Source organism: Misgurnus anguillicaudatus, chromosome 20 (assembly GCF_027580225.2).
Source record: "Misgurnus anguillicaudatus chromosome 20, ASM2758022v2, whole genome shotgun sequence".
Classification (NCBI taxonomy): Eukaryota; Metazoa; Chordata; class Actinopteri; order Cypriniformes; family Cobitidae; genus Misgurnus; species Misgurnus anguillicaudatus.
Genome location: NC_073356.2, coordinates 4,165,204 through 4,309,382, shown reverse-complemented (window position 1 = coordinate 4,309,382; position 144,179 = coordinate 4,165,204). Strand labels below are relative to the sequence as shown.

General features: G+C 39.6%; 6 protein-coding genes, 4 long non-coding RNA genes and 4 other non-coding genes across 20 annotated transcripts in view; 9 read left to right on the top strand and 5 right to left on the bottom strand.

The window, feature by feature from the left end:
- LOC141351458 (uncharacterized) overlaps positions 1 to 464 on the top strand; it is an 8,169-nt gene extending 7,705 nt beyond the window's left edge. The window contains exon 10 of the mRNA XM_073858254.1: positions 1 to 464. This exon is cut by the window's left edge and continues 287 nt beyond it. Coding sequence (XP_073714355.1) covers positions 1 to 464 — 464 coding nt within the window.
- Positions 465 to 1,582: 1,118 nt separating this feature from the next.
- trnap-agg (transfer RNA proline (anticodon AGG)) lies at positions 1,583 to 1,654 on the top strand. The gene has a single exon. It is a non-coding gene; the product is annotated as a tRNA-Pro (tRNA).
- A 638-nt stretch (positions 1,655 to 2,292) lies between these two features.
- On the top strand, positions 2,293 to 2,364 carry trnap-ugg (transfer RNA proline (anticodon UGG)). Its single transcript has one exon. It is a non-coding gene; the product is annotated as a tRNA-Pro (tRNA).
- Positions 2,365 to 2,442: 78 nt separating this feature from the next.
- Positions 2,443 to 2,516, top strand: trnai-aau (transfer RNA isoleucine (anticodon AAU)). The gene has a single exon. It is a non-coding gene; the product is annotated as a tRNA-Ile (tRNA).
- A 199-nt stretch (positions 2,517 to 2,715) lies between these two features.
- trnaq-cug (transfer RNA glutamine (anticodon CUG)) lies at positions 2,716 to 2,787 on the top strand. The gene has a single exon. It is a non-coding gene; the product is annotated as a tRNA-Gln (tRNA).
- A 7,888-nt stretch (positions 2,788 to 10,675) lies between these two features.
- LOC141351310 (uncharacterized) lies at positions 10,676 to 16,089 on the top strand. Its single transcript, XR_012359520.1, has 4 exons — positions 10,676 to 10,736; positions 11,726 to 11,849; positions 11,939 to 12,080; positions 15,964 to 16,089. It is a non-coding gene; the product is annotated as an uncharacterized lncRNA (long non-coding RNA).
- Positions 16,090 to 17,132: 1,043 nt separating this feature from the next.
- On the bottom strand, positions 17,133 to 19,350 carry LOC129452421 (uncharacterized). Its single transcript, XR_012359612.1, has 3 exons — positions 19,240 to 19,350; positions 18,799 to 18,847; positions 17,133 to 17,953 (listed from the first exon to the last, which is right to left on the bottom strand). It is a non-coding gene; the product is annotated as an uncharacterized lncRNA (long non-coding RNA).
- Positions 19,351 to 37,935: 18,585 nt separating this feature from the next.
- Positions 37,936 to 45,211, bottom strand: LOC129454705 (THAP domain-containing protein 6). 4 transcript variants are annotated; one of them, XM_073858017.1, is made up of 8 exons: positions 44,683 to 45,211; positions 44,093 to 44,196; positions 43,658 to 43,850; positions 43,422 to 43,511; positions 43,062 to 43,317; positions 40,737 to 41,167; positions 39,087 to 40,632; positions 37,936 to 38,623 (listed from the first exon to the last, which is right to left on the bottom strand). In XM_073858017.1, the coding sequence occupies exons 2-6, from the start codon at positions 44,170 to 44,172 to the stop codon at positions 40,956 to 40,958; spliced, it is 831 nt and encodes a 276-aa protein (XP_073714118.1). In that variant the 5' UTR covers positions 44,173 to 44,196; positions 44,683 to 45,211; the 3' UTR covers positions 37,936 to 38,623; positions 39,087 to 40,632; positions 40,737 to 40,955. The 4 variants fall into 4 exon arrangements, with proteins under 4 accessions (XP_073714118.1, XP_055075282.2, XP_055075284.2 ...); XM_055219307.2 differs by having other exon boundaries at positions 43,062 to 43,323; positions 44,683 to 45,195; XM_055219309.2 differs by lacking the exon at positions 44,683 to 45,211 and adding an exon at positions 44,619 to 44,643 and having other exon boundaries at positions 43,062 to 43,323.
- Positions 45,212 to 49,167: 3,956 nt separating this feature from the next.
- Positions 49,168 to 71,827, top strand: LOC129454695 (E3 ubiquitin-protein ligase RING2-A). 4 transcript variants are annotated; one of them, XM_073858015.1, is made up of 8 exons: positions 57,225 to 57,378; positions 61,439 to 61,619; positions 62,023 to 62,117; positions 63,223 to 63,383; positions 65,384 to 65,599; positions 66,423 to 66,725; positions 67,098 to 67,263; positions 69,318 to 71,827. In XM_073858015.1, the coding sequence occupies exons 3-8, from the start codon at positions 62,037 to 62,039 to the stop codon at positions 69,432 to 69,434; spliced, it is 1,044 nt and encodes a 347-aa protein (XP_073714116.1). In that variant the 5' UTR covers positions 57,225 to 57,378; positions 61,439 to 61,619; positions 62,023 to 62,036; the 3' UTR covers positions 69,435 to 71,827. The 4 variants fall into 4 exon arrangements, with proteins under 4 accessions (XP_073714114.1, XP_073714113.1, XP_073714116.1 ...); XM_073858013.1 differs by lacking the exons at positions 57,225 to 57,378; positions 61,439 to 61,619 and adding an exon at positions 49,168 to 49,339; XM_073858012.1 differs by lacking the exon at positions 61,439 to 61,619 and having other exon boundaries at positions 57,215 to 57,378.
- LOC129423555 (uncharacterized) lies at positions 50,273 to 52,022 on the bottom strand. Its single transcript, XR_008637776.2, has 2 exons — positions 51,644 to 52,022; positions 50,273 to 51,178 (listed from the first exon to the last, which is right to left on the bottom strand). It is a non-coding gene; the product is annotated as an uncharacterized lncRNA (long non-coding RNA).
- Positions 71,828 to 71,925: 98 nt separating the features above from the next.
- rps18 (ribosomal protein S18) lies at positions 71,926 to 75,444 on the bottom strand. The gene is made up of 6 exons (XM_055219318.1): positions 75,384 to 75,444; positions 74,639 to 74,737; positions 74,467 to 74,553; positions 74,288 to 74,389; positions 73,290 to 73,381; positions 71,926 to 72,026 (listed from the first exon to the last, which is right to left on the bottom strand). Exons 1-6 carry the CDS (start codon positions 75,384 to 75,386, stop codon positions 71,951 to 71,953), a joined length of 459 nt encoding a protein of 152 aa, XP_055075293.1. The 5' UTR covers positions 75,387 to 75,444; the 3' UTR covers positions 71,926 to 71,950.
- Positions 75,445 to 75,565: 121 nt separating this feature from the next.
- vps52 (VPS52 subunit of GARP complex) lies at positions 75,566 to 100,380 on the top strand. Its single transcript, XM_055219257.2, has 20 exons — positions 75,566 to 75,812; positions 76,305 to 76,389; positions 76,749 to 76,801; positions 77,499 to 77,574; positions 79,462 to 79,529; positions 79,988 to 80,163; positions 80,298 to 80,448; positions 83,573 to 83,673; positions 83,930 to 84,062; positions 85,806 to 85,863; positions 86,215 to 86,348; positions 86,790 to 86,945; positions 87,119 to 87,237; positions 91,530 to 91,653; positions 93,576 to 93,671; positions 93,748 to 93,855; positions 93,949 to 94,014; positions 95,317 to 95,428; positions 99,750 to 99,868; positions 99,954 to 100,380. Exons 1-20 carry the CDS (start codon positions 75,726 to 75,728, stop codon positions 100,098 to 100,100), a joined length of 2,169 nt encoding a protein of 722 aa, XP_055075232.2. The 5' UTR covers positions 75,566 to 75,725; the 3' UTR covers positions 100,101 to 100,380.
- A 145-nt stretch (positions 100,381 to 100,525) lies between these two features.
- On the bottom strand, positions 100,526 to 119,751 carry LOC129454703 (CMP-N-acetylneuraminate-beta-galactosamide-alpha-2,3-sialyltransferase 1). The gene is made up of 7 exons (XM_055219303.2): positions 119,559 to 119,751; positions 118,934 to 119,179; positions 113,167 to 113,360; positions 102,531 to 102,710; positions 102,370 to 102,415; positions 102,017 to 102,136; positions 100,526 to 100,937 (listed from the first exon to the last, which is right to left on the bottom strand). The coding sequence occupies exons 2-7, from the start codon at positions 119,168 to 119,170 to the stop codon at positions 100,773 to 100,775; spliced, it is 942 nt and encodes a 313-aa protein (XP_055075278.1). The 5' UTR covers positions 119,171 to 119,179; positions 119,559 to 119,751; the 3' UTR covers positions 100,526 to 100,772.
- Positions 119,752 to 133,990: 14,239 nt separating this feature from the next.
- LOC141351309 (uncharacterized) lies at positions 133,991 to 134,696 on the top strand. The gene is made up of 2 exons (XR_012359519.1): positions 133,991 to 134,332; positions 134,452 to 134,696. It is a non-coding gene; the product is annotated as an uncharacterized lncRNA (long non-coding RNA).
- Positions 134,697 to 144,179: the final 9,483 nt, after the last annotated feature.

Sequence of the window (144,179 nt, the reverse complement as noted above, 5' to 3'; positions counted from 1 at the left end):
CAGCATCAGGAGTTATGCAGCACATTTTAGCACCCATCGCACCCGCCCCCACAGCATCAGGAGTTGTGAAGCACATTTTAGCACCGGGGTTGTCGTTTGGCATGGTAGTCTTTAATCCAGACATGACTGTGTCAGTGGTGATTCCACCTTCTGGTGCTTCGACATCCAGTGCAGTCCCAGCTCCGCCTGCTCCGGCGTCTGCTGCACCTGTGTCCCGTTACACGCAAAGGAACAGGCGCCGACGGGCTATGGAGAATGAAAGTGGTGTCCAGAAGAGGAAGTATGTGCGAGGGGTTACTTTTAACACGTGCAGCAAATGTGGGCAGCCCAAAACGAAAGAGTTTGGCCATAGCCGATATGGTAATGCCACATTTTGCTTGCGTGCCTCAAATGGCAAATCTTTAGAGGAATGGTTGGCAGAGCAGCGCCAGCAAGAAACATGTCAAACTCCACCACCTCAATAAATAACATCTTTCCTGTATATATTGTACATATGTGTGCGTGTGTGTGCTGTGATCATTTCAATATTTGTGTGTATTTATTTTAATAAAACATTTTACATCTGAAGTGTCTGTGGATCTGATAAATAAATCTGATAAATCATATCAATCAAATCATATCCCACACAAAAACACATCTTTAAAGAAACATTTTTATATAAACATAAAAAACATACAAATTGACCTTACTTACATTACCTTATAAACACGTAATATTCTATAAAAAAAGAAAAAACACAAAATAATGAATATCAATCAATATAATGATATGTCATAGTAGATAACTAATAGAGGCACAGTTAAATGAACCATGTTTTTTGTGGTAAAAGTGTAGTAACCATGCTTTTTATTAATTTTTATATAAACATAAACAACTAATATTCTTTTAAATAATAATATACACAAAATTATTAATATCAACCAATATAATGATCATAGATAATAGAGGCATAGTTAAATCAACCATATTTTTTGTGGTAAAAGTGTAGTATGGTTTTTATTCCTTTTTATATAAGCAGGTAATGTTCTTTAAAAAAAAATAATATACACAAAGTAATAAATATAAATCAATATAATGATATGCCATATAGATAACTAAATAGTAGCGTAGTTAAATTAACCATGTTTTTTTTGTGGTAAAAGCGTAGTAACCATGCTTTTTGGTGTATTGTTTACTATTAGCAAAACCATGTTTAATTTGTGGTAACCATGGTTTTACTACAGTACATTTTTTGTAAGAATTTGTTGGATAGTTCGTCACGCAGACCATGGGTTCGAGTCCAGCCCGCGGAGGGTGACTTGTTTCACATATAACTAAAACTACTGTAACATGACATAACGCACAGGAAAATATCCCGAATATTGTTACAGGCGAAATCTGGCGCCGTGTAACCGCATTTTGCGTCTGTTTCGCTTGCGTGCGGGGGCGCAAAGATTGGGCCCCTTCCTTTGCGCAGCGAGCGCTCTACCATTTGAGCTAATTCCCCTTACATCCGTCTTATGAATGCTTTGGCTTGTTGGAAGCTGGCTGCTATGTGGTGGGAAAATGTTTCCCAAGGGGGCGGGGGTGACACGCTTTGAGTGGCTCGTTGGTCTAGGGGTATGATTCTCGCTTAGGGTGCGAGAGGTCCCGGGTTCAAATCCCGGACGAGCCCCTCTTTAGACTCGTCCCTCGGAGCTTTAACCCACAACGCCGCTTTGTATGGCAATATTGGCAGGAAAGGAATGGAATGTCAACGAGAAACCCGCAAAGGACGTCAGGGACCTCTCAGCGACAGTTCTCGCCATTAATATATAGCCATAGATGCTGAACTGGCTTTAAAAATAAATGAACATATTTATCTCTTCCAGTTTCTCCAATCAAAACAAATATTAATGCTATGCCTTACAGACCATGTCAAATAATTTTGTTTCCATCTATGTTGCAACAGTTTTGCAAAGGACTTTTTCTGTGCTGAAATGACTGTGACCCTGTGAACAAATCATTGATGGGTTTGGGTGATGAGTGTTTTGCTCAGAGCCTGTAATCCATAACAAAGGTGTTCAGCTGGGTTCAGGTCCGAGATTTATGCAGACCAGTCGAGTTCTCTCACACCATTTCAAATATTAAGCAATAAGCATGTACTTATATCGATAAGTGCTTATTTTGACACCAGCCCAACACTAGGGCTCATTGTGGCTAAACAGAGGAGCAGGACCAAACAGGCCCATCCCAAGGAACTGCTTGAGGAAGCTGGTGACTGTGTTGTGGTCACATGTGTCTCGGTGGCACGGCAAAAAGACAGCACGGCTTGGCTCGTTGGTCTAGGGGTATGATTCTCGCTTTGGGTGCGAGAGGTCCCGGGTTCAAATCCCGGACGAGCCCTTGTTTAGCTTTGCTTCTTGATGCTGCTACACTGTGGAACATTCATGTCAGTCTTGGCAGAGACAGGTGCCTTTCCGTGGCCGGTTAGCTCAGTTGGTTAGAGCGTGGTGCTAATAACGCCAAGGTCGCGGGTTCGATCCCCGTACGGGCCAAGGTTTCTCTGTGCCTCCTTTTGCCGACTGCTATATTTGCTGTGATTGGGAGAGCATTAGACTGAGGATATAAAGGTCCCTGGTTCAATCCCGGGTTTCGGATTTGAGGGCAGCCTTTTACGAGTTTGTTTAACTGAAGGTCCCTATCCGAGTGGCCTTTTCTCCGTGACCCAGTGGGTCAGGCATTAACGCAAAGAGTGGTTCCATGGTGTAATGGTTAGCACTCTGGACTCTGAATCCAGTGATCCAAGTTTAAATCTCGGTGGGACCTGTAAGACTTTTTGGGTATCCAAGGGAACAGTGTTTGTTACCCCAAAACAATCCCCCTGCCCTTTAAGCCTTTTTACCAGAGCACTCAGGCTCTAGACAAAAATGAGTTAATTCAAGCAACATTGAGCACTTTTTCTGGTCACCCTGGCGGTGGGCCAACAACTCACAAGTCGCAAAATTTCAGCAAACACAAGGACATTACAAGGAAGCAAATTAAACATGTACGAAAACATAGAATAAATGAAAAATGCCTAGACGTTTAGGACAAAGGAAACACAGCTCATGTGTACAGGCCAAAGGAAACACACAGCTCTTGTGTACAATCTGACAATGAAATGCATTAAAAAGACTTACCAGAAATGACACGAAGACAAATGAACATTGAAAGAAAATGATTCCAATTTTAAATGGCAACAAAATGCTCTTGGAGTGTTAAGCTCCTGCTACAAAGCAACATTCGTACACAGCCGGCAGGTGTAAATAACTTATGAAATCACTCAGATTAAACATGATGAGTAATGATCTGTCCACCATGCCTGCCATAGAGCACGAAAGATACAATAACACATTTAATTTGGTCAATATAAAAACATGTCCCTTTCATTCTCCCAGCGTCAAATCCGTGCAACAACGCTATCCAGTGATTGCTGGAAATATAGTTGTATGGCTGGACGGAAAAGTGCAATCAGTACTCTTAATATAAAGACATAAATACGAAGTAACTTTCAAATACGAAGTAAAATCATTTACTGTCATCCCTGTTGACTCGATGAGGTACGAGTAAATGTCCGGGTAAGACACCTCTGGCCAATAGGGAGCGTTGTTACACAGGTTTGACGCTGGGAGAATGAGGGGGACATGTTTTTGTATTGACCAAATGGAGTGTTTTTGATGTGTCTTTCGCGCTCTATGGCGGGCAGGGTGGACGGATGGTTGCTCGGCATGTTTGATCTGAGTGGTTTCTTAAGTTGTTTGCGCCTGCCGGCTGTGTGCGAACGTTGCATTGTTCCACTATTTTGAATGGAAGTCAATGGAAGGTCTAGTTTGTTTCCCCCAAAAGTGGGCGTGAACCTGTTCAGAGACATTTTATGATGTTGCGCCGGTTGTGCGTATGTTCCCGGCAGAAGGCAGAAGTCAGAAAAGACGTAAAACAAATGTGTTCAGTACCTCAGATTAGATAAATGGGCGGAGAGAAGGCTGTCGCGTGTGGCTGTTCGAACACATTCATCACATAGACTGGAGTTCTATCTATTGTTTTATTTCCGCTGTCATCATAGGTAACATGAAATAAAAAAATGTTTCCACACACCAAACTTATATGACGCTGGCACATCCTCCAACTCCGGGCAGACTTCCTTCCCACTTGCCATTTTTACACGTAACATGACCTGCAGCACTCACTATCCACACCAGTCACCTCTTCTTTCAGGAAACAAGCTATCTGAGGTCACATACAGGGCACGAGGCTACATACATTGCGCATGCCATGAACGGTCGAACCGTGCGGACGCACACACGCTCCGAACCGAGACAAGCGAACCGAACGGTTAGAATTTTTTGTCATGAACCGTGCCACCCCTACTCCCTATTAACTGAGATTGTTATTTTCAAAAGTTTTGCTTCCAAAATATATTAATACATTTATTTATGTATTACAATATTCATATGATATGCTAAAGCACATGAAATGATTATGAAATTATATTATGCAAGGCTTATTGTATTTGTCAAAGGAAGGGAGACTGATTTCTAGAAATGTATTTAATGTTTTGAATCTTTTCTTTTGCAGAGAAAGCATGGTAGCCAACATTTAAAGGTATGTTGCTGTAACATCATCAAGGAAAAGCAACCTGGAAAGTGAGGAGGCTCCATCAACCTTCAGATAGTAAAAGAAAACTCATGTGAACCTGTGCTTAATTCAAGTATTTAATACAGTATACTGTTAAATTATTTAACAAATAAATCTTGAAATGAAACTTACTGCTCTCAAATCCTGTTATTTCATTTGGTGCTAAAGGAATTTTTGGCTTTAAGGTTTTAGTAGACATCAGTGTCTGATTAATTAGTGTCCTTCTATTAATAGATTGGTGAGCCAAGAGACTTTTTTCACATAATTTGAGTTTTGTGACAAAAATTATACGGCCATAATAAATCAGTACTTTTGTACTTAAGTACATTTTGAGGCAGATACTTTTGTACTTTTACTCAAGTAAAAATTTTAAGCAAGTACTTCTACTTTTACTTGAGTAATATTTTACCCTGGGTATCTTTATGTTCACAAAGTTGTGAAGAAAAGTTTTGCCCGGACCGATTTATACAAACACCATCACTTCCAGGTAACCCCGGGCAACGAAATCAGTGGGAACAAGCGTCAGGTGTGTGTGCTGATGTGGCGACCGCTGACTGGGCAATTCACAGGAAGTATAAAAAGAGCGTGTGAAACACAAGAAGTTGTTCATGTTCTTTGTTTGTTGTGGATGGTTGGAGAAGGGCGTTGTGGCGAAGCGGTGTGTTATACGGCCAGGCGGACGAATAGAAACCACGGAGAGGATTTGCTGCAGTAAAGAAGGAGAGGAAACGAACCATTGAGACAGGTTTGGAGAAAGATGAACTACCTTAAAGAGGTATAATCTTACCTGTGCACGCATGTGTATTCGAAGGCTGCGTGGAGGCACGATCTCTGGCGGAGATTTCGCAGAGTCGAGTGACTTTTTGAGGACTGCTGGAGGAGGACGAATGACACCCCCGCCTGCGTATCCAGGCCCGAAGGAAAGTGTGTGAGTACAGTGATTAAAGTGTTGAGGAGGGGACCAATTGAAACAAAAGGACGTAGGGAAACTGAGCAATTCAAATATCTATTGTGTGCAAAACCTGTGTTGGAGAGGAGGCCTAGCTATCTGCCCCACCGATTTAGGTGTCGCCCCGATCCTGGGAAGGAATAGGAGCGGACGTGTCTGGCAAATCATAATACTGCAGTCCATCTACGTTCCCCCCTCAGGACAACACGGGCCGTGACCGGGCCAGCAGCAACCGTTTGGAAGTGGGTAAAGGTCGTCTTCTCTCTCACCTCGGACCAAGGTTAGGTGACGTATGCACTTTTCCACCTATATTGAAATGCCTACCTGTAACGCCTTCGAGTGTGATTAAGAGGGTCAAACTAAAAGTCATACTTACCTGAAGAGCTTGTAGATCCAAAGCAGCACACCCAGTGAACCGCAGAGCCACACTTGAGCCGAGCTAAAAGCTATATGTACCCAAACGTCTTGTAGATCCAGAGCAGCACGCCCAATGAACCGCAGAGCCACATTTGAGATGAGCTAAAAGCTATATGTACCCAAACGTCTTGTAGATCCAGAGCAGCACGCCCAGTGAACCGCAGAGCCACACTTGAGCCGAGCTAAAAGCTATATGTACCCAAACGTCTTGTAGATTCAGAGCAGCACGCCCAGTGAACCGCAGAGCCACACCTGAGCCGAGCTAAAAGCTATATGTACCCAAACATCTTGTAGATCCAGAGCAGCATGCCCAGTGAACCGCAGAGCCACACCTGAGCCGAGCTAAAAGCTATATGTACCCAAACGTCTTGTAGATCCAGAGCAGCACACCCAATGAAACGCAGAGCCACCCTAGAGGCGAGCCGAGAGCTGTACTTACCCAAAGATCCTCGTAGACCCACATAAACAATATGCCCAGAAAGCTGTAGAACATACAGGGTAGACCTAAAGGCCGTACTTACCTGAGAGACCGTGTAGATCCAGAGCAGCACACCCAATGAAACGCAGAGCCACCCTAGAGGAATCCACGCAAATACTTACCTGACTACACTACGGGTATTCACAGGAGCGAGACGTAGAACGGCCCTTGGGAACCGCAGAGTGGATCCCGCGACAGCGCAGGTAGCCACCTTGTATTCTCACATCCACTGATTATCTATTCTCCCTTCTGCCTCCAGGAGAAGAGGAGGGCGCCACGGGTTCAAGAAAATCAAGGCGAAGGACCGGGATCCCTAGGAGAGGCGACACTGACCATGGGACAAAGGAGTCCCGTCCCCCTGTTCCCCTCTCAGTGGGTGTCTCTGCCTTCGGTACTTCTCCTCTCCTGTAAGAAAAGGAGACAAGAAGATTATTTTAATTTCCCCTTTCCAACAATAATTTTAACTAATTTAAATAAAGTTTGTTTTAATTTTCACTTAGCTGATCTCGTGTTTCTGGTCATTGGGGTGCTTTTGGGGACCTCCTCGAGGTGGAACTTACGGAGGGACATTAGTAGTCCGCTCCAACTGGTAACATTTACTTTTACTCAAGTACATGATTTGTGTAATTCCTCCACCACTGCACCAAAATGGATATACGTGAAAATCAGATGACATGATTTCACAAAATGGACATGCGTGGTTTTCATCGGACAGCGACGATATGCCTATAAATAAAATGCTTTGGTAAAGTCACACAAATTAAACATTGAAGTCCATGTTGCACAAAAATACTGAAGTTTATAATTACTTTGTTGTTTTTTTACAGGGGGTCATAATATATCATATCTTTTAGTTTGTCAGTGCGTTTTGTGGTGTTAGGAATTGTTTGCGCATTTCCGCACTAACTCAAAACGTGCGTACACCACCTCTTGAGTTGGCGTAGGATTTGAGTGTGCCGTACGCCTACGTCCATATTAATAAATCTCAAAGTCACCGTGGTTTTGGGTGTACACTGGGTGTACGTTGGAAATTTGGTGTACGCACTTTTGATGAATGAGGGCCATTGTCTATTTCATTTCTAAAGCTGAAACATTGTTTAACATTGTTTAACATTTGAATACTGATGAGATTAATGTGTAAGAGTTTTTAACATGTAAGAGAGTGCATACTTTGATTTGAAAACATTCATTTCTAAATGCAGATACTTAAAGGATAAACAAAACATGTTAATGCATCAGACATTCTTTTTGAACTTAAATGCAAGCTGAATCAAATGACATGGAAGAAGTCTTGACCAATGTGGAGAAACAATGTCTCCTGCTGTGCTGAAAAGCCGTTCGGTTGAGACACTTGTTGGAGGGCAGGTCAAGTATTTCAAAGCATGTGCCAATGCAGGATTGTTAGCTGCCTGTTTGAATCAGTAAGTTGCTACTGGATCTGAATAGCTCTCACTTAGGTAGCATTCTATGGCAGCACTGGCAGTCATCTGTAATGTGGCCTTGTTAGTTTGATTGTTGCTCTCCTGGGCCATGGTTAACATTGCACCCCAAAACAGACTATCAGAATAAGATGGCTCATTCATGGCGTTATCAGTTACAGCTGAAGCAGCAGGTGATTGTCCCTCTGTTATCTCACACTCAACTTCAGTGGTAACACTTTCCTTTAGCCTGCTAAAATCTGCATCACTGAGCAAAGATATGGGCATTCTTTTGAATCTGGGGTCTAAAAGCATTGCTTTGAAGTATGGGTCAGTGGGGTTCTGCAATACTGACTCAAACTGTGAATCTAGTTGTGTTTTCAGTGCTACAACTAGCTTTTTTTGCATCTGGTAGCTTCCTTAAAGCTGCACCAGCCTCCAGATTCCCCAGAGTTGATTTGAGTGCTTAAATACATGGGAGGACACAAGACAGAGATGCCTCATCTTTGCTTATGGTGCATGTTGCTTCCTCAAAAGTGCACAATATTTTCACTGAGTTTTCCAGCATTTCCCACTGATGATGAGATATTGACCCTCCAAGGTCCATTTCAGTTCCAATGGATATGAGGGCACTAGAACCCTTTCATCTTTTCAATATGTTCCTGAATGTTTGCAGCACTGTGATTCTTATTTATCACATCCAATTGTAGGAGTGCTGTTACCCATTTATATGTCACTTCTGGCTCTCCTGACTGCATGACCAAATGCCCTGTTAAGGACAAATTCAAATTTGTAAAGAATTTACTCGTCCAGGTGTTAGTTGTGCAGTGGACAAAATTTCCGGCCATACTTTCAAGCACCTCTTTTACCTTATTGTAGACTTTTGCATAAATTTCTGGAATGGCTTTACGGGAAAAGAGTTGACAAAAAAAGTGACATGACCTGAAAACGATTCTCGTGCTGACTGATAAGAACAACAGAAACCATTATATAATGTTTTTATTAATAACCATTATGTAACATTAGCTTTTAACTATTAAAAGCAGATTAAAAATACTTTTTGTATTGTGTTTATTAATATATGTAGGGAGACTATGCGACCCCAAAATTAAAACTGCAAGTTTTAACATCCTGAAGTTAAAGAATAGATTCCAAGCTCTGATCGACATGAATGAGGACCTCACGCAACCAGATACTAATGAAATCAATATCAAGTGGGAACAAATCAAGCAAACATATTTATAAACCAGCAAAGCTTGTCTGGGAACAACAAAACATAAAAAGAAGGAATGGATAACAACTGACACCTGGCAATCCATTGAAAACCGGAGAGACCTAAGAAAAAAGATACTTGAAACAAAGTCCGAAAGGCTGCAAGAGAAGTACAAATCGGAATACAGGGAAGTAGACAGAATTGTAAAGAAGAATATAAGAGCAGACAAGAGGGCATACATGGAAGATCTTGTAAAAAAAGCAGAAGATGCAGCCCGACGAGGTGTGCAAGGGATTGTGTACAGGATCACCAAGATATGTGGAAAGTATCCTCGAAACACAGATGCCCCAATTACAAGTAAACAGGGACGACTTCTTTCATCCAAAACAGAAATAGAAAATCGATGGAAAGAGCCCTTTACTGAAATCCTCAATAGACCACCACCTACAGTAGAAGCTGACATACAAGAAGTTGATGCTGACCTGGATATTAACATGGAACCACCAAAGAAAGAAGAAATTATTGCTGCCATCAAATCCCTGAAAAATGGGAAGGCACCTGGACATGACAGCCGAAATGCTGAGCTGTTCAAGGTAGACCCAGGGCTGGCAGCTAAAGTGCTGAAGCCACTGTTCACAGCCATATGGGTGAAGAAGAAGATACCTGATGACTGGACAAAAGGCATCATTGTGAAGATACCAAAGAAAGGTGCCCTGAGTATGGCGCGGCATAACTCTTTTGTCTATTCCTACACTCTAAAAAATCCTGGTTTATTTTTTCTACCCAAATGTTCGGTTAAGCCATTTGGGTAATTTTTTGGGTTATTTTCGCAGTCTTGGGTAGTTTTTTGGGTAGTTTTATGTAACCCCACCACTGGGTTATTTTCTGGGTAATTTTCACTGAGAGTGGAATCAATACACCCCCTTCCCCACCCGGACTCAACAGCCAGCTCATTGGGTCAAATCAACTCAGCGCAGATTCAGGTGCAGCACACGGGCTGACTGAATTTGAGGTGGATGCAACGCACACTAATATTTGGAGAAATAAGGTTCGTATCAACATATTTATTCATATAACATATATTTTTAAACCTATTTATACACGTATCATAATACCGAGGGCTATATAAAGACGTAAGTGCCATTGCATTCAGTTTTACATGGCATTAAATACACCGCCAGCTTCGTTCGTTTAGGTTGGCTTGTTTGATATGCCCGTTGGATAGTAAATACGTTTTCTACTGTTTTTGTTTAATGTTTTAAACGTCCCCTTTGGACAAAGCCTTAAGTTTTTTTCTTAACTAACGTTATATGACGACATTTACGTTACTTCAAAGCCCAGTTAACTGTTAACTTAAAACGAGATTAATGTAAGTTAAAGTAAATGCATTCTTTGCTTTTTCAGATTATTAAAATGAGATTTTTGACAATTACAGCCCATAACAAATCTCTGGTAATTAATTTCTGAAAACCATTTTTTGTACACGAACAGTTAAAGCAGCCCATCCCCCGCTGTACAGCAGTGCTGCTGGGTCAAAACAACCCAATTGCTGGATCATCTGTCGCTGGGATTTTGGATCGTCAGCAAGCAGGCATTCTTCAGCGGTTCTTTTCTGGTGAAATAAAGGTCTGTATTTGTCTTTGTATCATTTAATCGATAACTATTGTCAAAAGTGTTGTCCAACAACGAGGGCATTTCATTACATTTAGTCAACAACATCAGTCGAGTGCTTGAAATAACTTTTTATGAGCAGAACAGAATGGGGTAACGTTGGACAATATACTTAATATGGTAATAATGGCGATTAATATTGTACTATAATTATACTTTATTATTATGAGTATAGACTGTTTCATCGGATGCACGCGTGTCGCGGTACGCGTCTGGTCTTTACTTCCGGTTTAATGGTCTGACTAGTGCCTCAAATGAATTCAATTCTGGAACAAATTACCTCGTCAAAAATAACAAATGTTTTGGTTTCCTAAAGGCAGGGGGAAACGGCGATAGCCGATTTGTAGTTAACATTGTATACATTATAATACACATTTTACTTGGCAACGTTAGCTCAGTGTAGTTTTTATACGCTTTAGCTATGAAATAAGAACTGAGGTAATTTACTTGTTGTTTATTTTGCTTGGTATCAGAAATTAACTACTCTAAAAAGACTTTGTTGTTATTTATTCTTAGCCGAGTTTACCGAAAGTTGTTCATAAATTACAAGATTCAACTAACTTTAATATGTCCATTAAAGCCTAAGTTAATCACACTCTGTGACATTCAAATCTGCGTCCGTGTTTATCCAGCTAAAGCAGTTTACGTGTATGAAACAAACATTCAGATATATGTTATTCCAGTACTTATTCCAGAAGTACTGGAATAAATCTTTATAGTTCAGATATAAACACTGCTGTCTACGAAAACGATCAGAAGAGATTAAATCGTCTTTTCGACAGTGACAATGCTTCAAATATAGTTTCTCTTTAGTACAACATTAATGCCAGCAGGTGGTGACAAGTGAATTAAAGGCGGGGTGCATGATCTCTAAAGGCCAATGTTGACATTTGAAATCACCTAAACAAATTATGAATGTTTAGAGTATGAATGGTCTATTACAGGGGTGGCGAATGTCGGTCGTGGAGTGCCGCAGTCCTGCAGAGTTTAGCTCCAGCTCTAATCAAACACACCTGAACAGGTGGTCTGAGTTTCCATGAGTTTCCTAGGCTAACTACCCCAGGCATGGTATGTTAATATACTGTCTTTATCATATGGTAACAAGAGTTTTATTTAGTCTTTTTTTAGAAGTTGTTTTTTGTTATTTTTGCATTTAGATTGCACAAGACTTTTACACATTACACCAGGATGCAGCTCCAAAACTCTTCGAGAAATGGCTCCCTTGATATACCGATAGGATCTTGCATTTTTCTAAACCAGAAGCAAAGCTTCCATGTTCATTTGAGGAGATGACACAAGGTAAAGTTTCTCCACTATTTTGATATTATGGGCCAGATTTACTAATAGCAATTTAATAAAGACACCCACTGATAAATTAATGAAGAAAATTTTTGGGAATAATTGCTGTTGGGAGATTTAGCACTTTCCACTCATCTTCATTTATTTGCAGGGGCGATTCCAGGATTTTCCAGGGAGGGGCCAATCAAAAAATTCAAATGAAAATAAATACTGGTTTAGAAAATATTAAGCATGGTTCCCAAAATCTTGTGCAATGCCACATGCTCTAATATAGATGGTATTAATTTTTTGTATTTTTCATGGATTAAACAACAGTTCTGTTCCAGAATAGTTCACTTTAAATAAATTGTCATAATTTACTCATCCTAGAGTTATTTCAAACCTGTATGAGTTTTTCTTTTGCTGAACACAAAATAAAATATTTTGAAGAATCTTAGTAGCCAGAAAGTTGATGAACCCCATGTTATTTTGTTCCTACATATGAAGTCAATGGGATCCATCAACTGATTTTGGTGACATTCTTAACTCTTTTCTTTTTTGTGTTCAGCAGAAGAAAGAAACTCATACAGGTTTGAAACAAGTTTAGGTATATGACCATTTAAATTAAGTGAACTGTTCCTTTAAGTAGGCTATCTACATTGCGTGTAGCTGGTATTACTTTACATTCTGACATATCAGGATTTTGGGAAAATATTAGCCTACTTAAAAATTTGTTTTTCTACTCTGTCTGATCTTACTTTCATTGTTTATTAGCCTATATTGTATTTTAACACCACTGAATGCTATTTTTTTTACATATTATCTGTTCTGTTGTCAGACAACAAGAAAGAGTTTAAGCTAGTGACTAAACACGACCCAATAACACCTCGTGTTTAATCCAACCGTTACTTTATACTGCTAAAATCCTAATTTAAATGCGACATTGTCTGATACAATTTACATTGAAGAGCTGATACGAGGTGATTTCGGATTACCTGTGTGTCTCATGCAGGGTTGCTCTTCTCATCTAATTGTGTTTATGAGCGCTTTTAATTTAAATGCGAGTGATAGTTTTATTGTAGATCGCGTATAGCGCAGACAATTCAGCGCAAATTCAAAAATATCAGAGAATACTGTTAAGCGTGCGCGCGCATACCGCACCATAGGGAGGGAGAGAGAGAGCTCGTGCACAGAGAACTGATGTGTGTGTGGGAAAACACTAACCTTTCGTTAAGTCATAATACTCGACCAACCGTCTTCTCTGTCAGTAACATCTGTTGACTGTTAACTTTTACGTGAAAAGACAACGGAGGAACCCAGGTGAAAAACACCGCCAACTTTTAACTCCTTCACTCAGTGTCAAAGAGGCACTGTCGAGGTTCCGCACGCAGCAGTCAAAAAGTGTGCACGCGAGAGAGAGAGAGAGGCGCTGCTGAGCGCTTGCAAAAGCACATGAAGCCGTTTTAAATAGTAAAATAAAATGTGAATGGTAATCAGTGATGCCACAGTTACTTTGAAAAAGTAATCTGATTACTGATTACTGATTACTCCTTTAAAAAGTAACTAAGTTACTTTACAGATTACTTGATTTTAAAAGTAACTAAGTTAGATTACAAGTTACTTTGTTAGTTACATTCCAGTAGCTGCCAACACCCCCACTGCCTCAACATTAAAAATGACAACCGGTTTTGCCAACACTCACTTTATTGGAAGTGCATTTTTAACAGTAACGTCAACAATGCATCTCCTGACATTTTAAGTTGAACTGTTGTGTTTTAAAAAACTAATATATATATATATATATATATATATATATATATATATATATATATATATATATATATATATATATATATATATATATATATATATATATATATATATATATATATATATATGAGTCTTTCTTGACTTCACTTAACATAAATAGGGGTGAGCAGGGGCCATTTTCAGAAAAACTTAATTTTAAAAGTTAATGTTTTAGACAGAGATATATTTTTGTTGTGGTCAATAACTCACAAGTGTGGTCTATCAAAACCAGCTGGAATTTTGAACAAATGTAAAACGACTTCTGTATAATTTCACTTTAAACAAGAGTAGTGAATTGTTACTTTTGACCTTGACAGCAGGGACGAAAGTAACACACAGGTGGGTCAAAAGTAACACAACAAAACATGATAGATTTTTGTGTTACACTTGTTTTTATTAAATATATATTACTATGACCTCTTTAATATGTAACTGCAAACTTATTTTGTCATTTATCTTTGTAAAAAATAATTAAATTACATTGTTATTTTAAATTTCAGTTTTATCAAATGTTTCAAAAGCAACCAACAGTACAAACTTAAATTGCTGAGACAAAAAAAAATTCAATAGTTTGAACACTATGAAAATAAAATTAAATCAAATTAGAATAATATTAATTTTTTACCATATTATACACAGTATTAGCAGCGGGACAAAACTAACAAGTGTTACTTTTGACCCGACAGGATCTACTTACTCTATAAACTCGACTTACTTTTATTTTGAAAAACTGAGAAGTCTTCAGGATGTTATATACTAAATACCTTGTAGATTTATCAGTATTGTAACACATGAAACGAGAAAAACAACGCGTTGTAAGAAAAAGGGACCGCTTTTGGAATGTACTTATCATGGTTGAAAACACAGTTCTGGATCTACACGTGGAAATCGGTGAGTAAATAACGCGATATTTGTCAACTCTTTCAGAGGTTATGTGCTAATATGCTGTCATAGTGAGATTTAGATGTTATCAGGGCTCGGAGAAAATCGTTTTGTTACTTTCGTTCTTCAACTCTCCCACACTTACTGGTTTTGCACTGAAGTCCAGCTTTTGTTGTTTGGGTAGTGGATGAACTCCTGCTCACTGCTTCGCATCACCGGGTGGGACTTGCTCTTAGTTTGACTGTCTGCGCCGTGCCGCGACTCCAAATTGTGTGTTTTTTTTTTTATTTGACGTAGTGTTTTTGTAGCTGCATCTCTTCTCTCTCCGTTGTACGTTGTTTACGTTTGTGTCGCTTACACGTGACCTGAATTGTCCTCGTGCTGAAAACGTGACTTGTCGCACACCTGACTTCACTTCCCGAGACGCAAGAAGAAATATACAAGAAAATATATATTTTACTAAGGAAAATTTCAAAAATAGTAACGCACAGTGACTTGGATAAGTAACTTTAATCTGATTACTGGTTTGGAAATATTAACGCGTTAGATTACTCGTTACTGAAAAAAGTGGTAAAATTAGAGTAACGCGTTACTAAGTAACGCGTTACCGGCATCACTGACTGTAATCATGGAAAATCTATTTGATTTGTGCCAGTTTTGAGTCTGTGGCGGGGCGCCCTTCCTTCTTCTCGTTTGCACGAGTCTCAAATCAAACAGTGATTGACAACTGGTCCAATTGTGCGGTGGCTGTCGTGGTGTCTCTTTCCTCCTGTTTTAAAAACGCGCAACTACTGTGCTTGCTTCGTCTTCGCGCGAGTCTCAAATCAAACAGTGATTGACAACTGGTCTAATGGTGTGGTGGGTGTCTGACAACTGGTCCAATGGTGTGGTGGGTGTCATGGTGTCTCTTTCCTCCTGTTTTAAAAACGCGCAACTACTGTGCTCGCTTCGTCTTCGCGTTCGCGCGAGTCTCCAATCAAACAGTGATTGACAGCTCTCTGGTCCAATGGTGCGGTGGGCATTTTCAGGTTGACAGTAAATCTAGCTGGCCCAATGAGATTGGAGGGGGGGGCACCAGGGGGGCCAATCATATTCCAAGGGGGGGCGGTGCCACCCCATGCCCCCCATCTAGACACGCCCCTGTTTATTTGAAATGCCAGACAGTTAACCGACATTATCTGAACATATTGCTTTTCAATTTCTGCTGCTACAGATGCAAAGGGATATCTTGCATTAAAGCTGCTCCCTGTTTTGCTTCCACCTCCACCCTTCAAAACTGCCAGAAAAAGTCCGGCCCAGCATTGATGATGGCAAAAAAGCTTTCATGGACATTCAGCCTCTAAGTACAAATCAAGAAATTTACTTTAATACTTTATTTACCCGCAGAGGTGTCAAGTAACGAAGTACAAATACTTTGTTACCGTACTTAAGTAGATATTTTGGGTATCTATACTTTACTTGAGTAATTATTTTTCAGACGACTTTTTACTTCTACTCCTTACATTTTCACGCAATTATCTGTACTTTCTACTCCTTACATTTCAAAAATCGCCTCGTTACTTCTTTTAATTTCTGCTTGTTTTCTTTTTTTTACATTCCGGCTTGTCAGCGTAAAAATCCTATCTTGATAAATTGCATCATCTGGATGAATGCGTTTGTGGTTGGATGAGAAGTATAAACATACACCATACCGACACCCTATTGGTTTGTACGCAATCCCCGCCGTACGCAATCCCCGCCCCCCCAGCTGACTGCAGATGATCAAAAGTTTGTTTGATAGCGCTGCAAAGATAAACATAAAAGAACCGCGAGAGCGATTAGAAAGCATGCGGAGCAGTTTGCTCTCGCGATGCTTTGATATCATCCGCCATCCGTTTGTACAGTAAGAACGCGGCATTCTGCCTTCAAACGGAAAGTACGAAATAAAACTCGCGGATCACTTTCAGGTCAGTTCACATTCACAAGCCTGTGTAAATATATAGCTGGCTGCTGACACCAATCCATCTGTGTGATTTAAATAGCATAACAATCGTACCAATTTATATCATGTAACTTCAGTTGTTCAACTTAAATGACATTGTGCTCCGTTGCGTTTTGAAGCATGGCAAAGATATCTATGCCAAAGACATCTGTTGTTTTGTAATAACTGCCCTAAATTTTATTTGCATTAACAAAACCTACTTGGCTAAATGCTTGAGTGTTAAATCAATCAAACACATAACCATACATACCAACGTTTGCTTTTGTTAATAGACATCAGCTGTTTCCTTAAACCTGACTTTTAATTTACTTACAAGAAAGACAGTCTTCAAAATTACTTGGATTTACACTGACATGTAAGATCAGCTTTGTCACATTAGATTAAGCTGAAGTCCATTAGCTACCCTGGTGAAAAAATAGTATGCTAAATATATTTAATTTTGATATACTTAAGTATACTTGCAGTCACACTAATGACCAGTATACTTAAAGTGTGCTATTGATTAGTTTATTTAAAGAGTGCTATTTTGGAACAACTAATTTTGTACTTAATATATTTTAGTTGTATATAAATTGTAACAAAGTACAACTTTAAGTGTATTTAGTGTACTTTTGTGTGCTAAAGTGGAACAACTTTAAGTGTATTTAGTACAATTTAAGTACATGACGGTTTTTGTGCTAAATTCATGCTTGATAAGTGGATTTAGAGTGTGTTTTATTTATGTTAGGAGTACATTACAAATGTATTATGAGTGTCTTGCAAACATACAATCAGTATACCTTAAATAGACTGTTTGCGTACATTCTATATATTTTTGGCCAATCCAAAATTCTAAAAACTGCCCTGGTGAAAAATGAATATGCCAAGTACATTACATTTTGTATACTTTTACATACCTGCAGCTAGATTAGTAATGAGTATACTTCAAGTGCGTTAATAATTAGTTAACTTAAAGAGTGCTATTTTGGGAATAGATTACTTTAGCTGGTAACATAACCAAAATAATTTTTTCCAAATAAATAAAAGCTGATTAAAACAGTCAAAAACAATTCATTTTAAATATATTTAAAATATAGTTTTATTCACAGCATTCAAAGTGTACAGTATTTGCCTAAAAATTGAACAATTACTCATTGAAGAATGTCAAGATGATTGAGTTTACAATGTCTTTCTCTCCCAAATCAACTTTAGTCTGGCAGGTTTTGGTTCAGCCTAAGGAATTCTGAAAAAGATAGACAATAAGCTCAATTAAAAAGTGTTTAATATTAAAACATTACACTTACTGTATTAAATCTATAGTTTACTGGCAGAGATTGTATAGCAGATATATTTTTACCTAAACTAGAGCTTGACTTAAATGTCATCATATATATTAAGGGGCGGTTTCCCAGACAGGAATTAGACTAGTCCTAGACTAAAATACATGTAAGAGCTGTCCAAACTGAAGACGGCTTGCTCTGACATGTCTTGAAATGCATCAGTGCCCTTTGTTTTGCATCGTTATGCACATAGGTAGAGTTTTTGGTAGGGCATGTTTGTTGAAACTATCCTAGTTGAACTGAGGTCTAGTCCTGGATAGAGCTGGTCCCTGTCCGGGAAACCACCCGTAAAAGTTTTCATTATAATGACTTGCCTATATGGGCTGCAAAATCCTCGTTACATAAAATACTTCAGCTCCTAAAGAAAGATTTTATTGTATTAAATTTAAATGTAAAACTTGTCAGAAAGAAAATGCAACAAGCGGACAATTGGGTGGTTTCCAGGAAAGGGATTATCTTAAAACAGGACTAGGCCTTAGTTTAATTAAGAAATATAACTAGTTTCAAAAAACATGCCTTAATAAAAACACCACCCGTGTGCATTCCGAGGCAAAACAAAGGACACTGATGTATTTTAAGATATGTCAGTGCAAGTTGTTTTCAGTTTGGACACCTTCTACATTTATTTTAATCTAGGACTAGTCTAATCCCTGTCCGGGAAACCGCCTCAATATGTATATATCTAAACTGAAGCTTGATTTACTACTACTAATGAATTATTATATCTTAAGAGTTTAAAATGACTTACCATTAGCTGCAAAGTCCTCCCTACAAATGTCTTTGAAAAACTTTAGCTTCTGAGGAAAGAATGCAGCATCATTAATACGAAATACAGCTAGGTAAAAGCCTTACCTCTAAACAGTCAATAAATGGTTAACTTTCACGCTACATTTAAAAAACAGATTTTCTGACGCTACCTTTTTATTAACATATACATACACACCAATACATATATTTAACAAAACAATCGGGTGTACTAATTCGATATAACAGGCTAACAGTGCTATCTTTCAAACCTTTAACATTAGCTATAAGCTAAGCTAAGCTACACAACAGCTTATCACTTATAGCGAGTTAGACACCGCGTTATTGACAACATTTCGCATTCGAAATATGATAGTCTACTGATAAACTTCAGAATGGTCAAACGATAATCAAATATAATTAATTTTAAGATATTTTAACGTACCTTGGGACTGAATCCGTCTGTCTTGAACGACTGGTAAAAATCAAAATACGTGCGTCGTGACGTCATCACACACACGTCAGATGCATTATTCAAATCTCAGAATTCACTTTTCTCTGAAATGCATTTACGAAAACTGTTTAAGTTAATTAATGTGTGTACAGCTATAAGCGGTATGCAATTGACTCAAAAACTACAAAAAAACAAACACTCATATTCCCCTTACGAAAATGAATGTTTTTTTTTTGTGGTAAAAGTTTAGTAACCATGTTTTTTTTGGTGTATTGATTATTATTAGCAAAACCATGGTTATTTTGTGGTAAAACACAGTTAATTGGTTTATCCAATGCTTGACTATAGTGAAGTTAAAGTGTACCTTATTATGTTAATAGTATATTACAAATGTATACATCTACAATATAAAATGTAACTGAACATACTGCTCTCTCGTAATTTTAAGCCCACGTTATTTCTCCATAAAATAATATACATTTGTACACCCCAGATACTTTCAAAATGTACTTAAAATATACTGTTTCTAAAGTATACTAAATAATGTATTTTAGAAATATACTGTCAGTGCATTATTATAATGACAACTTTAAGCATACCGATAAAGTATACCTAAAATACATTTTAAAATAAGTTTAAATTTAGTATACTTTAAAAATTGCACAAAACTTTAACTTTAAGTATATTTTTCTAAAGTATACTTTTAGAAAATATACTAAAGTATAATTATTTTGAAGTATGTTAAAAGTTTAATTGTAAAAAATACGCGCAAATATGTTGTAAGCATACTTTAAATATGTTTAAAGAAAGTACATTCCTTTGTAAGTATATTTGTAATGTACTATTGCAAAGTTAAATATACTTGAAATACAATAAAGTATATTTGTTTTTCACCAGGGTACACTGGGACAGATGCAGAAATATAGGCTTTAATATATAATTGCATATGTGTGTAATTGTAGTTAGTGTTGCTGTCAAAATACAGTTATAAATGATAACAATAGCATATTTCTATCCTCACACATACTATAGTTTGTTGTTTTTTAACTAAAGAGGGTACCACTGTAAAAGTTTGGCCAGCAGCGGCCCTGCTCTGAAGTTTGACTTTTTGCACCATTACAATACTTAATATTTATATATAATGCTCAGTAGTACACATATAAGGTTCTTTAATGCAGTGGTTATCAAACCATTTTTTTTGTGGCCTCCCTTGTGTACAGTGGATTCCTTCGCAGCTCCTCCCCCAAAGAAAATGTATGACATAAAACATTCTAAAACGTAAAATTTGAATTAAACAAAACATATTAAATTATACAATGTATTGCTTTTGTTTAGTAGCCTTATTGTTCTGAGGTTTAATTACACAGAATTTATAATAAAGTAATGAATTTCATAAAATATTATAAAACTGGGGCCCCTGGCACCATCTCGCGACCCCTAGTTTGAGAACCACTGCTTTAATGTACTTGTTTGCATTGTACTAAAATGCGTTCATTTTTAATGGGCATATACCTAGGGCTGGGTTAAAATATCGATTCATCAATGCATTGCAATTATTTGTTTCTCAATTCAATATCGATTCATCAAATCCTATGAATCGATTCAGCCCCCCCGGCAAGTGGCGCCGCTGTGGGCAACACTCTAGTGAGAGCGTTCAGCGTTGTACAAAACACGCTTTATCAAAACAGAAAGATCAAAGATGGCAAACAGCAGCACTTCTTTCAAGCCTTCACCATCAACGTGATCAAACATTAGTAATACTACACACATTATTTAAAATATACTCAGGTACTTAATTGCTTGTGTATTTACTTATTATTGAATCGACATCGAAGCAAGTAAATCAATATTGAATTGAATCGAATCGAATTGAATCGAAGCCTCAAGAATCGAAATTGAATCGAATTGTGAAATTTCTAACAATACCCAGCCCTACATATACCGTATGCAGTTGGAACAGATAGCCTAGTGCAGGGGTAGGCAACATGGAGTTCTGATGTCCTGCAGTGTTTAGCTCCAGGTCTAATCAAAAGCCCCTGAAAAAGTCACCTGAAACTACAGGTAGCCAAGGTTTTATAAGGGTTGGAGCTAAAATTTGCAGGACATCGGCACTCCAGGACGGACATTGCATACCCCTGGCCCGAGTGCATCCCACATTTTTTAACATTAACATTTTAATATAACACTTTAGTTATTATGGCCTTTAGAAACGTTTTTTAGAGGAGATAGGGTAGTGCCCAAAAGGCCCCTGTGGTGCGGCCTAGGCTTTTTTCCATAATGACATTTTTTTCCTTACATTACTTTTACTTTTATACTTTAAGTAGTTTTGAAACCAGTACTTTTTCACTTTTAATTGAGTAAAGGGCTTGAGTTGATACTTCAACTTCTACAAAAGTCTTTTTAAACCCTAGTATCTATACTTCTACTTGAGTAGTGAATATGAATACTTTTGACACCACTGTAACCCGGTATTTAAATAAACTACCATTCAAAAGTTTGGGACATTATGTTAGTGGCTGTCTTAAAGTGGGCAAGATCAAGGTGTAATAACTCCCAAACCCATCACCCATACCCACACCCTGACACCCCCCAAGTTTCACCTTAACTCATTTGCATTGTGTGTCCTTTAGGTTGGAACAAATATGACGGAGTACCTCCAGCAGGCTGAAGCATCAGGACTTTACCCTTATTTCCTGTCACTTGAAAATGGACACATGAGTCCCAGGCATTCAGGGGCGGACTGGCCATCTGGCACACCGGGCAGTTTCCCGGTGGGCTGACATACTTTTTGGGCCGCTACATCTTTGTCTGCTGAGCAGCCCAGTTAGCGTCTTTTTTTTCTAGACAGACCGGCCCACTGACATTTAAGCAGCAGCCCATTGGTTATTTTTTTAATGACATTAAGCTGGCCCAATGACTGCCCAGCCCAGTCATCGTCCTCTTTTTCCTAGATAGACCGGCCCACTCAGCAGCAGCCCATTGGTTATTTTTGATTGACATTAAGCTGGCCCAATCACCGCTTTGGTCTCTGTGCAAGCGAGCATGCGTCGTCGGTCAGTTCACGTGTCAAAATAGAGAGAGAGAGATGGAGATAACACGCAAGGGAGGCGCAGATAAACTGTGCGACAAAAGAAACAGGCTCTTCAGCAGACGCTGCAAAATGTGTTAAAGCAACACAGCAGGACCTTTAACTCGCGTCGCTGGTGATGATGATGATGATGGCGGTGGTGGCACTGGCAGCGCAGCACCAGCACGCAAAGTGTGTCAGTGAGGAGAGGGAGACGAGAGATAAATGAGTTTAGTGACTGCGGTAAGCAGAACTGCTTTCAAAACACAAGTTTAGATAGATACCCCTTGATAAAACTGAGTCAAAAACAGAAAATTATGGTGCTAAAGCTGCAATAAAATAATTGCACTCTTTGCTCTGTGACTACGAGATTGTATCTGATTCGTAGATTTTTCGTTGATTGTCTGTTTCAAAACGTATCATTTCTCTTCAAGCAAAATCAAACAACTAAACTAAACTAAACTAAACTAAACTAAACTAATAAATAACATGTTCTATAGAAGTGTTTGTTGTGTCAACTCTCACTCTATTAATTGGGTTTAGTGCTTTTATGGAATTGGAGTTGCTATTGCCACATATTTAAAGGCGTGCAAAGATGGGTGGTATTTGTAATTATACACTGCAAAAAATGATTTTCAAGAAAAAAATTCTTAGTATTTTTGTCTTGTTTTCAGTAAAAAAAATATAAAAATTCTTAAAATAAGATGTTTTTTCTTAATGAGCAAAATGACCCAAGAAAATAAGTCTAGTTTTTACACCAAAAATTTTAAATTTAAGTGATTTTGTGGATAAAACAAGCAAAAAAATCTGCCAATGGGGTAAGCATGGGGAATTTTTTCCATTTACTGGTTAAGATAATGTTCAAGATTTTTTGCTTACCCCATTGGCAGATTTTTTTGCTTGTTTTATGCACAAAATAACTTAAATTTGATATTTTTGGTCTAAAAACTAGACTTATTTTCTTGGGTAATTTTCATCAAGAAAATACGGAAGCGTCTTAATTTAAGAATTTTTAGATATTTTTACTGAAAACAAGACAAAAATAGATTATAAGATTTTTTTTCTTGAAGATCATTTTTTGCAGTGTAGTGTGGGCCGGTTTGGGCCAAAATGCCAGGGCCGAATTTTTGTCCCAGTCCAGCCCTGCAGGCATTCGTCATCCTTGGAGGAGAAACTTTGGACAAGGCACTTAGATTGGGGTAGTAGAAGCACTACATTCTTGCAAGTAAATGACAAGAGGTTTTTTGAATAGACTGGGTTTCAGGTACAAGAGTTATCATTTTAGTTTTTTTTTACAGACTTAAAGGTGCTCTAAGCGAATCTGTGTGACGTCGCTTTTTGTTGATGTTTGAACTGTTTTCAAACAAACGGAGCGTAGCTAACTCCTCCCCTCCCTTCCGTGCTTTCATGAATGCGCCCAACCCTCACCCCTAAATCCTTCTTGTCGTTAATTGGCTGGAACACTTTGTTATCCTTTCTGATGGTAGGTTTGGCCACTTTGTTTTTATTGCAGTTTGTAGAGCCTAGGCTGCCTACAGAGATCACGTTTTTTACAGTTTGATCAGCGGACAGGAAGCAAGCAGATAGTGAGGAGATGTTTGCTGTATGTAACAAAAATGTTTTATGGTCTAAAACGCGTGAATTCGCTTAGAGCACCTTTAAGGAAGAGTATTACTTGATGAATATTAATGACATGTTTATGAAATGTTACACTGGCAAAATGCTGTATTTCATAGTTTTTTTGTGTGTGTTCATAATGTAGACTAAAACAATACTGCTTTGTAACAAACAGTTGTTCTTAAAGGTATTTTATGAATTTCATGAATTTTTAAAAAATGTTAACACATATAGGGGCGGTTTCACAGACAAGGATAAGACTAGTCCTATACTAAAGTAAATGTAAGAGCTGTCCAAACTGAAAACTACTTGCACTGACATATCTTAAAATTCACCAGTGCCCTTTGTTTTCCCTCAAGATGCACACAAGTAATGTTTTTATTAAGACATGTTTGTTCAAACTTGTTATATTTCCTAATTAATAACTAAGGACTAGCCAATCCCTGTCCGGGAAACCACCCCTTACACTTTTGCAATTAGAGGCAAGTGAAGAAATTGTTTAAAATTGTTTAAAAATGGAATTTTATTATTTATTGTATTTATAGCTTTGTATGATCTCCTGAATTTTTGATTGAGCTATTGTGTACAAAGTGTACGTTACACACATTGTATTTGTTACATTACACAAAGTGTAATATGCTAAAAAATATTAATGAAAAATAAAGTTAATACAATGTTGACCTGTTTGTTTATCTTGTGGTTTTTAATTTTAAATGATAATCTTAAAAGGAATAAAAATAACCCTATACATTTTTAACCCATTTATGAAGTCAAATTAACCCATCATTTTAGCAAAAAATAACCCAAGTTTTGGGTAGAAATAACAACCCATTGGCTGGGTTAAAATTGTTAACCCAACTTCTTGGGTTAATTTAACCCCATATGGGTTCTGTTATATATTTACCCAGCAGTTAGGTTAAAAACAACCCAATTTGGGTTGTTTTTAACCCATTGTTTTTTAGAGTGTAGTTAAGTCATTTGCCATTGAGAACGACGAGGTGGCTAACAAGCAGTATACATCCCCCGGCAGGTCTTAATTTCTGTAATTTGCGAAAAGAATGCGTTTGAATATGTTTTATAACGGGAATATGTTAACATTGTCCAGGGCAAAACGAGTGTATTGTTGAGACTGCTACATCACAATTTTCTCTCGAATCATTAGGCCTATGTGTCATGAGTTTCTTCTCATGAAATGTACTTATTAGTGATACTTTTTTGCTTGATTTGTCTGTTGGCAATACATAAACCGTTAATAATAATATATGATATATAAAAATAATAATACAGTCTGTACTGTTCACGATACCATTGTGCATGCGCACACAGTGGGACGTGGCCAAAGGAGCAGCAGCTCATAAATATGAAATGACCACCTCAAAACACCACAATCTGAAATGCACTAAAACAGAGGCTACTAGAGATGGGTAAGAATCTTTTCCTACAAGCTATTTCGAGCAACCAACTTTTGAAACATGTTTTATTGAACTCATACACATATTTAACTTGTGGAAAAGCAGTCATAGGATGGGCGCTTTCATTGTGTTTTTGAAGGAAACTCGGTTAATGGAATTTAAATATCTTTTTAAATGAAAGTTGATGATTTTTTTTTTTTAAGTTTGGGTAGTTACTATGATCTAGTCTCGCGTAGCCAGACCTTCAATAGACCCCTTCACGGTTCATGTCACAGGCAGTTTCCACTGCGCATGTCGGGGTCAGAAAAGCCATTACAGCAGATAGAGTTGCGTATTATTCGGTATCGTCAAAAATGCCTACTTACGTCGTGGGCTGTGAAAATCGCACCAGGTCTTCCGTTAAGTTTTCGCGATTCATGCAGAATCTCAAAAACAAAAAAATACAACATCTGCAGCTGCAAGCAATTAACGTGCAGACTGGAACAATACAAATATCAAAGAGGCTTGTGTTTGTAGTGCTCACTTCATTTGAGGTAAGTCATCATTTTTCAGCCCTGTTAGATTACATTATAAAGCCTGGATGGTATGAACAGTTTGACCCCATGCTGCGCGCGCACCCGATTGTCATTCCATGTTTACAAACTTTGAAGGGGTCTCTATAGGGAATGTGGAGTTGACGTCACACAGTGTTGCATTATGGGTAATCCGCCATATTTGCAGGCACGCGTCCTATCCCGCTGTATTTGAGTTCATGTGTTGGAGGTTGTTTTTGTATTTTCTGTCGAGATTTTAATAAACTTCGATATGTTTGGTCAGTACTGCTCGATCAAGCAGGTCACGCGATCGTTCAGGGAGGAAACTGAACAACGGAATACGTTTTTTCAGCTTTTATTCGTGGAAAAAACAAGGGAAGCCGGTGCAGGAGCTGACGAAAAGACGCCGGATTGCATGGTTTGCCTGCTGCAATCAGGAGAAAAACGTCTACTTTTCAAAAAAATCCCTGCATCAGCGAGAGTGTGTTCGCTGCATTTTCAGTCATTCAGTAATTTGTGATTAATAAAAGCAGAACCACTTAAATTGTCTTGTTTTTATGCTAACACTGTCAAACTAACTTGTAAATGTAAGTTATTGATTGATTCATTCATTCATTTCTGATCACCCCAACACATGAGATAAAAATAAATATTTAGACAATTTTGACGATTGTAACAAATATTTTTATTAAATGCAACTGCTCAAACCCACTGCTTGTGCAACGTTAGCTAAATATTTAGCATTTTGTTTGTTTTAATAACTTGGCCAAAACAGAAGTGCCATCTTTTGAACATGTGTTGATTCATCGCACAGAATACAACAGAGAAATTATTTTATAGAATCATTAAGATACGTAGGTATTAACACATTGTCAGTAAATAGCTGGTTTGCCAACCATACGACTCCAAAAAAAGAAGTGTCACCTTATTATAAGCTTGAAGGGATTTATAGCTCTTAAACTCCTGCAAAGTGTAAATAAAGTCCTGCAAAAACAAGGTAATTGGCCAGATATGTAAGCGGAGGTAGTGCGTCTGGATCCGTAATCCAGTCTTGGGCTGCTAAATCATGGATCTATGTTGTTTATTTGTCCAAATAAAGTTTTTTGGCAGTAGCATTTAGTTTCTCCCTATAGGGTCCCTTCTCTTTTTCTTTCAACTTCTCGATTTCTTCCGTTCTTCTTCAATTTTACCTAGTTTTAGCTTAACATGCCCACAATTAAATGGCATCGCGGTCGGCGGTGCCTCTAAACATGGCGCCCACGTCCCATAATGCAACACTGCGGTGACGTACATTAACATTCCCTATTCACCTTATTCCGCCACGCCCCTTTTTAATTCTTCGCTCTTCCGCATTTTGTCAACCGACTTCCGCTGCTAATATGGCACAGTGCATTCTGTGGTTAGTTTGGTGGTTAGAAGATTGTTTGTAGTTCACTATAACTTTAACAAAATGACAAATATCGCTACTGATGTAAATGTTTTAAATTAGGAGCACGGTTAAAACTTCATAAGACGCTCGGATAGTCTTATATTGTCTCGTGGTTAGACGATATGAAGCGGCCGCGGCAAGTAACCTATGTGTAGCAGAGTAAGGAAGGTTATCTGCTCATTAGGTCACGTGATGTGTGAATCATTATATAAAGGCATGTATTTGGTTACCTGGCTATGCGTCATCCTTGTCACCGCCCTCTTGTGGGACCTCATTCATGTTTTCTCCAGGTATGTGCGTTAGCAGCGTGTAACCTTCCGGCAAACTTTATGTGCGTTTGTTTACGTTACTTTGTTTAACACTACAGGATAATTTGACTACTGTTGTTGGCGTGGGCTGTCTGCTATCCCAGGTATGTGCGCTCTATTTGTTGGACTATGGAAACTGGTGTACTGAAACTTACATGCGGCACCATTTCAGCGTGCTTTGACGTCTGGTTCGTGAACAGTAAACAACGTTCATTCTAGCGAAGACGCTTTCGTTTAGTGAGTTACGACCGCTAATCTTTGGTACGTATTATTTTGTTTCTATTTGCGCTGGTTTGTCCATTTCTAACCTTTTAAAATAATAATATCCTGTTATATGCTCGGCAGGTTGATCTGGTCTTCCGACCACTTTCTGGGGAACGAGAGGGTTATTTTCGAGGGTTTGACTGCGCTGCTGTTTTGCCTTTGAAACTGTATGGGTCACTTTTGAATCCGATTTTAGGCAACGGGGCTTCACTCGGTATGCCGGCATTTGTGTCAGCGACTTTGTGTTTATTCACATGAACTTCTTGTGTCCATGGTTCACTGATAAGTCGCTTAGTTAATGTGGGTTTAGTGTTTTACTACATTTATTTGTTGTTTTCTTGTGTAATTGAGATTTTTTTGAATTATTTTACTTGTTTTCTTATTTTGTATGTGGTTTAATACCACTCTTTCTTTCTTTGGTCCTGTTTGGGAGCCTGCATGTGTATTAGTCTCGGCTTAACTATTATAGTCTGATGTTACGGCCCAGTTTGCCTGTAAACCTTTAATGCCTGCCCGTGCATCAGTCTGGGCCTAACTATTATAGTCTGATGTTACGGCCCAGTTTCCCTGTAAGCCTTTAACGCCTGCATGTGTATTGGTCTGGGCCTAACTATTATAAGTTGAGGTTATTGCCCAGTTTTCCTGTAAATCTGTGATGCCTGCATGTGTATCAGTCTGGGTCTAACTATTATAAGTTGAGGTTATTGCCCAGTTTTCCTGTAAATCTCTAATGCCTGCATGTGTATTAGTCTGGGCCTAACTATTATAAGTTGAGGTTATTGCCCAGTTTCCCTGTAAACCTTTAACGCCTGCATGTGTATTAGTCTGGGCCTAACTATTATAAGTTGAGGTTATTGCCCAGACTTCTTGTAAATCTCTCTCCAATGCCTGCACGGGTATCAGTCTGGGTCTTACTATTACTACCCTATAAGGCTTGTGTTTCTTATTGGTAGACTATAACCTCCACGTGTGCATCAGAGCTGGCTTGATGATTTGTAAGTACTACTATAGGTGAGTTTACTGTCAGTTTGTGCCATCAAGTCCGCTGGTGGCGTTTGACTCACAGCATATGTAAAGGTACTGCCTCTTTTGAACGTGGGCTATTTAATTTTCTTTTTCATTTGTGTCAGTGTTTAGTAGTTTTTGTTGTTTTTGTTTTGTGATTTATATTTAATATTGGTTTATGTTGTGTAACTAATTGTGGGTTTGTTTTCTTTGTATTTTTGTTTGTAGATTTGTTTGTTTTGACGATTGTGTGGGGTGGGTCATTCTTTTGGATGGGAGGAGATAATTTTGTATTTTTTTTGAGTGGCTTTTTACACTGTGTGCTGTGCTGAATCTATACCTTTCACACGTGTGCCGTGTGTGTGTGCGTGGTGTTGGGGTGATTCCATGTGTAACCGGGGGTTGTTATCTCCTCTTGTTTGAGTTGAGACCCAGCCAATGTTAAGTGTTTTGTATGTATTGTGCTGACTTTATAAGTGACTGAAAACCAGTGTTTGATAATCTTTTTTTAGCTAATACAAAATAAAGGTGTATATTTTTCATTATTCTCGTGCCCTCGTCTCTTGCTCACTCCTAAGATAACGAACCTGTGTCCTTTTTGGACTGTTCCCCCTGTATATTTGGGGGTGGCGTAGTCGAAAGCTGTGCCCTTTTTGGGCCTTGTTGGTATTTCATAATCTTCCAATAGAGAAATTATATTTCAACCTGACCGCTCTGCTACATTTTGGCGTAGTCGGCAGGGTACCTGTGTTGAGCAGTGACAGGGGTATTAGAATTTTTCTTTTTTTGTATTCTGTGGTGTTTGTGTGTGTTTGTTCGTGTGTCGTGTTTTTTTTTTTCTCTCTCTAAGAGGCAAAACAGCAGCGTTTGTCATTTCGTGTTCCATTGGTTCATCTTCTCCAGAGTGCTTCTCTCTACTAGTGGTGAGTAGTTGTGTTTTTTTCTCGATATGGAGGAAGAATTGTCAGAGTTGCGAGAATTAGTGGCCCAGTTGAAGGCTGATAATGAGAAACTACGTCAGGAACGCGCCCTTGTATTGCCCAGTTCTCAGGTATCGTCTCCCAGCATTGCTGGGACATCTACTGCTACTGCTACACCTCCAACCCAGGGTACCGGTGCCACTCTGCCTGAAAGGCTGGTTTTTGTACAGCGGGATAGGAAATGTCCAAGGTTTAATGGTAAGACTGGCATCGGTATTGAAGAGTGGGTTGAAGAGGTACAAGCATGTATGCAGCTTCGTCACCTTTCTACCATCGATCAATCATTGTTTCTATTTGACCACTTAGAGGGGGAGGCACGGGAGGAGATTCGTTACCGCTCCGATGTCGAAAGGGGTGATCCAGCTAAAATTATCTCTGCATTGCGTGATTTATATGGTTGCTCTCAGTCATATGTATCCTTACAAGAGGCTTTCTTTTCTAGAAAGCAGCAGGAAGGGGAGACCCTTTTGGAGTTCTCCCTTGCCCTGATGTATCTCTTGGAGCGTGTTAAACAACAGTCACCATATCCGATGTTAAATTCTGAGATCGTTTTGCGTGATCAATTTGTCGAGCATGTTGCAGATAGCTCTTTGCGTCGGGAACTTAAACAGTTAGTACGACGTCATCCTACTTTTCAGTTGTTGGAGATCCGTAAGGAAGCGATCAGGTGGGAACAGGAGGGACTGCCGGGGGGCGCACGTGGTCGTAGCCAGTCTGTTCCTTTAACTCCGGTAATTCAGTATGGGGTTCAAGGTGGGGCCGTACCAGATAACAGGGGTCCATTGCAGAAATCTGAATTGAGTGAGTTGAGGGAAATGTTTCAAGCACAGCAGGTGCAACTGAACCAGCTTACTCAAAGTCTTTCTTTGTTACGGGGTCCTGTTGCTTATCAGTCCCCACGTTCACATAGTCCAGTACCGCGCTCGCATAGTCCCTCACCGCACTCACGTGGTCGTTCGTCGTATTTGAGTAACCCCTCTCGTGGTGGTTCCGTTATATGCAGACGATGTCAACAACCTGGCCATTTTGCCAGGGAGTGCGACGGGGAACGCGTTCCCCCTCGTACTCAAACCTCTTTGCTTACGCACCCTTCTGTGGCGGGAGGTAGACAGCCTGGTGTTCAACAGCAGTCGGAAAACTAATTCCCACCGTGTTGCAGAGTCACAGCTCGGTTGGGAAGGATATTGGCTCTAGTGTTTTTCAGAGTTCTAGTTCCGTGTCCCGGTTAATGTCGTCATGTCCACATTTGGATGTCCTTATTGGTGGAGTAGAGATACCCTGCTTGATTGACACTGGTTCAATGGTGTCTACGATTCGGGAGAGCTGTTTCGTTCGCCATTTTGGGTTAGGGGGTCAGGATCGTTTGCGGTCATGTCAATGGCTGCAGCTTAAAGCTGCTAATGGGTTGGACATCCCTTACCTTGGATACATAGAGTTAGATGTGGAGCTCTGTGGCAGGTTGGTACCAAATTGTGGGGTGCTGATTGTCAAAGATCCTCCTGGTGGCCTGTGTTCTCAGGTGCCAGGTGTCGTGGGAATGAATGTTCTCAGTCGGTGCTACCAGGAGTTCTTTGGACAGCATGGTCCCTCTTTCTTTAAATTGCCTTCTATAGCACAGGCGCCTAGCTGTGTAATTCAAGCCTTTCAGCATTGCCACTCTGTGAGTACTCAGTCTCGTTTCAATCGTCTGGGTTTAGCTCGGGTCAGGGGGCGGCAAGTGTGGCGCATTCCAGGTGGTACATTACGGTTTGTGACAGCAACTTGCGCAGAGCAGTTTTCATGTGATCCAGTTCTTTTTGAGCCCTCTGAGTCTGGCCTACCTGCTGGACTGTTAGTTTCACCTTCATTGGTGCAGGTAAGTCGAGGAACAGTTTTTGTTCCTGTGGTAAATGTGGGTACTACTGATGTTTTGTTGCATCCTAGGACGCCTTTGGGAACTCTAACAGGGGTGCTCGTTGTTAGCTTGCCAGCTGGAGTTAGTGAGGTTAGTCCTGTGGTCGCCACCGTTAGTTCTCAGGAAGTGTCCGGCACAGAGGAACAGATTAGTTCCATTGATTTGTCAGGGTTGTCATTAGAAGATCAAGATCAGGCTAGGGCTTTACTACGGAGGTATCAGTCGGTCTTCTCAGCTCATGAGGGAGACTTGGGGTGTACTAATCTTTTGTCACACGACATCCCTTTGTTGGATGACATCCCAGTACGGCAGCGCTATCGCCGTATACCCCCTTCTGAGTACGAAGTAGTTAAAGCTCATATTAATACCTTGTTAGAGGCTCAAGTTATAAGAGAGAGTTGCAGCCCGTATGCGTCCCCGATAGTTTTGGTGAAAAAGAAGGACGGTAGTCTACGCATGTGCGTGGACTACCGTCAATTGAATTCCAAGACTAGGAAAGATGCATTCCCTCTGCCTCGAATCGAGGAGTCTTTGGATGCGCTCACTGGGGCCCGCTGGTTTTCCACTATGGATCTAGCCAGCGGATGCAATCAGGTTCCTGTCAGTGAAGCAGATAAACCAAAGACTGCCTTTTGTACACCGTTTGGCCTTGTTGAATGGAACCGTATGCCCTTTGGGCTTTGCAATGCCCCTGGGACATTCCAGCGTTTAATGCAGCGGTTGTTCGGTGATCAACAGTGCCAGTCACTATTGTTGTACCTTGATGACATTGTCATTTTTTCCTCTTCCGTAACACAGCATTTGCAGCGTTTAGAAGTGGTTCTGAGCAGGTTGAAGCGTGAGGGTCTTAAGGCCAAGTTGGAGAAGTGCTCCTTTTTCCAGTCTGAGGTAGCATATCTGGGGCATGTAATATCAGCTGAGGGCGTCGCGACTGATGCACGGAAGATAGAGGCAGTGGCACGGTGGCCCCGACCTACTAGCGTTACGGAGCTGCGCTCCTTCCTGGGCTTCGCTAGTTATTATCGCCGGTTTGTGGAGGGGTTTGCTAAGTTGGCGGCCCCTCTGCACAAACTGGTTGCAGAATGTGGACATGTGAAGCCCAAGGTACGAGCGGAGCAGAGTTTTGCCAGTGCTTGGTCGGATCAGTGCCAGAAGGGCTTTGAAGAGCTGAAGGAGCGTCTTACTACGGCCCCGGTTCTTGCATACGCAGATTTCTCCCTCCCTTTCATCCTGGAGGTGGACGCTAGCCTGAGTGGGCTAGGCGCTGTTCTCTCCCAAGAACAAGGTGGAAAGGTGAGACCTATAGCCTTTGCAAGTCGTGGTCTTAGACCCCTGGAGCGGAATATGTTAAACTATAGCTCCATGAAGTTAGAGTTTTTGGCCCTCAAGTGGGCAATGTCAGAGAAGTTCAGGGAGTATTTGTTGGGTAATAAGTGTGTTGTCTTTACTGACAATAACCCGCTCAGCCATCTAAATTCGGCCAAGCTTGGGGCTACAGAGCAACGGTGGGCGTCACAGCTTGCTTGTTTTGACTTTGACATTAAGTACCGCTCTGGGCGCAGCAATAAAAATGCTGATGCCTTGTCTAGGCAAAATCCATCTGCCTCAGGGGTGGCACATGGCTGGCCTCCAGGTACAGTAGTTCCAGCTTCTGTGCAGCAAGCAGTAGGACTAACATCTGTCCCATTGGTAACTCAGGCTGTTGTGTCTGCCTTGCCTAGCCATTCTGCTATAGACCTGAGCATTTTGCAGGAGGCAGATCCAGTAATTAAAGAGGTTTTGTGTTTCTGGAGAAAAGGGAAACGCCCGGTGCCCGCTGAACGTCAGTCACTTTCTAAGGCCGCATTGATTTTACTACGGCAATGGGATCGCTTTGTGGAAAGGCAGGGGTTGCTTTATCGCCGGGTACTCCGTTCAGATGGGGGGAAAAAATCCTCGAGTTGATTTTGCCAGCAGTGTTACGAAGTGAGGTTTTGACTGGGTTACATCAAGATCACGGACATCAGGGCGCTGAACGCACTACCGAACTAGTACGTCAACGTTGCTATTGGCCTGGGATATCAGCTGAGGTGGCACAGTGGTGTCAGGAGTGTGACAGATGTCAGTCTGCCAAAGATATGCAGCCGGTGGCCCATAGTTTTATGGGTCATTTATTGGCTTCTAGGCCAAATGAGATACTGGCCATTGATTTCACCCTGTTGGAGCCATCCCGTTCAGGGGTGGAAAACGTTCTTGTGATGACTGATGTCTTTACAAAGTACACTCTGGCCATTCCTACTCGAGACCAACGGGCAGAGACCGTCGCTCAAGTGTTGGTGATGGAATGGTTTTATAAGTTCGGGGTTCCTGGTCGAGTTCATTCCGACCAGGGCCGGAACTTTGAGTCGCGGTTGATTCAACAACTCTGCATGTTATATGGGATTGAGAAATCCCGGACCACACCTTATCACCCAGCAGGCAATGGGCAGTGTGAGCGTTTTAACAGGACGCTCCACAATTTGTTACGCACACTGCCAGTCTCAAGGAAGCGGGACTGGGTGGCTTGTCTCCCACAATTGCTCTTTTCTTATAACACCACTCCACATCAGGCAACAGGGGAGACCCCATATTTTCTAATGTTTGGCCAGGAGCCTAGGCTCCCTGTCGACTTTTTGCTTGGAAGATTTTCTGAGCCCGTAGAGGGTAATGTGCATGAGTGGATCAGAGAGCATCAGGCTAGGTTGCAAGTAGCTTTCGAGGGAGCTTGTGATCGTTTAAGAACAGCAGCTGATCGTCGTAAGTTTTATTTCGATCAGCGAGTGCGAGACACCCCCCTTGAGGTTGGTCATCTTGTCTACTTGCGAAATTGTGATGTGAGGGGTCGTCACAAAATTCAGGATCTGTGGAGTTCAGTGCAGTATAGGGTGATGGAAGTGCCCAGATTGGGTGGCGCTGTGTACACTATCGCACCAGTTGATGATGTCAATAAGGTAAAGCGGGTCCACCGGTCGCTGCTAAAGCCCAGAATTCAGACAAACCTCACTTTGGATCCTGTGGATAGTCCAGGGGTAGATCGGGAGCGATGCCAGGAGGATAGTCTGGATGAGGGGGATTTATGGGCAGTAAGGTCTGAAACCCTTTTAACGGCTCCTAGCCCCGTTCAGCCGGGAGGTCCGAACCCACTTGAACCCATGCCTGAGTCGTTAAGTGGGCAAGGTCAACCCAGTGAGGTAGGGGAACCCATGCTTGACTTTTCAGGCAGGCGAGGACAATCAAATGTTGATGTCGGCTTGTCTTCATCAGGGGATGTCCCATCAATGGAGGAGGCTCAGGCCCCCTTAGAGGTATCTGGACCTCCAGTTGTACTGCAAAGGCCAAGGCGGGCCACTGCTGGCCAGCACTCTAATCTTTACCACCTACCAAGGTCTGTAAGTGGCCCTGTAGGGGAAGAAGCTGCACCGGTTGAGTTAGTGTCTAATGCTGTTTTGGCTTATTTTCGGCCTTGGAGTTAACTTTTGGGTGTTTGGGTCCATTGTCGGGGCGCCGATGTGTGATGTGGGGGTGGATTGTAGCAGAGTAAGGAAGGTTATCTGCTCATTAGGTCACGTGATGTGTGAATCATTATATAAAGGCATGTATTTGGTTACCTGGCTATGCGTCATCCTTGTCACCGCCCTCTTGTGGGACCTCATTCATGTTTTCTCCAGGTATGTGCGTTAGCAGCGTGTAACCTTCCGGCAAACTTTATGTGCGTTTGTTTACGTTACTTTGTTTAACACTACAGGATATTTTGACTACTGTTGTTGGCGTGGGCTGTCTGCTATCCCAGGTATGTGCGCTCTATTTGTTGGACTATGGAAACTGGTGTACTGAAACTTACATGCGGCACCATTTCAGCGTGCTTTGACGTCTGGTTCGTGAACAGTGAACAACGTTCATTCTAGCGAAGACGCTTTCGTTTAGTGAGTTACGACCGCTAATCTTTGGTACGTATTATTTTGTTTCTATTTGCGCTGGTTTGTCCATTTCTAACCTTTTAAAATAATAATATCCTGTTATATGCTCGGCAGGTTGATCTGGTCTTCCGACCACTTTCTGGGGAACGAGAGGGTTATTTTCGAGGGTTTGACTGCGCTGCTGTTTTGCCTTTGAAACTGTATGGGTCACTTTTGAATCCGATTTTAGGCAACAGGGCTTCACTCGGTATGCCGGTATTTGTGTCAGCGACTTTGTGTTTATTCACATGAACTTCTTGTGTCCATGGTTCACTGATAAGTCGCTTAGTTAATGTGGGTTTAGTGTTTTACTACATTTATTTGTTGTTTTCTTGTATAATTGAGATTTTTTTGAATTATTTTACTTGTTTTCTTATTTTGTATGTGGTTTAATACCACTCTTTCTTTCTTTGGTCCTGTTTGGGAGTCTGCTGTGTATTAGTCTGGGCCTAACTATTATAGTCTGATGTTACGGCCCAGTTTCTCTGTAAACCTTTAATGCCTGCCTGTGCATCAGTCTGGGCCTAACTATTATAGTCTGATGTTACGGCCCAGTTTTCCTGTAAACCTTTAACGCCTGCATGTGTATTAGTCTGGGCCTAACTATTATAAGTTGAGGTTATTGCCCAGTTTTCATGTAAACCTTCAACGCCTGCTGGTGTATTAGTCTGGGCCTAACTATTATAAGTTGAGGTTATTGCCCAGTTTCCCTGTAAATCTCTAACGCCTGCATGTGTATTAGTCTGGGCCTAACTATTATAAGTTGAGGTTATTGCCCAGTTTCCCTGTAAACCTTTAACGCCTGCATGTGTATTAGTCTGGGCCTAACTATTATAAGTTGAGGTTATTGCCCAGACTTCCTGTAAATCTCTCTCCAATGCCTGCACGGGTATCAGTCTGGGTCTTACTATTACTACCCTATAAGGCTTGTGTTTCTTATTGGTAGACTATAACCTCCACGTGTGCATCAGAGCTGGCTTGATGATTTGTAAGTACTACTATAGGTGAGTTTACTGTCAGTTTGTGCCATCAAGTCCGCTGGTGGCGTTTGACTCACAGCATATGTAAAGGTACTGCCTCTTTTGAACGTGGGCTATTTAATTTTCTTTTTCATTTGTGTCAGTGTTTAGTAGTTTTTGTTGTTTTTGTTTTGTGATTTATATTTAATATTGGTTTATGTTGTGTAACTAATTGTGGGTTTGTTTTCTTGTTTGTAGATTTGTTTGTTTTGACGATTGTGTGGGGTGGGTCATTCTTTTGGATGGGAGGAGATAATTTTGTATTTTTCTTTTTGAGTGATTTTTTTACACTGTGTGCTGTGCTGAATCTATACCTTTCACACGTGTGCCGTGTGTGTGCGTGGTGTTGGGGTGATTCCATGTGTAACCGGGGGTTGTTATCTCCTCTTGTTTGAGTTGAGACCCAGCCAATGTTAAGTGTTTTGTATGTATTGTGCTGATTTTATAAGTGACTGAAAACCAGTGTTTGATAATCTTTTTTTAGCTAATATAAAATAAAGGTGTATATTTTTCATTATTCTCGTGCCCTTGTCTCTTGCTCACTCCTAAGGTAACGAACCTGTGTCCTTTTTGGACTGTTCCCCCGGTATATTTGGGGGTGGCGTAGTCGAAAGCTGTGCCCTTTTTGGGCCTTGTTGGTATTTCATAATCTTCCAATAGAGAAATTATATTTCAACCTGACCGCTCTGCTACATTTGGGACATATTTAATTACCTCGTCCTGTCAGGAGTTGATGGAGCAGCATTGAAAATTATTAAATGTATGTCTACCAATATTGACACAGTGATTTCGTCTTTTTTTAAAGCAAATGTGCACCTTAGCCAGTCCAATAACTATTTCGTTTTTATGTGGTACCATGATAGAATTCATTTGCAAACTTGCCAACACTTATTCCTTCAAATCAGCAGACTTAAATCCTTTTAAGTGGAATCTACAAAGCTCAAATATGGTTTAAGAAATTCCTTACACATAATATCTGATCACACTGTAAAGGTTTATATAACTGCATGGCAGGTTACATCTGATCACATAGTAAATGTTTAATATAACTGCATGACAGGTAACAGCTGATCACATAGTAAAGGTTTAATATAACTGCACAACATCTGATCACATTGTAAAGGTTTAATATAAATGCACAACATCTGATCACACTGTAAATGTTTAATATAAATGCACAACATCTGATCACACTGTAAATGTTTAATATCACTGCATGACATCTGATCACATATGAAGGTTTAATGTAACTTTACAACAGGAAAAGCAAAACCACCCTGCAATAAATTAAGACACAGCTTTATCGGAGTCATCAGGAGCTGATCCCAAGTGTTTATCTGGAAGCTGTTGGTGTATGTACTGGTAAAGTGCTTGGCGACTGTGTAATGAATGCAATATCAACCCTCTGTAAAGCTGAACCAAAGATGGTTGTTTCTCAGCAGAGATATGTACATTTGTGCCAGCTCAACACATTGGAGCAGTTTCTCGACAGGGTTTACAGGACTAGGATTTAATTATATTAGGACATTTTAGTTTTTACAAACAAACCTTACAAAAAAACAAGACTGGTGCGCATCTTGTGACAAAACAATGGCACTTATATATGTTGAGGTATGTCAGTAAAAGGTGTTTTTAAATTATTGTAGCTCAAATATGCATTTTAGCCTGGGACCAGGATAAGCCCTGTCAGGGAAACTGCACCATTGTTTTCCCATATCAGATGTAGGTTACTTCAGGTTGAGTTGTGATTTTAAAGTGTAGTTGTGGTCAGAGACGGATGGATCCTCCCATTGTGTTTCTGCATCACAGTTTAGGAACATGTTGATTGTATCATCCTCACAGTTGTCCACTGCATCACTACACATCAATGCATCTGTGAAAACAATATAACCATAAACAGCTTTATGTTAGTATTTAAAATAAACTTGCATCATGAGAATTAATATATAAATGGCACACATACTTAAACAGAACAGTGTGTAAGAGAGAGATGCATTAAAAAGAGACAGTAACATTATACACACAACCTCTAACTTCAGTGTTAAATAATACGTTGTTTAATAGGTCATTATCAATATCTGAATGAGAAATGAACTGACATACTAGCATCTGAAATCTCAGTAACTTGTGGGACTCACGTGGGCTACTGTAAGAATGTAATGTACTATAATATCTCGTTGTACTATCGTAAATATAAAAATATAGGTGGACAATTAAAACCATTAAAATAGTTGCATTTTATAAACTAACGTTACTGATCTTAAGTGTATTTGTAGAACGGACTTCACAAATCTAACTTTAGGCGAACGAGCACAAAGTTAGCTAAGATAGCTTACCTGAAACTGGCCACCTTTTCAACACCCGGCGTGGTTTAAAGTTACCGGAACATCGTAGTCGAACCATTACTTGGGATAAGGGTGTTCCTCAGTTGGCTTAAAATTGGTAAGAAAGAAACATAAAGGCGCTCGAGTGAGCTTTTTAAGCTTAACGCGTCGCCTTCAGTCACTGCCTCAGCTGCTCATCGTCTGCGGCCGGAAGAACGTTGACAAAATCAGCGCAATGGCGCCGCCCTTGTTGTCGTGAAAAATAAGGTGAATAAAGGCTAGATGGCTTACCGGCGCTGAGAGCCAATGGGACCCGACTACGTCACACGGCGGCCATCTTAGGACAGGACCGCTCGTCTAGTTATAACATTAAAGTCTATTGTGCATGCAGTGCTGAAATAACTATATTTTGCTCAATTTTCAACCGATTTTCAAACGGCTTGGTGTGTCATAAACTTCAGGGATGCGGCTATTTAACTGCATACTTGTGAAAAATTATAGCCACGGAGTTTATTAAGAAAATAGTATATTAAGCAGACTAGACAGGTAAAGTACTAGGTATACCCATAAACACACACACAGTAATGATGTCAATATTTATAAGGTACATGAAACATGAAATAGTGCAATTTAGTTTATTACTAATATTAACATTATTAAATACATGTGTAAATTTATGTATAATATAAATCTGTCTCAAGTTGCCATTCTGTAAAATAAAGAGAAAAGAGATGGGTCTTTGTTTTTTGTTTTTTTTACTTAGGTCCAAAGGCACATAATTAGAAAAAACTTACAAAAAAATATACAAAAAAAAAACATTAAGACACAATTGGACACAAAACTCTTTCCATCAATACAATATAATCAATACAGCTCCCTCCCTCTCCTCCTCTCTCTTAAATGGTCTGAACTTACATAGCGCTTTTCTACACCGTCTTGGTGCCCAAAGCGCTTTACAAAGCCCCACATTCACCCATTCACGCACACACTCATACACCACTCATTCACATGCAAACATCAAAGAAGAGTAGCAAACTAAACAGACCACCAGTTGAAAACCCATCCTTTAAGTGCACAAATAGTTTGCGCTACTGCCCTTTGAAAAGGACAGTTTTTGTGAGCTTCTGTCTCACACTGTCTTTCTGCAAGCTAAGCGTTGACATTTTCGCAATGTGGTGCAGCCTTAGCTTGAAGAAGAGGGACACAACCAGAGTCAAGAGTGTATGGTGGTGACTGTCAATGCCATATCGCGTGTCAGTGATGTGCTCCCCGAGCAAAAACACATCCTCTCCACCTATCCTCTTCCTCACCATGTAGAGGACCTCCAGCAGTTTGATGGGTTGCGATCTCCTGGAATCTGCTACTGCCTGCCGAACAACCCACTCTGCTGCCCTGACGACCTTCACTGTGCCTGCTGATGGGATGACAAGCCCTCCATTGTTTTTCAGCGTCAGCAGATGGTAGCTCTGGTCCTTACTGGCAGATTCAGCATCCATCAACAGGCTTGCCCGGCAGACATCACAGGAAAGCTTTTTTAGTGTGCGTCGCACCACAAATCCTGAAATCAATGGTGGACGGATTCACATTATGACTTTTCTTAATTAATAAGCATGGGGAAATGAATTAGTTATAGGCTAAATCTACTATAAAGTCTAACTCTACCTGAAATGTACACAAGCACATTTTCCACAAGACCATCAAACTTCTTGGGAAGATAGCTGTGGTCTTGTACAAGGGCAGGAATGTCTGCAAACGGGGAAGGGAGATCTTCTCCTTCTGCAGAGGACATTTCTACAGCCGACAGGTTGGTAGATGTGTCTATGCGGTAGGACTAAACAGCAGACTGATCAGCTGGTAGGGACTCTGTGTCATCCTGTGCTGTCACATTGCTTTTGTAGCTGAAGTTGTTACTGTAGTTGAAATTAGAGACGAAGAATACCTTTTCAAGGAACTGGGATGTGGAAGGTGAATTTTCAGGTCGTCTCTCAGGTAGTGATACGCCTTAGGACCATGCAGGTGGAGAGTGAGCGCAAAGTCTCTCTGGGCCTGGGTGTACTCTGCACCCTGTCTTGACAGGAGGTGAACCGGAAGATCTGAAATGTAATTAGAAAAAGTGATTTAGTAAGTCTCCTTTGATAGTAAGGGTGTCACGATTTCGATTTTAAATCGAAATCGATCGAAATTAATTCACAGCTTCGAACTTCGAATTAAAAAATGGGATCGTCGATGCTTCCACGCCCCCATTTCACGTCCGGTCGGCTTGCCAAGCGAGGAAAAAACTCTCAGAGATGCCTTTTAAAAACATCTGTCCAGCGGAACGCGATCATATTTTAAACACGAGGGATGCTACAACTTCTTGAAATGCATATCATAAACAGGATTACCAGTGATCTGACTTTAGACAGAGTGCAGCTCTCTGCACGTGCGCGATAGTGAGGGAGGCGCAAAGATGCAGCGGGTTAACTTATATTTTAAACAAAAGGATAGTTTGCCCCAGCTTGCATGAAACGCATAAAACTGAACAAATACATAAGGATTACTACTTTAGTTTATGTTCAGACTTCGGACAGATGCGAGCACGTGCACGTGAGACAGAGAGAAGTGCAGCTGCCTTTTATGCTGGATTTATTTCAGATAATATGAGTCCAAGACACGCGCATTAAGTCCATGTGCATTTAGTCCATGTTAGAGATGCGCGGATGGACTATCGTTATTTCATCCGCAACCGCATAACAAAACTCATCATCCGTCCACCATCCATGCGCACCACCGTTTCTGACGAGTTTTCAAAACTGCACCCGCCCGCCATCCGCTGACTGGGCGATGCAAGACGCTGCTGATGACAGCTGCGAGAGAAACCTCTTGAATATCTTCGATCGGCGCACAGGGACAAAACTAAATAAATAAATAGCCTAAATTAAACGCACGAATTACATAGCCTGCACTGGTGTCATCCTGATTTACCACGTTGTAAAACTCATTCCAGGCAACCCTTTCTGACATTCTATTTCCTTTGTTTTTTAATTCTCATTTTTTGAGTTTGCCACGTTCCTCCTTCGCCAGCGTTGATAAGAGCTGTGTCAAAATGCATCCTCATTTCTCCGCGCTTTTAATGATAGAACGAATGTATCCTTAACAGCCGAGGATATCCCAAACAATTAAAAGCTTTATTAAATAAAAGTGTGTATTTATTAGAAAACTTTTTCTTGTCACTGTTTTAGTATTATAAGTTATGTTTTGTGTTAATATTATTCTGTTTATGTTGCGTATATTTCTAGGTTGATTATTTGATATGCTGTTGAATAGATTAATCTACATCAATGTGTCATATGTTCTAAAATAAATTAATATTTTTCTGCTTACACATTTATTTTAATAAGTCAGAAATGTCTCCGCTGTTTTCTGCTGACAGGCGCGGTGGGCGCTACTGGGGGCGTGTGCAGCAGGTGACGCAAATTTTGGGTCCTCAGAAGGCTAGACCGTCTCATTTCAGTTCTTTTCTTGAACTTCTGAGGCTGCCACTATGAAAGACAGAGATGTCGCATGCTTAGAAGGACAGAGCTAATAACAAGCAGTCGATCCGGCACCCGCCCGAATTTAATTAAAATATTATTTTTGGTCACGTCATCCGCCCGATCCATTAAGCCAACCGCGCATAGTCCATGTGCGTGCAAGAAGGAATCCTCTCTCTACAAGCTCTTGCGTTAAGTGAAGCCCACAAACCCCTATGCGAGTTGTGCAATGTGCATGTTAATGTTAAAGTATTATAATAATAATAATAAATAATGGCATATCATTTTTGTCTAAATTATATGCCATATAAAAAATATGTAAAAATCGAGAATCGGATCGAATCGTGACCTTAGAATCGAAAATGTAATCGAATTGAGGATTTGGAGAATCGTGACACCCCTATTTGATAGTAATTTTTATGTCTAACAAAGAACATAAAAAAGACAAAACATTTAAAGTCATTATTTATTTTACCTGAGTAGCATTCCAGCTTGTCATTCAGCTCTTCATTGATGAGGTTCTTAGCTTTCAGCTCCTCCAGAAGAGCCTTCATGTTCTTCCTGGCCCTCCTTACCCTTGCCAAGGCATTGCTCTTTTCCCGCCACATTTTACGCACTGTGGCCATGGCTGCATCAAGTTTGGCCTTAAGAGCCTTTGGAGAGGAAGGCATTGCATATTGGTGGTCAGGGGCCTTCCTCTTCCGACTCCTTTGCCTCTCTCTAGTGGATGGCTGTGGCTTTGAAAAAAAAAAAATATATATATATATAATGAAGTTAATTAGGGTTAGGGTTAGTGTATTTGTTAGTGACATTCCTCATGTGTACAAATACTCACAACATCAGGTGGAGGTTGATCCTTCTCGGGGTACATGGGCTGGTTTTCTCCTGCTTTTCTTGAAGCGTTTGTGCTTCTTGGTGCTACCGGCTGAAAAAATAGTTAAATATTCAATTGATCTGTAATACACTTTATGTATTGCTAAACTTGCAGAAAGTGTAACATTAAATCACATTTAAATATCGATGCATCCATCTTTAACACCTTGTAATCTAGTTGGCCAATTACACACGTACCCTCTGAAGATGAGCAGGGAAGTTGAAGACAGATGGAACAGCTCCAGCTTTGAGTCTGAAAGTCTGCCCTGTCCTGTCGAAATCTTCATTTCTGAAGTGTTCACTGCAGAGCAGTGTTCTGTCATTAGCCACAAAACCTTCCCTTCTCAGGGCACGCTCCCACTGTCTCCGGCGCTCGCTACATTTGGGAAACCTTACAAATGGGAGAAATAGTAGTCAGATATAAATTATTGTTAACCTTGCACCTTTATTTCCTTCAACATTGAGGGTATGGACTAAAATACAGTATAAAATATATTATCATTTTGATTCTATGTACTGCATGTATGCCTATATATGTAGCCAATCTTGTAATGTTGTGTCAGTTACACTTTTCCTAGCAGAACTTGTATTACTAAGTATCCTAATAATAGTCATAATATTTTGTTTTCTTACTTGTGAAAGGTGATCCCACGCGTTCTGGTTTGGAGGCTCCGTTCGTTGGTGCAGCCGTAGGCAGCACAAAAATCAGGCATTTTCCACAAGCGTAATCAGAAGTTCTGTAAACAAAAAACCAATAAAGTAATCCAAATGTAAAGATGTTTTTAAGAAACCAAACCACTTGGAAATCATGTGTAACTCAAAGCTATGTTGAAACAAAAGACTAACCCTGCCTCTCCCACCAATTTACAATTGCTTGGTGACTCACTTACGACCTCTTCACTGCTAGCCAGCAAATAAATACAACCACATCCACAAAATTACATTTAGACAAAAGATTAGGTTGTCAAGAAACTGGTCTCAGGAAACCTGTTAATAATTGAAAATGTCGACTGTGTGGTATCACTTTAGAGTAGAGGGCAGCCATGAAACACACAGCTACGCTGCAATGTTAAGCGTTTCTCAAAACGTGAAGCTACAATTTAAACATCGGCATCAGCACAAATCATAGCCACGTTAATAAGGTTTGTAATACACCAACCCGTTTGTAAATCCGTCAAGAATTCAGCAAGTTACGAGCATTTTAGTTGGCGTATGTCACTCACCTTCCGTCCACAGCAGCAGGGAGCAGCACTATGGCAGCACTGACCTAAGATGGCCGCCAAGTGACGACACAGCTGACTCCGCCTTGAGCCATCTAGCCTTTATACATATCTATGGTTCAGCTAGTCTCGCGTAGCCAGACCTTCAATACTGAAGGTCTGGGGCACGTTCAATCTCACACCGGTGCACAACGTTTTGCTACGGTTTCCGGGTTGAACGACATGTTTCCTGGAAACGGTGTGCAACGGAATGCAACAGGTTTTAGAAGCGTTTTCTCTTGTTTGGTGGGTGTGTCGGAAATGTCGGCCCAATCAGCGGCAAGATGTATAAAACCACGCGGTAGTAAAGAGACAGCTCGCTCAATGGGTTCATGTTGGAATGTTGTCTTTCATTCTGGACGATAAAGTCGGTGACTGTAACATTGAGGGTCTTTTACAGTATTAAACACACATTTATAACGATTTCATCAGGCTTCAGAAACATTTAAAAAAAGAACACAAAGAATGGCCTCTCAGCTACCGTAGTTGCAACTCTTGCGTCATCACAACAGGGCGTTCAACACATCGCCGTTTCTGTTTAATAAACGTTGTGCAACGTTTTGTCGGGGCTGAACGCAGCCCTGGTGTTTTTCGCTGCTTTTTCTGGACAAGTCCCGCCCACGAGCTGTTTGACCGACATGTCAAACAACCAATCACAGTTTGTTTCATCTAGCGTCACGTTTCGGACTCCCCACAATAACGAGCCGGCTGGCAACAAGTCAGTTATTGAAATAACCAGCCGCAACCGAATAGCATCTAAATAAACAACATTACTCACCATAGGACAACGTTGTGCACTTCATCAACAGCCACACCAATGAGACGCTCCCGTTAAACGTCTGTTTGAAGCATATCTCTCCACTTTTTAACACATACAAGCAATTCAGGAGAACTGAACTTTTTGACTCCACTAACTGCCTCAAGCAATACTCTTGGACGTCTTTTAGAGAGTCGATGCCGCGAACTTTGCATATTTTTAAGAATCCAATGTTTAGCTGATCATGATAACTGCTCATTATTATCCATGTGAACACTCTCTTCCTCAATGGCACGTCAGAGCTTTGTTTTCCAGGGACCGAAACTAATCGCGACACTCGCGTCTCCTGGAAATCCGTTTTTTTCAACCAATCAAAGCCGACTTTAACATTCTCACATGGTTTCCAGAAAAGTGTACGAAAAACATCAGACGTTCAGCCAACAGTTTGTGGGCGTGACGTCTGAGGCTGAGACTATGGTTCAGCCAACAGTCTGTGGGCGTGACGTCTGAGGCTGAGACTACTCTGATCCACACTCCAGTATAGACCCTTTGCAAACACGTGACCTAGACCACGTGACGACGCCATGCTGGACGGCAAAATCACTGACGCACTAGGTTGATTAGTAATAGACGAGCGGGATTTTTGATTAGTTTTAAACAGTTTAAATATATATTTCACTAAAATACATGGCTTCTTATATTAAGGAAGTTGTTGTGCCGTTATCGGTCGAGGTAGGGCATTTGGTAGGTCCTCACAAAAAGCGCTATTTAGAGAAGTTAGAGATAGCGGGACTTCTTCCTCCTTCAATTTTCACGGACCTCATTAAACGCCGAGTCTGCCCGACTTCAGCCCGCGTGATTTGTACCACTATGTGGTAAACGGGATATCCCCATACACTGGTGCTGATATTAAGGCTTTTAAAAGTCTGCAGAGCTGCCAACTTCTGAGTTCAGCTTGGAGTGAGATTTTTTTGGGGGGTGGGGGTTTGTGGTAATAATTTTTTATTATTAAGTCCTAACCATTTACCAATTGATAATAGTGTGGATTTTAGCTATTTCTGTGTTAAATAGTTGGGAAAGACTGCGTTAAAATGGTTCACAATACAAATCGAATCATATTTTAGAAATTAAATTGAAATAAAAGCTTTTACTGAGTTTAAATGCCTGGGATTAGAGTCTTTACTATTATTTTATACACTTCTATTATGCTTTCCTTCTGATAAAAGTGCCAAAAAAGTTCAGTTAAAATCTAATGAATAGGCTACTGGTCTCTGTAAAATGTATAACTGCAGATAACAGCAGCTTTGATTCAGTTTATCCACTGAGAAAGAGAAGCGTAAAGTGATGATTTGTGATTGGTGATAGAGGGACTGTCACAATCAAATAAACCAAATGAGTAGTTTAATATTAAACTAAAGCAACAGATAATGTGTAGGGGAGAGTGGGGTAAAGTGAGACATTTTTTACATTTGCTCCCCTCTAAGCGAGCTAAAATGATATATCAGTAAAATTTACACATTTCCCAGTAATTCAGGATGTTTCCTAGCTATGGAAATTACCAGAATGTATTCAGGACGAAGAGCACTGAAAATATGATTGTTTTAAAAAAAGTGGTCTTGTGTCTCACTTTACCCCAGCTTAGGGGTAAACTGAGACAGACCAGGAAAATCAAGGGGGTAAAGTGAACCAGCTCGGGGTAAACTGATCCACTTACTTTTTCCACTCTAAAACTACCATAACAGCACATATTGTAACAGATAAAATCCTAACAGCTAGCTTGACAACCACACATTACAGAACTAATGTTTGACTAGTAACAGAATCAAGGGGATTGGTCAATTAAGAACATTATTTTTCTAAACACTTGAAAGTACAGTAACTCTGAACCAAAATCAAATACAACATAATATAATTCAAAAGTTATATTTTTTTGGCCAATTTTTGCCTTTATTTAACAGTGAGTTTTGGAGAGGACAGGAAAGTACAGGGAGGAGAGAAGGGTATTGGACGGCAAATGACCACGAGCTGGGAATCGAACTCGGGTCGCAGAAAGTGTGAAAGCACCACATGTCGGAGCGCTGCCCACTACACCATTGGCTCTGACAATTCAAAATGTTTTAATTAACATTCAAATGACATATAGAACTAGTTAGATTAGAACGCAGTCTGGGGGTCAGAACAAAGTACCCTTAGAGCCAGCTAGTGTCTGCGGGTCAGCGCAAAAGACAATCAGAACCATCTATCAATATTTCTATCCCTTGCAGCTGCTCTTACTGTGGGTTCACACCAGATGCGAGTTCAACGATTTGTGCAAGTAGATTACATTCAAAGGTAATGCAAAGACACAATCAGACGTGTCCTCGCCTGGGTACGATGCGAATGACGCCATATGAGCGTAGCATTTGCCGCAAAAACACGCACTATTCACCTCAAACATGTCTTCGCCCCAAATTGAAAATATTTATCTTGAGCGAAAAATTAGCATGACACAATGTTAAATCCCACGAGTAATCTAGAGTGAGTAATGCTACGTACACACCAAATGCAGGGCATCGCGTTACTCGATCTAGATTATTCGCTAGAGTTTAATATTTTCAAATTGGGCGAAGACGTGTTTGAGGCGAATAGCGTGTGTTTTCGTGGCAAACGCACCACCCATATCACCTCACTCGCATCGCCACACGCGGGGACGTGTCTGATCGCGTCTTTGCATTGACTTTCTATGTAATCTACTTGCGCAAATTGTTGAACTTGTGTCTGGTGTGAACCCACAGTACCACGATGCCTCGCGTTTGGTGTGTATGTAGCATTAGAGACTTCTTTCCTTTCTTGACCTAAGCGGCTGCACTCTCCATCTCCTCAATGGGTGTGTTTCCCCAGAATGTCTTCCTGGTGTATTGACTAGGCATAATGGTTTTTCTGCAATGTTTATAACATTAAAAATAAAACTTATGTAATGTAATATTACATTAAAATATGTTTTAGACTAAACTGAACTTGTGCCTCATGTCTCACTTTACCCCACAGCATTTGTCTCACTTTACCCCACCGCCACATTTTGGAAAAAAACTCTCTCTCTTGGAAATTCAGGCTAATCTTCAGCTAGCATCAACACAAGGTTTTATATGTTGGTAGTTCATAAACATGTGTGATATAAGTTTTTCTACCTGAATCAATTTGCTTTGGCACAACAGCTGATTAAGTTGACAGCAAGAAAATTTACTTTTACAAGCAAAAAATATATTTTTGTGAAAAAAACATGCTAAACACAGCAGCATGAGGTCCTGTCCTTCATGGCCAAGGGGAAATTTGAGGGGCTTACAAACATAATGGTCACATGACCACAAATGTGTTCCGTTGCCTAGATACAGGGGGTGTCTCACATTACCCGATGTCTCACTTTACCCCACTCTCCCCTATGTCAAGACCATATAATTATATTTCGTATATATTTCGTCAAATATCAATTGACTTTTTTCTCTTTTATTAAAACCTGTCACCGCAAACATCACGCAGGCTTGTACTGCTTGCGAACATGCACACGCGAGTGATGGTTGATTAAAATTGCTGTTTTCTGAGGGTATCTGCGTGCGTGGAATCCGGGCAGGTCTCTGCTTTTCATCCAGACCTTGAAGCTTTGTGTGTTCGACTGGTGCGGTGCTGACTGATCGGCGTATGACATCAGAGTAACGCGAGAGCAAAGGTAAAGGCGGACCCTTTTGTAACATTTCGACTTGCTCTCGCGGTACTCTGATGTCCTCGCTGCCGAACTTCCTGCGCAGCGCCACATAAAGTGAAATGCTCTTTGACTCTTTGCAGCAAAGCACAGCAACATGAGAAGGTGGCACGCAAAAGACAGTGAAGGTACGCTAAAATATAAGTGTGTCAGTACTGCGAGCACTGGTTTAGCTACTTACATCGTGAAAATGGATGTGTGGCGTGAGAACGGGGTCAATTGCTTGGGTCTCACGGTGAATGCGTAAGAGTTGGCAGCTATGAAATTTATGGTGTCACTGCAGCATTAAACAATAACATTCATGTAAAAATAATGTATTTATGCCACTTTTCTGTAATGGTAGGTGCATCATAGCAACACGAAATAACCATTTAATGACCCTAACAAACACGTACTTGTTCGGCTTGCCGTCCGTCTACAACATAGCACTTCCGCCGTCCATCATGGCGTCCATAATTCGCGCGAGTAGAGCGTGACGTCACGTGCAAGGGGTCTATTCACCTTATTCCGCCACGCCCCTTTTTAATTCTTCGCTCTTCCGCATTTTGTCAACAGACTTCCGCTGCTAATATGGCACAGTGCATTCGGTAGTTAGTTTGGTGGTTAGATGATTGTTTGTAGTTCACTATAACTTAAGCGAAATGACAAATATCGCTACTGCTGTAAATGTTTTAAATTAGGAGCACGGTTAAAACTTCATACGACGCTCGGATAGTCTTATATTGTCCCATCAATCGTCTCGTGGTTAGACGATATGAAGCGGCCGCGGCAAGTAACCTATGGGACATATTACCTCGTCCTGTCAGGATGTTGATGGAGCAGCATTGAAAATTATTAAAGTACTTATGCCTACCAATATTTACACAGTGACTTCGTCTTTTTTTAAAGCAAATGTGCACCTTAGCCAGTCCAATAACTATTTCGTTTTTATGTGGTAATGTACCATGATAGAATTCATTTGCAAACTTGCCAACACTTATTCCTTCAAATCAGGAGACTTAAATCCTTTTAAGTGGAATCTAAAGCTCACATATGGTTTAAGAAATTCCTTACAGATCATATCTGATCACATTGTAGGCTAAAGGTTTATATAACTGTATGACAGGTAACATCTGATCACATAGTAAAGGTTTAATATAACTGCACAACATCTGATCACATTGTAAAGGTTTAATATAACTGCATGGCAGGTAACATCTGATCACATTATGAAGGTTTAATATAAATGCATGGCATCATATCACATTGTAAATGTTTAATATCACTGCATGACATCTGATCACATATGAAGGTTTAATGTAACTTTACAACAGGTAAAATCAGGTCACACTGTAAAGGTTTATAAAAATAACTATGGACTAGAAACAGCTAACTTTTCAGCAAGACCACCCTGCAATAAATTAAGATGCAGCTTTATTAGAGTCATCAGGAGCTGATCCCAAGTGTATATCTGGAAGCTGTTGGTGTATGTACTGGTAAAGTGCTTGGCGACTGTGTAATGGATGCAATATCAACCCTGTGTAAAGCTGACAAGGATGGTTGTTTCTGTACATTTGTGCCAGCTCAACACATTGGAGCAGTTTCTCGGACAGGGTTTACAGGACTAGGCCTTAATTATATTAGGACATTTTAGTTTTTACAAACAAACCCTACAAAAAAACAAGACTGGTGCGCATCTTGTGACAAAACAATGGCACTCGTTGAGGTATGTGAGTACAAGGTGTTTTTAAATTATTGTAGCTCAAATATGCATTTTAGCTTGGGACCAGGATAAGCCCTGTCAGGGAAACTGCACCATTGTTTTCCCATATCAGATGTAGGTTGCTTCAGGCTGAGTTGTGATTTTAAAGTGTAGTTGTGGTCAGAGGCGGATGGATCCTCCCATTGTGTTTCTGCATCACAGTTTAGGAACATGTTGATTGTATCATCCTCACAGTTGTCCACTGCATCACTACACATCAATGCATCTGTGAAAACAATATAACCATAAACATTTTTTATGTTAGTATTTAAAATAAACTTGCATCATGATAATTAATATATAAATGGCACCCATACTTAAACAACAGTGTGTGTGAGAGAGAGATGCATTAAAAAGAGACAGTAACATTATACACACAACCTCTAACTTCAGTGTTAAATAATACGTTGTTTAATATGTCATTATCAATATCTGAATGAGAAATGAACTGACATTCTAGCATCTGAAATCTCAGTAACTTGTAGGAATCACGTGGGCTACTGTAATAATGTGATGTATGTACTATAATATCTCGTTGTACTATCGTCGTAAATATATAATGTGGACAATTAAAATAATTCAAAATAGTTGCATTTTATAAACTAACGTTACTGATCTTAAGTGTATTTGTAGAACGGAGTTCACAAATCTAACTTTAGGCGAACGAGCACAGTTAGCTAAGATAGCTTACCTGAAACTGGCCACCTTTTCAACACCCAGCGTGGTTTAAATTTACCGGAACATCGTAGTCGAACCTTTACTTGGGATAAGGGTGTTCCTCAGTCGGCTTCCCGTTCGTTAAAATTGGTAAGAAACAAACATAAAGGCACTTGAGTGAGCTTTTTAAGTTTAACGCGTCGCCTTCAGCCACTGCCTCATCTGCTCATCATGTATGCGGCCGGAAGAACGTTGACAAAATGAGCGAAATGGCGCCGCCCTTGTTGTCGTGAAAAATAAGGTGAATAGTAAAAAACAAACAAAAAAAACCCACTCCAGTATAGTAGGTGGCGGTAATGCACCTTGACGTTGGATGTCACCGGCCATAAAACATAAAAAAGGAAGAAGCGTGTACGCGCGGATTGTTTTCTCTTATGGCGTGGTTGGTAACGGCTGGGTTGAGAGTGGAGTGCGCATGGTAGGAAGCATGGGTGATTCAGGAAGCAATCTGGAAATGGAGGAGGAAGTGTTAGGCGCGGGGAGTGGAGGAAATGAATGGAAGGTAGTGGAAAATCGTAAAAGAAAGTCAAACTGGGATCAGTGGTCTGATTCTGATAGCGGAAAGGGGAGGCATCAGATAAGGAGAAGAATGGAGGAATATAAAGTAATGATACAATTTGTATCTAAAACCGAAGTTGCAATAAATCCGCTGAGTTTAACTAAAGCGATTAATGACGAGATAGGACCGATCGATAAGGCAAAAATGGTAAGGGGTGGAAAATTGCTAATTTTTTGCAAAGACAACAAGCAGCAGAAAAAAGCGTTAGGAATAAAGACGTTACTGGGAAAGAAAGTAGTAAGTCAAATTCCAGAAGAGAGGAACTGGGTAAGAGGAGTGATTACAGGAATCCCGATATATATGACAACAGAAAGAATCAAAAAGAATATTTCTGGAGCAGAAGTGAAGGAAGTAAGAAGACTTCAGTATGTAAAAGACAAAGTAAGGAAAGATAGTTTATCTGTGATGTTACATTTTGATGAGGATAAATTACCTGAAAGGGTCTTTTTGGGTTTCATGAGTTATATGGTTAGACCCTATGTTCCTCCCCCATTAAGGTGTTATAAGTGTCAAAGATTTGGCCATGTTGCGGCAGTTTGTAGAGGGAAACAAAGATGTGCAAGGTGTGGAGGAGAGCATGATTATGGAAAATGTGATCAAGGAGTGAATCCTAAATGCTGTAACTGTGGGGGAGAGCATAGCGCAGGGTATGGAGGATGCCAAGCGAGGAAAAAAGTCTTGAAAATACAAAATGTAAGAGTGGAAAACGGTTTAACATATGCTGAGGCTTTGAAAAAAGTGGAACAGGAAGCAAATGAGGGTAAGAAAGCTGGACATCAGGAAATGAACAAAAGTATAGAAGAGACTGAGAAGGAGCCAATGGAGATTGATAAAGTGTCTTTTGTGGCATTTATAGTTGAAGTGGTTAATTGCTCAGCACAAACTGAAAGTCGGACAGAGAGAATTAAAATCATAGTGAGAGCTGCTGAAAAGTATTTGGGAATAGACGGAATAAGTGTGGAAATGATAAATGAAAAACTAAAAGTACAGGTAGGAAACACTCAGACAGTATGTGGTGGTACATAATGGTATTACTTATATTACAATGGAACGCAAGGAGTTTGATTGCAAACGGACAGGAGTTTAAGAATTTTATTTTAAAACAAGAAAGGTGCCCAGATATAATATGTATTCAGGAGTCTTGGTTAAAACCTTGTCTTAACTTTACATTATTAGGATATATTGCAATACGTAGAGACAGACCAGGTGGAAATGGTGGTGGGCTAGTAACTTTCATAAAACAAGATATAGGTTACCGGACTGTAGAGATAAATCAGGAACATGAGGTAATAGTAGTTGAGATATGGGAAGGATCAGAAAGTATAAAAATAGTGAATCTGTATAATCCATGTAAGAAACTAAATATAAGTGATTTGGAAAAAATTGATGAGAAAGGTAAACAAAAGATGGTATGGTGTGGGGATTTTAATTCTCATAATACATTGTGGGGGAGTGAAAATACAGATCATAATGGATTGGTTGTGGAAGAATTGTTAGATTTGAGAGGATTAGTGTGTGTAAATGATGGGACAGGCACTAGAATAGATATTGGAAGTGGAAAGATGTCAGCTATAGATCTCACTTTGGTATCAAATAATTTAGCAAGCAAAAGTACTTGGAAAGTGATAACTCACAACAATATAGGAAGCGACCATTTTCCAATTTTATGTAAAATAGGAATAGATATTCATAAAGAAAAGGTAGAAAGAATACAAAGATGGGCATTTAAAAAGGCAAACTGGGAACAATTTAGGGAGATAAGTGAAGTTTATTTGGAGGGTTTTCCGAAAGGAATAGAAGATGTAGAGGAGTTAAATAATAATATATGTAAAGCAATTCGGAGAGCAGCAGTAGAAGCAATAGGAAAAAAGAAGTCGGGAAATAGGAAAAAGGTGGTTCCTTGGTGGAACGAGGAATGCAGTGATGCAATATATGTAAGGAATAAAGCTCTTAAGAAAGTAAGAAGTAGTATGAATTTTAATGATTTAATAATTTATAAAAAAGCGCAAGCAAGAGTGAGGCGGATTATTAGAATAGCTAAGAGAAAATATTGGAGGGAATTCTGCGAAAGTATTGGTGGAGATATTGAGTTAAGTAAAATATGGGGGATGATTAGAAAGATGAGTGGAATTCAGAGTTATAGTAGCATACCAGTATTAATAGGTAAAGAAAAAGTTGCAGTTACAAATAAAGAAAAAGTTGAAATATTAGTGGAATCATTTGTGAAAGTGCATAGTAATGAGAATATTTCAGAGGATATGAGAAGAAATAGGAGGCAACGTATTAGAGAGAATCCAAAAATATTAGAAAAAAGAGGGCATTTGGGTAGTGTAACTGAGGTAGAGTTTACAATGTATGAAATGAAGAGAGCACTTTCTGGTGTAAGGAAAACTTCTCCAGGAAAGGATGACATTTGTGTGGAGTTGATAAAAAATTTATCTGAAACATCATTAAATACAATTCTAGGATTGTTTAACAAGGTATGGGCGACAGGGAATCTTCCTTCTGAATGGAAGCACGGGGTCATAGTGCCAATTGCTAAACCAGGGAAAGACAAAGCTCAACCAAGCAGCTATAGGCCAATAGCATTGACATCAAACCTATGTAAGCTCATGGAGAGAATGGTAATGTCAAGGTTAGTATATTTTATTGAGAAGAAGGAGTTATTTTCACAATACCAGAGTGGTTTTAGGAAGGGTCGTAGTACTATGGATTCAGTAGTTAATCTAGAGGCAGCAATAAGAAAGGCCCAAGTAAATAAAGAGGTAGTATGTGGTGTGTTCTTCGATATCGAGAAGGCTTATGATATGTTATGGAAAGAGGGTTTGTTATTGAAACTTGATAAAATGGGTATTACTGGAAGGATGTATGATTGGATCAAGGACTTCTTAATGAACAGGACAATACAAGTTAGAATTGGGACAACGTATTCACAGATATATAAAATAGACAATGGTACTCCGCAAGGTAGCGTATGCAGTCCAATACTTTTTAACATTATGATAAATGATATTTATACACAAATTGACACAGGGATAGGGAGGTCATTGTACGCAGATGATGGTGCAATATGGAAAAGGGGAAGAAATGAAAAATTTGTAGTAAAATGTCTACAGGGGGCAGTAAATAAGGTAGAAAAGTGGGCGAATGAGTGGGGTTTCCGGTTCTCAATTGCAAAAACGCAGGTCATTTGTTTTTCTAAAAGGAGAAAAGATAGTAGAGTTAGTATAAAAATGTATGGTCATGAATTGGAACAAGTTAAAATGGTAAGGTTTTTAGGTATGTGGATGGACTCTAAATTAACATTTGATTTTCACATTAAAAAGCTAATAGATAAATGTAAAAAAGGAGTTAATGTAATGAGATGTTTGGCCGGGGTTGAGTGGGGTACGAGTAGACAGTCTTTAAGAAGAATATACAGTTCATTAATAAGACCGGCAATAGATTATGGGTGTCTGGTATACTGTTCTGCATCAGAAACATGGCTCAAAAAAATTGAGGTAATTCAGACTCAAGCTCTAAGGATTAGCTGCGGAGCATTTAGAACATCTCCAGTACCGTCTATTCAAGTAGAGATGGGAGAAATGCCACTAGAAGCTCGTAGGAGAAAGTTAAGAATGAGATACTGGATTAATGTTAAAGGACATGATGAAAGACATCCAGTTAAAAAGGTACTGGAGAATTGTTGGGAGTATGAGTATAAAAGTATAAAGAGTTTTGGATGGGTAGCAAATGAGGAGGCACAGGAAATGGGTATAACAGAGATAGAGGTAGCTCCATCTGTTGTAATTTCATCTGTACCCCCATGGTTATTCCCAATGCCAGAAATAGACCTATTCATACATAGTGAGATGCATAAAGATGAACTAAATTTGCCATTAAAAATAATGGTTCAACAATACATTAATCAAGCATATAGCAACATGACTCACATATTCACAGATGGATCCAAAGATCCAAAAACAGGTAGAGCAGCTGCAGCTGTTTATATTCCTCAGTACAATATCAGAATAGCAAAAAGAGTGACTGATCATATAATTGTTTTTACAACAGAACTTGTAGCCATGTTATTGGCTTTAAATTGGGTAGAAGAAAAGCAACCTAACAGTAGTGTGATATGTACAGACTCACTTTCAGTTCTGCAAAGTTTAGAAAATGGATCATCTTTAGCCAGACAAGATATTTTAAACGAAACATTACAGAAGGTATATAACATAAAGCGCTTAGGGGTAAAAGTAAGGTTTTTGTGGGTTCCAGCCCATATTGGAGTAAAGGGAAATGAGGAAGTTGATAAACTGGCAAAGGAAGCATTACAAGATCCCGAAATCAACATCAGGTTGCAGCTAAGTAAAGCGGAAATAAAGGGGATAATTGGGAATGAAGTGAAAAAGAGTTGGCAGAGATTATGGGATAATGAAATAAGAGGAAGACATCTTTATAGTATACAAAGAAAAGTGGGTGTGGAAAGAACGATGATAAATAACAGGAAAAATGATGTAATAATAACAAGGTTACGTATTGGGCATTCGGCACTAAATCAAAGTCTATATAAAATAGGTAAACATGAAACAGGTAACTGTGATAAATGTGGATATCCAGAGACAGTAAAGCATGTATTACTAGAATGTATAGCATACAACAGAGAAAGAATTGAACTGGTTCAGTTACTAAAGAATGGGAATGTAAGTAGTCTTTCACTCAAGGAAATATTAGGAGAAGGAACAAATTATAAAATACGTGAGGAGTTATTAAAATATTTAAAGGATACAGAACTGGTAAAAAAGATATAGAGTTAATCATTAAATATCTTTTTTTTTTCTTTTTTTTTTTTTTTTTTTATCACCAAATGTATTCAACCAAGTAGTGCTCCATATGCCAATCCAGTATGTGGCGGTAAATGCACCTTAAGTTGGTTTGCCACCCGCCATTTAAACAACAAAAGAAGAAGAAGAAGAAGCGTGTACGCGCAGTGGTGCAGCGAGTCCTGAGAGAGCGCGTTCTCGACTCGCACAGGAAGTGACGGATGATTCCACAAGCAACAACATTCGGTATGAGAATGTCAACATAAACAACACCAGCCTTTATTCCGTTGATGAGCCTTGATTTCACTGAGTCTGTTCTGGGATTAGTTAATTTCCACATCGCGACGTGTGAGTGAAACTCTTATCATTATTATAAAGTGTGCGATTTTGATTGTATACGCATATAGTATATGGTAACGTTAAATAATCTAGTAGTGTTGTACGTTGCTGCCTTCAAATAAAAACAGGGTCACGTACCATGAAATGGTTAAACAATCTTAGATTTACAGGGATAGTGTCGCGTTGACAAAACCAAACCAATACGATCCAGGTTTTGTTGGTATAATGAAGCTGATCGTCAACTTTCTTTGTCAACTCGGGCTTTGATCTTAAAGCTAGGATTAGTCCACGAGCGCATGCACATAAGGAGTGACGTTAGCACTGAACAACCAATCTCGTTCAGCATAGATAAAGCGACTTCTTTACATTTCTCAGTAATTACTTACTTGGGCAGATAAGATATTAACTAGAGGAATGTGTGGCAGGTAGGAAGTATCTTACAGTTTCTCTACTGCTGTCAAAAATACAGAGATCTGTTGGATTTATTTATGATGATGATGGATCTCAAATCTTCTAAGAATTCCTTTATTAAAATGAGCTATTTAACATAAACATACTGATACATGATTACAGTAACATACAGTTAGTTTTTGGTTTTATTTGTAGCAAATTACCATGGTCTTACTATAGTAATCTTTTTTTAAACTATAACCACTGGTCCTATATAAATGGCGGATGACGTCAGAATTGTGAAGCCCTGAATTGTGAAGCAATGTTGTACAATATTGTTTTTGTTCATGGTGTGTATTTGGAAACCGTTAAGATAAATCATGGTTAAACTTTTTGATTGAGCGACATAAAAACAACACTCAATTTTGCTTATAAAAAGCTATAGAATATAAGTCTTCTTTACAGCTTATTCAGAGAAATAACGCTGAACGTGTATGCTCCTAATGACATAAAACTTTATTTACACCTGTGTTATTACAACAGGATGCAGCAGACACACTCACCTTATCGTTTCAATAAATCGCTTATCCTGCCTGATTAAAACATAAATATTGCAAATAACATCAGAAGTAATAATTCATTAACGTACACATATCCTAAATATTATTCTTATGTGACTGTATACTGTGTGAATTTAGATCATGATTTTGAAAGTAAGTCAATAGCTACGTTTACACGGACACCTTTTGCCTCAATCGGAAAGAAATCATTCTGATTGATAAATCGATTGTGGCATTTACATTACACTTAATAATGTGATCAGATTGATGTGCGTGTTTATATGGCACAAGCTTTAAATCAGATTTGATCATTTGACATGATGTGCCCATTGCACAAATATATAGTTTCATGCTGTATTAAGATTTAAAATCGTTGTGCGTCTATTTCAGGTCAGAATAACTGACAGGTACACGGAGCTTTGTGCCACGGTGATTATTAAGCAGCAGCAAAAACACCCATTTACGTGTGTCCATGTTTGACTCGTTTGACTTCATTCCAAACACACGCGTTTGTGGATCAGAGTATAAATCATGGACTGACCGGTCAACGCTGTCTCATATCACTTTACTGGGGATTGTGAAAATTAAAGTGACAAGACAGTCAGTAACTTCATGGCTGCGTTCCAGTTAGCTTTTTTATGACCTTCCCTCGTTAACTTCCAACTGTCTCGTTCACTCGAAATGCCCTTGATCACATGGAAGGGGGAGACCGCCTCCTCCATCATTTGAACTGTGCAAAGCGCGAGCTGCTGAAGTGACGTCACAATCGTGTTGCATTGTGGTATATGGAGCTGCCTGAAGTGTTCATATGAAGTAAGCTGTGTCCCAATTCAAGGGCTGCGACCTTCTAAGGATGCAACCTTAAAAGGCAAGCACTCAGGGGCGATTTATGGTCGTGCGTGGGTCCTATGCCGTAGCTACTGTGCGTAGCTCTGCGTAGCCTGACGCGCACCTCACAAAAAATTTAACAGCGCGTCAGATCTACGCGGACCGCAAGCGCTGTGATTGGTCCACCAGAACCCCTCCCGTCAGGTAAAAAAAACTGCGTCATAGGTATTTCCGTTTGTGATGGTGAAAACAAAGATGAGCCAAGTTGAGGAGTGATTTAACTCAAACTGCATCAAAAGTCGCTGTTTATTTACTTCCATCATTGCTGGTCATCTCAAATTATACACAACAAGTTGCTGTTTCTTCTTCGTTTGTGGGTTAACTTGCTAGGCTTCTTTTCTTTCACGTTTGTGCTGCTACTGTGGTTACACGCGTGGATACTGCCTACCAGCGGCCACGCGTGTGCTTGCACGTCCACGCGGACGACGACGCAAAAGTATAAATGAAAACCGTCGATGCTACGCCGTATGACCTACGCACGACTATAACGAGCCCTTAAGTCTTTCAAGGTGGCATGCTCAGAAGTCCGCGAAGAGAACCTAAATTAGACAGTCTAACTTTTAGAGCACCCATAATTTGTGTCACCTGCTGCACGCGCCCACGGCGCCTGCCAGCAGGACACAGCGGAGATGTTTTTTGACTCATTAAAATAAATATGGAATCAGAAAAATATGAATGTATTTTGGAAAATATGACACGTTGTTGTAGATTAAACTATTTAACAGTATATCAAATTAATCATTCTTAGAAACATACCCAACATAAACAGAATAATATTAACACAAAACATAACTTATAATACTAAAACAGTGACAAGAAAAATGTTTTTTTGCTAAATACACACTCTTGTTTAATAATTAAAAATAAAAAAATGTAATTGTTTATTTTTAGAATATCCATCCGTTATATGCAGCTGTTACAGACACGCAATGAATCTTGGGATAGCCTCTGCTGTGAAGAATCAATTTGTTTTATCCTTAACAGCGCGGAGAAATAAGGACGCATTTTGAGGCTTCATTCTAAGCATCCTTTGAATTGGCATGGACATACTAGCCTCAAGTCGCGCTGCTGTGATGGAATCGGTCTTAGAATACGTCCTTAGAAGGTCGCAACCTTTGAATTTGGACACAGCTGTAGACTTGGTCAAAATAAAGGGAGCGAGGGTCTGCCCATATAAACTTCCCTCGTCCACTTGACGAAGGGGGACCCACTTCAAAATGCCGACGGGATTCCCGGAGGGGGAAGTTTGCGAGTGCGTGTCTAAAACTGGAATGGAGCGCAGCCTATAACATGACTTCCCTCAAAAACACAAGCTTGCGTTCTTTGCGTCATACATCATTACGCCAATCATTGCATATACACTCCAGTTCAGTAGGTGGCAGAAATGCACCTTTAAGTGGGTTTGCCAACCGGCATTAAAAAGAAACAAAGAAGAAAATTGCACACACGCATAGCGTCCCAGCTTCAGTCATCAATACGTTGAAGTGTTTACATGTCCTTTTCAGCGAATTACAAAATATATACACCACCCCTTTCAAACCAATTAGATTTTTAATCGGTTTGGCTCTTTTTATTCCGATGGAGGTGTTTACATGGAGCATTTTTATTCGGATTGAACATTTAAACCAATTACAATTGTCCATGGAAACGCAGCTAATAACACCCTCTGCCAGTTGGGAATACCAAGATGGCCGCTAAATTCTTCTGGTGGCTTCACTTCTCGGTGTTACGTTCCAGTCGCAATCCAATCATTTATATAGATCAGTGATAATAACTATAATATAACAATGATATGTTTATAGTAAATATATATATGGTAAAATAAATAGCAATCAGTCTACCAAAAAACATATTCTTACTACACTTTTACTATAATAAAACCATGGGCAATTTTCTGATGGGTTTTCGCATAAATGTACACCGAGGCTGCGTCTGAAAACTCAAAAATGTTGCCTTTGGAGGCACCATTCCAAGGCAGAAAGGCATCAAGGCACGTCTGAATCCAGTGTTTGATTTACTTCTTGTCATCTGAGATATCTTCATCATCTTGTGATTGGTCGAGTTTGCAAAAATAAAATGGCGGTCAAGAAAGAGTCTGGAGCACAAATTTAGTTTAAATAAAGTTATATTTTCACTTTTTACACCTGATTGCACTAGTGAGAATTAGTATTGTAGTTTTCAAATATGTGATTAGTTATCACAAAGGCGCTCTGTGTTTATATTTCAAACAGAATTATGCTACTTATGAAGGATGTCAGAATGTGTTTCCCAGAGCTGTCTTCATGCTGCCGAAGTCATTACCTCATGAGGCAGCGAGGCAACAAGTCAGCTGCTTTAGTTTTTAGACGCAGCCTGGATTAGAAAGACAAAATTACTATTAGCCAATCAGCTTTGAGCAAAGTGACACGTGACGTGAGTGACTCAAATAATTATTTCTAATCCTTTGTACTTGACATTAGGCTACTCGTAAACCCTCATAAAAATTAATCATGGTTTTGTTATAGTAAATGTGTAGTGGGCATGTTTTTTTTGGTGGATTGATTACTATTTGTGTTACATGCTTACTATAAAAATACTATAAAATAGCATTACTAGTGGTCAAGTCAAAATTTTTATGTCACTTTTTCACAATGTTTCGTTGTTTCAAATCAGTTTTACATTAAAGACGATAAAAAGAAATGATATATCAGCATCATTTAGTGGATGGATTGAAGGTTAGATGATGAATTGATGGTTGGATATAGATGGATGTATGAATGGATAGATGGATGGGTGATTTTGAGTTTTGTTGTTTAGTTTTTATTTTGTACATCAGGTCTTTGTAAAGTCATGATGGCAAATCCAGTGAGCATTCAAACGCTCAGTAAGACATGGGAACTGAGCCTGTATGAACTACACCGAACACCACAGGTAAATTCAATACACCATTACAAATACACACTCACAATAGAGTAGGGCTGGTCCAGATACAACTTTTTGAGATTTGAAGTTTTGGTAGTAATTAGGGCCGGAGCTGTCGATTATTTTAGTACCTGAGTAGTCTACTGACTATTCCATAGGTTAATCAAGTAAGTAATTAATTAATTAATAATGAATAATCCTAAATATGCAAGAGAAAACAATACAGGTCTCTTAAAATGAACTCTAAAAAGGTTGTTCCTATTCTCATAACAAGTAATAGGTGTGTTTTGACGTTACTTGCAATAAACCAATAAGAGTCTCATCTCCCATCCCCTTTAAAAGCCAGTTGCGTTCGCCCCAAGCAGGAGATAGTGATTTACCTCTTATCAAGGAATCGGCTTTGCTGATAAGATGCGATTGACAATCCCATGCAATATATTGCCCAGCCCTATCAGAAGTAGTGTGTATGTCACGTCATTAAACAAACAATCACAATTGTTCTCTCCAGCAATAAATTAAGAAGTGTTGATTTTGCCTATTAAACTGGCAAAGTGATTCAATATGCAGAAATGACACCCATCCCCTTTAAAGGGCACCTATTGTCAGATTCACTTTTTTACATTTCCTTTGGTTTGTAACTGTATATTAGTACATGTTAACGATATGCAAAAGGTACATACCCCAAAATAAACGATGACACAAGTTATCGTCTCCAACATAAATCTCTTTTTTTTTGGGCTACAACAAACACACGGATTGTAGGCAACAGTTTAATTCCTGGGATTGGTGATGTAGTAAAGACTGACATCATCATAATTTCTCCCACTTGGAATCAGAGCCTGTAAGGTATTCTGGCCAGTCACAACGTACAGATTAGCTGGCCAATCAGGGACACAGAGCTTTTCAAATCTGTGTGTTTCAGGAAAATAGTGAAATCTGGAGCTACAAAAATGTACGATATGTGGAAAAGAATGTATTTTTAACCATAAACCACTCAAACACATTGTATTATACCAAATACATAAAATAAAGTTTTTTTTAGCAACGAAATAGTTGCTTTTTAATTAACAGTTTAGATACAGCCATGTGTGATGCGTTCTGTGCTCTATTTTAGGAAGCACTCATGGACAGCACAGAGATCGCAGTGTCTCCCAGGAGCCTCCACAGTGAACTGATGTGTCCAATCTGTCTGGACATGCTGAAGAACACCATGACCACCAAAGAATGTTTACATCGCTTCTGCTCTGAATGCATTGTCACTGCGCTCAGATCAGGGTCAGAACATATACACATACTACATTATATATTTTAATATATTATATTGATAATGTAATATATCGATTGTTTAATCTTTTTTATTTTTATATGCATTTTCTTAATAGCACCACTAATTTAACAATCCTATAATTATTTTTACTGTTTATAATTTATTTACACTTTATAAAATAATTTAAATTATAAATTAAGCATATTTTCTTAAAAGCACTATGAAAATAACTGCAGTTCACCAGCCCATGCGTAGGACTCTACTCAGTTGTGCGTTTCACAAAAACGACATAACTCGCTGCTGAACCACCATAGTACGATGCATAGTTGGAGAAACTAATAACTAGCTCGTCACAATTGTTTCCTGAAAACAAAGTAACTTTGTCACACATCTGTCGTTTAAACCATTTTTAACAGTTCCCTGTTGTTTAATTTCAAGATATTTCATTTATTAAGTTTCCTTCTATGTCACTCATCCCAGGGATTCCCCAGGGTCTTAAAGCTCGTAGCCCTGCGCACATGCACAGTTTTCAATAACAGCGCTAAAATTCTGTTTACAAACTAAAAGACATGAACTGGACATAGAACAGGGATGGGCAACTTCGGTCCTGGAGGGTTTGCAGAGTTTAGCTCCAACTTGCCTCAGCACACCTGCCTAAAAGTTTCTAGTATGCCCAGTAAGACCTTAATTGGCGGCTTTAGGTGTGTTTAATTGTGGTTGTAGCTCAGCTCTGCAGGACACCAGCTCTCCAGGACCGAAGTTGCCCATCCCTGATTTAGAATGACGGAAATAGATTGCACTGCATGTTCATGCTTGCTTATTTTGTTCAAAAGTATTTGGACATCTAACATAATGTCAGTGAGCCTGAGAGCACTTTTGAGTTGTGTTCAAATGAAAGAAGATCATTTAATTTAATGCAATGTGGGTAAAAGTGTTATGTTTAATAATTTATTTATTTATGATGACAATAAAGTTTTTATTAAGGAAAAGTGGATTTTTGTTCTTAAAGAGAAAAAGGGGATCGGCAGGTCACATCTACAGAAAAATCAGAATTGGCCAAGAAAATTGCAATCAGCCACTTTATTAGATACACCTTCCTTGTACTGGATTGGAACCCATATTGCCTTCAGAACAACTATAATTCTTTGTGGCATATATATTTAACACATTCCTCTAAGATTTTGGTCCATATTGAGATGATAGCATCTCGCAGTTGCATGATGCAAATCTCCTGTTCCACCCCATCCCAAAGGTGCTGAATTAGATTGCGATATGGTGATCTTTTCATCCACAACTAACTGCCCGCTCAATGGACATTTTCTCTTTTTCTGAGCATTCTCTGTTAACCTTAGAGGTTTTTGAATAGTTTTTGAAAGACAGCCACTCTGGCACCAACAACAATGCCACCATCAAAGTCACTTAAATCCTCTTTCTTCCCCATTCTGATGCTCATTTTGATCTTCACCACGTGTAGATGCCTAAATCCATTGAGTTGCTGCCATGTGATTGGCTGATTAGCAATTTGTGTTCAGAAGAAATTGAACCGGTTTACTTAATGAAGTGGCCGGTGAGTGTAGTTTATCACATGTACAGTATGTATGTGCCAACATAACTCTATTTACTGTAAAGCTGCTTTGCTATAATGAAATATAATGAAAAGGGCTATTGGGTGTAGATGTGCCAAAATATTAAAGTCTTGCCTGATGGTCAGTTTAATATGAGGCTTCTGCTCTGTTCTTATCCTGTTTTGCTAGAGCAAGAGCAAAAGAGTTCATACCTTTCTCAAATAGCTAGTGACATTCATTTTACATGACAAGCATAAAAACAATGTGCTATTGTTAATAAGTATGTGGTGTTATGGAGAGTTTTATATTTTCTCTTTTGGACAATAAGAGCAGTAACAGTTTTACCATGTTGTGTAAATGATAAATGCACGTACGTGTGAGATAAAAGCCACAAAACTTAACAAGAGTTTGTAGTAACACATGTTTTGTATTTTCGACTGCAGAAACAAGGAATGTCCTACCTGCAGGAAGAAGCTTGTGTCCAAGCGATCTCTGCGTGCTGATCCAAATTTTGACGCTCTGATCTGTAAGATCTACCCGAGTCGTGACGAGTACGAGGCCCATCAGGACAAAGTTCTGGAGCAGCTCAGCCGACTGCACAACACGGAGGCGCTCAGCTGCAGTATTGAGCAGGGCCTGCGCATGCAGGCCAGACACAGGTCACACGCAGCTGCACATTTCACACATATATCAATGTCAAGATTTTTTTCATTTGTGTTACACAAAAAGTGCGTTGTGAAGAACGTTTGCAATACTGCGACTTTAGTAAAGGGCACTTAGTATACAAAATCCACTTTTACAAGATGTTTGGACATAAATGTGTTAGCAGTGTGTGACCACAACCACCCTACAATGAAAAAAATCCACCCACTCCTTTTTTGTTAGTCCCCAATACACCAAAGCAATGTTATTAGACATGCTGTTTTAATTCTCTTGTTAATGTGACGTCACACTGATAAAGCTCTGCCCACAGACACTGACTGACAGTCCTGCATTACCATAGTCCACCCCTAGCGAGTTGTATGCTGTCCTCTATAACTCAGTAGTGAGATACTACTATCTCAGACTGTATTCACAGGAATCAGATCTATTTTAAATGAAAGCTCTCACTGTCTGTTGGTAAGGGAGTGTGGAGCTGTAGCTCATTTGCATTTAAAGGTACAGACACAAAAACAGCTAATTTTTGTTCCGACCCAAACAGGCATTTTGTACATGCTGTAACAAATGATCTGTAAGATATTTTGAGCAGAAACTTCACAGACACATTCTGGGCACACCTGAGATTTGCATTATATATTGTAAAAATGAGCACAATAGGTGCCCTTAAATCTAAAAAGGACACAAATGACCAAAAGAAAACAAATACAAGTAAACAGTACAACCTGTGCAATGTATTCCACATTTTGTGTGAGAAATGGACAAAAATGAAAGGATTTTACTTAAAATAGATTCTGGGACTGTTTTTCTGTTTCCCTTCTTTAGAGCTCAGCGTGTCCGTAAGATCCACCAGGAGGGTGAAAACGCTATCAGCGGCGGCGAGGACAACGGTGACACCCACTCCCACATCTCACATGACTCCACCACTGTGAGCTACGGTCCTGAGGCCGGGCCCAGTCGCAACAAGAGACCGCGGGCGTCCGACGATTCCGGACCCGAGGCCGGCGGAGAGAGCCGCACCCCTCCTCGACGACTACCAAGCCATGGCACCAACTCTGAGATCGAACTCATATTTCAACCTCATCCCCTGCTGGTGACCACGCAACAGTACAGCCAAACAAGATTTGTTAAATGAAAAGCCCATCTACACATTTTATCAAAGTTAAGTCAAATGTATGTCGGTCTGAAGCTCTTTGCCTACATTATTAAGTGGAACACGAAAATGGGAAGACCACGTGACCACGTCAAAGACATTTAAAATCACAAATGAGTCAAACTCCCATATTGTTCAGTGTGGAGATGGGAAGCTGTTATTGTGTGGAAAGTCATGAGACTTAGTAAAAGATGACTTTGACTTGTAGTGTAGAAATAGGAAGTGAAGCCGGGTGATGGAGTAAGCACGGGTGTATATTTAAGAGTGCTGAAGTTTTATGGAGTTTTATGTGGGAATGGATAGAGATCTTAGGTGTAAAATTGTCTTTTCTCTGCTCTTAGATTTGTCAAAACAACAGCCAATGCGACCGTAGACCACCTGTCTAAATACCTGGCTCTCCGCATAGCTCTGGAGGAGCGTCAGACAGACGGTTGTGTGGAGGGAGAGACAGCAGCCGCTGTTAGTGAGAAAGACTTCACTATCTTCATTAAGACAGCAGGAGGACAGTTCTCCGTAAGTCACGCTCTCATAGCTCTCCATTCCAGACTCTTTTTAGTTTCATAATGTGATGTATTTCCAAGAGAACACATTCACTAAAACAACAATGCAGAGCAGTAAGCTGGTGAATGTCTGTGTATTAAGTCATTGATGTCAGTTTTGATTTTTGTGTAAGATGATGAGGTGTTTTTGAGATGCTTTATTATTATTTAGATATTTTGAGATGAAGTTCTCTGCATAACAGGGCGGTCCATAATTAAATGGTCGTTTCTAAACAGATATAGGTGCTTTTTAGCTTCTTTATCTGAGTGTCAGACACTAAAAGAGACAGTAGCTACGTTTACATGGACACCTTTTGCCTCTATCGAAATTATTGATAAATCCTATTATAGCATTTACATTAACACTTAATAATGTGATCAGATTGATGTGTGTGTTTATATGGCACAAGCTTCAAACCAGATTGATCGTTTGACATGCGCACATACCACAAGATTTTAAGATACGCATACAAGCCATCCTCTGAAAATTGCTGTGCGTGTATTGCAGGTCATAATTAATAAAGCACTGATTATCAAGCAGCAGCAAAAACACCCATTCACGTGTGCCCAAAAAGCATGTTTGACTTCACATGCTGCTGCAGAGACCGTCCGAGAGAGCGAGTCCAGCTGCATGCATCGGTTTGGCTTTTTTTTTTATTCCGATTGAGGTGTTTACATTGAGCATTTTCATTTGATTCAAACATTTAAACCGATTGTTTACAATTGTCCATGTAAACTATGTATGGGGAAAAGCTGTCCTAAAAGCCACACAGAATGACATTTACTGTATCCTTTATCAGTTTTCTCATGATTGAGACATAAAGTAGTTCACTGGAAAACATGAAAGATTAAACAGTCATACATTTTGCATCTTAGGCTGGCCATACACACGAAGACCTTAAGCCCGATTTGCCCCCTTGGGAACGTTACCTAATTAGTGTTTTATTACAGCTGTTTTTTGTCAAAAAATAAATAAAAGGTATGTGGTGTCATTGCAATTATTTTGCTGCTCCTGATCGAGTTGGAGCCTCCCTGCGCCCAAATCATAAATATCAAACTTATTGGGACTGTTGATGGGGCTGCCTTCGACATGACAGCTGCAATAGCCAATGAGAGCGTGCAAGCTTCAACTATATGTTGTGTGCTTTTATAGCTGAAACAAGACCCCACAAACATGACATGAAAGAGGAGAATTGAGAAATAATATTGAATACTGATTTATAATGTCTCATGCGAGATCTCGCGTCACTTTAAAATCTTCACTACAGTTATCAAGTGTGTGGTCTTGGCACTTTGGTCGAATCATCCAGTGTGTGCGTTCTGAGGTATTGGCGGTTAAAAATTACTTAAAACTATCCTTACAACTGTGGTTGCCTATGGATTTAAAATAATTTAAGATGTTAAAATCATACAGTGTGTCCCAGGCATAAGGGATCTCAGTTTAGATACGGGCCTTTTCGTTCTGTAGACATTTTTGCTTTAATTTTTCTGTTAGAAATTATGTACCCTGTGACATCTCAGTGTAAATATTTACAAATTTATTATTAACTATTTTTTTTCTTGTAGTCTCAAACTGCAGATCAATACAACGTAGGTGCAGTTTCCCAGACCAGGTTTAGATTAATCCAGGACTAGGCCTTAGGGTGGGTTCATATCATAAGCCCAAAACCTGACCCATCCGACCCATGCCCCCAGAAGCACTCACACTGTACTTTGAGCGATCCGAGCCCAGGCACACTTTCGTCATTAGGATGCGATTGTTTTAAAGAAAACAGGAAATAAAGCGCTTTCTTAACACTAACTGGAGCCCATGTTAAAAGTCGTTTTTACAAAAAACAATACAGGTGTGCATCTTAAGACAAAACAAATGGACTGATATGTTAAGATATATATTAGAGCAAGATGTTTTTAAATTAAGGCAGCAAAACAACTAAAACATACATTGTAGTCTGGGACTAAGATAAGACCTGTCCTGGCAACCAGCCCATAGACTATTATTTGTGCTAGATCTGTGTTTCTGTTTTCCAGATCCTAAATGGCTCATTGACTCTGGAGTTAGTGAATGAGAAGTTCTGGAAGGTCTGTAAACCTCTGGAGTTGTACTACGCTATGACAGTGGAGCAAAATCAGACATCTCAGCTGTGACAGGGACATAAGAGATGTATAGTCATCAGCACACTGCACATGAACAGATGTCCACCAGCATGATGACCCAAATAAAGGGCCACAGGGATGACATTTTTGTAGGCCAACCCCAGAAGTTAGTTGGACACACTGGGTTCCCTCACTAAAAAGCCCATTCATTTTTTCCTCATAGACTTCTGGATTATTGGGAAAAAATATGCTCTGTGTTTAAACGTCATCCCTGCGTCACGCTATACTCCAACACACAATGATGTCATCCTTGCAGTCTGTTTTAACTAAGATCATATACTTAAATATGTTTGTATGTCGGTTTGTTTTTGTGTACTTCTACAATTCAGTTTTTGTGCAACATGTGTTTTTCTAAACCAGTCCCTGCAACCCCTCTCTCCCAGAATGTTTGACAGGTCTCTCTATATACAACCCGAATTCCAGAAAAGTTGGGACATTTTTAGACTTTAAAAAAATGAAAACTATAGGACTTTCAAATCACATGACCCAATATTTTGTTCACGGTAGAGCATGGATAACATATAGCAAATGTTTAAACTAAGAAATTTTACAATTGTAGGCACAAAATGAGCTCATTTCAAATTTGATTTCTTGTACAGGTCTCAAAATAGTTGGGACGGGGCATGTTTACCATGGTGTACCATCTCCTTTTCTTTTCAAAACAGTTTGAAGGCGTCTGGGCATTGAGGCTATGAGTTGCTGGAGTTTTGGTGTTAGAATTTGGTTATCCCGAAGAGTTCGTGGTCGTTTTTGATGTATTTTTCGTTTAATGATGCACCAAATGTTCTCTATAGGTGAAAGATATGGACTGCAGGCAGGTGAGTTTAGCACCCGGACTCTTCTACGAAGAAGCCATGCTGTTGTAATAGCTGCAGTATGTGGTTTTGCATTGTCCTGCTGAAATATACAAGGCCTTCCCTGAAATAGACATCGTTTTGAGGGAAGCATATGTTGCTCTAAAACCTTTACATACCTTTCAGCATTCACAGAGCCTTCCAAAACATGCAAGCTACCCATACCGTATGCACTTAGGCACCCCCATACTATCAGAGATGCTGGCTTTTGAACTGAACGCTGATAACATGCTGGAAGGTCTCCCTCCTCTTTAGCCCGGAGGACACGGCGTCCGTGATTTCCAACTAGGATGGCCATTCGTGCCAGTTCCGCCAGACACGTCCCGAACATGCTTTCGGGTTTGTTCTCCGGAAGTCGCGTTGGTCGACCGCATACGTCAGGGATGTCCAATCCTGCTCCTGGAGGGCCTGTGTCTCTGCAGAGTTTTATTCCAACCTTAATCAAACACAATCTAGGTCTTACTAGGCAGATTAGATACTTTGAGGCAGGTGTGGTGAGGGAAGTTTTAGCTAAACTCTGCAGGACACAGGCCTTCCAGGACCGACTTTGGACACCCCTGGCATACGTCATCAAGGTTTAATATTTCGGGTTTAATTTCAGAAAAGGAACAGTTACATTTCAAGGTAAGATAGACATAGGGTGGCCATTCGTGCCGGTTCCGCCGGACATGTCCCGAGCATGTTTTGGGGTGCGTTCTCCGGGAGTCGCTTTGCTCGACCGCATACGTCATCGAGGTTCTCACATTTCAGTTAAAATACATTAGAAAATTCAGATTTATTTCTTTTAAGACATACAATCATTGTAGTTTAAACCTTAATGACGTATGCGGTCGACTAGTGCGGCTTGCGGGGGGTGCGCCCGGGGGCGTGTTCGGGACGTGTCTGGCGGAGCTGGCACGAATGGCCACCCTACTAAGACATACATTTTATAGCTAATCATGTTATAGACTTGATATCCATTCACTAGATGTTCTCTCAGCTGAATCTTTCAAAACTGCTTAATTTTTTAGCCATTTGTTGCCCCCATGCCAACTTTTTTGAGACCTGTAGCAGGCATTAAATTTTAAATGAGCTAATTAAGTCAATAAAAGTGTAAAATTTCTCAGTTTAAACATTTGCTGTGTTGCCCGTGTGCTATTGTGAATAAAATATTGGCTCATGTGATTTGAAATTCCTTTAGTTTTCATTTTATTCAAATTTAAAAAACATCCTAACTTTTCTGGAATTCAGCTGGTGTATTTATTAGGGAGATGTCTAAAGCATTAGACTTAAAAGTGATGCTGCCACATACACACTGATCACTGTGAGACATGATGTCACACAACCACTGATCACTCTGAAAGGCACCACATGAAGTTGAACAAGCCTTTAATATTTAATGCTTTTCTTTGCTACCAGTGTTTTCCTTTGCCTTTACCCATTGTTTAAGGCAGATGACACACATTCAACTAGGTTATACTAGGTTTATTATATGCAATGACCTGTTAGTTTTTTATTTTCTTTTGAAACATTAAAAGTTTGTTCTCTCTACCAGCTGTAACTCATTTGTCACAGTACAACAGACCGACACAGATCATTTAGATGCAGCACACAACTGGACGTTTCACAGAAGACACAAACACAATGACTGAACTCATGACTTTTATTGTAAGTTTACTTCTTCTTGGACACACCCACAGTACGACCACGACGTCCAGTGGTCTTGGTGTGCTGACCACGCACACGCAGACTAGAAAGTAGAAAAAAGAAAGGGTTACATAACGTATTAAATGACAGCTTTACAGACACAATGATTAGTTAAACCATAACCTCATGGATCAACTATAACCCTACACATTCAGAAATTATCCTGCATTGCATATTTTTGGCGGGCACCACAGCTTTAGTTGATCAATTAATGAAGTTGATGATTGTGGGAGAACCCCCAAATGAAGAGCTTGGTGTACGTGCATGCTCGCTCTTGCCCAGTGGTTAACAGTCCAGTCCTAGAGCCCACTGCGCTGCACATTTTGTATATCTCCCTTATTTAACACAGCTAATACAAATCATCAGCTCATTAGTAGAGATCTCATTGAATGAAACTGAGAAGGAGCTGGAACACACAGCAAAATTGAAAGCTTGAGTCCTGAATGGTCTGGGAAATAGGATTATTGTGTTTGATCCAATACACACAGTAGATGACGGTAATGCCCTTTCAAGAATGCGAGCCATCAAGAAGCTCAAGAAAGAAGAATTTTACAGAATCTATCAGATATACAATATGTGCAGAACAGTGGGCCACCAGGATTGAGAACCACTGCTCTAACCTCAAGTGAGATCTCACAATAACCTTTATTAAAACAGCATCTGATGAAAATAAACTCAGGGCAAATTCAGGGTTTTCCACCCCGATACTAAACATGCGAGCTGGTTGAAAGCTTACGTCTGATCTCTGTGTTAATTTCTGGGAAAGCTTCTGTTGCAAAGGAGGTGGGTCATATCAGACCATACACATACAGACGGGCTAATCTCATATCCCGTTGGGGAGTAGCGTTATTTACAGAAACTCAATATACTGCACAGCCCGGTTAAAATCTTGGAAGGCCAAATCCTATCCAGTGTTATGCTATGTCGAGATTAGTGCACAGCACGACCCCATCCACTGTCTGATTTGTGACTCCTTTGAACATCCACTTAATTCCAGAGATTCATGTCACTGTTAATCTGTGTACAACAATCACAGTACCTCAAAAACTATCCCACATAATCCACAGAATTATGAAAACCTTTATTTTAAGACATAAACTGTCTTAATCTAAAACACTTATGGATCTGTTGGTTCAGCATGTGTTAAACTACAGTAACATTTTAAATCCCTCTGTGTCAGATGATTTTCTTTACATTTCTGGAGAATAAACCTGAGCACAGACTAAAGATATTCTCTTAATCAGCACAAGTTAATGAAGGATGTTAAGTAGACTGTGACAGATGTCTGTTTAAGATTGACACTTACCCCCAGAAGTGGCGAAGACCACGGTGAGCTCTGATCTTCTTCAGTCTCTCCAGATCTTCTCTCAGTTTGTTGTCCAGACCGTTAGCAAGAACCTTAAAATCAACAAGATACAGTGATGACACTTCAGCTCCTTCATCTTTTATTCAGAACTTCCTTCAAAATCTTTTATGAGGACGACGACATTTAAAGCAGTTCAAATAAAAACCAACATTACACATCTACATTCAAAGATTATGATGCTAAATAGGCGCAGTTTCTCTGTGAGAGGAGCATGCAAGCTGCATTTCCGCTGCTCATTAAGCCTGTGAGCATTTTTGCCGCTTTATTGACCTTAAATACACAAACGGGGTCAAAAAGTATCCTCATAAACACGACCATTTGGGTCTTTAGAGAAACTAAACCGTTGAAAATCTCTTACTGCTAAATCACCTTTCTACCTTTAGGAGGAAATATAGTTATCTTTATTTCATAACTGACTGTTTATCTTCAGAGAGCTTGAGTTTTGTTTGTGTCTTTTTATGCTTGTATACATTTTTTGTGATAATTATGAAAATTCTATGGCATTAAATATTTAATAACAAAAATCTTATTAAAAGAAAACTCTGATACATATTGTTATCAAGATTTTGGTCATATTGCCCAACCCATAATGAGAAGCATACAGTTTTGTAAATTCTAGACAAATGATCAAATATAACAGAGTTTTGCTTTAGTTTAAATGCTTTGTCATATTTCCAGTTACACGTGTGATCTTATATAATAACGGACAAATATATTAATAAATAACGAGTTTCCAACCTCTTGACCGATTCTCATCAAGACTAGTATCGTTTAGTCCTTTGTGTGAGAACATATCAAAGTGCTGGGACCGAACATAAACGCACTACAATTGTGTTTAACTAGCCACAAAGTTTAAGGCATCATCCATTCAGGAATGATGTAAAAACAAGTCTTAAATCATACAAATACTGTAAATGATTAAAAATATGCATGCATACCTGACTGTATTTTCCATCTTTAATATCCTTCTGTCTGTTGAGGAACCAGTCAGGGATTTTGTACTGGCGAGGGTTCTGCATAATGGTCACGACTCTCTCAACCTCATAACCACAAATACAACGATCAGTAAACTGATTTAAATTCCAGACTCTTGTAAGACCACAGTTTCAACACACACCTCATCTTCAGTGAGTTCTCCTGCTCTCTTACTCAGGTCAATATCAGCTTTCCTCAAGACCACATGAGCGTATCGTCTTCCAACACCCTGCCGGAGAAACAGTCAGATATCACTGCATACACAAGACGACTCACTTTACATCAGTTTGTTTACTCTCTGTTCATACACTCACCTTGATGGCAGTGATGGCGAATGCGATTTTACGCCTACCATCAATGTTGGTGTTGAGGACACGGAGAATGTGCTGGAACTTCTCTGGAATGACAAGCGACTGACAAAACACAAGAAGAGCACAATTTAATCATTCAATTCAAACACACATTCAACATTTCCTTTATGACAACAACCCTTATACTTCCAAGTCTCACATTATTGTTAATTATCTATTTCCTTGACAAATGTGAGGCCAGTAGATTAAAACATATCGATTATACAGACGCTTCTGCAGCTAACCAGACAAATGGGTGAGCAAACCTGTTTAACACAACGTAATAAATCACCGTGTAAATTAAACAAAGCTTAGCTTTAAAAGTTTAAACTAGTCAGCGATCATTGCTACGGAGGTGTTAAGGGTAACTGCGATACATACAATACCATTATATTAAATGGTCTTAAGAATTCTTACATTGGTGTATTTGATAGCATGCTATAAAATGTTAGGATAAAGTTAATAAATTCCATGATGCTTTAAATTTATCCGCAGCAACACTAGACTGTAAGAGCAGACTTGAACCCGCTCGTTCCCGCGACACTTTAAAACGTTAAATCTACACCACATATCACACAAATGATACCCAACATATCAAGTTTATGATTTAAATGTGAAATACGTTACATGACGGCTAATATACGAGCCGAAAACAACACGATGTTATAAGATACAGTGAAGCATTTCGAGGATTTCATTTTCAGCTCACCATCTTGGACGCTGGTTCCACACAAAGAGGAAGTGATCACGTTCTCGCGAGACTTTTACCACCCGCACGCAAACTGTGACCGGAAGAGCTTCCGTCACTGTGTACGTACCTTTCTTTTATTGTTCTGACAGAAGCATTAACTGATGGAGACGTGTTACATGTGCATCTAACCTAAATATTGTAATTCAGTACACATTTGAAAATGTTTACTTAAAATAATTTTCTTTAGTATTTTATAGTCTAAAACAAATGAGTAAAAATTGGTTGTAATTTCTGTGGAACTAATATCAGCAGAACGCAATTGCTGACGGGATTTGTAGTATTTCATGGACTACAGACGCGATGGCGGAATCGCGGGTCGCTGAATCGATTCATATAAACGCAGCTCTTGATTCGGTGTCTAGTGCGATGGCTTATTTACAGACTGAGGTAAAAGATTTCATTCATTTCGTATCCGTGTAGTATTGTATTAAACGGAACATGTTTAAAACGCGTAGACACACAACACAGTTGAACCCAGCTGTCATTATAATGCATTGCAAAGGTCTGTTTACTGACCGCGACAGGGCATTATCACACACAAAAGTACCTTCATATGTCATGTCAGATATATAACACAGTTCTCACGTCTTTTTTTTGTTTATTTATCATTTGATTATTTGTAATTTACGTGTTTGTTTAAAATGTCTGTCGCTCAGAACAATGTTTAGTAAAGCCACAGTTTTACACGGTGTTTCAGGGGATGAGTACGATAGATAACGTTATAGATTATGAAGAAGGTATTTTAACATACAGTATAAACACCTTATCCTTAAACATATCAGTATTTGTGAGCGTAATTTTTACTGTATGTATGCCTAAAACTGGAAGTGCAGCTCTTGTCAGCAGAAGTTTTTGGTTGATGTCTTGATGTGTTGGTAGAAATCACAATCGGATGATCTTCCTCCTCTTCACCTGGGCGATCTGGACCTCACCACAGACGAGTTCATTCTGGATGAGGTGGACAGTAAGTCTTTAGAAGTACTGAACCTTTTTCACTTCAAGGCCCAAAACAAAATTTGAACCCAACAGTGTGCTAAACCCTGGCATGACTAGACATACATTCATTACAAAATAAGAAATGTATAGATTTTTGGTTTTTTATCTTATTTTAATGCCTTTTTGGCCTTATTTTTAATAATTTTAAGTAATATTAAAGTGCCAGACAGATCCAATATCGAAAATTACCTGAATTTCAGTGTGTAATCTGTTGAGGACCCCCTGCGGGTCCCGGCCCCCAGGTTAAGAAATAATATGTTATTGAATTATTGATATCTAAGGGAAGTGGAGTTGTTGGATGAAAACATTTGTTTATTCTCTTCACAGTTCACATTCAAGCAAATCTTGAGGATGATCTTGTAAAGGAGGCTCTGAAGACAGTGAGATGCATTTATATTTCTGTGTGCGATAGGACTGCACAATATTGAAAAACATGCGATGTAAAATATTAATGATAGTTCTATTTAAAAAAAAAATGAAAGAAAAGGGAAAGCTCTAATTAATAGAATAGCTCTATTAAAGAAAGAAAGAAGTTATTCTAGAATGAGTTTGTAGGTAACTACATCTTCATGGAAAATGAAGTGGTTGTAAAGAGCAACTTGGGCTTTGCATTTTTCATATGGCAAATTAACTGTTGTGCTTATCATTTTGTCATGTACATGCAACAAACACTGGGAAAATAAAAACAATAGGTTCAATAAAGGTCTAGATGTTATAATGTTAATGTTACACCAACAATGAATCTGTACTAAGTTCTTGACAATAACTGCTAAACAAGGCTTTACCACCAGGATGCATCGTAAGTTCGTGTACCACCTGGTGTTTCGCCTTTTATCACAAGACACCCTCTGCTGGGGTTGGCCCACCTCAGGTTGATTAAGCCTGGGTGTGTGTCAGATGGTTAGGTACTCGCCTTAGCAGACCAGTTGGCATAACTAATAATCATCAATAATAATATGAACTCAATTATTACATGTATACGGTTACCTTATTACACAGAATGTGACTTGTGCAGCCCTAGTGTATGATGTCATCATCTGTGATCTTTAATGTGGTAATGCTGTTGTTGTTGTATAGGGTGTGGACCTGCGACAGTACTCCAAACAAGTGGAGACAGAACTGCAGCACATTGAACAGGCATCAATCAAAGACTGTATCCATCCACACTTTACTCTCTTCTTACACTAAACAATCTGACAAAAACATGTCTGCATCACATTTCACTCGAAATAAAAAACACAAGAAATAATCTTTTGCAGAAGCTAAGTGAAACTAGGTTTAGGACTATAACTTTTTGTTGCATTGAAACATCATTTCTTAAAATAAGTTTTTCTCCCTATATTCTTATTACTGTACTACTGTTAGTCTGGATGTGTTTTGTGATTCTGACTATTTTCAGTGGTAATAATCTTGCATTACCGTAAATGCACCCATTTGCTAAACGTTATACAGTTGTTTATAAAATTGTAATCAGCACAACACAAATACCTTACAATTTCAGTTATATATTGATTCTTTGCATTGCGGTATTTTAAGTTAAGTTGATTTTTAAAATAAAAATGTCCTAATTCTCCTTAAGCCCGGGATACACTGCGCGGTTATTGGCTGTCCCAGACGAAAGATTGCCATCGGTGGTCCTATGTCGTACAGTGAGAGACGGACATTTTCTCGGTCTTGCGCCTAAAGATACGATAGGTTTCTGACAGTGTCAGAAATTCAGCATGATCACCGCACAGTGTGTTTGCTGCTACGACCTGCGCACTGGTATTTGTTTACCACGAGCGCATGCTGGTGATGTCGCGCTAACGTGTGGCGCAGCCGGCGAATCTTCTGTGTCATCATTGTACAGTCTACATGCCTGTTGTACCCGAGTTTAAGCGATCCATGTCGCACAGTGTGATAAGCTAATGATCTTATAGGAGGGCAAAAATCCCGCAGTGTATTCCGGGCTTTAGGCCAAGTATGGTTTCTTTTCCTTTATTTTGATTTAGTGTGGGTGACGAATATCTTATATTCTGTATCTGTTATTCAAGTATAATTTCTCTTGTCTGTTTTAAGCATTAATATCTAAAGAATGTAAAGCATTTAACTCTTTCCCCGCCAGCGTTTAAAAAAAAAAGTTGCCAGACATTTTTCATGATTTTCACAAAAGTTTAATGCCTTTCTGAAAATGTTCTTGTTTAAATATATAAACAAACAATATATCAAATGAAAGAACAGACCCTCTGCTTTCAAACAAACAAACAAAACACCTGTTTCCTCCTACCTTCATTAGTTCTCTTTTATCACCTCTCATATATGGGTAGGTTTCTTTAAAAACACCCAATTTTGAACAAAAAGCTGAGATAATTAAATTTTTGTGAAGGACTTTTGATAGAGAGCAGATGCAGAGCGATCTTTAAAACATACACTGAGTTCTTTCTCTTTCACGTTGGCGCTACTTCCGCGTTATACAAGTTGCGGAAGTGCGCCACCTGGTGGATTTTCTCGTCATTGGCAGGAAAGCATTTCTCTTAAAGCAACACTAAAGAGTTTTTGCTCTTTGCTCCCCCTACAGGTTGGAAGCAGAATTGTTCATTATCACTGTCTTAAATAATTGAGCCTACTGCAGCATAGCTGGCTCTGATTGGATTGTAGGTCTGCCGTAAAGCAAGTTTTTGTAGTTTTCACTCGAACTACAGGACTGCGACCCGACGGTTGGAAACTTCTTTAGTGCGGTTTTGGCCGATAGAGGGCTGCAAAGCGAATGTGAAAGTGCCGTTCACCCTGTTTCGAGTGGAAGAACGACTGAAACTTTTTGGAAACGTTAGTGTTGCTTTAATTGACAAGTTATCTTGCGATTTCTGTGAGTTATCTCGTCAATGGCGGGGAAAGAGTTAAGGATCAAGTAACACTTTGTTTCACAGTTAACATGCAAAGTTTGTTGTGCTAGGACATGGTGAGAGAAAGTACCATAAACTAGTTTAACCGGGATGAGCAATTAAGATGTAATGAAAAGTTGTTATGATTACGGAAAAAGCCTTGACCTCAGCTGGTGTAGATATTAAGGAGAGTCAAAACATTGCCTCTTTACACAACCAGATCACAGCCTGTGACTCTATACTGGAGGTGAGTGTAGTCAAGCTAGGGCTGGAATGATTAATCGCGATTCATACTAAAAATACCCATCTGAATCGATCTGAATGTTATGCACAGCCCTTTTATGTATTATGGCTCATTGATCAGTAGGAAGTCCTTATCAATCTAAAATCACTGTGAGTATGAGTTGTTTATAACATAAACATGTTGAAAAGCATAAATCGTCAAACATAAATAATCATTATAAATATTCTTTATTATCATGATGGTGGTGCATATTGAGTTTTGCATGAGAGCGCCTTCTGGCTTTTGAATGTACTGGCATTTAACAATAATTCATTGAGAAGCATAGCAGACATAATTGCACGATTAATCGTCCCAGCCCTAAGTCAAGGGTCACACGTACGGATTTCACACCATTGTCACTCAAATACACAAACAATCCATTTCTATAATATCAAACTGAGATTCGGTTTCTTTCTCTCCAGCGTATGGAGGGTATGTTGAGCAGTTTTCAGAGTGACCTGTCATCTATCAGCAGTGAAATCCAAACACTACAGCAGCAGTCTGTCAGTATGAACATGAGACTAAAGAACAGGCAGGCCGTCCGTAGTCAGCTTAGCCAGCTGGTGGATGAACTGGTCGTTCCCAGCACCATGATCGCGTAAGGATTAAGTGTGTTTATTATGAGGCAATGCTTACTTTTTCCCTGGATATGAGAAGAAGAGTGTATATAACTTTGTGTGTGTGTGTGTGTGTGTGTGTGTGTGTGTGTGTGTGTACGTGTGTGTGCTGCAGTGTGATTTTGGACAGTCCTGTCACAGAGCAGGAGTTTCTGGAACAACTTCATGAACTCAATAACAAGATCAACTTTGCTAAAGAGCTCAGCTTCAGAGAGACCCTTGCCTGCTCAGACATACAGGACATCGTAGATCGCCTCAAAATCAAAGTAAGAATGAATGTTTGGTAGAAGATGGTTAAAGGTGAATTCTGTCATTTTTGTCCCTCCACCACAGGTGTCTCCAGCCCTACTGGTGAGCTACTGTCCTGCAGATTTGAGCTCCAACCCCAATCAAACACAGCTGAAGCAACTAATCAGTACTAAATAGTAGTCAAAATTAGATTTAGTATGTCCCATCTCTGTTAAAGTGCCCATCTTATGACTGCTTTTCCACAAGTTAAATAGGTGTATGAGTTCCATCAAACATGTTTAAAAAGTTGTTTGATCGAAATAGCTTGTAGGAAAAGATTGTTACCCATCTCTAGTAGCCTCTGTTTTAGTGCATTTCAGATTGTGCTGTTTTGAGGTGGTCATTACATATTTATGAGCTGCTGCTCCTTTGATCACGCCCCACTACTAACATCATGTGCGCATGCTCAGTGGTATCGTGAGCAGTACAGACCATACTGTGTTATTTTTATAGATTATTATTAACGGTTTATGTTGCCAACAGACAAATCAAGCAAAAAAGTATCACTAATAAGTACACTCCAGGAGAAGAAACGCATGACACACAATGATTCCAGAGTAAATTATGATGTAGCAGTCTCAACAATACACTCGTTTTCCCTGGACAATGCTAACATATTCCCGTTATTTTTCAAACGCATTATTTTCACAAATGACAGAAATTTAGACCCAGCGGGGGATGTATACTGCTTGTGGACTGCGTGCTAATTGCTAGAAGCTAGCGGGAGGTCCGGACCGTATCTTGGGAAAGTGATAGAGACTCGGGGGTATGTTAGCCTCGTCAGAAAAGCCGGGTCGGTAAGGCCTGGTCTCGGTTAGTTTGGCAAAACACTTTTAGTTTGGCAAAGCACTATTACTTAGTTCATGTAGAATTGTAAAATAAAGCCGTACATTTTTTTTTTTTACTTTCGAAACCACGCTGCAAACTATCTAGCCTGCAAAAAATATCTATATAGCCTACTGTCTAAACAATATTATTCCTATTGCTATAGACGGTTTCATCGGACGCACGTGATACACGTCTGGCTTCGAACCTTACTTCCGGTTTTGTTTTTCTAATGGTTTGACTAGTTGCTAAACTGATCTCTTGAACAAATGCCTCGTCGAAAATAACAAATGTTTTGGTTTCCTAGGTAATCTATGTGTTGTTTTTTTTTGCTTGTTATATAAATAACCTACGTTTAAAGAAACTTTGTTGTTATTTATTCTTAGCGGAGTTTACCGGAAGTTACGTGCGACAGCTGCTTGTTTATGTTGTTACTGCTGAAACCGTCTATACATTTAAAAGGTATAATTAGTATAGTATAGTCTCTGTTTTGAGATACAGATGCTCTAGCATCATAAATGTAGTTTGTGACTGAAGATGACAACATGCAAAATATAACGTGACTTCTTACCTGTTTTGATATATCGATCGCGAATCGAATCAAGTCTGTTTCAGATGTGTGAATAATCCATGAAAGTACAAAAAAATCCAATGACCATTTTTGTCCACAAATGCGTATAATCCGTGAAATATAGATACGTAGTCTGTTGTTTACATCAGATTTCGCATGAACGTCTTATCGCCTACAATCTGAGGACTATTTGCATAGTAACACACTGTATATAAGACTACTCCGGGTTCCAATAAGCACGCGTTAAAACTTTGTTTTTAAAAGTAGGCGGGAGTATAATCCATAATATCCAAATAGCGCTGTTATTTCCGTGAGACATGATAACAGCATAGAGCAGTGTTTCTCAAACTTTTTCAGGCCAAGGACCACTTTATCTTCCAATTTATTTCTGAGGATCACCTAACAGAATCCCACTCTAACACGCCCCCAAAAAACAACAAAATAAGAATGATAAGCTAAATTTAAGTTTAATATGCAACTGTTTCAAGTCAAAAAAACTATTTTTTATACACAAATGCAATGCTATGTTCAGAAATTATTATATGAATTTTATTTCATTTAAAAAAGTGTGAAATGAGTTGCAGCTTAATATGAACAGCAAACTGCACATGCGCAAAAAAACTACTATAACATAAACATACTATAACAGCCTAGGTCCCACTTAATGTCATTCCAAAGAGCCATTAGTTTAAAACTGAGGTGCTGGGTATGAAGTCTGGTAACAATGAAAAAAAAATCCCCTTAATGTCCAAAATCACTGAAATTACAGGGATTTTACACATTTTAAACAAAAACTAGTACATTACAAAACTAATAGATCTGTGGATTGTTAGCTGCTTTCAGTTGACACTTGATCTTTTCTTTTGACTCCTCTTTGGTTTAGCCACCGATCCATATTTTACGTTATTAAAACAGAATGGCAAGAACTGATATCACAGTTTCGCAAGTGCATTAAAAAACTACTTAAATAAGTGACTATTTTGTATAAACACTTGCCTAGTTTATGTCATCTTTTGGCGGACCACTGGGGAGGTTTGGCGGACCACTAGTGGTCCGCGGACCACACTTTAAGAATTACTGGCATAGAGGGTATCAGCGAAGTGACTGGTCTGTGCTCTCTCTAGCTACCTGGTGGGGGGAGACCTGCGAGTGGGGTGGTGGGCATGAAGATTCAAACAGAATGTGACGAAATGGCTAGTTACGTCACAACGGCGCTGAGTTTAAACTCGTGCAATCTGAGATTCAAGGCAGAGGACATTCAGAAACGTGTATCTCACTCAAAACAGCATGGATGGATTTTTTTTCCAAGTTTGTATGCGTGTGGGAGCAACAGAGACACAAATGAACACCACAAAACCCAGAAAAAGTGAGTTTTTCATAATATGGGCACTTTAAAGAATTCAAATGTCCATACCTTCCCATAACAAAAACTGTACATACTTTTAGGGCATAGTAGGCGAATTGGGATGCAGGCAAGGTTGCTTGATAATTACAGACAGGTGTGTTGAAACTAAAGTCTGCAGGACAGTAGCTTACCAGGTGAAAACTAACAAAAACAGTGACTGTTTTCAAAGAGACGTAAAATATTGGTTTATGTTAATATTTAAATTATTTGGTTATGTGAGAAAAAGAAAGAGTGTTAGTATTTAAGTGTAGGAAATCCCTTGTTTAATGTCTACTTTACTTCATCTACTTTGTTTTAAAAGGCAGTCTCAAAGATCCGTGAGTTTATTCTGCAGAAGATTTACTCGTTCAGAAAGCCTATGACCAACTATCAAATCCCCCAGAACACATTGCTCAAATACAGGTACTAAAGTACTCGCTACTAAAAAACACACAGCACATTCTTTTATTTACAAATTAGTAACCCTGAATGTAAGCATTAAATATAGTGGCTGCCCTTAGCCAATTGTTTTAATGTTTTTTTTCTCCATTTCGTCATTTTCTTATTTCTGTTGCCTGAGATGCACAATGCTGACCAATACGGAGTCAGCTTATTAAAAAATATATTATTATTATTATTATTATTATATATGTGTTTGTATGTTTCTGGTTATATGCAGGTTCTTCTATCAGTTCCTCTTGGCTAATGAGAGGTCAGTTGCTAAAGAGATCCGGGATGAGTACGTGGACACCATGAGCAAAATCTACTTCAGTTACTTTAAGTCATACAGCGGTAGACTGCTAAAAGTGCAGGTGAGACATGATGAATGATGTTTTTCACGGACGCAGTTACACAAAAATTCTGCCTCAAAGCCTCGTTAAATTCCTATGACGCGCACTATACGCGCAGAGATCTGATTCACACGGACCGTTGTTCAATGTTCAGAAAGCACATCATAGCGCGTGATACATTTTGAATTTATTTGGCGCGATGGCGGATAGTAAATATGTCCATAAACGGCAGAGAAAGAATGTCTAAAGTTTGGGATCATTACATTCTTATTCAGCATCTGAACCGAAAACATCCACTGCTGTTTCACCAAGCGTCGCTGAATCAAGGTAACGTAGCTTTCGCTGATTTTAATCCCATACTGTATTTGTAGCGATGTCGTTATGCGGTTTGACTAGATATGATGTTTAGCTTTGATGTTTTAAGAAGTAAACGTATTCACGTTCAATTGCAAGAGAGTATAGCTTAAAAAAGGACCACATCATGCATGCACCATCGTATCTCTCACGCTAGTCAAACCGATCGCGCAATGCATCACATATGCTTGAACTTTTATGTAGCCGCAACAATAATTTCAGCATGCATTCACTGTATACACCGGGACGCAATGCAAGTGATGCAAACCAAATGCAGCCTTCTATTGAAAATGAATGTATGTATTTCTGCCGTACCACACTGCAATGAAGCAACTGAATGTCTGACTGGGGTGTCACTCTTCCTCACGCACAGAACGCGTGCACACACACACACAAACACAGGTGCACGTACGCGCACACACACAGGTTGTTACCATAGCAAATAGGCTTACCCCAGAAACTATATATTATTTAGTAGCCTAATGATAAATGCTGCAGGTGTAGAAATGTACATAAACCAGATATTTACTTTAATGTCAGGGCTAGATTACAGCATGAAACTTGTTGTGCATATTAATAAATTAAAGTGCTTAATTGTTGGCACTGGCACTTATAAACACTAAATGGGTAAAAATTTAATTAATTGGCTTATTTTTTTGGAGCCAAATGTCAATACCTCTGTTTTTTTTTTAGAAATAAAAGCCAAATGCTTGAACATTTTACAGCCACGTCATTTTCGTTATGCATTATTTGTTTTGGTTGTTTAAAAACACAAAAATGTATCCGATTTTCTCGATTAAATGATCGATTCAATGCTAGATTAATCGATTACAAAAAGAATCGATAGCTGCAGCCCTAACGGAGTTACAGGCAGTATTTTGTCACTAACACACACAGCGAATGTGTAAGTCTGAACATGCTCAAAAATTATAAATATTGATAATCTGAGTGTGTCTTCTTTAATGTAACAAAACAAAAGAGAGTTTATTTATGTTTGGATAATAATAACGTAACAGCCCATTAATACTCGATAGCAAAAGAGAATCTGTGGAGTCTGTGCCTTTATAGACATTTAGATTCTTTATTATTAAACTATAGGACAAGGTCCGAATACACAAATAAAAAAATTCTGCATGTGAAGTGTATAGACAACTTTTGTATCAAAAATACATGTAATATTAAACATTTGAAAGAGAGGATAAATGAAATGAAACTATGAGCACACCATGATATTTCACATTTAACTTCAGACTTATTCTGCCCTACATGTCCTTTGATAAAAGCCAGCTTACAAAATGGTCATCAGACGTATCTCTTGTGTTTTTATCACAAGAATTTAACATACCTATAAAAACACTTAATGAAACAAAACTGTTTTTAGATTCATGTGTATTTCTTTCTTTCTGCCAGTATGAAGATGTTGCAGACAAGGATGATCTAATGGGGGAGGAGGACACAGCCAAAAAAGATATCCTTTATGCACGCTTGATGAAAGTCTCATAAAGTATTAGCATACATACTTCAGGGACACTATCTTCAGGTCTAAAGACACACCAACTAAGAGCTGAAATCAACATCACCAGAGAAGTGTGTTTTTGTTTGAGAGCGAAATTTAAGTTTTTTTTTTAGCTTCCCGTTGAACTCGTTACGCCTCCAGGAGCTCAGCTTTTCTATGGAAAATGTTGGTACAGCTGGTCTGTGTTTTATAAATCTGACCAAAATAAAGACTCTTCAGAGATATGAAAGGTGTAATACTAAGTACTTAAGATTAACATGATATGAGCAAAAGCGTGTTATGTGATCTTTAACAACAGTGCAGGTTTTTTCTCGAAACCATCTTTGAAGAGCAGGAACACGATCTTTACTCTTGGTCAGCGGGGTGCAGTTTTGAGTCCTGTGGAGCTGGAGGGTCCCATACTGATCCCACACGCCGCTCAGAAAGGAGAATGCAGAGTAAGACATCACTGTCAAATCAAACTAGCATTACTCATCTCATCTGGAGGACAAAATACATCTACTGTAGAGAGGACTGTTTATGATATATTGTATGATGATTTGGATGACTTTGGCCCCCCCAGTACATTAGAGAAAAACACACAAGTGTTCACAAGTCCCTGACAAACAGCACCTTTCCGTGAGGAGACCGATGGATCTGGTTATTATTTTGAGTCTTGTAAAACTGCAGTACCTGGAGTTCATGGTCTGTTAGAAATGAGCCATATAAGAAACACAAAGACTACACTACTTGCTTTATTCTCAACACATTATTTTGAAGATATGCTTGATATTCCTAGGCAGCATCTCTTATTTATCAAGGAGGGAAATCATAAGACATCAGGTTATAAAATAAATTAAGTTATTTTTACCCATGCCTCTTTCTCTTTTTCTGTCAGATACCCGTATGAAACACTCTTCCGCAGTCAACATTACGCTCTCTTGGATAACGGCTGTCGAGAATTCCTTTTCTTGTCTGACTTCTTTATGGTGGCAGGAAACTCGGGGTTGGATCTGTTCAACAGCGTTATGGGAAAAACCCTCAGCATGTTCCTGGTACAGTCATGCCATGCCATTACAAAGACCAATATCTCAAGAGATGTCTTTAAAAGTATTGTGATTCTGTGGCATTTCATTTTATACTTGAACCAAAACAAGGATACGGTGTATACCTGTTAAAATAACCAACACAAAGTTTTAATGTTTGTTTAATTTCTCTTGGCCTGCAGAAGAATCTGGCGACGTACTTGACGGACTGTTACGACAGTATTGCAGTGTTTCTTTGCATTCATATCATCCTGCGCTTCAAAGCCATCACAGCCAAGAGAAATGTTCCTGCGCTTGACAAGTCAGTCTCTGGGTCTTTAAATCAGACACAATCTTTACCACACAATCCACCGCTGTCAATGATGTTTATGTAGAGGCAGACTGACAGCGACATAAGCTTCATTTTGTGTGTATTTCATTAATAAATGTTGCTTAGAGGCCAATTTGTATAAAATAGCAACATGGGTCAACTTCTCTGTCCTCGCATCCTGTGGAGCTAAGATGCTATGAAAAGAAATGAGGATGAACGAGTTGAGTAGCCCTCTTGTGACGCTGAAACTGTGGACAACATCATTACCCATGGACTCGTGCATGTAGGAGGTATCCAAACTACCTCCTAAATGCACGAGTCCATGGGTAATGATGTCGTCAACAGTGTCAGCGTCACAAGAGGGCTGCTCAACACAATTTAATATTTATAGATTTTTGATGTTTGTATACTGTTGTATCTTGTTTACTAAAGATCCTCACATCATGAAGCAGAAGACACCCAAAAACAAATGACATTTGATGTTATTGGTGTGCCACCATATTTAAATTGTCCATATAAAAATTAACATGATGAACTATTTTTTTAAAGATACAAGTAACAGATAATGTAATAATGAAACTTGAACTTTGAATTTGTTGAACTTATTTACTTAAAGGAATATTCAATTTTCTTGGGGGAAAAATCCAGATAGTTTGCTCACCACCATGTCATCCAAAATGTTGATGTCTTTCTTTGTTCAGTCGAGAGGAAGTTGTGTTTTTTGAGGGGAACATTGCAGGATTTTTCTCATTTTGATGGACTTTAATAGACACCAACAATTAACACTTAACTCAACACGTAACAGTTTTTTTCAACGGAGTTTCAAAGAACTATTAACAATCCCAAACGAGGCATAAGGGTCTTATCTAGCAAAACGATTGTCATTTTTGACAGGGAAAATGACAGATATACACTTTTAAAGGACAACTTCTCCTCTGGATCCGGTCCAGCGCGACCTAACGTAAATGCGTAGTGATGTAGGGAGGTCACGTGTTACATATATAAAACGCACATTTGCGGACCATTTTAAACAATAAACTGACACTAAATAAGACATTAATTAGTATCATTCCACATACAACAACGTCAGAACGGTCCTCTATCTTTACACTTGTAAACACTGGGGCGTAGTTTCGCGTTCGTCCTCTGTGACCTCTTGACGTCATGGCGTATTGCGTGGGGTCGCGCTGGCGCATCACGACCGGATCTCGACGAGAAGTTGTGTTTTAAAAGTGTATATTTGTTGTTTTTCTGGTCAAAGATGACGGTCGTTTTGCTGGATGAGACCCTTGTGCCTGGTTTGGAATTGTTTGTGGTCCTTTGAAGCTCCGTTGAAAAAAACTGTTACGTGTTGAGTTAAGTGTTAATTGTTGGTGTCTATTAAAGTCCATTTAAAATGAGAAAAATCCTGCAGTGTTTTCCTCGGAAAACATAATTTCTTCTCGAGAGGGACATCGACATTTTGGATGACATGGTGGTGGGTAAATTATCTGGATTTTTCTTTTAAGAAAATGGAATATTCCTTTACTGTTAATGTGAATACCATCAACTTAATACAGTGAGGAAAATTGTCATGTTGGAAGACCCAGCCTCGACCCATCTTCAATGCTGTAACTGAGGGAAGGAGGTTGTTCCCCAAAATACAGTGAAGTCGCCCTGTCCCATGTGCAGAAAAACACCCCCAAAGCATGATGCTACCACCCCCATGCTTTACAGTAGGGATGGTGTTCTTGGGATGGTACTCATCATTCTTCTTCCTTCAGACATGTTTAGTGGAATTATGAGCAAAAACACAAGACCATATTATGTAAGAACCCTCATACACATTGATATGTAAACGAGTGCTTGATGACCAGTATGGCCATTGTTGATTTCTGAAAAGCATGATTTTTATTGAGTTAAACATTCACTGACGTTCACTACATTATGGTAGAAATGTTGTCTTATAGCGATGAAGCATCTAATGAGAATCCTAGTTCTGGAGAGACTATGCTGAATAGTGGGCGATATGCCCCATTTTGAGATTGTCCTATCGTCAGCCTGTGAGATCGGCGATACACGATAGTATCGGGGGGCGGGGCAGTAGTTTACTAATTTTTTTTCTTTTTTACTTATTATGACAAGTCACTTGATTGGTGGACAAAAAAGAACAAGAGCAACAACGTCATGACCGCAACCTTCTTAAAACTGATGCTATTAATCCAAGCGCGTCATCAGGCGCTCTAAAATGTCCTGCGTGCCAGGGAATGAGACTCGCTGGTTTTAACCCTCTGCGCACTAACCAAGCGTGCCGCACAAGCCCTAAAAAGTGAAGCCAAAACGTCTCGATCGCCCCCCAGTGACCGGTCCCAGTATAGGTTATAAAGCCCGCCTCCCCATGTTATGCAATGGGACTTGAGACCAACTAAAAAAATTAATTACACTTCAATTATCTTTTTTCCGAAGCTGGTTTCTGTCCTTTCCTGTAGTTTTTATCACGCTGATGTAAATTCAAATGTTTGTTTTTAAAATAGGTTTGTGTTTAGTTAGTTATTTAATGATATAAAAACGGTGGCGTCACGTCATGATTGACAGCTGTGATATCGTGTGATATGCGCATTCTACGAAAGCGAGGGCGGGGGTTTTGACTTCGCGCCTTCCCTTCCTGCTCACTACTGCGCATGACTGGTCCCGAAATCGCTATTGCGCAGACTCAAGACCCAAGATGTCAGCGCCATATCGGGCAACTGGCGGCTTCACTTTTCACCAATGGAAGAGAGCAAACAGGCGTCGTCCATCTTTTTTACAGTCTATGGCACTAACAGCCTCTCTGGTGCAAGGAAATGTCAAAGCTAGGGTTGCTCAATTATGGGAAAAAGTGGAATTATGAGCAAAAAGTTCTATTTTGTTCTCATCTGACCACATGACTTTCTCCCATGACTCCTCTGGATCATCCAAATGGTCATTGGCAAACTTAAGACGGGCCTGGACATGTGCTGGTTTAAGCAGGGGAACCTTCCCTGCCATGCATGATTTCAAACCATGCATCTTAGTGTATTACCAACACTACCCTTGGAAACAGTCGTCCCTGCTCTTTTCAGGTCATTGACCAGCTCCTCCCGTGTAGTTCTGGGCTGATTTCTCACCTTTCTTAGACTCTTTGAGACCCCACGAGGTGAGATCTTGCATGGAGCCCCAGTCCGAGGGAGATTGACAGTTTAGCTGCTTCCATTTTCTAATGATTGCCCCAACAGTTGACCTTTTTTCACCATGCTGCTTGGCAATTTCCCCGTAGCCCTTTTCAGCCTTGTGGAGGTGTATAATTTTGTGTCTAGTGTCTTTGGACAGCTCTTTGGTCTTGACCATGTTAGTAGTTGGATTCTTACTGATTGTATGGGGTGGACAGGTGTCTTTATGCAGCTAACAACCTCAAACAGGTGCATCTAATTTAGGATAATAAATGGAGTGGAGGTGGACATTTTAAAGGCAGACTAAGGGGCCAGTCACACCAAAAGCGTTTATGGCAGTTGCAGGCGCCTTTTTTGAATGATATTCTATGGGCAGGGCGCGCTTGCGCGCTGTTTATGCGCGCCGAGTGCCTTGCGGTTTTTTTGCCGCCCGCCGCGCACGCGTTTTTGAAGGAACGCTGACAGCGGAGAAGCGCCCGACGTCATTCGCGTCTTTCCATTGTCCAATCGAATGAGGGCAGAGGCGGGCCTTACGTTGTGGTGAGGGAAGTTTACAGTTGCTTTGAAGAACCGGACTCCACTCGCTCACTCTCTCCTGCGTGTTTGTGCACCTCTCATCCTCAAACAAGGTCAGAGCAAGCGCCCTCTTTTTAAAGTTTCTGCTTATATGACAGTTAACAGCAAAAGAGCGCTCACGCTTCAATATTTGATTGACAAGACATTTGATTCGGTGGTCGCTTAGCAATATGAAAAGCCGCGTCTCACTGCTCTTTTTTTTTAAAGGCAGTGCGTCGCGCCTTGCGTTTGCAAGCGTTTAAAGTGCTTTTGGTGTGACTGGCCCCTAACAGGTCTTTGAGGGTCAGAATTCTAGCTGATAGACAGGTGTTCAAATACTTATTTGCAGCTGTATCCTACAAATAAATTGTTACAAAATTGTGATTTCTGGTTAAGATTATGTCTCTCACAGTGGACATGCACCTACGATGACAATTTCAGACCTCTCCAGCTTGCAAAATAGCAGGGTGTTCAAATACTTATTTTCCTCACTGTATAAAGCTTTTTGTAATTGATGTGTCTTAGATAAAATATTTAGTTTTTTGTGTTTGTGGGCTGCAGGTACTGGGAAGCTGTGCTGGAATTGTTGTGGCCGAGATTTGAGCTCATTTTGGAGATGAATATCCAAAGCATTCGAAACACTGACCCACAGAAACTGGGAGTACTGGACACAAGACCACATTATGTAAGAACCTTCATACACATTGATATATAAACTAGTGCTTAATGACCAGTATGGCCATTGTTGATTTCTGAAAAGCATGATTTTTATTGAGTTAAACATTTACTGACGTTCACTACATTATGGTAGAAATGTTGTCTTATAGCGATGAAGCATCTAATGAGAATCTTAGTTCTGGAGAGACTATGCTGAATAGTGTTGGGCGATATGCCCCATTTTGAGATCGTCCTGTCGTCAGCCTGTGAGATCGGCGATACACGATAGTATCGGGGGGCGGGGCAGTAGTTTACTCGTTTTTTTTTCTTTTTTACTTATTATGACAAGTCACTTGATTGGTGGACAAAAAAAGAACAAGAGCAACAACGTCATGACCGCAACCTTCTTAAAACTGATGCTATTAATCCGATCGCATCATCAGGCGCTCTAAAATGTCCTGCGTGCCAGGGAACGAGACTCGCTGGTTTTAACCCTCTGCGCACTAACAGCCTCTTTGGTGCAAGGAAATGTCAAAGCTAGGGTTGCTCAATTATGGGAAAAATCATAATCCTGATTGTTTAACATGATTACTTAATGACTGTAAAAGCATGCACCTGCGCACACAAATGCGCACGCACATACAAACAATTCAATGCATTTGTTTAGTGCTGTTGCAGAAGGCTACACATGTCAAGCAGTGGTGCTTTCAGAGGTGCCTTTTTAAACACATCAGTCCAGCGAAACGCAATCACGTTTTAAACACAATCATATTTTAAACATGAGGGATGTATTGCTACAACTCCTTGAAATGCATATCATACTACCTAGTGATCTGACTTCGGGCAGAGCGCAGCTCTCTGCACGTCCGCGAGAGTGAGAGAGGCGCCAATATACAGCGGGTTATATTTAAAACAAAAGGGATAGTTTGCCTCAGCTCGCATGAAACGCATTAAACTGAATAAATACATAAGGATTACTACTTTGGTTTACATTTAGTTTTCGGACAGATGCGAGAGCACGTGCATGTGAGACAGAGAGAAGCGCAGCTGCTCATGACGTGCATGAAGAAGGAGTCCAAGACGTGAGCGTTAAGTACAGGTGCGTGCAAGAAGGAATTCTCTCTTTACAAGCTCTCCACGTAAAGTGAAGCCCACAAACCCTCATGTGAGGAAAAGCATGCAATGTGCATGTTAATGTTAAACTATGATAATAATAATAATAACCATTTGCAAACTATCATCTTGACTATCGCCATGAAAGCCTGCCATTGGCGATATGTCTGAAGATCGGCGATACACTATACTATCGTCTATCGGCACAACCCTAATGCTGAAACATGCTGACTTCATGTATAAACATGTTAACTTCATGTTTTGACATTAACAACCATTTAGAACATGTTTAAACTACACGTCTGAGGTCCAGGTTAGATCTGTCAATCTGTTTTAAATGTTAAGGGCATGCAACGTAATGTTGTCCACAAATTTTACTATCTAGTTCTTCATCTACTGAGACTAGAATTTCTGCATCTTAACTCCTCCTTGAGCTTTCAAACCACATCCCACACTTTCCACAAACATTTGAACTGGTCTGAAGAAGTGTGCTATGTCTTTTCTAACAGATCGGATTTCAGAAATCACCAAAATTCCAATCGACTTCAAAAACATGCTATACGTTCTAGACACAGCTACCGAATTTCCTAGGATGTTCTGACTAAAGGGCTCATTATAGTTGTGTGTAGGTCCTATGGCGTATCCGCAACGGAGTCTGTTTTCATATATACTTCTGCATCGTTGTCCGGAATATGGGAGAATGAGGGTTAAATTCAGTGTGCTCACTGCTAGCACCCTTAGTATCACATTTATTTTCCTTTTAGTTTTAGGCTGAAATGTTATCATGCATTTAAATGAGCTGACCTAACTCCTCCGTTTGAATTCCTGTTGGTGTAGATCACGCGACGCTACGCTGAGTTTTCCTCTGCTATTGTCAGCATAAATCAAACGTTTCCTAATGAAAGGACCCACACGCTCCTGGGACAGCTGCAGGTAAGGAGAACAAAAGCTGTGTTTCTTTAAAGAGAAGCATTTCATTGACCTGATCTGAGATTAATCCTGATTTCAGATTGAGGTGGAGAACTTTGTGCTTAAGATGGCAGCTGAATTTCCTTCCAGGCGAGATCAGCTGAGAGTCCTCATCAACAACTATGATATGATGCTGGGCGTTCTCATGGTGCAGTTAAACACAAACATCTTCTGCTTGATGAAGTCTTTCTTCAGTCAGGTCTGTTCAGCAGCTGAAGGTTGGGTGTCTTGTGTGTTACAGGAGAGAGCCGCCGATGACAGTAAAGAAGTGGAGGGCTTTCAGCAGCTGCTGCTGGCCAGAACGCAGGTACAACATCCTGAGATTTATGTTATTTATGATAATGGGTTTTATACTGGGAGTCAGTCAGTGGTGAAGGAAACTCTAGTTTGACTTGATTTGGACTCAAATTACTTGAGATTATTAGACTTGTAGATGCCTAAATGCCATTGTCCAATGGCATCTTCTAACCCGATTGACAATTGGATAAAGAAAAGTATTTGGCAAATCGACAATAAAAAGCAATGGGCAAATGCTTTTTAAAACGTAATTTAAATTAGTTATCTATCTACTATTTTATTGTTTTATTTAACTATGTTTTAAATCATGAATTAAAGGTAGGGTAACACATTTTGAAAAATGCTAACGGTAGCCGCCTAGCAATGAAATCCCGATCCCACCCTCAAGTCAAACCGCCATCCAAAGTCACGCCTCTTTCAAAACACATGAACACGCACAGATCAGACGGTCACATCTCATGTCTCATTCACCAGTGAGAAAACTTTGCAGTACAAAGTCGAATAACACTGCCAAAATAACCAAACAACTGGTTTACATCAGAATTAGTTTAAGCACACGTTCGGTTGTGTAGACGTAGTAACTATATCTTTACGCTAATCCGTAAACGAACACAAATTTCATAAGCAACACAATGTTTCATCAAAGTAGAATATCTGAATCCATCTCAATACAAACATATCGCGTACCTACGTTACCAAAATAAACTGTGCAACGACTCTTTCAGACCCTTTGCGTCCTGCAGCTGTTTGCATCTCTTGGTAAAGCAGTAAAGTTACCGATGTTCATTTTGGTTTTTGCTCTTGCTGATCCAGGCAGTTTTTGCTGTTGTTGTTATAAAAGATGCCTTTAGTTTTGTGCCTCCTGTGTAGGTTGTCAATTTAGCAAAAAAGTTTGCTGTTCTCACTGTTTACAGGCAGTAGGTGAGCGCACGTGAACGCGCCGATGACGTATGGTGTCTGCGTGGACTCGCTGCGCGGTGGGCATTCAAATTATGCTTGCGTATGAGGGACAAAAATGGAAACGTCCGTTCGGACCGAAATCTATGATTTGTTGAACATTTTTTGGTTTTACGCCTTTCACAGATGACATAAATTTCTACAAATACATTTAAACAACTTAACACAGTGATTGCTATCAGGATGTAAGGAGACTTTTAACCAGCATAACAAAAAATGTTTCAGGATCAAATCTGTTACCCTACCTTTAAATAAAGAGTTACCCTGATTTGATATCTTGTGTTTTAAGTCAGGGTCAGAAAAATCAATTAATGAGAAATGTATGTTTTATGTATGCCTTGTTTGTGTGTGACAGGAGTTTATAGAGGAGATCCTCTCACCTCCATTCGGAGGAATGATTGCATTTGTAAAGGAAAGTGAGGCACTAATGGAGAAAGGACAACTTGACAAATTAAAAAATGATGAAGGTAAGTGTATTCAGTCTTACTACACAGTTTTGTTTTTGGCTTAATCCAAAGTAATAAACGGTTAAAAATATAACCCAAAAAAATAAACGGTGCTTTAGGGTTGTGCCGATAAACGATAGTATCGTGTATCGACGATCTTCAGCCATATTGCCAATGGCATGCTTTCATGGCGATAGTCATGATTACAGGGCTCGACATTAAGGTTTGTCCGCTTGTCCGGGACAAGTGGATTTTTTGTAGGACAAGTGTAAGAGAAAATTAGTTGTCCGACTGGACAAGTTAAATTTCAATCAATGTTACTTCACGTTATGTGCCGTTAACGACAGAGCAGAACGCGCAGCGCAAACACAGAGCGGAATATTGAACAGAGAGCACGGCACGCCGACACACACGTTTACATGTACTGTCATTGTTACTAATCAAGCGGTGCGCGCATTAAACCTGATCGCCGAACATGTGTGCGTGCTGCGCGACAGCGATTTGAATCTGACAGAGTTCGTCACTGTACATTAAAAATCCCACACGAACATTACAGCGTAAATGCTAGGTTTAAGATTGATTTTATATATATATATATATATATAACAGATAATCTAGATACATTTATTCTAATAAGTTTTAAAACATGGTAATGTTTTGCTTTAGTTTTTTTATGTCAGACATTCATTGAAAAATCATCTATTATTTTGCTTTAATTGCTAGTCCGGGTTTGGTTGAAGGCTACAGTTTGTCCGGTTAGAACAAGTATGTCTCACTCAAAGTATTCAAATCGTTGACTTTATTAAATGTGCATAGATGTGTGGTTAGTATAATGCACGCACACGCACAGTCCACAAAACGCCCTTTGATTTGTATCAATCCTGCTTATTTAAACTATAACTATTTACATTATTGAGACGATCTCCTTTCCCGTTATCATTCACCTGCTCTATTCTCCGACACTGCGCAGACTCTCTAGCGGTACGTTTTGGAACAGTCCATTTCGCACTTAATAACAGGGGTGACCGGATTAGTCCATTTATTAAAGGTGACACTTTTCTACAATCATTGAAATGTGGGAAAAATGAAGAGAAAGGCAGCAGATATAGCATCATTCTTCAGAAAGAGTAACAAGAAGCAGCCAAATGAATCTTAGTAAAATACATTTCAGTGGCCTAAATTCACATTCTTTTTTGGTGTCTATAGTATTTTCAGCAATGGGAGATATAAATCCTGGTTTCAAAGTAAATTTCAAGAGTTTTATTTGATTAAATAGTTTAAAAAAACATGAGGTTGAATTATGACTATAAATTTTATGTTAATCTCAATTCATTTTAATTAAAATTCAAGTATTGTAGCAATTGTATGTTATACATTATTCTGATTAACACACCTACAATACTTAAAAGTATTTTAAGGATGGATGATAGAGATTTTATGTGCCACCAGAGTAACTGCTGTCCCCTGCCTGGCCACCACTGAAAATCCCTTGCTCCGCCACTGATTAGCAAAACACAAAAAATGCATTATATTATAAATCTTTACCCGGACAAGTGACTTTTGTGCATGGACAAGTGAAACACAAATTTACTTGTCCAAAGGACAAGTTGCTCAAAAAGTTAATGTCAAGCCCTGCATGACGATAGTTGGCGAATGGTTATTATTATCATCATAGTTTTACATTAACATCCACATTGCATGCTTTTCCGCAGAGCTTGTAAAGAGAGAATTCCTTATTGCACGTACCTGCACTTAATGCGTGCGTATTGGACTCCTCCTAGATCCAGCCCACCGCGTTACGAGCTGCTGCGTTTCTCTCTGTCTCACGTGCATGCGCTCTCGCGTCTGTCCGAAGTCTAAACATAAACTAAAGTAGTAATAATTAAGTATTTGTTCAGGCATTTGTTGAGGCAAACTTTACTTTTTGTTTAAAATATGACTCGCTGCATATTGGCGCCACTCTCGCGGACGTGCAGAGAGCTGCGCTCTGCCTGAAGTCAGATCACTAGGTATTAATCCTGTTTATGATATGCATTTCAATGAGTTGTAGCAACATGTCCCTCCTGTTTAAAATATGATCACGTTCCGCTGGACCTGTATGTTTAAAAAGGCACCTTTGAGAGCACCACTGCCTGACACGTGTAGCCTTCTGCAACAGAACTAAACAAATGCATTGAATTGTTTGTATGTATGTGCGCGCGCATTTGCAAGTTTTTACAGTTATTAAGTAATTATGGTTTGGGTTTTAATGACGCACTCGCATTAATGGCTTCAGGTTTAAGAAGGTTGCGGTCATGACGGTGTTGCTCTTGTTCTTTTTTGTCCACCCATCAAGTGACAATGAGTAAAAAATGAACATCGCCGATCTCACAGGCTGACGATAGGACGATCTCAAAATGGGGCATATCGGCCAACACTACGGTGCTCGCCTCTCCCATTAGTGCTAAGGCGTTATCACAGCGCTACACAGCAAATACAAACTGACACACAACTTCTGTGTGACGCGCGCCACTGCCTGTATTTTTTAAAGTTGAGCTCAAGTCCTCCCGTCAAACGCTATCAGTTATACAGTAGTTGTTTATGTTCATCGGGTCTGTGACTGATGATGAAGTGCACAGTTTTCAGTATGTCATGCTGGACTGTTATGTGACAGGTGATGACATCACTGAGGCTGGTTTTAGCCCATTGTCATAAGCAGAACAGTGTCTTGCCTGTTGTTTTCATTAAAATGATTGATTGTGTATCATAACTAAACGTTAGGGATGCTCCGATCAGGATTTTTGCAGGCCGATACCGATTTGTTGTCTTTGTGATCGGCCGATACCAATGCCGATTTTTCAAGCTGATATGCAAGCTCTTTGATGACTTTAACTGTTAACATTTTTTCTATATAAAGTAAAAGCACAGATGTTGCCTTTGTTATATTATTTAAAGTAATTAGGTATATTATTGTTTTAATAGAGAATCAAATAAATTAGCACAACAAATATTTCTTCTTCAAAGAGAAATTTAATATGCCTTTAAAATGGCTTATGTCTGCTATAATTAATGAAAATAAAACACTTCAGTCTTAACTGTATGAATTAAATATACACGCATTCGTATGAAGTACAACAGTTCTTTAGTGAAGAGCAGGGAGTGATTTTATTGAAAGATAAATTAGGTTACTGTAGCTTTAAGACGTTAGAGAGATCGCTCTGGTTACATGCACTGATGACAGACTGCTGTGTGTGCACGTGGCAGGTGTACACAGACAAGAGCAGCTGTGAGGAAAATGAAAGTTTAAACTGTCAAAACGCATGCAAATAATAAACTTTCGGCATGAGGATGCAATTGTCCGTGATAGATATGTGTTGTATACACTGTTTGATGGGGATGTGAAGACGCATCACACTGTTGACCGGAGCGTTTCTTCATAGAAAATACACACATATCTCTGTAAAGGCAGAGAGGGAGACTAATGCAAATCTGCACGTCGCACATGAGCAACGGTTTATAAAAATGCTTGCACTACATAAAAGGGTCTCTAATTGCAGCCGTATTCAGAAGCGCTATGATGACAAAAGTAAACAGAAAGATCGGTTCATTAGATCGAGTCATTTAATGACGTTATCTGCGGCCGATCGATCGGAGCATCCCTACTAAACGTGGTATTTACACAGAGTTAATACTTTACTACTGTTTTGCATATCATAGTTTTCTAGCTTACATCAAACCCTAACCCTTTAGATACAAAACCTGTTAAATTAGACTCTGTTAAATAGAACAAAATTAAGAATATTTTGTATTGTTTTATTTTTGACTTGGATTCATAAAATTAAGGACACGAAAAAGTCCAGTATTCAATTCAGTTTTATTTATACAAAATGACACAAGTTCTGTCACAATATGTAAGATTAAAGCCACAATATGTAAGATTTTTGTAATAAAATATTTAAAAACCACTTGCACATTGTGATATATTTCATGCGGTTGTGTACTCACATTATCCCAAAAGTTCCAAAGGATTTGTAAATCCAGAGGAATTTCTGTATTAAGTAATGGCTCGTCCTGTGTCATTGTCGCAGATTGTGCCTTTAATACAATTATTTTTAAAAAATGGTTATCAATAATTATTCTGCGGTTCTCAATATTTGTTCAAAGATTTATTGTATTAGGAAACTGATGTATATGAGATAAGCCATCAGAATTGTAACGACGACTTGTTGTTGAGAAAAATCACAGGTAGTCTGAGAGTCTGTATCATCTGTTGTTTTGGTGTCTGTAGGTTAATTAGATGGAGTTATTAGCTGTTTTTATTCCTCACTGTTGTAACAATGTCTGTCACACGTCTGTTTTTCAGCACGTATCAATCAGTTGGTTCGGGGCTTCTCCAACACATGGAAGCAGTCTGTGGAGGTCCTGAGTCAGGACGTCATGCGTTCCTTTACCAACTTTAAAAATGGAACCAGCATCATCCAGGTAAAACTTCCTGCTGTGCTCAAACCGTGTGTGTGTCTGTGTAAAACATTTCATGCGGTTAACAGTTTTGTCTTCTGTTCACTAGGGGGCGCTGACCCAGCTGATTCAGTATTATCATGGTTTCCATAAGGTCCTCTCCCAGCCCACATTCCGCAGCGTGGCGGCGCGCTCAGAGCTCATCAACCTTCATCATCTGATGGTGGAGGTGAAGAAACACAAACCAAACTTCTGAATAAATCTGATCTCACCTCCGCTAAACTGACCTGAATACTTATACGGTTAATTTTGGGCTTGTATGTCATTTATTCTAAATATGTCCAAGTAATATTATATGATTCAGGTCTTTGTTTCATATGTTTATATTTTTAGTATTTATGTTTCATCAGTACATTTAGAGTCTCAGTTTGTCCTGTATGAATTGCAAAGAGAGAATAAGAGCAGCAGATGCTGTCACTGTGTTTACAATTAAATAAAACATTCTCAAAATAAAATTTAATGTCAAAACTCAAAAAGTCTTTCATTGACAGAAAACATGATAAAAAATAAGCCAAACGTGAAAATTTCAGTCCGATAGCCTTTGAGAATTGAGGCGATCATAAGGTCACTTGTGAAACTGAACGTGGTTATGAGAATATAAAATTAACTACTGAAATATCATTAGGAAATGCAATAGTTTATTTTGTAAACAATACAATTAACAGAATACATTAAATAAACACATAATGTCAAAATACACATATTAGTAATGTAAACAGCATTTATATTAACTGGGTTATTAATAACAATCAAAACGGTTTCATGTATAGAGAGACGTATTTAGTGAAATACTGGATGTAATTTACATTCAGAGCATCTAAACTGAATATTCTTGTTTACAGGCTTGTTTAAGCTTTTACCATTGAAATCACCATCCTTTAAACATCATGATTATTTGTTTTTGATGGAGTTCAGTGATGACGCTTCTCTCAAAATCTCCAGCGTGAGGGCCGCCATTAACGCCGATGACAAAGTCTTCAAAATAATGATGCCAAGCGTTATCAGATGTAGCTCCAAATCCAAAAACATTCACCTACAAGAGAGTTTTCAGCATTTTAATGTCTTGTTCACGCATGTTCATAAACATACTGACCTACCTGTACCAATTAATTAAAATCTAGCTGCTAATATAAATTCAAAACCATTAGGAACATGCTGGTATGCTTTCAAAATTATATACATTGCGTAAATTTGTGTTTGTTTTAGAGATTTTGTAAATGTAAGGAGCTTTTGGGATAAAGGAAAACTAATTCAGGGTCATGACCTGGGGCCTCATTTATAAAGGAGTCTCATTTATAAAGCCAATGGTAGTTTCCTTTTAACGGTTTTAGGGGCGTGCCTTATTGACACGTACTTATTGGGCCTATAAAGGCTGCAGTAGGTCGGTTCAGGGATGTGCGTCATACAGTTACGGATGACGTCATCGGTTCCGGGCGTGGCGCAAGAATGTTTGTTTGTGTGGACTGAGGAATTCCTTGACACATTGTCCCAACACAATAGGCATTTTGTAGGATTGTAATAATGTATTGGAGTTTAAACTCCCTGGGTATTGAGAGCTGCTTAAATTGTTAAACATATTAGTAAAATAACAAAAATTCTTTACTTAAATACTGTATCATCAAATGTCAAAGTGTGCAAAAACAGCCATTACTTGTTAATCTATGTTCTTGTTATCACTCCTAACTATAATGGTGTTCATAAAAAAATCAGGATGAAGAAACATGTTTTCATTTTTTTTAAATCACATGCTGTGATTTTGGCAAGATGTACGATATGTAAACATATAAATGCTGCAGTAATGCTGTGTAATTGCACTGCTGGATTACACCAATGGTGTGGATTTATTGGCAGGTGCGAATCGGCATTCATGAGGTGACTATTTATGGTTAAAAATGGGCGTGTACAGGGCGGGATATGAGGCTGATTGATGTACACACACTTGCAGGTGATTTGTGATTTATAAAGGGAACACTGCTTAAAGGTGTGCGTGCGCACGTTTTTATAAGTCTAAATATTTTTTGGAATATGCCAATGTTTGGCTTTTTGGTGCATATACACTTTTAGTAAGAATTGTTTTATAAACAAGACCTCTGAGCAGTATGACACATTCACCTCATCACAGATGTGCAGGGCGAATACAATTGAAATGAAACCAGTTGATGGATATTTGCCTTGTCTCTGCAACCAGCTCTCATAGACGTACTTGATAAATGCAGGATGAACAATTAAGACCTTTAAAGTGTGAACAGAACAGAAAATACATGTTGGATTTATCTCATGGTTTTAAAGACCAGTGTGTTTAATTAATGATTTGTTTTGTTTTTCACGCTAAATTAATATTTTAAATATCCTTCATATTATATTTATTGTTACATGTAAACATTTCTGTAAAGCTACCTAACAAAACACATACTATACACATCAAATGAAATCAAAGAGTGATTCAACAGATAAAGTGTTAGTACCTTGTTTTTGTCTGCTTTTATTGAGGGTTTCACATACATATATGTCCTGAGAATAACAGATAAAACACAAATAAAATGTTAAAGCATTCCAAATGGAATGAGAAATAGAAATTTGAAGTTTATCTACTAATAAAGCTTGATTGGTTTAATGAAGTTCTTACTGATCGATGTGTTTGGTGGTAAAGACGCTGATGAGCCACTGCAGGTCCAGAATCTTAAAGGGCAACAGCACGAGATGAGTGTTGTTATCCATGTCCATGGCACTCTCGGGGTAGATGAGACGGTGAGTCGTCATGGATCCGACGTCTCGCTCAAAACCTGCTGTTGGGCCTTCATTCATCCTGAGGAAAGAGATGCAGAGGGGTTACTCACAACAGTTTAGGATCTTGTTGGCCTGTGTCAGAAGATTTCATGGCTCATATGGGAGAACAATCACTCCAGATACAGTAGCGCTGTTAAATTTGATAAATCAAAATAAATTGCTCAGCAACGAAAAAGCGATACAAAATTACGTGTTTTGCCTTCTCTTGGTGTATTTTTATTCCATGTAGTTATGTGTCTTTGTACATTTCAAAAGGTTTAGTTACTGTAGTGTATGTTTGTCTTGCGTTGCATGGTTATGATGTATGTATGTTTACTGCCTTGTGGGGTTCCACAGGGCTCAATTTTAGGCCCCCTTCTGTTCTCTCTGTATTTGCTCCCACTGGGGTCTGTACTTAGGAAGCATGGTATGTCCTTTCACTTTTAAGCAGATGATAGCCAGATCTATATCCCTCTCGAAAGAATGAAACTGCTGGCCTACTTAAATGTCTTGATGATATAAAAGCATGGATGGCTTAACATAAGCTTCAATGAGAGTAAGACTGAAGATATGTTGTTTGGTGACTTCACTGGCACCAATCGTCCTGATCTGGGCAATCTGAGCCAATGCATTAAGCCAACAATTACAAACCTAGGGGTAAAAATTGACCCTGAACTTAAGCTGGATAGTCGGATTAGGTCAGTGGTGAAGTCAAGCTTTTTTCATTTGAGAAAATTGGCCAAAATAAAGCCAATTCTTTCTAGGCAGCATTTTGAGACAGTAATACATGCTTTTGTAATTACAAGGTGGGATTATTGCAGTGCGCTGTATGTATGTGGGGGACAGCATGTCCTCTATAGACCTTTTGCGTGTTTGCAAACAGAGATGATGTTTTTTTGTGGGCGGAGCCCAACTGGTGGCAGAAAGTGAATGCTTCTCAATAGCTGTGTGAAGTGTTTTAGCATTAAACTGTGATTTTTAAGGATCCGGTGTTCTGTAGAAGTCCGTTTCCCCTATATTTCTCTTAAGTGTAATGTTTCTTATAACGTTTTCACCAAGTTACGTTTATTTTTTAAATAAATTAAAAGTTTAAATGGCTTGGCTACTGATATGTGTGCATGTATGTAATGTATATGTATTGTTCTTTATTGGTAAATCAATTATATTTAAAGTTTGATTTGCTGAAGTAATTATAAGAGCAATACTATCATGTATTCTGTATAATATCATTTATGAAATATTTCATCATTTCCTGTTTTCAAGTAATAGAAAACGAAAAAAATACGAAAACTCTAGTAAATGGTAATATTATTGATATTATGAACTAATTGAAATCTTTAATCTTTCTAAATAAATTATAAACGTAACGTGATGAAACCGCTATAAGAAACACATAGAGGGATCAGACTTCGACAGAACACCGGATATCTTCTCTAATTATTTTCTATTCAAATTATTAAAAGATTTTCAGGTGATTTCATCACTCCAGTCTGTCTGGTTGAGGGCTTTTATTGCAAACATGAACACCTACGTTTATCTCCAAATGGTGTCTTCGACGACGGTATACTATAAAAATGAAGGTCATCTATTTTGGCATTTCTATTCTGACACTCAACAACACAACATTTTCTAGTGAGTTATATTGTTAATTTCACTCGTGTCTCATTCATTTCCACTGTTTTTCTGCCACCACATGCGCGTGTGACGTAACTGTGACGTCGACTCGCAAAAGGTCTATTGCTTGGCTCCAGTTGGTGCAAAATGCTGCTGCACGTTTACTAACTGGAACTCATAAATTTACACAGGTTTCCCAGATTTTATCCTCACTTCATTGGCTCCCTATACAACAAAAGATTCATTTTAAGAATCTGTTGTTTACCTTTAAAGGCCTAAATGGCCTTGCCCCGACCTACAAGCTTTTACATCCCTATAGACCCACCCGCTCTCTCAGGTCAGCCGATAAACTGCTCCTAATTGTGCCTAAAACAAAGCGCAAGCTAAAAGGGGATCAGACTTTTGCGTTTGCGGCTCGTAAATTGTGGAACGAGTTATCTTTACACATTAGGCAGGCATCACCATAAACAGTTTTTAAGTCTCTTCTTAAAACCCACTTGCATTCATTGGTGTTTGAAAATTAATGTTTGGTTATACAGATGGTACAGATCTTGTGTGTCTTGTGGGTGTATTAGTGCTTTTATATATTTATTTATTATTGTTTTTATCGTACAGCAATTTGTGTCCACTCTGGATGTTAAAGTGCTTTATAAATAAATTTTGCTTGCTTGCTTGCTTCTTAGGAAGTTAAGTCAGTAGCAAAACGTGAGAGCTTGCTAAATAAGTATTTGTACTTGTTCACTAATATTTACACTCACAGTCCCGATGTGAAAACTTGCAAATAAAAATTTGAAGTTGAGTGAGATTTGTACTCATAGACAGAAATCACAAAACAAGTCAAATAGTAACAAATATGAAGCCAACACACTAGCATTCATAAAAATACATCAATACACAAAGTAGGCTATATATTTAAATGTATTGTTAAATCCAGCTTGACTGTACAAACACAAATAGACACATAGAGCCTTGATGCAACTTCAAATCTTTGCTTTTCAACTCTTGCTAATCTTTGAGCTATATACCCATTGCAATAAAACTTCTCCACTTGTAAACTCAGAGGTGAGCGAGAGGCTGGGATTTAATGATGTCACTCAACAGAGCCACCTCGACCCTTTCTGGCTCGTCAAATCACAATGTGGTGATTTTCTCTGACCATTTTACATCAGTAGCGGTGAATCAAATACTCAAATTTAACTTGATAATTTGTTATATAAGAGGTTATCATACTTAAATGAACATCCTGCAAGTTTCAGAACTAAAAACGTCCGTGCTACTGAAATATAACAGTTTTTGGCACCAAGTGTAACGTCCAAGTGTGGAATTTGGAAAAATATGACGTCAAAGTAGAATTGAAGCACCTCCCCATACCCAAATACAACCAACACTTTTGTAGCCCCACCCACAGCTTCGCGTGACACACGTGTGTCTCAACAAGTTAACATGTCTTTAAAGATTGACAAATGTAACCAAAATTACTTTTAAATAAATTTTTTCGGAGAGACTTTTATTTTGACGCGGTGATCTGTTATGATAGACTAACCATGGAAACGCATTTTCAGTTGTGGGAGAACCATCTATGCTGGGAAGAACACAGACGCTGGATAACGGAGGCTCAGAACATAACATTAGGAATGCGTGGATAAAGTTTGCTTTTAAAGAAGTTCCAGCTCGTGTGGGGAGTGTTTGCTAACTTTGTGTACACGGATTCATTTGTAAAGAAGTCTATGCTGGATTTGCAGAGAGACTGTGATTAAAAGCACCACTTATATTGTATCTGACAAAAATGACACAGCAGTATACACAGTAAGTTTATTTAAGTTAGAAGAGATCGCTTGATATGTCCTGTTGTAACATTCATGTCTAAACACGTATGTTTGACTGTTTTAATTTACTAAAAACATTAAACGATTAATAAAGGTACAACACTTAACAATACAACTGTAATTTAAAGGTAGAAATATACCAAGTTAGTGATAAGGAAGGATTTATCAGCCACAATTTAGATTATGATGCCCGTTTACTGTGTTGTATACGGTATTTTATGCGAGTTGCGTTTGAAAGGTCAAACACTCAAAAAAGCTTTTTTATCATATAACTGTGGTATGTAACATTACGTGAATGTAAAAGCAACCTCACAAGCACAATAGAAATATACAAAGTTATCGATAAGGATTTATCAGCCGCAGTTTAGATTCTGATGCGCGCTTACTGTGTTGTATACGGTAATTTAGTCACGTCGAGTTTTGTTTCTACTTTAATATACGTAGTGTCATTTATGTGTATCATCTTTAACACCCAGAATCTTTTGTGGCTCAAACATATTTGTGTTCGGCTGCTATTTTTATCACATGAATGTTTTTAAAACATTTCCCCACTTGTAATGACGGGGAATGAAGCTGTCCAATCATAGCAGTGGACGTTACGTCCAGGTCTTCAATGCGGCCCGCCCCTTCAAACGAAGCTTTTCTCCAGACAGCCACTAATCCATGTTACAAAATAGCCTATTATTTATTGCTTTTGAAGTTTTTGAAGGTAAAAACCACGCGAACATCATAAGTAGACCTCAGACAACAGTACACTCTAAAAACCGTTGGGTTGTTTGTTTTACTCAATAGGTGGGTTAAACATATTGGTTTGTTCTGTTGGGTTATTCCTAGCTTGTATTGGGTTATTTCCATAACAACCCAGATAGTTGGGTTAAAATCGGGCTCACGTCACACATTTTGAATTTCAACGGAAATTTAAACATCGCAATTTATTTTAATACTAAACAGCACCAACAGCATGGTCCCTTACGAAAATGAATAATTTCTTCTTTTAGTAGTATAACGTTAGTTTCATGGCGTATTGATTGCCATATTGCTTTAGCCATGGTTAAAAGACAATGTTTTTTGGTTTAAAGTGTAGTAAAAACTGTTTTTTTAACTTTTGTAATGGATGTAACCGGCTGTTTTTTGCTCCAAATAATTTTTTTGCCGGTCTGTGTTATAGACACAGAGCTGTAATATAAATGTGATTCTGAATGGAAATGTCTTAAAGGTGTAGCAGAGGATTTTCTCGAATTTTAGAAAAGAACCGCCTTCTCCACTTTTTAAAAAATGCAATTGCGCAACACTCCTGATTGACAACCAGGAGGACCAATAGTCTTGATGATCCACCCGGAAAAGGAAAATCCTCCGCAATACCTTTAAGAAATGACTCAATGGCATTTTATTGTCGTCTTACTTCAGTATAATCCATGAAAAAGCGCTGTTTAATCCTGCACGTTTACGGTTACCCCGGTAACGGTTGAATTTGCAATTCAGCGCCATCTACTGTCAAAGTAGAGTATTTATTCAGCGTGCCATATGTGTTTGCTTTGAGATTTAATACATTATTCTTTTCTTTAAATGTAGACATTCTTGGAGATGTTGCATTAAAAACCCTACAAAATGGCCAGCAAGATGATTCAGCCTTCCTACAGTTCCAAGAGCCAAAGCAAACATTTATTAATTTTCAACATGTAAGTATCATTTATGACACTTGTTTTTTTTTATCCTGTTTATGTGTGCATATTTACATTGTGAAAATTCTGTCTTAAGGTCAGAAAACAAACATAATTCAGTATTTGGAGGAGGAGGTATGACGAAGACCCCATGTCCTGCTAGGGGATGAATTCGACTAATCACAAGCCTTTGTTATCGTGGGAGGCTTGGCCCTGGAGCAACACCAGCAGTTGACACATGCTTTAATATTCCTAAGCCTTAAACTACTGTTAGGTAGTTTCTGTAACACACAATACATTTTGTACCAGGTGATGTTTCCTTTACACATTGTCACCTGCTTAAAGGGATAGTTCCCCCAAAAATAACAATTATGCCATAATTTTCTTCCTCTCCTGTTGTTACAAACCTGTATACATTTCTTTGTTCTGATGACCACAAAGGAAGATATTTTGAGGAATGTTTGAAACCAAACAGATCATGAGCCCCATTGTCATAGTAGGAAAAAAGAATACTATGTAAGTGAATGGGGCTCATGATCGGTTTAATTTTAAAGGAACAAATATCTTCCTTTGTGGTCAACAAAATAAATACTTTTATACAGTTTTAACAACAAAGAATGAAAATGATGACAAATGTGTGATCTATCATTTTAAGCAGTTTTTAGTTGGATAAGATGAAGTAGATTTGTTCTGTTCTTATATGTTTTTGTTTATTTATGTATGTATATCTGTATGTGTGTATGTATGTATTTATGCTTCTATACATGTATGTATTTATACATTGAAGTGCAGGTGCAAATGACTAAATGGAAATTAAGCATTATAAATGTATTTGTAAGTTTTGTATTATTTATTCATAAAGCAAATAATAGTAATAAAATAATAATAATATTAATAGGGTTAAAACAGCATTGCAAAAATAACCCAACAAATTGGTTATTTCATAACCCAACTAATTGGGTAAAACTTTTCACCCAATGCATTGGGTTAAAATAACCCAACAAAGGGTCGGTGCTATAGTAACCCACCATTGGGTTATGTATTGGGTTATTTCTAACCCAACTGTTTTTAGTGAGTATAAAACAATAAAATCGTCAAATTCACCTCCCCTTTAAATCTTTGTTTCTTGATAAGTTATAGAAACTTAAAGCATTCAGATCTTGTGTTAGTGATTATTCAAAGGTCTTACTGTATAGTTGGAAGTGTGTCAGACAGTTGTGGGGGAAATTTTATGACTACACTTTACAATCCATTGACTTGCATTTATATGCATGCAAATGAGTCAGAGGGGTAACGCAACCTCGTGGAACGATATTTTGCAGGTCGCTGTGTAGCAACCCAGGTGAAAAAGTAGTATACTTCCATAGTGTACTTAAAGTGCTTTATTTTTGCATGTTAATTTTGTACTTGTACTAAAAATTCATCTTTAGCACTGCTCGAGATAATCTCAAGAACATCCAAGTGCACTTCACTGTGCCATTTCGAGACACCATAAATATGAACTCAAATGTGCTAAAATGTATTTAAAAAATTTATTTAGGTAGCACTTGTAGTAAAATTGAACCCATCTTTGTATGAAAGTTGAGTTTAAGGTTAACTAAATACATTTTTAATACAAATATAGTATGTTAAAAGTGCATTTAGTTCATATTCATGGTGTTTCAAAATAGCAGTGAAGTACACTTAGATAATCTTAAGAACATCTTAAGAAGTACTAAAGATACATTTTTAGTATATTAAGTACAAAATTAGTTTGTGAAAATAGGAAGTGTACTACTTGTTCACCTGGGAAGTCTTGTGAACTCTGTAAGAAAAAATGAGGATTTGATCAAGAAGTTTATTTGTGGAAACAGTGACAAAGCACATGTAGTATTTTGTTCAATCACTTTATACAGTTTCAAACCTGTTCCCCCACCCCTAATGCTAATGCTTTGAAATGTAACCAAAACTAACAATGGAAGTGACCACTCATCTGCTTAACCAAATGATCAGAGCATGAGATGTTTAAGCAGATGTATTTTTATATCACATTTGCCTCTGATCTATGTTGATTAAACTCATTGATGATTTATAGATTTCACTTCTGAAAGTGAGGTGTACGTGCATTTTAAGAAATGATCTTAAGATCAAATTCAAGACGTTTTCTACGCAGCATTTTATAAATGAAGCCTCTTTATAAAAAAGTCTCTTTTCGCTTCCCATTAATAAAGAATGAAACAACACTTTAGTGTTATGCTCATATGGCTGAGACCAGGGTAAGATTATCTATATGATAGTTAATCCTTTTTGGGAAATGAGCTTTGCTATTTCTCTCAGGAAGTGGAGTTGACTTTGAGGCAGACTTCTGCAATTTCTTACAACTCTGACCTGCGAATTGGTATCATGCGGAGCACTGCGTGACCTCTACTGCAAAACACAAACAGACGAAGCCAAAGTTGATGAGCTGCTCCCTGCCCACTCCTCGCAATGTCCGACAAATGCATGCTCAAAGTCAAGTGTGACCAAAGCTTAAGAATGAGGTTAAGCAATGACTGTGTCCACTGGTTAATCCAGTCCTGCGACAAATGAGTTTCGTAATGGGAATGCACAGTAATGTTGCAAGTCACTTCATTGTCATGGGCTAACCTCATCACTTTGAGGAACTAATCATTCAAGTTTCCTACAATATAAAATGAGCTAAACGCATGTCGATATAATCGAGTATTTAGAATTTTGTTGATGATGTCACTTCCTGTTCTGTTTCGCCCTAGTGATTCATGTGGCCTCATTTATAAAATGCTGCATAGAAATCTTCTTTAATTTGATCTCATGATCATTTCCCAAAAATGTGTATGTGTAATTCACAGAACGAACGTACGCAGAGAAAATGTGCTTACCCCTTTCTTTCAGATGTGAAATCTATAAATTGCAAATGATATTGATCTTGTACGCAGCTGAGCAGTTTCAGATCTCCGCATTTAAACAATGTCCAGTTTTAATGTCATCAACATATAAAAGAATGAATGAATAATAGTACTTTACACAGAAGTGATTTACAGGTAGACTGGAAGAGACTAACCAACATCTAAACTCACCAACAACAATCCATTTTCCTCTTTAATTCATTGTATATGAACAGAACCAGAGCCAGAACAAACAGTAACACGGTAGCAGATGGAAAAATCCATTTAGACAGTGATTGAACAATCTCTACTGGCAGAAATAGTACTCCTTACAGTAGAAATGTGACCCTGTATGTGAAAATCCAGCTAATGAGTGAAATCATACTTTGATGCCCTTAATCTCATCATTAGAGTATGAGACTTTATACTGGATTTCACACACAAATAATCATTGACTTCGCAGAACTAAGCAGATTAAAACAGTATGACGCCAATGCCATTCACCAGTTACTTATATAACTAATCTTCAAATCTAAGTTTGCAAAACTGCAAGTACATCAACAGCTTTACACTCAGCAATTGTAAAAAGCAAAAGAGTTTGTACTAAAACACAGTACAATATGCTAAATCCAGTTGTCTATGCTACACACATCACTCAATACACTTATAGCTCCGGTGTTTCATTTAAAATGCCACACTCAATAACAGATTGCCTACCAAGTGTAAAAATACTTCTAGCTCATTTGTTTACTCATTTGAGCTTTATAAAAAGGATGGCATTTAGGCAGAGAGTAAAGATGAAGAGGAGTGAGAAAAAGGAGGAAGAGGAGTGAGAGTAAAGATGAAGAGGAGTGAGAAAAAGGAGGAAGAGGAGTGAGAGTAAAGATGAAGAGGAGTGAGAAAAAGGAGGAAGAGGAGTGAGAGTAAAGATGAAGAGGAGTGAGAAAAAGGAGGAAGAGGAGTGAGAGTAAAGATGAAGAGGAGTGGAAAAAAAGGAGGAAGAGGAATGAGAGTAAAGATGAAGAGGAGTGAGAAAAAGGAGGAAGAAGAGTGAGAGTAAAGATGAAGAGGAGTGGGGAAAAGGAGGAAGAGGAATGAGAGTAAAGATGAAGAGGAGTGAGAGTAAAGACGAATGAGGAAAAGGAGGAAGAGGAATGAAAGTAAAGACGAGTGAGAAAAAGGTCTCCTTTCCTGCTGAGTTCACCTCCAACCTTAATAAATCACAGCTGAACCTGCTAAGCTTTTCATGGCTACTTAGGCAAAAACTGGTACTGCAATCACACAACTGGTGGCCAATACACAAAATGACAACATAAATGGTCTTCAACCGGGGGTCTGCACGGGACTGCAAGGGGTCAGCCAAATTATGTTTAACCACAAGCTATTTTTTGCTTAAAACGTAAAATATATGTTAAAAACATTACATGTCCCCTTTAAGTTGTGCTCAGGCGTGGCCGCATAGGCGCACGTTCAGTTTAGCCAGCGGACCAAAATAAAATATCTGAAGGTTATTAATGTCCAATAGGAAGCAGCAGTACGGACAGAAAAGGCATAAAAACAGGTAAATCTTATGGGCATATGTGTCTTTCTTTCAAAATGTTATTTTAGAATCAGCGCGACATGTTGTCTCATCTATAGATATTTCTGAACTTGGACGACTGTTTCACGCGGTTCAGATTTAAAATGCTAATTCAACAGTCAAATCACACCACACCGCGTCTGCATTTATAAGCTGTGACAAAACTATCACTCGCATTTAAAAATGAATAATACGTGCGCCATGATGGTTGTGCAAGATTTATAGTCAGGTTGAAATCCGCCTCTCAAAAAGTTGCCCCAAAGAGATCCGCACGGACTCGTTGCATGTTGTTCTCCTGAGTCTGATATGAAGCTATGCCGAAAATAAACCTGCGTTACTCAAACTCGTGACAATGATGATACACGAAAAAGGCAACAAAACTCTTAATTATAAAGTAGCACAACCTCTATCCCCACCAGAATAGAGAGTCTTTGTGTCATTCACCATGATCAGTCATCTTTATAGACTGAAAGCCCAGGTTCAGGTAAATTCACAGTAAAATGAAAATCTACACCGCAAATACCTTAAAATAATATTATATTATGATTATATTAAAATTAAAAAACGAAATCTACTTTAACAAAAAAAATTATGCATGTACAACAACAGCATAATAGTGTAATTGTACTGACTTAATATAGTATGGCTGTGTGAAAATATGGTTGGTTTCTATTTATAAAACAGTTCCAGTCCTTGATTCTGATTGGTCAATAGTTGTACTTTACCACACTTTGAGTTGTGCCTAATACGAAAAAGCAGCCTCTCGTACCTTACTGATCAGTATTACACATTTAGTATCAGGGGGTCCCTGCTCCATGCCTCTCTCATCTAAGGGGTCCCTGACCCAAAAAACGTTGAAGACCCCTGATCTAAAGTATACAGGAGGGTAAATCTCCAAGAACCAGGTTGGTGACCGCTGACTTATATATAATACCTTATAACAAAGTCATTTGAATCGATGAGTGCACCGTAACGAGATCCAAGGAGGTTGCCAGAGTTACCCACGACAGCACATCTTCTGCAGCGACTGGAACTGCTGTCTGAGTAGTGATCTTTATCTGGAAAGAGAGAAAATAAATCCTCCACCAGATCTGTGAAGTTGGCTACGGTCGATGCGCCTTGTAGACTCTGAAAATATATAAACAAATATGTATTTAGGAGCTACAAGTGAATTTCCATAGTCATGTCCAAATGTTTTAAAAGAAACGAACTGTCTTAAGGTTTCATACATTTCTTTCATTAATTACCATTAAAGGTATAGGTCATGGGTGCGCAGTATGGTTTTGTTCTTTGAGTCAAACACAGTCAGAGTTAGATTAAATCATATTTTCAGCATATCGTCGCTGTCCGATGAAAACCACGTATGTCCATTTTGTCGATTTTGAGATTTTTCGACGGTTTGAATGTCCAGGTTCATTTCCGTATACAGTATGCTTCACATATCTAAATGGCCACTGAAAAGTTGTGAAATCATGTCATCTGATTTTCACATATATCCATTTGGTGTCAAAGCTGTCAATTAAGCCACGTATCTCACGCCTGTGAAGCTTCTCACCGGTCTCGTAAAGTTTCATCGTAGCTCAGCACTGGATATAACCGAATAAACATGGCCTGGTGAGACAATATCTTTCCTTCATCGAGGTAAACGTTCCCCCTTATGCCAGACGTACGTCTAGGAGTGACTAAATTACGGTAGGACTGTGCAAACAAAGTATCCGTCTAGCATAGGTGTTATTTACACTGGGGACACTGGGGACATCCCGCTGCTTTTTGAAGGCGTTTGGTTAAAATGTTCTGAAAAATCAATTGATCCTTAAGACTGGTTTTGTAGTCCAGGGTCACATTTGTTGCGTTGTATGTTTATGGTGTGTTTTCTTTTACATATGTAATGAAATTCATTGTAATCATTGACTGAACGCTCTGCTGTTTTCTACGGTTTGGTGCTTTGGCACTGTTCGGTTGAGCTGGTGTTGCAGGGACTGTTACATGTGTGTAGTCGACATTGAGGGTTTTGTGCTGAGTATTTTCTTGTTGTTGACTGGCCTACACTATGCCCATTTCTGATGCGCTGTTATTCAATATTTTTCCCGTCCTGCAATAATGTTTTTTATCTGATCTTTTGTCCACACCACTTTTCAACACAAACTGACACTTCTGCTGTCTAGCATTACCATGTCAGTGTATTGATTCATTGTCCCTTCATAGCTTGCAAGGTACATTTAATACACTTATAAATAATTAATAAATAAAGTAAGCGTATTTAACGACGTAGGCTATTTAATAATCTGAGCATATTCATCTGTCAATATAAAACGCGACTTGGCCATTGTAATTAAAGGTGTAATGTGTAAGATTTAGGCGGCTCTATTGACAGAAAATGAATATATTATACATATCTATGTTTTCAGTGATGTTTAATGACCTTACATAAAAACAAATATGTTTTTATTACCTTAGATTGAGCCGTTTTTAATTACATACACAGCGGGTCCCCTTACATGGGCATCACCATCATGTTTCTACAGAAGCCGTGAACGGACAAACTGCTCTACAGAGCGTGTTTCGTAAATATGTTGTTGTTGTTCTTCGTCGGTGTTATTGGAGGGGGCTGCCACAGCTCCCATTGTCACGCTGAAAACCCACGAAGAAGAGGAAGCAGGAGGACTAGCAGTCGTCGTCTTCTTGTAGTACGGTTTATTAGAAGCTTTATTTAACTTATTAGTAGAAGAGAAGTGATATTTGGATTGAATAGAGTACCACGCGTATTGTGTTATGAAAGAAGAGAGAAGATGTTCATGTTCAGACGACGCCATAAATCCAGGATAAATATTGTGTGGCTTTTCCCAGATGGACGGCACTAATACAGGACAAATGTATTAAAAACGATGCTGAAGTTGCCTGCTTTCGCCTGGACAGGTAAGTTAGCAATCGTAACTCTATCAATGTACCTGAAAAACGTTGTTTAAAAGCTATAGCTATAAGATGAGCATAATCACCAACAAGAGTAAAGTTTTCCCCATGTCACGGTTAAATATATGTAAGTGGATTTTAATTTCACGTAACATGACAGTGTACAATACATATCAAGTGACCAATAATGATTACTTTCAGAAAACATAAAGTGCAATTTAGGTTGATATTACATACTGTGCATACACATGGTAAATGTGTTCATTGCATAGTTTTACCACAAGTTTAAATGATGGCTATCAGTACTGCGACAACCTACAATGTCAATTTGTTAATGTTTGAGCAGATTGCTTATCTGATTATTTAACCAAGTGGAAAGGACTCTTTATTCTAAAAACCTATGCCTTTATAAACTTCATCATCAATTATGTCGTTTGTAATGGACTGTGGTACACAAACAGTGACAATGTTACACACACATTACATTTTTCATGTTATCTGTCCGTGATCAAGATCATACTTGCATTAGATTTGATTGTTTTTGAAAACAAAATGTAGGATAACAGTACAATAAACTAATGTGAAACAGTGTATGTAACTGTGTAATATAGCACTTTATTTCTTGATGGTGTTTTTCAGCTATGAGAAGAGGTCCTGTAACATCAACTCCAATGAAGAGAACCTTTTCTCCAGCATTGGTGCTTCTGAGTGCGTTGGCAACCGTCCATCGTTGCAAGACCACCTTCTCTGACTTCTCCAGCCTGCGTTACTGTCATACATGTTTCTGTTTTTACACTATACAGCTGTCCCTCTTATGTAAATATTAATAACAATAAACATAGGTGGTGATAGAATAGTTATGGAAATGTACAAAAAATTGTCCTACATGTATAAATAAATAAATATATCTAATGTATATGAAAATAAATACATCACATGCCTCTATGGTTTACCCTTTAATTTTTGGCCATCAATACACTGGAACTGCAGTTGTACAACAATTATAATTAACATAAAAAATCTCAAATTTAAAGAAACAAAAATATAATAGAAATAAATGCAAAGTTAACTATGTACATGTGTTTGATGCCTTGACAATGCAAAGACAGGTTTGTGAATACTTTTGTGGTATTGTATGATTGTGCCAGAGGGAAAATCCTAGCCCAGGAATAAAACCTGGGTAATCTCCTGAAGAAGTCTCTAAAGTGGACAGAAATAAAATGAGGCTTGTAAGTGAGTGCATGATAATATGTTGGCAATATGGAACTGGATCCCAATAAATGACACACACAGAGAACTACAGACATAGCCTACAGTTAGATTGACATTGCTACATGTGTGCACAATATAATACTATGTACAAAAGGTTACAGTAACATTTCTACATGTGCACAACGTGCTGATTTGTAAATACGTTAGAGTAACAATACTCCATATGCTCTTATGTATGTAAGTTACAGTAACATTTCTACATGTGCACAACGTGCTACTATGTAAATAGAGTGACACTGCAAAGTGTCTAAAGAGCTGCTACGTAAACAACTTTACTGTTTTGTGCAGTATTATGGTTTGTCACACATGTCAGCATATAATAACGTTACAGTAAGTTTATGAATAAGTTTACTGCACACACCTCGGTCACAGCTCTTCGTTTCTTTGGAGAGATTTCAATCTTTCATTATCCTCTCTTGTGCCATCTTCTCAGATAAAGTTAGCGCCTCTCCGTCTTATTCCTGTTATTTCCAGTAAGTTTTCTGGTTCTCCGTGACTCCGCAAATGGGAATAAACGTCTGCTAACGATAACTCTCTGTCAGAATAAACATATTTACCAATAGCTAGCTGCTTCACTATTGTTACCCTGAACTAACTAGCATGCAAAAAGCTAGCTAAAGTCAAAGAATTAAACACTGACACAGTGATAAACAATTAATAATAATATTCCCAATAACATAGTTTTGCTGAAAAATTAAGTATAAACAATATTAATTTATCTTTTAAAAAAGAAACCTCATTGTTTGGCTGGCTACTCTCTGCCTCAGACAACAAACTGATATGTTTGTCCCGCTTCAGCCACCGTAGACTTGATGACGCGTTTCCAAGAGGCGGGGTTAGCGATGGGCTGAGCTGTTGTTTGCAATTCGCAACTTTACTGCTAGATGCCGCTAAATCCTACACATTACACCTTTAATGATCGGGAGAACGTGTATCGACCACCGTTACTGTAAAATTGTCAGAATCCTGCCAGATCCTTGTTTGTATTTAAATCTAGTTTAGCATGGTAGGGTTCTGACAGTACATATGTTCTATGTACCTGCTGAAAAAAACAGAATCAAACCAGCATGGGAATATGCTGGTCTATGTTGGTTTAGCTGGTGGTCACAGCATACCAGCACCAAAACACAACATATGCTGGTATGACCAGCATGGGACGCTGGTGCTACTGCTGGTTTAGCTGGTGCTAATGCTGGTTTGTTGCTGGTTTAGCTGGTGCTAATGCTGGTGCTGATGCTGGTTTAGCTGGTGTTCACTAGCAAACCAGCACCAAAACACAACATATGCTGGTCTTGCTGGTATGCTGTTTTTTTCAGCAGGGGTGGGAGATGCGTGGTGTAGTATTTGTTTATTCTGCCCACGCATTTCTCGGGTCTCGTCACTTTTTCCCAGATCCCTTACTTGTAATGATTTCCAGGTGTATGTAATTTACTATGTCCCTAGTTATTGTCCTTGTGTTTGCTGTTCTGTGCATTTTCGTCTTGTCACATATCCTATTGGTTTCATTTCATTTCAATATTTAGTAATATCTTAGTCTTAGTCTGTTTCATGTTTTGGAAAAGTTTATTGTTAGTTTTGTTAGGTTTAGTGTCAGTTTAGTGTCAGTTTAGTGTCGTGTTTCCCTGTCTTATTTTGCCCCCTCGTGGGTTTTGTTTTTCTGTTTAATAAAGTCCTTTGTTGTCAACTTCCACATTTGGGTTCGTTTCTTGTCTCAAAAACCCTGACAAAAATATGCATGTTTGTCCATTTAAAGTCAATTTTAGTCAAATGTGGATTATATCATTACACTGGCAAGAATATGGTTACATGTAAAGATGCCGTACCAAGTATGACAACGCTACATTCAACTGCTTTTGATATGTGGTGTTTTTTTCACTTCCTGAAAAGTAACCATTTTGGACATACGTGAGTTTCATCGGGCAGCGACTATATATATATATATTTGTAAGGAATAATTGATGACAGGCCTTTGAATTATTCGAAAATAATGCACACCCAAGTAAGTAATGTGGCATGACACGAAACGGAGTTACACCGCGCATGTGCATTATTTTCAAATAATGCAAAGAAATGTAGTCAATTATTCTGCCTATACCACGTTACCACAAACATGCTTTAGTGCCTATTTTTAAAACATTTGACAGGTTTGGTGTGCAGTTTACAGAAAAATACAAAAAAATAATCAACAGACCCGTGGTATATATATATATATATATTGGATAGTGATGAACTTTTAAAGCTTATCCACCCATCAAAAACAAATCCATACAGGTATTATATGTCTTCCTATGTGAAGTGATGAGTTTTTGTAAAAGCTGATTGTGATCATCTGAAAGTCATACACACCTAGGATAGCTTGAGGTTAAGATGTGTGCTAATTTATTGTTTTTACTTAGTTTTTGCTGGACTTGCTCATAAAATGGCATAATATGTTTTATACCTCATTGTTTAAACATTGACTAGAAGCGTGACTGGTTGCATGGCTTCGACCCAAACATTTTCACTTGCAAACACCTCACCGTCCACCAGTTGAAAGTCTCAAGATCCACAGCGCCGTTTTTGCTGTTCATAAGTACACGAGCCGAGCGATTGTATCGTTCAGAAAGCCACAGGTTTGCCTCTGAATCCATCTCACATTTACAGGAGCACCAATCATCCAGAAAACCTCTGATAGATAGTTGGTAATAGAGAAAGATAGAGAGAGCGACGGACGCAATCACAATGATTTGCAGAATGATTTTGCTCTGACTGATCATGTCGTCTTTCTGAAAGCAAATAAATAAAAATCTTACTATGCTTACTAATTTCCAAACTACTCATTTAAATATATCATGTCAAACAAAATCAGATTTCATTCAATTTCATTTTCATTGTTATGACTTAAAAAGTCTAAAAATGTTAAGTGAACATGGGGAAAATAGGTTTCCATAACACTCACTCACTCACAGACACAAAACAAACACTAAATTAAACATGCCTCAGTGCCTGCTGGGAACTTTCAAACACTATTTTGTTTGGCTCAGTTTTGGACCAAAACTTAATAGGTTACAAATAAGGTTCAAAGTAACCAATAATTCAAACAAAATAATGTGTTTAGCAGCATGCTGAGGACTCATCTTGTAAAGAAACAATAAATTGACTCACCTTTGTTATTTTTACAGTTTGTACTTCAATAAATCCTGTAGGCTATGTTATAGATTTGGTTTTAAGTGTGTAGTTCATCATATCTGTTATATTCCAGTCTCACATTCATCTAAATAATTAACAAACACAAACAGGTCGATAATAAGCTGTGTTCAGAAACAGACTCAATAATGAGTGGGTTTGGTGTAAAGAGTGTGTGATGAAAACTTTTACGACTAGCATACACGTGTGACCGGTTCAGCCTGATTTCGCACACACCCTCTTTTAAACTTCAAGGACAAACAGACACACAACCTACCGATCACACCAGACAAATACAAACACATTTTTATGCTAATGTCATAATCATGGCAACATATTCATGACACCTGATGTTACCGGCTAGAGTTGTAAAATGTACTGATTAATTTATTAAGTAATAATTAATCTTTTACACATGACCAGAACTGTCAAATGCAAACATTTTGTGTGTGTTTAAAATATACAAAAAAATTCATCTTTGGTAAATATAAGCAAAGACATCTGTGGGTAGACGACATATCTCTGAAGTATATTCCCATTGATATTAATATTTTATAGCACACCAAGGTGACTAGAAACATGATGTTGTCCAGTCATGACTTCCTATTTTACAGGAGAATATAAAGCCACTGATGTGCAGCAAAATATGCATGCGCTACACAAAATAAGGAAACAGTTAAAACCATAAATAATCTTTTTTACACAATAAGGGCAATCATTCAAGTTCAAAGTTCAATTGCCATATGCACAGTTCCCTAAACAATGAAATTCTCACTTTGCTTTCCACACCAATATCGGAAAAACCGACAAAATAGGATAAAAGTATACAAACGTAATTAAATAGAAGGAAGCATATACTACACAACTATACAAACAGTGCAACAAAATAGTAGTGCACATTTACAATGGTGTAGTCTATGCAAGTTGCATATGTGCATCAATGCTGTATGGTGGAGATCTATTATATATAATTATTGAGCAAATATGTTGCAAATCTGCCTGAATGCTCAACAAACAGAATAATGTGAGTGAACAAAGACTGTCCAATGATCACAGATGGAGATCTTCAGAAATCTGATCAATCTTGGGTCAGAAAAAAAAATAAAACAGCACCTTCATCCCCACAAGTTGTTTGGGACACAGTTTAAGAAACAAATCCTCTGCTCTCATGCAAAAACCACTTTAACCCTTTGAGGTTCCTGGGTGATTTTGCATCATTTATGCGTGTTTTTTGAAAAAGTTAAATTTTTAAGTCAAAAAAACATACTAAACATGTTTTCACATGAATTTCAAAACTGGATCTAGAAGTTTATAGTTTATTTTTAAACATCATGTAAGCACCATGTTTATAGAGGCCATATGACAGGAGGCGTAAAAGCTCCAGAATAATCTGTGATTGAAACTTGAGGAAACAAAGACCTGCATAATGGGCTGCATAATGAGCCTTTTAGGCAGGAATGTGAGAGGAAACTACTTTTTCTGTAGTGAAACCAGTTCTAGTTGTGAAATTATAACAAAATATTTCAAAATACTTTAAATAAACACACACACACACACACACACACACACACGCAATGGATTTTATACTGTACAAACTGTTTTTTTTTTTCTATTCCCCTAACCTACTCCAGTCCCTAACCCTAATGTCACAAAACCTTTTGCCAATCTTTAATCTATGAAAAACTTCCATTTAGTATGTTTTTTAGCGTTTCAGTTTATGGGGACATTTCCCCATGCTACGGTTATAGCATAGTTAACATGTCATTATACACTATTCATATCCTCGTAATAATGCTAGTGGAAATATTGAACACTGGACTAAACTGTGGGGCTGTGATTCACTATTAAAAAATATTACACTATTACTAGACCACCGGATTATCGCAGGTGCTACGCTTTCTCACTTGATCCCTGCTGGTCCCAAACTTGCTGTCCTCGTTCTTACAAGAGGCAAAATTGCTCCCCCAGTCCCCGCAACGTGCACACTCAATCTCCTCATCCACAAAAGGGGTACGCTTGCTCTCCAAGTCTCTGGGAGGTGCGTACTTGTTCTCCTGACTCCAAAGTGCACACTCACCCTCCTGGACTCAGCCCAGCAGCGGCTGTCTGCCCTAAACTTAGCCCAGCACCCAGAACTGCATCCTGTGTGGTTGTGGCGGCTGTGATGAAACTCGCCATGGGATGTGTTTGGGCCACACACACCCCCTGAGCTTCCCCAAGGAATATTTGGGAGAGCTATACCATCATCGCCGTCATTACCTGGTCGCCTGTCCAGGGATTTTTTCATAGGGGTGGCTAGACAGGGGCCAACAGTTACTCTGGGGTGGAACATAAAAAGTCATTATGCAAACAAACATGTCAATCATCCAACCTTGAAATACTTAAAGTATTATAGGTGCATAACCCACAATGATGTATAACAAACAATTGCTACAATACTTACATTTTTATTCATATTAATTTAAATTGACATAAAATGTATAGTCATAATTCACCCTCATGTTTTTCAAAACTATTTGATCAAATAAAAATGCATTGTTTATTATTTCACATTAAGAAAACTACAATTACAAAATTATATTTAACCCGCCAAAGTGGCTAGAAGCAGAGGCTGTCTTACCTGCCACCACTGAAATCCACCCGTATTTGTTGACGGGTGTTGTTGTCCCTGCGAACAGTGTTTACTTTCTGGGTTTTCTGACTGACACATATCCTTTTGGTCCCCTTCTGAAGATGATTGGGTATTCAAATTATAAAAGAAAGCTTCCGATAAATATAATGATAATGATTTGTCGAGAAGAAAAATAAAACAGATAACTTAATGCCTCCTCACTGTAGTGTGATGATATTACTAATCACTCAAAGCATCACCGACTGATAGAAAGGAAAAGTACCAGCAACACATTGTTACGATACAATAAGAGAGGAGGAAGCAAGTGCAGGCGATCAACACAGGTTTATTATAAATGATGGTAAAGACAGTGAAACAACAGAATATGTGACTGAGTCCAGGATGTTGGCGATGGTGATCAAAGGTCTACGGTGGCGTGAAGAGTGTTGAAGCGTGAAGTCAGTGAAGAGTGTGATGATGGCCAATGGATGAAACCAGGAACGGACCCAAACACTCACACGGAGACGACAACACGAAACACTGATCCAAAGCACACGAAGACGAGAGACGATAATCCAAGTGGTAGGCTGGAACATGAATGAGGATCTGACAACGGGAAGAGAGATGAGTGAGTATATGTAGCTGATGGGTGATGAGGATCAGCTGGAGTGAGGCAATCAATACACAGGTGACAACACTTAATCAAATGAGCACATGGAGACTACGTGAGTACAAACACAAACACAAAACACAACACGGAGGAAACATAGGATTTCCTACCGTGACAGTACCCCCTCTCCTAGGAATGCCCCTTGGCGTTCCCAGCCTGCTTTACCTGTAGATTGTAATCATCAATAAGGCGGTGATCCAGTATGTCCAGAGCAGGAACCCACCTTCTTTCCTCCGGACCGTAACCTTCTCAATCCACCAAGTACTGAAAACCGCGTCCCCTCCGTCTAAAGTCCAGAATACGATTAACCAAATATGTGGTCTCCCCATTAACGATACGAGGTGGGGGGGAACGGGCCAATAAATTTGGGAGCAAGCTTATTCGAAACGGAACGCATCGGAATGTTCTGGGTTGAAAGCCACACTCTTTGACCGACGACGTAACGGGGAGGCTTCGACCGGTGGCGATCGGCCTTAGCCTTGGTGCGCGACCTTGCCTGGAGCAGAGCTCTACGAGCTCTGGTCCAGGTGCGGTGACACCTCTGGACCAGTGCGTTTGCGGAGGGGACCGACACCTCGGATTCAGTACTGACAAAATTAGGTGGTTGGTACCCTAAACTACACTTAAATGGAGAACTGCCCGTAGATGACACTGGCAGAGAATTGTGTGCGTACTCCACAATTGAGAGTTGTTAACACCAGGACGAAGGATTGTTGGAAGCCAAACACCGCAAAACCCTTTCGACATCCTGATTGGCTCGCTCGGTTTGACCATTGCTCTGGGGATGGAACCCGGATGAAAGACTAACAGTCGCCCCTAACAATTTACAAAACTCTCGCCAAAATTTGCACTCAAATTGGGGACCCCTGTCAGAAACCACGTCTGTCGGAAGGCCATGTATAAGGAAGACGTGGTCAATGACAGTTACAGCTGTTTCCTTGGCTGATGGCAATTTGGGCAAGGGGATGAAATGAGCCGCCTTCGAGAATTGGTCCACTACGGTTAAAATCACCGTATTACCCTTAGAGGGTGGGAGGGCGGTAATGAAATCTAGCGAGATGTGGGACCAGGGTCTCGAAGGGACAGACAGCGGTAAGAGTAACCCATCTGGAGGTCGATTGGAAGTCTTACCAACAGCACAAACCGAGCAAGCCAAGACGAAGTCGTGGACATCACGAGCCATACCAGGCCACCAAAATCGTTGCTTGACTAGAAATTTAGTTCTACTAACCCCTGGGTGACAAGCAACACTGGAACAATGACCCCACTGGAGAACGTCTGACCGTAACCCCTCCGGCACAAATAAACGGTTCGGTGGGCAACGAGCCGGGGGCGTTACCCCTTCTAAGGCAGTCAAAACCTTCGATTTGACCTCCCATCTGAGCGCGGAGATAATGATAGTCTCCGGTAAAATGGGCTCGGGAGTAGCAGTACGATCGGAACGCTCAAAAAGACGGGATAAAGCATCGGGTTTGATGTTTTTGGAACCCGGCCGGTAAGAAAGTGTAAAATCGAAACGACCGAAAAACAATGCCCACCGAGCCTGCCTGGAGTTAAGTCTTTTGGCAGTTCTAATGTATTCGAGATTCTTATGGTCCGTCCATACAATGAAAGGTACACCCGACCCTTCAAGCCAGTGACGCCATTCTTCCAGTGCCAATTTGACGGCCAACAACTCCCGATTGCCAATGTCATAATTAACTTCCGCAGGAGGTAAACGATGACAATAATACGTGCAAGGATGAACCTTTCCGTCTGAGGATGCGCGCTGGGATAACACTGCTCCTACCCCCACCTCTGACACATCGACCTCCACTATGAATTGACGTGAGCGATCAGGGGTGACAGGAATAGGAGCTGAAACAAAGCAGCTTTTCAGTTTGGCAAACGCAGCCTCAGCTGCGTCTGACCACCTGAACGTCAAACTAGGGGTGGTCAAAGCGGTCAGAGGTGCGGCTAGTTGGCTGAAATTGCGAATGAAACGCCGATAAAAATTGGCGAACCCCAGAAATCTCTGCAGGGCCTTGCGAGACTCTGGGGATGGCCAATCTACCACAGCCTTAACCTTCTCAGGATTAGGGATGCAACGATTATAGATTTTAATGGTACGGTTATAGTCTGATAAATAATCACGGTTGTACGGTTATTACGGTTATTATGCACTCATTTATTTTACAACATTAATGTAAAAAATCACATGAATAAATTTTTGAACAATTGCTAAATTCTTTTGTATTTTCAGTTTGTGTATTTTTTCTGTAATTCTTGGACAAATGACTTAAACAGTATATGTGCCTTTTGAAACCTGTAGTAGGTCATTTTAATGATCTTTTGAATAAATGTAATTTTATATTTGGACTGAATAAATGTATATTATTTTGATTTGTTTGAAGTATTAGTAAAAATGATAAGAGCCTCTCAAAACGAATAATAACAAAGAGTCATCCTGGACTGGGTTCTGCGAGTCATTTTGTACTGGCAGCATTAACGTGTTAACTAGTGATGGGCAGTCCGGTTCTTTCCATAGATTCGGCTCTTTCGGCTCAAGCTCCGGCTCTACATTTTAGTGATGGCAGTCCGGCTCTTTTTATAGATTCGGCTCTTCTGGCTCGGCTCCCTTAGAAGAGCCGGCTCTTACGGTCCCACCCCTGCCTGCGTCTGAAGATTCGGCTCGGCTCGTTCGCTACCAATAATCAGCTCTTAGAGCGGCCCATCACTAGTGTTTACTCATGCTATTAATTCATAAATCATTAACGCGTTAAAATAATTAAACGTTATTGAACCCCGCCCGGATTTGATCCGCGAGGAGGAGGTTTTTAATGCTGCACAGACCGATTGGAGTGTGGCTCTTTCACGCACCCGTGCAGGCACGCATGCACACACACAGACACACACACACACACCAGATGCACGAACAACCAAGAGACGTGTCACACGCACATATTCTTTTAAACGCGGAGCTTTGTCATACAGTGCGCTAACGAGCATGTTGCATGCCGCACGCGGCTCTTGGTGGTTCGTGGATCTGGTTTGTGTGTGCGTGCGTGAAACAAAAACACGCGGTGTAGCGGAGGCTTTACTGTTACTTAACCGTGACATTTTAAAGCACGGTTAATAGTGAAACCGGTTAATCGCTGCATCCCTACTCAGGATCCATGCGAACACCCTCAGTCAAAATGATGTGTCCTAGAAAAGAAACAGACTGTGCATGAAAAACGCATTTCTCTGCCTTGACAAACAATCCATTCTCTAGCAACCGCAGAAGCACTCGTCGTACGCGTTGCACGTGTTCCTGGAGAGACGAAGAAAAAATCAATATGTCATCCAGGTAAACATATATGAACTGATCGACCATGTCTCGCAACACGTCATTAACGAGTGCTTGGAAGACTGCCGGCGAGTTAGATAGCCCGAAAGGCATCACGCAGTACTCAAAATGGCCTCTAGGGGTGTTAAATGTAGTCTTCCATTCGTCCCCCTCCCTAATGCGGTCCAAATTATAAGCGTTACGTAAGTCCAATTTAGTGAAAACGGACGCTTCCTGCAACCTCTCAAAAGCTGAAGACATAAGCGGCAAAGGATAAGTATTCTTTACCGTTATGTTATTCAACCCTCGGTAGTCAATACAAGGTCGCAAGGATCCGTCCTTCTTCCCCACAAAAAAGAACCCCGCCCCCACTGGAGAAGAGGAAGGGCGAATGAACCCCGTTGCTAGAGAACTGGATATATATTTCTCCATGGCCGCCGTCTCTGGAATAGACAAGGAATATAACTTGCCCTTAGGCAGAGAGGTACCTGGCAATAACTCTATCGCACAGTCATAGGAAGAGAATCAGCCCGCGACTTACTGAACACCTCCTTCAGGTCGTGGTACTCCACGGGCACGTTAGTCAAATCCACTGCTTCCCCCTCAAACACAGACTCAGAAACATTAACACCAGCAGACAAAAGACAAGACAAATGACACTCCTCGCTCCAGCTAACCACAGATCCGAGACGCCAATCGATCCTGGGGTTGTGTTTATGGAGCCAAGTGTGACCGAGAACAATGGGAGTCTGAGGTGAGTCTGTGATGAGGAATGAAATCTTCTCCGTATGATTACCAGATGTGATGAGTGAAACAGGGATGGTGGTCTGAGTGATGACTGGAAGCTTGTGTCCATCAAGTGCAAAAGGTGCAATGGGGTGTTTGAGGGATGTGAGAGGAATCTTAATCTTTCTTGCGAAGTTGATGTCCATGAAACTACCCTCAGCCCCAGAATCCACCAAAGCGTGCTGATCCAGTGTGTGGGTGGACCACCGTAGTCTCACCGGAAGGAGTGTCAATGTTGATGAGGTTTTCCTGGCAGAGATCCCACCCGATAGTAGCCTCAGATTTACTATCGGGCTTGATCTTTTACTGGACAGCGCTGGATGTGATGTTCTGGGCTGCCACAGTATAAACACAGTCCAAGGGATCTCTGCCTGATCCTCTCTTCCCGGGAGAGCCGAGCTCGCCCCACCTGCATGGGTTCCAGATCTCCAGGTGGGCTGACCGCAACCTCTGGCCGCCGGTGCTGAACCTCTGGACTGGTTGTGCGAGTGGTCCTCCCCCTCCATCTGGCTGCTTGGTCAAGTCGGTTGTCTATCCTGATAGTGAGGTCGATTAATCCATTGAGTGAAGAGGGAAGTTCAACGGCGCGAATCTCCTGTTGGATGCGGTCAGCCAACCCATGCAGGAAATGATCCCACTGTGCCTCTTCGTTCCACTTACACTCCGCCGCCAGGGTCCGGAACTCGATCGAGTAGTCTGATACGGACCTATCCTCCTGCCGTAGGTCCGCTAGAAGTCTGGCCGCCTCCCTCCCGGCGACGGAGCGGTCGAAGACCCGTTTCATCTCCTCCGAAAGGGCGTGGAACGAAGCACAGCAGCGATCTTGGTTCTCCCACACTGCCGTCCACCAGAGGGCAGCCTTCCCCGTGAGTAAAGAGAGTACGAACGCCACCTTCATCTCCTCGGTGGTGAATGAGCGGGGCTGCAAGGCGAAGTGCAGAGAACAATGAGAGAGAAATGATCAACAAAACTTTGGCTCACCCGCATATTTCTCTGGAATGGGGAGGCGTGGCTCGGACTGGGGAAAACCCCCGGTGGTGATCGGCGGTGTGGGTGGCGTGCGGGGCGCAGTGGGTGGCGGTGGATGAGGTTGTTGGGCCTGGAGAGCGAGCTCGGAAACCTTCGTCACCATCGCTTGGAAAGCTCGACCCATCTCATCTATCGCCTTTTCTTGACGATCCATTCGACCCACGGTGCGTTGCAAAAACTCCTCCAGATGAGATGGGGAGCGATCGCCTGCTGCTTCCATGATGGTCAGATCCTTCTGTTACGATACAATAAGAGAGGAGGAAGCAAGTGCAGGCGATCAACACAGGTTTATTATAAATGATGGTAAAGACAGTGAAACAACAGAATATGTGACTGAGTCCAGGATGTTGGCGATGGTGATCGAAGGTCTACGGTGGCGTGAAGAGTGTTGAAGCGTGAAGTCAGTGAAGACTGTGTTGATGGCCAATGGATGAAACCAGGAACGGACCCAAACACTCACACGGAGACGACAACACGAAACACTGATCCAAAGCACAGGAAGACGAGAGACGATAATCCAAGTGGTAGGCTGGAACATGAATGAGGATCTGACAACGGGAAGAGAGATGAGTGAGTATATGTAGCTGATAGGTGATGAGGATCAGCTGGAGCGAGGCAATCAATACACAGGTGACAACACTTAATCAAACGAGCACATGGAGACTACGTGAGTACAAACACAAACACAAAACACAACACGGATCCACCGCAGGCATCATTCTAAAAATAATGGTTAACATGGGTCCGATGCCCATTCTGACTAAAACAGCAAATGTTTATAATTTAATTTGAAGGTACTAACAAAGTTCTGCCTTCTGTTAAAATTTCATGAACATATCTGATAAAATGAGAAGTTATAAGCAAAAACATGTAAATAAGCAGCATTTCGGTCACACACATTCCATAGACATCCATATAACTTTCCTCTGATTTCTAATAATAAAAATATCATAACTTTCTCAATCTTCAACGGATTTTTCGTCTGCAAACCTCTTAAAACTTTGTTGCACATCACTGATACCTTAGCGGTCTGAAAATTACCTTGTAACAGGGAATGGAACTCTCTCTCATTGATTTTAAACCCAGCGTGCATTTTAACCACCCTAGTGCGAAGTCCACGCTACATGCATTACAAGTTCAGGTGCAACGAAGTCAAAGCATTACTCGTTTATTGAAAAGTTTCTTATGAGGCAAATCATGCTATGCATATTGGTGTTGCAACTGCAGGTTATGTAAGAATGGTATGTGACAACATGCGATTGACTTGTTTATCATTAAAGTTTAACTTAATTATGCTGAACATTTTCAAAGACTTTAGGTGAAGTCTGACTCGCAGTATGGTCTAAAATATGTTCTCTAAAATTGTTTGAGGCTACCGTGTCAACACAATCACATCCCGTAAATGTTCTGGGATCGTTCCCGTAAAGAGAACCTAGTAAAATTGCCAAAAGATGCACGTTTAAAGTTCTCTGTGTGAAACGATGCGTGCTCACTATACGTGCTGCTAAAGCTGAGATCATTCACCTGCATGACAGAGCAGCGCATCACGCGCTCCTCATGATCTCATTTAAAATACGAGTTACGAATAACTGGCGAACTTCAGAAGCGCTTAAAAGTCAAGCATGTGCAGGACTTTACATGTATCACATGTCTTTACGGGTTTTCGCAGTAAGCATGACTCCGAAAAATAATCGGCAGAATAAATGACCCAAAAGTCTAATGATTCCGGACAAATCCTGGAAGCATTTTCTGTGTAGTATTCTAAAATCTCTGCGTGAGAAGGGCAATTGATGGTGTCGGCTATCATTGATCGTGGTCTATTGACATAACCTGATCCCGCACCTTCTAGTAGTTTCAGGATTTTAATAACACTCCAGTCAAGACACTAAGCATTCAATTGCGTATTGTTCGTTCACATTTAGTTCATACAGTTTAGATTAATTTACTTCCATATTTTCTTATCTTTCTAGTCTATAATTATTAATCTTAAAATTCAATAACCTTAATTTCTTTGTTTTATCAATTTCATGTTAATGTTATGATTCTGTTTCCCTAGGTAATTTTTTTTTCTGCCATCAATACACTTGAAATTTAAAGCCATAGCCAAAATCCCATCTTTTACTACATAAATACTTTGAAAAGTGAATACACTTGAAATGCAACGTTTCATCAGTTTCTATAGCTTTAAAGGGCCATTTCACCGATAGGAACATTAATCTTTATGGAAAGTGAGTCATATTTGTAGTCAAAATGTAACATAAATGTAGAATTGTGTGCCTATTTGACCGAGAAAAGACAGAGCGTGACTTTAGAGGACATTTGTATGAAAAACTACAACTCCCACTATGCACCACAATGCACAGCACTGCAAGCCACTCCCATTAATCGGAACACGGCTCAGATATGATATTGTGTACATAAATGCCACGTTAGTAAAACAAAGAAAATAGCCACCACCACTGTGTCTGACAGACACCAATCATGACTTACTTTTAAACGTGATGTTACATTGTGGTACACACAATAACACTCTGGTCTGGTGTGTAGCAAAGTCTTATTCAAACAGTAACGTGCGGTTTCAGATCCGCAGTACAAATGTCTTTTCAAGTAGTTAAAAAAGGGTATGCATTTTAAATGTTTATTTAGTTTTACCAATTTTCTTTTTGTCTCTTGTTTACTGTAATTACATCTGTGTAATATCAGCCTCACTGCTCTCACAATATAGACATATAAAACACCGCTCAGATATGCTATTGTGTATATAAATGCCACCTTAGTATAACAAAGAAAATAGAAACACTCACTTTAGTCAGACGTCCGTTTTTACCATGCATCCTCCACACAAACGCGTCGCCTGCATAATATCTCCACAGACGCGCTGCCTCAGCTCTTGGAGCTTGTGCTCGTAAACCGAAACACGTCTTTGAAATAAGCACGCGACCAGAAACATTCACAAAACAAACGTTGATATCCTTATCTGATCCAGAAATCTTAAACCCGAAAGCACACAGCGCGAGTCTGTCCAAGCTCATATACTCCGCAGCGCGTTTGCTCGTCGAAGCCGAAGCAAACGCGTATGTGAAATAAACATGTCCAAACGCGGGCAAAGTTGCTTTCTTGCCTCGAAACCTTCACCAAACTAACGTCCATATCCTTATCTGATGCAGAAATGTTATAAAGAAGCCACACAGCGAGAGAACAGGCAAGCTTCTCTACGCAGCAGAGGCCGATGGTTGCGGTGTCTTCCCCCGGCTCCTCTACCCAGCCGACGCCCAGGCTCCGGCCTACTCCTCGGGCTTCTGTTCCTCCGTCTGCCTCAGCTCTTTGCTGTATTGTGGCTCATAAAGGTGCAATGAACAGCGGATTAGAGCATCACGCTTGCGAAATCACCCTCTTCTATATTATATTGATTAGCTTCCACTGTTATTGTAACATGAAGTCTGACTCGCTCCACAACTTCTGTTTAGCTTAGCTTAGCATAAAGATGGCGGCTGATCGTTTTTTCCCGTCTGTGTTCGTATATTTTCGTAAGTCCCACCCACTGATCTGTAATTGGTCTGAAGCGTGAGTGGGTCCCACCCATAGCCCCCACCTTGGAAAAATGAGGAATGAGTGTCTGTAGTCTTTCACACTCAATAGAGATACAGGATTTCCTTCTTTCAATGACGCAAAATGACGATTTTTACATCATTGAAACAAGGAAGTGCCTCACTGAAATCAGTATTTCTCCCCTCTCAGGGGAAACTGAGGGAATGATGCACGACCATTCAAAAACATGACTGGGGTTCTAACGGTACAAAGCTTAATGCAAATGGGTGAAGTTTCCCTTTAAGCTGCATAATGATCAAAGTACGATCCAGCAGATACTGGTGGTGGTGTAGGTTACTCAACCATGTCTCATTTCTCGCTAAACTTATCTGTGGCATAGCGCGCTTTATAGGAATATTGTCACTTTCCATCACAGCCTCCGACATAGCATACGCAGCCTTTCTCACTATAGGGTATATTGTTGCCCCATTGCATGGCTCTCGAGACCTCCTTGCTGCGTGGCATATCATTGCCTGTATCCAGCATTCGCAGTCATACTGCTATACTGCAAATTGTTGATGTGTATCATGGCCTTCTCGCTAATCAGCATATGGTTACATTGTGTCATGGATACCACAACCGACTTATTACATTGCATATGGTGCCCCGCATCTATCCTCCGCAGCCTTTATTATGATTCGGCATATCGTTGCCCCGCATCATTGCCTTCGCGGTCTTCACGCTACATGGGAAGTCGTTGCCCCGTAACCGTCTTTGTTGCATACAGCATATCATTGCCCCGTATCTTGCCCTTTGCGGTCTTTGCACTAAATTGCAAAACGTTGCCCTGTAAGTGTTCTCCACGGCCTTCTCGCCTATCGGGGCTATCGATCGATGTGGCTTTACACATCGCCTATCGGGGCTATCGATAGACATGGCTTTACATATAGCTTATCGTGGTTTTACACAGCACGTATCGGGGCTATCGATCGACGTGGCTTTACACATCGCCTATCGGGGCTATCAATCGACGTGGCCTATCGTGGCTTTACACATTGCCTATCGAGGCTGTCGATCAAGTGGCCTATCGTGGCTTTACGTATCGCCTATCGGGGCTATCGATCGACGTGGCTTTACTTATCGCCTATCGTGGTTTTACACATCATCTAACGGGGCTATCGATCGACGTGGCTTCATACATCGCCTATCGGGGCTATCGATCGACGTGGCTTTACACATCGCCTATCGGGGCTATCAATCGACGTGGCCTATCGTGGCTTTACACATCGCCTATCGGGGCTATCAATCGACGTGGCCTATCGTGGCTTTACACATTGCCTATCGAGGCTGTCGATCAAGTGGCCTATCGTGCCTTTACGTATCGCCTATCGGGGCTATCGATCGACGTTGCTTTACGTATCGCCTATCGGGGCTATCGATCGACGTGGCTTTACATATCGCCTATCGGGGCTATCGATCGACGTGGCCTATCGTGGCTTTACACATTGCCTATCGAGGCTGTCGATCAAGTGGCCTATCGTGGCTTTACGTATCGCCTATCGGGGCTATCGATCGACGTTGCTTTACGTATCGCCTATCGGGGCTATCGATCGACGTGCCTTTACATATCGCCTATCGGGGCTATCAATCAACGTGGCCTATCGTGGCTTTACACATTGCCTATCGAGGCTGTCGATCAAGTGGCCTATCGTGGCTTTACGTATCGCCTATCGGGGCTATCGATCGATGTTGCTTTACGTATCGCCTATCGGGGCTATCGATCGACGTGGCTTTACATATCGCCTATCGGGGCTATCGATCGAAGTGGCTTTACATATCGCCTATCGTGGTTTTACACATCACCTATCGAGGCTATCGATCGACGTGGCCTATCGTGGCTTTACACATCGCCTATCGGGGCTATCAATCAACGTGGCCTATCGTGGCTTTACACATTGCCTATCGAGGCTGTCGATCAAGTGGCCAATCGTGGCTTTACATATCGGCTATCAGGGCTATTGATCGATGTGGCCTACCGTGGTGTTACACATCGCCTATCGGGGCTATTAATCGACGTGGCTTTACACATCGCCTATCAGGGCTATCGATTGCTGTGGCCTATTGTGGCTTTACATATCGCCTATCGGGGCTATCAATCCATGTGGCTTTACACATCGCATATCAGGGCTATCGATTGCTGTGGCCTATCGTGGCTTTACATATCGCCTATCGGGGCTATCAATCCACGTGGCTTTACACATCGCCTATCTGGGCTATCGATCGATTTGGCCTATCGTAGCTTTACACATTGCCTATCGGGGCTATCGATCGTTGTGGCCTATCGTGGCTTTACATATCACCTATCGGGGCTACCTATCCATGTAAAGCCTACCGTGGCACTTTACGACGAAGCATATTGTAATTCTTATCCTATTCCTTTTGTGAATGCCTATGCCTATCGTGGCTTTATTTTTGGGGGGTTCCAATAAATAGCTGTTGTAGCTTAAGAAGTTTGATTCCTTCTTAACATTTTCTTTTGTTTCAGGATTGACATCTCTTCGATATCCTAGCAATCAAGCCAGTTGATCTATTTCACTTTTGGGGGTAGGCTCCGCCCCTGCCTTCAACATCAGGCAGGATCTGCCGGACTACAGCTAGACCCGGACGAAAGGCGGGGCATATGCCAAAATCTTATGAGACTCAAGCATCTCTTTTATTTTGAGACTGATTCGAATTTCTGTCTTTTAATTTAACATGGAATAAATGTCATTCAAACGTTCACTTGCCTTCTGAGTCTTTATGGTAGAAATGAAAGCGTCAGCGTAAGTTCTACCAGGAAGACTCTAATACCACGTCATTCATTCATAAAATCGGCTTACCAATCACAGCTCAAAGCCGACTATTTAAACGCTGAACTAACACTCTCTCCTGCTGCCCGTAGGTGTCGTAGCTGAAGTTCACCTCCATCCTCCCCACCACCACCAGGTTGTTCCCTGTTCTTTTGTCCGGGGGTAGGCTCCGCCCCTGCCTTCAACATCAGGCAGGATCTGCCGGACTACAGCTAGACCCGGACGAAAGGCGGGGCATATGCCAAAATCTTATGAGACTCAAGCATCTCTTTTATTTTGAGACTGATTCGAATTTCTGTCTTTTAATTTAACATGGAATAAATGTCATTCAAACGTTCACTTGCCTTTTGAGTCTTTATGGTAGAAGTGCCGGTACTGCGTACTGCACTCCGGTAATTCCCAGCCAGGGATGGGCAGTATTTCAAATACATGTATTTAAAGCGACACCATGTAATTTTTCAACCTTCATAATAAATTTGCAAGACCCTTGTGATAGTACATCGACTTTAAATAGGTTGAATGACATGTCTACCATAGCCTCAGGGGCGTCATGCACAAATTTTTTTAAGGGGGCACAGTGTCAACTGCTCAAAGAAATTTGTGCATACACAGACATCAAACGAAATATTATAGAGCTTTCAGTCTTTTCCATGGCACTTACATTTCTAACAATCTGAAAACCCCTGCTCTCATGCAAAAACCTCCAAAATAAAAGTGATGACTAACTTTCATATCAAATACTATTCAATCGGAATAATGACACATTTGCATCATATTTACATCTGAAACGGCATGTTTTATTTATTTAAGTCTTAATGGCTTGTTTAATTGTGTCATTATGCATTTTGCACAACAACTGCATCATATAAAATTAATGTAATTTTGAATCCATAAAGAATATATACAACGAAAATGACATACAGGTAAGCTATAGCCACGTGATTGATTTTAATGTTCAATAATGATTTTAAAAAATATGTTTAGATAAAATTATTAGAGGAACAGATTTTTGCATTAAATTGTACCTTATATGTGAGCATGTGAGATTCCGCGCCCGCGTGAACTCTAGCAAACTTTGGCGTTGTGCCAAGAAGATGAATCTCTACTAATATAACGTTGAGACGGTCACATTTAAAACCATACATTTTCTACACAGAGGAGGCTAACTGCACATTACCGTACTGGGGTTTGGAAATGTTGTGAACGTTTCTAACACGTTTTAATTCCTCAGATAGCCAAATGTAGCAGCAAGCCAGCAACAGCAGAGAGCTCGTGAGCGCGCCCAGACGCTGATGACGTCTGCGACTGTGCTGACTGCAGCGCCAGCTGCCGCCAGAATAAAAGTAATGTAACATGATCAAAACACTATCAAAACTGCAAAAATCTCCGAAAAGTGACAAGGATGCAGCACAGAATGTATAATATTGTGCATATTAAACAGATTAAAAGTCAAATAACAGATTAATGGACGTTTATTTGATTTATTTGACACAATTTTTTTATGTGAATTTTGCTGGAGGCTACTTAAGGAGTGTAGAGAGCAACTTCTATTATGTGACTCTGGGGCACCGTTTTAGTGTCATGGACCTATGTATTTACATTACAATCCAGGATGCTATAGCAGTCAAACTTGCTCAAACTCACACAGTGTAAAACCAAACCCTATTCATTTACCAATCCCTATTCATTCACCAATCAGATCCGAGCGTTTCTCTCTTCTCTCTTCCTCATTTGCTGCTTTCCGCTGACACTCACGTGACGTATTACAAAGCGGCAGACCTAAACACATCGGTTTACTTGGATTTGGAGCGACAATTTTCACACAATACAAGGAAATACAAGCGACATTCCGGAAAATCAGGGTGGCGAGGGAGAGAGAGACGATGCAACAATATGTGTTTCGAAAAAGGCAAGGAAATAGTTCTGGTCGTTTCTCAATTGGAAGGCTGCAGCCTCCGGAGGTCAAATATGCAGGCTGCATACGTCATCAAGCCTGGTTTATTAAGGTAAACTGAGCATTACATTCGCAAGTCATAAGCATACTGCAAAAATTTACGATTAACTAAGTATAATAGTCAACTTAATAATTGTTAATATTCTGAAATAAGACAGTCTTGATGACGTATGCAGCTTAGAAATACGACATCTGGAGGCTGCAACCTTCAGATTGAGAAATGGCTTCTGCCACGAGTTCCTCATCAGAAAGTTGTAACATGACTGCGTTTCTCAAAATGTTGATCGTTTAGCGTTTGAAGGGTTTCGTTTTAAGTTTAGTTTTAAGGTTGGCCAGTTCTTTTCTTTTGCGACGGTGCTGCGGCGCTTGTGGCCTCTAGGGCGCTAGGCGTAAAAAAAATAATGTCTAGCGCCCCCTAGTGGCCATAAAGTTCTGCGGTGTGCCTTTAAAATACGTATTTGAAATATAAAATAGTATTTAGTATTTTAAAGCCTTTGAAAAAAATTAAATGTAAATATAGCTGCAAGCAGCAACTCGGGGCCAAGCACCTTCAGCGCAATAATGAGCACCCAAAGCAAGCACAGCAAGTACACAAAACACAGCAAGCTCACAAATCACAGCAAGCTCACAAAGCACAGCAAGCCCACAAAGCACAGCAAGATCACCAAGCACACAAAGCACAGCCAGCACACAAAGCACAGCAGGCACACAAAGCACAGCAAGCTCACAAAGCACAGCAAGCTCACAAAGCACAGCAAGCATACAAAGCACAGCAAGCTAACAGAGCACAGCAAGCTCACAAAGCATAGCAAGCTCACAAAGCACAACAAGCTCACAAACCACAGCAAGCTCACCAAGCACAGCAAGCACACCAAGCATAGCAAGCACACCAAGCACAGCAAGCTGACAAAGCACAGCAAGCTCAAAATGCACAGCAAGCTCACCAAGCACAGCAAGCACACAAAGCACAGCAAGCTCACAAAGCACAGCAAGCTCACAAAGCACAGCAAGCACAAAAAGCACATTAAGCTCACAAAGCACAGCAAGCACACAAAGAACAGCAAGCTCACAAAGCACAGCAAGCCCACAAAGCACAGCAAGCACACAAAGCAAAGCAAGCACACAAAGCACAGCAAGCTCACAAGGCACAGCAAGCACACAAACACAGCAAGCACACAAAGCACAGCAAGCTCACAAAGCACAGCAAGCACACAAAGCACAGCAAGCTCACAAAGCACAGGAAGCACCATAAAGCGCATCAAACACGCAAGGCTCAAGAATCATAGAGCAGAACCACCACAATGCAGAGCAACAACAGCAAACATGGAAAAATATAACATATGTGAACTACAGACAGGTCGAGAAGAATAGGTGAGAAAGAACAAAATGTAATAGAAACGATGAACACTTGCCTCAGGCGGGATTCGAACCCAAGAAATCAGAATCTCATTACGTGTGTCTTACCCACCACGCCACTCAGTTGACACAGTTCAAGGAACAGCAAAAAAGAAATTACAGAGATGCAAGGATTGACATATGCCAATTACCAAAGATGTAGAAATGACACTGCAGAGCAGAAATAACAGAAATACAATGTATATGAGGATCAAAAAGCTCAAGTGAGATTGAAGACAAGAAAAACATTCTGTAGAGCAACGCTATAAAATGTAATATACAGTAATTAACTATGACAAACAGACAACATCACAGGCACGATCAACTTTACAGAGGTATTTCTCAAAAAAATGCCTAGGTGCCAGAAAAATCTGTTCAGTCATTTCTGTGCGGATTGCTCCAAAGAACCTACGAGCAGAACCTGGCATAAAATAAACAAAATTTGTAAAAGCAGTAGCGAAAAGATAATTTACCATATGCCTTACAATAACACATTAATAGAATGTTGGAAAATGACAAATGAGGTATCGTTGCAATCGGCATAAACCAGTGAATTTAATTTCACAAAGAAAATTAATATCAGACAAAGTATTCAGAATGTTATAGGCAGTTCTATAAGAACTGTTATTGTTTATAACCCCTAGGTGGCGCCATACTCTGACTTCCCAGGTACCTTCAGGACATCATGCCGAAGCTCCCTACCTATTTTTTTCGCCGATATAGCCAATACTTCAAAAGTTATAGCAATTTAAGACTCATTTCAAAATGGCAGACAAGCGGTCCGGTCAATCCCGGCATAATACACATCCACAGATGCGGCATGAGCCAAGGAATCCGTAGACACCACAATCATAGTTTTCTGACAAACAATTCAGTAGTTATGGGCAAAAACAGCCTTTTTTCATATCTCATGACCCATAGGTGGCGCTGTCACCAGATTCGGCATGGTCCCCCAGTTTATGCTTGACATGACGTGTACCAAATTTCATTTCGATTGATAAAATAATGACAGAGATACAGCTTCAAAACCATTTTTGCGTCAACCTCGTTAAGTTTGTGCATTTATTACTTTTAAACAAAGATAAATATCAAAATTCTGTTCGGTCATTTCTATGCGGCTCACTCCAAAGATCACCTGTGCCAAATTTCATAACAATTGCACCAAATTTGAAGGAGGAGTAGCGAAAAAACAAAATACTGTACATTTCAAAATGGCTGCTACTGTAATGGGTGGAGTCTTACTGTAAAGTATTAAAAACAATAAGCATGAGGAGAGCAATCCCGTGTGCTAAGTAGAATTTCCATAGATTAAACAGATCTGCAGTTATAACCATTTGAACATTGAATATTTGCACTGCTGGTGGCGCTATAGAGTTACTGCTAGAGACACCATTTTTGGCCACCTGACTATTTATGACCACCACTACAACTGTGCCAAATTTCATAATTTTCCTACATACAGTTCATAGGGCTGCCATAGACACCAATGGCTAAGAAGAAGAAAAAAGTACAATTCCAATAGGTGTCTCAGCACCTTCGGTGCTTGACCCCTAATTTGTATTTAAATACATTTAAGATGAGTATTTTGTATTTTTAAAATACTCAAAATACTTTGAGCCAGTCAACCAGTCAGGGTGCTGTTTTCATGCATCAACTAGTTCAGACCAGACACCAGAGTTCAGGTAAGCAAATATATCTGTGCAGCTTTTAGTGGGCATTACTGGGCAATAACTGAAATGTTGGAGTGGGAAAAAACCAAGAACGATTGAATTATTGGGTGTGATGTGATTTGTTTTATTATAAAGGAAATTCAAATTCACACTTGCCCGTTGGCAGGCAGTTTAATGCATGCCTGAGTGTGGAACGCTGACAAATAGGTCTACACGTTTGACTTAAAGGAAAACCACAATTTTTTAATATTTTACTATGTTCTTACCTCAACCCAGACAAATGAACACATAACCATCTACCTTCAATGCATGAAGGAAGAGCACTTAGTTTGCAGCATTTCGACCTCAGCGTACAGTAACATCTTCACATGAGTCATAATGTTACTGCGCCAGACTAAGTGCTCTTCCGCCATACAATATTGTTCTCATTTTTTATTAACTTAAAAATCACGTTTTATTTTGTGCCACCATACTTACCCGTGTAACTACTCATGTAACAGTCTTTGAATGGGGTAAACCGGGTGTGCCTCATAAGCCTTGAAAAGTGAAGCCTTTGGCTCTTTGATCGCCCCCTGGTGGCTGGCTGCAGTACAAGTCATAAACCCCGCCCTCTCCATTGAAACGAATGGGACTCTGTTCTAAATTTTTAAAAAAATTATACGTCCAATAAAAGTTTCCGAAAGATGGTTTTGGTCCTTTTGAGTAGCTGTTATCACGCTGATATATGTTCAAGTGTTCATTATTGTGGTAAGTTTAAATCTGAGATTATCTTTCCTGTGAGTCAAAATCAGCCTGCTTCAACAGATATCTCAAAGTATCAAAGTAGTACACTAATCAACATTTCAAAACCTTCCATAATTCTTATCTTACAATCATGATGAACAATTTCTGTTCTCTTCTCAGGACAACTTTGATTAACTGTTTTAATCCACTTCACATGTTGACTAGTATAGTTTGAAAGTGGGTCATAACGGCCATCGCCATCAACCCTGACAGTGTTCATTATTGTGGTAAGTTTCATTTTAGCTAGTAATTTGATGCTATAGAAACTGGGCGTGTCGTTATGATTGGTGTGGTTGAATTGGTCGCGCGAGCGTTCGGGCGGATTTGAGACCGCGGCTACGCCTCTGGCTCCACAGACGATTCCTTCTGCGCATGCCTTGGCTCCAAAATGACGTTTTTACGTAACATGGCGGCGACCGTGGTCGGACATTTTTGGCTTCAATTCATTACAATGGTGGGAGGCGACGTCGCGTTGTCCATCTTTTTTACAGTCTATGGGGTAAACATGTAAGTGTTTGGTGGCTTATAAATTCTTCCCTGTTTAGATCCTAAGGAATAAATGGGACCACGCTAAATGCCAACACATTCATGACACGCTGTGCAAAGATGAAGTGCACATATTGAAAAAAGATAGGCATGTATTCATTTATCTAAGTTGAGGTAAGAACATAGTTAAATATTGAAAACTGTGGCGTTTTCCTTTAAAGGCCCTTTTACACGTGATGCGGCGAGTGGTGGAATCAGCACACAGTTGCTGATTTCTTTTTAGCTTTGTGTAGTTGAAGCCTTGTTTACACTTTTGCAATTCGCATGGCTCTACTCTCTGGCGTGAACCTGCAGGCTCCTCAGTAAACCTGCAAGACTTTTATGATTGACGTGCTCTCCGTTGTATAATTCTGTAAATGACAGAGGGCGACTCGTGAGTAATTGTTCTCAAAACCATCAAAAAGCAGCGATGAGAGAAAGTTTGCCGAATAATTTGTCAAACACTCGTCTCGTGAGAAGTAAATACGTGGATTTCTTCACATATAAACTGTTTAGGTTGTTTAGGTTGTGGGTCGATGACACATGAAAAAGTTTTTTGTGATGTTTTTATAAAACATCACTTTACTTGAATGGGTGTTCATAAAGCTGACATGACACATTCATAATCATGACATGACACGAGTCATGAATATGAAGGAGATTTTATGGACTGTCATTAAGTGTCATTTACTCAATTAAGTAATTTTTATTGCAAAAATTACATTGTTTGAGATGTCTTTGTTATGACAACTTGACATTAGGGCTGTCAAAAGATGAATCGCGATTAATCACATCCAAAATAAAAGTTTATAGAAATATAAATATTTTATATATAAGTATAACCAATTTTTCTTGATTTTATACATGACTGTGTGTGTTTTTATATATAAATAATAATTATACACACTACACACACATATGTTATGTAAACACAAACTTTTATTTTGGATGCGATTAATCTCGATTAATCTTTTGACAGCCCTACTTGACATTAACCAAGACAACATATCTGACCACTTTTTACCAGTGATACAAATCGAATTTGTCATTAAAATGTCATGAGTAGATGACACTTAATGGCAGTTGTCATAAATGTGCATAAAGTCTTCTTCATGTTCATGACACATGTCATCTTATGATTATGAATGATTTTTTTTCTAGTTTTTTATTTCCTACAGGGCAGGGGAAAGCAAAGAGGTATGTAAAATAAAAATGAAAGTTTCTAAGCAGTTGCACACATCTAAATGCTTTTTGGCATTCAGAAATAGACACAGTTAGATTTCAGCCTAATAGGGATACTTGCACTGAATCACCAATTTCACATGTATTTTGTGTATTTTCAAAATACAAAATACTGTATTTGTATTTAAATACATTTTTCTTCACAGTATTTTGTATTTGTATTTAAATAAATTTTTCGACACAGTATTTTGTATTTGTATTTGAAATACATTTCCATGTATTTATGCCCATCTCTGCTCCCGGCCTACTTCAAGTACTGCTGCACTTCAGGTGATCAAATATAACAGAGTTTGAATTTTTTGGAGATTTTTTTGATCACCAACATTATTTCCACAGTAACATTTGTTTTATGCCATAGCTTGGATGAGTTTTTTATTATTCTATAATGTGAAAAATGTATATAAATAAAGAACGAGTGAGTGTTATTTTTAACCCAATCCTCTGTAAATATTGGACAGAACACATGTTGGGTTGTTTTTAACCTAACCATGACTTTAAACAACCCAGCATAGGTTTATTTATTAACCAACTCAATATGTGTTCTGTCCAAAATTTACCAAGCGTTGGGTTAAAAATAACCCAGCAGAATTTAGAGTGTAGTGTATACTTTACATACTATAAATAGCCTACTTTATTTTACATTTTTATAAAGATAAAAATTTAAAGGAAGCAGTAGGAGGTCACTGGGCAGACTTCGACAAGGCATCATGATGATGGGATGTTTGTAGATCAGTGGTGGCACGAGTCTTATGGCAGGTAGAACTGGATCTGCCAGTTTCTGTGTTTTCGGGGAACTGAGAACGAGACAAGGAAACAAAACAAGATCCTATTTATTAACATATAATTAACACCAATTTATGATTAAAAGCACAACATCGCTTCCAACATATGCAATATAAACTGTATGTGATTGTATGATAAAAATATGATAACCGTGTATTTTCTTAAAAAAAATGCTGAAAATCATTTTCACAGTTTTAAACATTAACTATATCATGTGAAGGCATCGTGAGACCTGAGCGCTGTCTTTATTTTATCCTGAAATGCTCCACATCTGCTTAGTCATTAATATGCATGTGTAACGATAAATATCACACCGGAAGCAGTCGCAGGAAATGTAAACACAGGTTTATTTCAACATTGGAATATACACAGGGAAACAGGAACAAACACAAAGTCCAGATGACGGTAATGGTGATCGAAGGACTACAGTGGTGAGCGGGTGCTGCTGATTGCTGGTGCCGTTGGTGGAGGGGGTCAGTGGTGATAATCCAAATGGTGAAGACCGGAACATCCAACACGAGGACGACAAACGAAACAATCCACACGCTACACAATACAGTCCAAAACGAGAACAAGAGCGACATAATAGCAAGGATCTGGCAGGGAACAGAGAGCTGAGTGAGTATATATGGAGAGCATGTAATGATGAGCAGCTTGAGTGAGACAATCAACACAGGTGAAGGGAATCGGGATAACGAGCCAAGTAAGACTGATTCATATGTTGTAGGGGGGAGCTGGAACAGTATAAGACTTTCCCAAACACATTTTTTTAGGTTCAAAACTAGTGTCTGTTGTAGTTGCCAGCAAAGGACCCAGGTATGAATTTTTGTCAATATCGCACATCCCTAGGCTGCATAAATGCGCAAAGGTAAGCTATTATTAGAGTAATAAGTTATTTTACACTTTTATGCACATGCCCAGTTACATGATTGGTCAGGTTTTATGCGTTTATGGTGGTGTATTGTCACAGGTCGGAGCGGACCACAGATGTCGTGAGTCACGCCCCTTCCTAGTTTCCACCACGAGGAGGTCCCAAGAACACCCCAATGACCAGACACACAGAGAGCGTAAGTATAATTAAAACAAAACTTTATTTAAATTACTTAAAAAATATGGGGAAGGGGAAAGGGGAAAGCTAAAATCCAACTGGCAGGCACAGTTTCGAGTCTCCTGGACTCTGTCATAGGCAAATCTTAGGTGGGTCCTTCTTTTGCTTATCTCTTGGCTTTGCGACGACAAACAGTTTATTCACTGGTTTTCTTTGTTCTGCTTACAGCGGCCCGGTCCGGGGCACTCTCCTCTTCCTGGGTATAAAGAGAACAGAGGGTGAGCATTTGAAAGCTGGTGTATCGATACCTGCACTTGTACGTGCCCAACTCCAAGTCGGTTCCGTAGGGGTGTCCCTACTCGCCCTACGGCCGGATGAGCAGAGCTTCTCCTGCCGGGGTTGGCTCCGCCCGTAGGTTGG

What these genes read in the sequence shown, in the direction of transcription:
- LOC129454705 (XM_055219307.2), bottom strand. Translation starts at nt 44,172, where the DNA reads ATGCCTGATTTTTGTGCTGCCTACGGCTGCACCAACGAACGGAGCCTC. An exon ending in TCCCTGCTCATCTTCAGAGG is followed by an intron (nt 43,512 to 43,657) that starts GTACGTGTGTAA and finishes CTATTTTTTCAG; the next exon opens with CCGGTAGCACCAAGAAGCAC. An exon ending in ATCAACCTCCACCTGATGTT is followed by an intron (nt 43,324 to 43,421) that starts GTGAGTATTTGT and finishes TTTTTTTCAAAG; the next exon opens with CCACAGCCATCCACTAGAGA.
- LOC129454695 (XM_073858012.1), top strand. Translation starts at nt 57,321, where the DNA reads ATGAGCCTTGATTTCACTGAGTCTGTTCTGGGATTAGTTAATTTCCAC. An exon ending in CGCATGCAGGCCAGACACAG is followed by an intron (nt 65,600 to 66,422) that starts GTCACACGCAGC and finishes TCCCTTCTTTAG; the next exon opens with AGCTCAGCGTGTCCGTAAGA. An exon ending in CAGCAGGAGGACAGTTCTCC is followed by an intron (nt 67,264 to 69,317) that starts GTAAGTCACGCT and finishes TCTGTTTTCCAG; the next exon opens with ATCCTAAATGGCTCATTGAC.
- rps18 (XM_055219318.1), bottom strand. An exon ending in GAGAACTCACTGAAGATGAG is followed by an intron (nt 74,390 to 74,466) that starts GTGTGTGTTGAA and finishes TGTGGTTATGAG; the next exon opens with GTTGAGAGAGTCGTGACCAT. An exon ending in AAGATGGAAAATACAGTCAG is followed by an intron (nt 73,382 to 74,287) that starts GTATGCATGCAT and finishes GTTGATTTTAAG; the next exon opens with GTTCTTGCTAACGGTCTGGA.
- vps52 (XM_055219257.2), top strand. Translation starts at nt 75,726, where the DNA reads ATGGCGGAATCGCGGGTCGCTGAATCGATTCATATAAACGCAGCTCTT. An exon ending in CCTGTGACTCTATACTGGAG is followed by an intron (nt 79,530 to 79,987) that starts GTGAGTGTAGTC and finishes CTTTCTCTCCAG; the next exon opens with CGTATGGAGGGTATGTTGAG. An exon ending in TGGACACAAGACCACATTAT is followed by an intron (nt 91,654 to 93,575) that starts GTAAGAACCTTC and finishes CTGTTGGTGTAG; the next exon opens with ATCACGCGACGCTACGCTGA.
- LOC129454703 (XM_055219303.2), bottom strand. Translation starts at nt 119,170, where the DNA reads ATGATCAGTCAGAGCAAAATCATTCTGCAAATCATTGTGATTGCGTCC. An exon ending in TCAAATGACTTTGTTATAAG is followed by an intron (nt 102,711 to 113,166) that starts GTATTATATATA and finishes CTCTTTCCTCAG; the next exon opens with GATGAATGAAGGCCCAACAG. An exon ending in TAAAAGCAGACAAAAACAAG is followed by an intron (nt 102,137 to 102,369) that starts GTACTAACACTT and finishes CACACTTTAAAG; the next exon opens with GTCTTAATTGTTCATCCTGC.